At 47.3% G+C, this 144,179-nt stretch overlaps 2 protein-coding genes across 2 annotated transcripts in view; one reads left to right on the top strand and one right to left on the bottom strand.

The window, feature by feature from the left end:
- Positions 1-22,823: 22,823 nt before the first annotated feature.
- Positions 22,824-95,789, bottom strand: LOC143942909 (SLAM family member 9-like). Its single transcript, XM_077464328.1, has 6 exons — positions 95,567-95,789; positions 64,190-64,513; positions 47,577-47,861; positions 45,384-45,533; positions 27,925-27,980; positions 22,824-23,278 (listed from the first exon to the last, which is right to left on the bottom strand). The coding sequence occupies exons 1-6, from the start codon at positions 95,628-95,630 to the stop codon at positions 23,222-23,224; spliced, it is 936 nt and encodes a 311-aa protein (XP_077320454.1). The 5' UTR covers positions 95,631-95,789; the 3' UTR covers positions 22,824-23,221.
- Positions 95,790-144,148: 48,359 nt separating this feature from the next.
- LOC143942908 (SLAM family member 9-like) overlaps positions 144,149-144,179 on the top strand; it is a 16,249-nt gene continuing 16,218 nt past the window's right edge. Inside the window, exon 1 of the mRNA XM_077464327.1 lies at positions 144,149-144,179. This exon is cut by the window's right edge and continues 30 nt beyond it. Within this exon, the coding sequence (XP_077320453.1) occupies positions 144,161-144,179 (19 nt within the window). The 5' untranslated portion in view covers positions 144,149-144,160.

Raw genomic sequence — 144,179 nt, 5'->3', positions numbered from 1 at the left:
TATCCCGAAAAGGGTCCAAAATGCTACAAAATCGCACCCCTGGCCCTTTTACCCCAAAAATGGTCTAAAATGACACAAAATCGCACCCCTGGCCCTTTTATCCCAAAATGGGTCCAACATGACTAAAATTGCACCCCCGGCCCTTTTACCCCAAAAAGGGACCAAAATGACACAAAATCGCACCCCCGGCCCTTTTATCCCAAAAGGGGTCTAAAATGACCAAAATTGCACCCCCAGCCCTTTTATCCCAAAATGGGTCCAAAATGATACAAAATTGCACCCCCAGCCCTTTTACCCCGAAAAGGGTCTAAAATGACCAAAATTACACCCCGAAAAGGGTCTAAAATGACCAAAATTGCACCCCGGATCTTTTATCCCAAAATGGGTCCAAAAATAACCAAAATTGCACCCCCGCCCTTTTATCCCAAAATGGGTCCAAAATGACCAAAATCTCACCCCCGCCCTTTTATCCCAAAATGGGTCCAAAATGACCAAAATCGCACCCCCGGCCCTTTTATCCTAAAAAGGGTCCAAAATGCCACAAAATCACACCCCCGGCCCTTTTACCCCAAAAAGGGTCTAAATGACCAAAATTGCACCCCCGGCCCTTTTATCCCAAAATGGGTCCATTATTTTAAAAAGGGTCCAAAATGCCACAAAATCCTAAATGACCAGAATGGCACCCCGGTCCTTTTTATCCCGACATGGGTTAAAAATGACCAATTTCACCCCCGTCCCTTTTATCCTGAAATGGGTCCAAAATGACCAACATTGCACCCCCGACCCTTTTATCCCAAAAAGGGTCTAAAAAGTTCGGGTGCGAACCGAACCGGGGGGTGTTTGGCTCATCCCTATTCCTCACACTGACATCAATGATGAAGCACTAGTCCTCTCACTTACCTTAATGATGCAACACTACTCCTCCCACTGAAACCGATGATGGGCACAATTCCTGCTACTGACACCAACAATGGGCCACTGTTCCTCCCACTGACACATGATGCGGTACTATTCCTCCCCTAATACCAAAGATGGGGAACTCTTTACACCCACTGACACCGGAGTCATTTTCTACTTTCACTGCCCCCCCCCCCCCAAAATTGAAGGACAATAAACTGACCCTTTATTTAGAAAGTTTAGAGACCCCTGGTTTAAGACCTAGCTAGCAGTTGGCTTTCCAGTTCATCCCAAAGGGTTTTAGTTGGGTTTAAGTCAGGACACTTGTGTTCCTCCACACCATATCCATCAAATCGTTTTTTTATGATGTATAAAAAAATGTCATAGCCTCGCTTGAAAGTATAAAGGACTTTGAAAATCTTCCCGGCCTGCACTGTTTATTGCCATTGTGATTTTATATCTACAAATTTTTTCTTTACCAAAATTCTATAAATTTTTACTTTAACATTTCTTTTTCTTTTTCAGGTCTTACAGATCCACGTGACGAGACTTTAAAGTTGTGCACAGATGACAAAAACTGCTAGGGTCTTTACCATTACTGTTAAAGCTCCCTTCTGCTAGAGTACCACCCCTGGGGAGCGGGGCACTAGGCATTTGGGTGCAGATAAACTGCTGCCAGTTTTGGACGAACAAATGGAAGCCTGTACTGAGTAGCCAAAATAGGACTGAGAGGGGAGAGACAGTGTTAAAAACTCTTGGAAGAGCGAAAAAAAAAATGTAATTATTTGTTTTGGAAGAAAAAACAAAGCATCTCGGCTTAATAAAATATATATAGTTATACACTTTTATTTAACCACTTGCTTACTGGGCACTTAAACCCCCCTCAGTCCCAGACCAATTTTCAGCTTTCAGCGCTGATGCACTTTAAAATGACAATTGAATACAACACTGTACCCAAATTAAATTTTTATCATTTTTTTCCCACAAATAGAGCTTTCTTTTGGTGGTATTTAATTACAGCTCGGAGTTTTATTTTTTGCTAAACAAACAAAAAAAGATGCAAAAAAAAAATAAATAAATCATGTTTTAATAGTTTGTTCTAAAATTTTGCAAACGGGTCATTTTTCTCCTTCATTGAAGTGCTCTGATTAGGCTGCACTGATAGGCTGCATTGGTGGGCACTGATAGGCTGCATTGGTGGGCACTGATGGGCTGCATTGGTGGGCACTGATAGGCTGCATTGGTGGGCACTGATGGGCTGCATTGGTGGGCACTGATAGGCTGCATTGGTGGGCACTGATAGGCTGCACTGGTGGGCACTGATAGGCATAGTTAAGGCGGCACTAATAGGCACAGATAAGGCGGCACCAATGGACACAGATAAGGCGGCACTGATGGGCAAAGATGGGCACAGATAAGATGGCACGGATGGGTGGCACGGATGGGCACTGATAGGTACCACTGATAGATGGGACTGATGGGCACTGATAGGTGGCACTGATAGGTGGCTCTGATAGGTGGCACTGCTGGGCACTGATGGGCGGCACTGCTGGGCACTGATGGGCGGCACTGGGGTGCAGCACCTTTGAGGCAGATTGTGGGCACTGTGGGTGGCACTGCTGGGTGGCACTGCTGGGTGGCACTGTGGGCACTGCTGGGTGGCACTGTGGGCACTTATGGGTGGCACTGTGGGCACTGCTGGGTGGCACTGACGGGGGGCACTTACTTTTTATTAGGGTGGCACTGCAGGGGGCAGGTGGGCACTGGCAGGGGGCAGGTGGGCGCTTGTATTTCTGGCCGTGATCGGGATTGATGTCCCGATCACGGCCGCCGGTGATCGGCTTTTAGTCCCGGAAAAGTAGGTCCGCGCTAATGCCGTCATTTGGCAATAGCGCGGATCCCAAGTGGTTAAAGAAAACAAAAAACAAAAGACCCTATTTAAGTGGTGTTCTACCCCAAAAAAGAAAAAATCATGAATGTGCCTAAAAATATATATGTATATTTTTTACTCACCTCTAAATGGCTGTTTCTAGGGGGTCCTTCATAGTCGGCCTCCTTCAGTGCCTGGGCTCTTGACGTTACTTCCCCCTCGGCACAGGAAGGGCTCAGCTCCGCCCCCTCCCTCTTGTCAATCACATGGGACACGTGACAGGTCCCAGATGATTGCGTGGCCAATGCGGCGCCTTTCACACATGAGCAGTGGGTGCCCGGCTCTGAAGCCACAGCCAGGTGCCCACAGTTACAATGTCGCTGCCGCCGAACGGAGGGGGAGATGAGCGGGGCTTTGATTCCCCCCGCATCGCTGGGCCCTGGGACAGGTAAGTGTCCGATTATTAAAAGTCAGCAGCTGCAGTATTTGTAGCTGCTGACTTTTATTTTAAATTTTTTTTTTTAAATGGGAAACCCACTTTAACCGGTTCCCGACCAGCGCACGACGATGTACGTCGACAGAATGGCACAGGCAGGCATATTGGTGTAAATGTACGTCCAATCTTCAATGCCGCCCTGCCATCGGGAGCGCGCCGCCGGCGGTGCGCTCCCGCGCTGGTCGGGACCCCCGCGAGTCCGGTCGCGGGACCCGCGGACTCGATCGCCTTCGGGCATACCCGCGATCGTCTCACGGGACGGCTGAATGGAGGAAATGCCGTGTAAACAGCATTTCTCCATTCTGCCTAGCAACTAGTGACGCTGATCTCTGCTCCATGTGATTGGAGCAGAGATCAGTGTTCACTAAATGAAAGCCCAGCCCCCCCACAGTTAGTAACACACTCCTAGGAACACTTAACCCCTACACTGCCACCCACTGGTTAACCCCTTCACTGCCAGTGTCATTTACACAGGAATCACTGCATTTATATAGCGTATAGCGTATATAGTGTATAAATGACAATGGTCCCAAAAATGTGTCAAAAATGTCCGATGTGTCGATGTGTCCCCCACAATGTCGCAGTCGCAATAAAAATCGCTGATCGCCGCCATTACTAGTAAAAAAAAAAAAATAATAAAAAATTATTAATAAAAATGCTATAAAACTATCCCTATTTTGTAAATGCTATAACTTTTGCGCAAACCAATCAATAATCGCTTATTGCGATTTTTTTATACCAAAAATATGTAGAAGAATATGTATCGGCCTAAACTGAGGGAAAAAATGTTTTTTTTATATATTTTTGGGGGATATTTATTATAACAAAAAGTAAAAAAATTTCGTTTTTTTTCAAAATTGTCGCTCTATTTTTGTTTATAGCGCAAAAAATAAAACCGCAGGGGTGATCAAATACCACCAAAAGAAAGCTCTATTTGTGGGAAAAAAAGGATGTCAATTTTGTTTGGGAGCCACGTCGCACGACCGGGCAATTGTCAGTTAAAGCGACGCAGTGCCGAATCGCAAAAAGTGGTCTGGTCTTTGACCAGCAAAATGGTCCGGTCTGCAAGTGGTTAATGGATTGAGTTCTAACAACAAAAAGGGGTTTGTGGTACAACGGCCCTAAAACCACGCATGCTGTCGATATAGCTCTCCGGCTTAAAGGCCCTGGTGGAAGTGAGACCTCTAGTGGACAGTTTGTGAAGTGGGGAGAGATTCTGTGGCTTGTGAGATCCCTCTGCACGGTGAAGAGTCTGTTCTGTAGACAATGCACTATTTCCAATGACAAGAGAAGCCCCTTGCATCTGCACACCGGATCCCTCCTTTGTTTTTTCTGTATAAATAGGTATGTATATTTTATTTTGTATATAGTTTTTTTTTTCTGCCCTCTCTTCCGACTTGTAATAAAATAGGCTTTTTGCCACTGCTGTTTTCTATCAAGTCAAAATACATAAACAAAAATGATGTATTGTGTACAGTCTGAAATGTCAAACTACTATGTACTTCTCATATGTATGAGTTTTATATATATATATATATATATTATTTTTTTTTTTTTTGTCTTGGGCAAAGCAGGGAAACCTAAGACCCCCTGTAAGGTTTACATTACTGAAATGTAGTAAACAGTTGTGGGTCTCAACAATGGTGATAAAGTCCAGATTGATATAATGAATTATCAATGAAATAAAAGAACCAACGCGTTTCGAGGGTCAAGTGCATTGTGTTTTTTTCTATTATGTATTATTATATGAAATTACGACAATTCAGTCATGGTTATATACACTTCATTTATCATTTATTATCATTATCTTCACCGATATGCTTCAAGTCCCATGTCTTCTTCTATCGATATATCCAGGGATGGAGGCATGCCATTGTTAAATCTAAGGTTTTGACAGGTCCCGTTCACCTTTAGTTGTCATGAAATAAATGAACTAACGCCTTTCGAGCATAAAGCCCTAAAGTCAAGACATGATGCTGCACTACCCACAGATATTAGTTACATAGTTAGTCAGGTTGAAAAAAGACACAAGTCCATCTAGTTCAACCACAACATAGGAGATCTGTATACACTTCCAGATCTCATTGAGTCCAAGCTTTCCTGAAGGTATTAGTCAAGCCTTGATGAAGGGAGAGTGTGTGACCCCCAACATGTGTTTGCTCTTATCACCACACTGCTTTCTATCACTTTTCTTTGTTACCCCTACTGGCTTTCACATATCTGGATTCTTTTAGGACCCCATTTTATGAAGCCGGTGCTCTGGAGCGCCTCACCATGGTAATTTAGCTTGATGGATAGCAATGGACATTCATTCATAATTTCACATTTTGAGGTTTGTGGCTTCTAATCCATGTACCTCAGGTTTATATTGCTGTGTCTCCAATGGGGTGATTTACCCCTTTATTTGTCCAAGTGATCATTGTCACCAAGACAGAGTGTAAGGCGAGATCCAAAGAGGGGATTTCTCTCTCTTTGTACAGATCTTCTCATCTTCTTCTTATGTCTCTGGGATAGGAAGAGAAGGAAAATCTCCCTGACAAGACACAGCAAGCAATAAACTGACCAAGGTTTTATCCCTCCCTACTCTATCCAAAACTGAAAGGAGAGGATTTGGCTGTACAGTATACTGTATAATATTACTTTTGAAATTTTCACAGGCTTCACTGAAGGGCACTGATATGCAGCACTGAGGGGCCCCGATAGGCTACACTGATGGTCACTAATAGATGGCACTAATAGGCAGCACTGATTAGGGGGTACTGACAGGCATTACTGATGGGCTTCTGTGAAGGGCACTGACAGGCGTTACTGATGGGCACTGATTGGCATTGTGGTGGGCACCTCTGATGCTCTGCCACTGGTGCTTATTATCTGTGCATACCCCTCCCCCTGACAGGAGATCTGCCACTCGGCTCTCCCTCTCAGCACAAACCGAGGAAAGCTGATTACCGCCACTTTCTGGTTCACGCTGTGATTGGTCACAGCTGATCACGTGGTAAAGTTTACCTAGATCAGAGATGCAGTGTGTCAGGGTGACACACCACACCACTGATCGCCAGATTGCATGCCCCCACGGGCGCACACTGGCTTGTTATCCTGCTGGACGTCATATGACACCCAGTCAGGATAAATGAACCACTTCCCGGCCGCCATTTTGCTATAGGCTGGGCAGGAAGTGGTGAAAGGTTTTGCAAAGTCTCAAAAGTTTTCATCGTAATGAATTAAATGCTGCAGCTGCACCCCAGATCCCCCCCCCCCCCTTTCTTACCTAAACCCGTTTGTTCCAGCAAGAAGCACGAGCCCAGCGACTCCACCCGCTGTTTCTGTCCTGATTGGATAGATTGATAGTAGAAGGAGCCATTGACTCCCGCTGCTCTTAATACAATCTAGTGATACGGGGGCTGGAGCTGAGTCCTGCTGTCTTTGTCAATGGATGCCAGGAGTGCCGCCAGGGCACCCCAGAGAACCAGGTAAGTAGAACATAACATGTTTGTAAAGGTTTTTTGTTTTTTTAAATAACAATCACTTTAAGAGTAAACATATTGCATGAGAGCATTCAAAGCCAGGAGTCCTATATTGGTCCAAGAAGTGTCTTGTGTGCCCTCTAACCAATTACTGACTGCCCCATTACAGATTTACTGCTACAGGGTGACTCTCCTTTACAGAATCACGCATATAGCAGGCCGCCACCGCTGCTGTGATCATTCACAATGGAAGCCGATCTGCGGGCGCCGGGCACTTTGTGTTTGCCAGCACTCACCGATTGCCAGGTAGAGACATAGAACGGGGCTCTACCTATGTAAACAAGGCAGAGCAAGAAATAAAATCGATGTCTTCCCCTAGTAAAAACACTAAACACGGTACACAAAAACACAGGCTAGGCATGTAGTTAACCATTTGATCACACTAGATGTTTAACTCCTTCCCAGCCAGTGTCATTAGCACTGACCACTGTATTAGTGTCACTGGTTCCCACGAAGTGTCAGCTAGTGTCCGATTGTCCACCACAATATCGCAGTTACATTAAAAGTCGCTGATCACCACCATTACTGGTGTAAAATATAAAAATTCCAGTATACATATACCATAGGTTGTAGACACTATAACGTTTGCGCAAACCAATCAATATATACGCTTTTTTTTACCAAAAATGTGTAGCAAAATACATATTGGCCTAAATTTATGAAGAAATTTGAATTGTAATTCATTTTGAAAGGGCCTTCCTCCGCTCCAAGGAAGCCCATGTACCAAATTTTGGCACTGAGCCAGGCACATTTGATGCTGTGTTTGCCATGATTTTTGTGTTTTGTCACACTAATCGTGGCAAAATCGCACCACGTTTTGGGTGTCATTAAGAAATGGCACTGCAAAAATGACTTTCATTTTGCTGCGATTCTGAAATAGTAGGCAGGATCATGCAATGCCTGAGATTCCAGTACGCTCGGTGTGAACGGGGCCTTAGGACTACAGAGCACCTCCCTAGCTCCTCATCCCTGTAACATATGTAGGGGGTGTTCTGTAAGATAGGCTGGCCAATAACACTGCGCACTGCAGCGTGCAAAGGCCACAGGGCAACACTGGATTATTGGCAGGATCAACTGGTTATTTTTGCACTTATTGAACAGATTCAGCAGAATGCTTTAAATTATATGTTTATCAGAGCAAATAAAGGAAGTTCATTGTCTGAGGTAAATTGTACTGACCCGGTCCTGACCAGAGACTTTTGATGCTCAAATGAAGTTTAGCAGTATTGGTATAAAATGGTGAAAGGGATGAGACCCCAAAATGGAAGCAATGTGTGGTTAGCAGAGGCGCCCATTAAATAAAAAGGTATTAAAAAGAATAGAAGCTGATCATGGTTAGAACCCCTGTCAGTGTTGAATGGTTACTCCCATCCTTGTAAACTGATACGTCTGGAAGAGAGCTTGTTCTTTAGAAAAACAACAGACTTGTAAGCTGGATCACCAGATGAAATATGATGAAGAAAGAAAGCCTAAGAAAAAAAAAACGAATGCAGCCATCACATCTATGAATTGATAAGCTGCCATATAATAAATGTTTGCTTTTGTGTTTTAAAACTGCTTGCAGAACCTGATATATGTAAAATCGATCAGCTCCGTACTTTCAGATATTACCAGTCGGTATGAGAGCTCCGGCCTCTCCACATTATCGGCCCTCCTTCCGCTCTAATCTGGAAGGAAGAGACCCGGCTGGGGAACAGAGCAAGGCCCATGGGTTGTTTGGGTCTCGGACGTGTTTATATCCAACACTGAGAGGTACGGGGTGGGGGAGGGGAGATAAGGAGAAGGCAAATGTATGCGGTCCTCACCACAGAAAATAAGAATGACAATGAAAGAAAACAATGACTATGGAGGAGGATATGGCTGTATGTCACATGGATCTCCTTTTGTTTACTTCCTGGGGTCCTTCTTTGGGTGCCCACATCACTGCCTGTGTGGTGTCCACACCTCCTGTTGGCGGGACGTCACTTCCATTAGTCAGATCCTCTCTCCAGAGACAGGAGAACTCACGGGGGAGGTGAAGAGAGCGGTGCCCGAGAAGATAATGAGCGGGGACAAATGTCTGGGTCACAGGGGGGAAATGCGATTGGCTCATAGAGGAAGATGTGACTTTGATCCGTTACTCTGCAGGACGGCTTAGGAAGAGATGTTCAGAATCCAGGCTGAGGAGTAAGGCAACTGAGGCCCAATGCACTATTTACACTTCATTTCTGCCCCGAGTTGGGCTTTAGTTAAAAACTTCAATACCGGACACTTTTACCCCCTTCTTGCCCAGGCCAATTTTCAGATTTCAGTGTTATCACAATTTGAATGACAAGTCATGCAACATTGTACCCATATGACATTTTCATTATTTTTTTTTCACACCACTAGAGCTTTCTTTTGGTTGTATTTAATTGTATTTGTTGGTAAATAAACAAAAAACGACTGAAAATTTTGAGAAAAATTTTTTTTTCTTTGTTTCTGTTTATAAAATTTTGCAAATAAATAATCTTCATAAATTTATGTCAAAGTGTATTCTGCTGCATTTCTTTGGTGTAAATAACCCAAATCAGTGTATATTATTTAGTCTGTAGGAAGGTTATCGAGTCTACAAACTACGGTATATATATCAGAAAATTGATCAATCCTGATGTACTGACGGCCTTTCTCATTTCTTGAGGCCGGAAAATGATCCCTTTTTGGAAAGTAGACAGTCCAAGGTATTTAGTAAGAGCCGGTTCACACAGGGACAACCCGGGATCCGCCTTCAGGTCGCCCCAAGTCGCGCTATTAAGGAAATCAATGGTAGTGAATGGAGCCAACTTAATGTACACTACAGCAGTTGCTCCGACTTCAAAAAAGGTTCCTGTACGACTTCAAACCGACTTCTAGGTGACTTGTACCCAATGATTTCAATGAAAGTCACCTCCAAGTTGGCTCTCCATTTATATTGAAGTGACAATGTCGCCTCTCTAATATTAAAAACCAGCATGGGTTCCCCCTCCAAGGGCATACCAGGCCCTTAGGTCTGGTATGGATTTTAAGGGGAACTCCCTACACCGAAAAAACGGCATGGGGGTCCCCCCAAAATCCATACCAGACCCTTATCCGAGCACGCAGCCCGGCCAGTCAGGAAAGTGGGGTGGGGATGAGCGAGGGCCCCCCGAACCGTACCAGGCCACATAACCTCAACATGGGGGGTGGGTGCTTTGGGAAAGGGGGGTGCCTTGCGGCCCCCCCACCCCAAAGCACCTTGTCCCCATGTTGATGAGGACAAGGGCCTCTTCCCGACAACCTTGGCTGTTGGTTGTCAGGGTCTGTGGGTGGGGGGCTTATCGGGATCCGGGAGCCCCCTTTAATAAGGTGGCCCCCAGATCCCTGCCCCCCACCCTATGTGAATGAGTAAGGGGTACATCGTATACGCAGGGTATAAAATGCCGTCGCTGGATGTCAGCCTGCTGGATGTGCGATAATACTGTATGTAGCCTCTGCTGAGCCAATCCCGGCGAGCAATGTATTCTATTGAATACAGAGCCTGCTCGGATTGGAGTAACAACCTCTACCAATCAGAGCAGGCTACATACACTTCATGAGAGTCAGAGAGGCGCGGAGTGATGATGTTACAGCCTCTGCCAATCTGAGCAGGCTTTGTATTCATTAATAGAATACATCGCTCGCCGGGATTGGCTCAGTGGTGTATACTGTATGTAGCTGAAGCTACATCCAGTGTAACTGGATAGGACATAGTGGAAGTGGGCAACTATGCAGTAGGTGTCATGGAGAACAATGTTGATTAAGGAATTGACTAGCACAATGCCGGTAAGTCCCCTGACTGTAAATAAGAATCCGAGGGCTCATAGTATTTGGACCTCTCATTTAATAATTCCCTGTGCATTGTGGCCAGTCAACTAAAGACTAACGCCTGTTGGAATAGCAACTATTATTGTGGCGGATGTAAAGTATGCCCATGCGTCTACATTTAGGTCGGTGGTGAATATGTGGTAGAATCCATGTGTTTTTTTTTTTAAATGGTGTTGCCTTGGAAGGTGGGGTAGTCTTATACGGCGAGTATAGCCCAAAACCTATGTTTTCACTTGAAAAATAGGGGGTCGTCTTATACGCCCAGTCGCCTTATACGCCAGCAAATATGGCACACTCTATGGTCAAATGTTTGCGGACACTTGGCCACCACATCTTCGTAAGCATTTATATGGAGTTGGCCCTTTTTGTGGTTATAATTGCCTCAGCTCTTCTGGGAAGGCTTTCTTACAAGATTTTGGAGTATGTGTGTATGTGCGCATGCACAAGTACAAATTTTGTGCCCATTCAACCAAAGGAGCATTTGTAAGGTCAGGTACTGCTTTTGGATGAAAAGACCTGGCTCACAATCGACATTCCAATTGATCCCAAAGGTTTTCAATAGGGTTGAGTTTAGGGTTCTTTGCAGGCCACTTCCTCCACACCAAACTGGTCTATAAGGAACTTGCTTGATGCACCTGATTTCAGGAATTTGACCCTTTTATGCCAGTAGGAGCCAGCTCTTTAAATGGACTGTAACACCTAAGATGAGTAGATAGGGCTTCTGATCATGCAGCACTGTGATTGGTTGCACAATGCGGATGTCATCAGGAGCTGTTCTTATCAGCTCCTAATTGTCGGTAGTTGACTCTGAGTTGTCCATGACAGTTCTGGAGTTCCACTGGGGCGTGCCCCAGAACAAGAGAGCAACTCATATTCTACTACCTAGCCTTCCTCTGCATAAAAGTGTATTGCTGTTGTAAAGTGATTTTTAAAAAAAATATTTTGCGCACCTGTATTTTCCTAGGTGTCTCATATTTTTCAGTTTGCTTCATATCTAATATTGGCTCTTAAGCTGTCCATAAATTATGCAATTGTGTTTCCTTTAACCACAGGTTTAAGGGAAAGAAATCGCCAAATTCTCCAAGCAACACAGTGTTGATGGGGAAATCCTTCCCACTGCGTTATTGTATTTTAGCAGTGGGAAGGATTTCCCGGTTGTCAAAATACAATTAAAACAAAAACAGACAGGCTGGTTGTACTGAAGTTGATTGATAAAGCGACTGCATAGTTGCCAACTGTCCCGAATTTCCCGGGACATTCCAGGAATTAGAACATTTGTCCCGATTTCATTTTGTCCCGGAAAAATGTCCTGGGAAATTCGGTTTGTCCCGTTTTCCGCCGCCACCTGCCGCTAGAGGTCCACGGCCGGCGGAGACAGTGTCTCCGCCGGCCGCCATTTTAAAGAAGACCAGAAGCTGGTCTTCAATAGACCTCAGATGCTGCGGCGCCACCCACCCCCCGCTGCCAGTGTCTGCGAAGTGCAGTGTGGGCAGCGCCACAGTTCAAAGCCGTTCCGCGCGGCAACGACGGCTTGCCGCGTCTGGAGGACAGGAGATCTCGGGACCAGTCTGTTTACAGTATGTGGGGGCTAGTCTGTGTACAGGATGTGGGGCCAGACTGTGTACAGGATGTGGGGCCAGTCTGTGTACAGGATGTGGGGCCAGTCTGTGTACAGGATGTGGGGCCAGTCTGTGTACAGGATGTGGGGCCAGTCTGTGTACAGTAATGTGGGGCCAGTCTGTGTACAGTAATGTGGGGGCCAGTCTGTGTACAGTAATGTTGGGGCCAATTTGTGTACAGTAATGTGGGGGCCAGTCTGTGTACAGTAAAGTGGGGGCCAGTCTGTGTACAGTAAAGTGGGGGCCAGTCTGGAGATGTCAGGGCCAGTCTGTTTACAGTATGTGGGGCCAGTCTGTGTACAGGATGTGGGGCCAGTCTGTGTACAGTAATGTGGGGGCCAGTCTGTGTTCAGTATGTGGGGGCCAATCTGTGTACAGTAATGTGGGGGCCAGTCTGTGTACAGTAATGTTGGGGCCAATTTGTGTACAGTAATGTGGGGGCCAGTCTGTGTACAGTAAAGTGGGGGCCAGTCTGTGTACAGTATGTGGGGGCCAGTCTGGAGATGTCGGGGCCAGTCTGTGTACAGTATGTGGGGGCCAGTCTGTGTACAGTATGTGGGGGCCAGTCTGTGTACAGTATGTGGGGGCCAGTCTGGAGATGTCGGGCCAGTCTGTGTACAGGATGTGGGGGCCAGTCTGTGTACAGTAATGTGGGGGCCAGTCTGTGTACAGTAATGTGGGGGCCAGTCTGTGTACAGTATGTGGGGGCCAGTCTGTGTACAGTATGTGGGGGCCAGTCTGTTTACAGTAATGGGGGGGCCAGTCTGGAGATGTCGGGGCCAGTCTGTGTACAGTAATGTGGGGGGCAGTCTGTGTACAGTAATGTGGGGGCCAGTCTGCGTACAGTAATGTGGGGGCCAGTCTGTGTACAGTATGTAGGGGCCAGCCTGGAGATGTCGGGGCCAGTCTGTGTACAGGATGTGGGGGCCAGTCTGTGTACAATAATGTGGGAGCCAGTCTGTGTACAGTAATGTGGGGGCCAGTCTGGAGATGTCTGGGCCAGTCTGTGTACAGGATGTGGGGGCCAGTCTGTGTACAGTAATGTGGGGGCCAGTCTGTGTACAGTATGTGGGGGCCAGTCTGTGTACAGTAATGTGGGGGCCAGTCTGGAGATGTCGGGGCCAGTCTGTGTACAGGATGTGGGGGCCAGTCTGTGTACAGTAATGTGGGGGCCAGTCTGTGTACAGTATGTGGGGGCCAGTCTGGAGATGTCAGGGCCAGTCTGTGTACTGTATGTAGGGGCCAGTCTGGAGATGTCAGGGCCAGTCTGTGTACAGTATGTGGGGGCCAGTCTGGAGATGTCGGGGCCAGTCTGTGTACAGTGTGTGGGGGGCCAGTCTGTGTACAGTATGTGGGGGGCCAGTCTGTGTACAGTATGTGGGGGCCAGTCTGGAGATGTTGGGGCCAGTCTGTGTACAGTAATGTGGGGGCCAGTCTGTGTACAGTAATGTGGGGGCCAGTCTGGAGATGTCGAGGCCAGTCTGTGTACAGGATGTGGGGGCCAGTCTGTGTACAGTATGTAGGGGCCAGTCTGGAGATGTCAGGGCCAGTCTGTGTACAGTATGTAGGGGCCAGTCTGGAGATGTCGGGCCCAGTCTGTGTACAGGATATGGGGGCCAGTCGGTGTACAGTAATGTGGGGACCAGTCTGTGTACAGTATGTGGGGGCCAGTCTGGAGATGTCGGGGCCAGTCTGTGTACAGTATGTGGGGGCCAGTCTGGAGATGTCGGGGCCAGTCAGTGTACAGTATGTGGGGGCCAGTCTGTGTACAGTATGTGGGGGCCAGTCTGGAGATGTCGGGGCCAGTCTGTGTACAGGATGTGGGGGCCAGTCTGTGTACAGTATGTGGGGGCCAGTCTGTGTACAGTATGTGGGGGCCAGTCTGTGTACAGTATGTGGGGGCCAGTCTGTGTACAGTATGTGGGGGCCAGTCTGTGTACAGTATGTGGGGGCCAGTCTGGAGATGTCGGGCCAGTCTGTGTACAGGATGTGGGGGCCAGTCTGTGTACAGTAATGTGGGGGCCAGTCTGTGTACAGTATGTGGGGGCCAGTCTGTTTACAGTAATGGGGGGGCCAGTCTGGAGATGTCGGGGCCAGTCTGTGTACAGTAATGTGGGGGGCAGTCTGTGTACAGTAATGTGGGGGCCAGTCTGCGTACAGTAATGTGGGGGCCAGTCTGTGTACAGTATGTAGGGGCCAGTCTGGAGATGTCGGGGCCAGTCTGTGTACAGGATGTGGGGGCCAGTCTGTGTACAATAATGTGGGAGCCAGTCTGTGTACAGTAATGTGGGGGCCAGTCTGGAGATGTCTGGGCCAGTCTGTGTACAGGATGTGGGGGCCAGTCTGTGTACAGTAATGTGGGGGCCAGTCTGTGTACAGTATGTGGGGGCCAGTCTGTGTACAGTAATGTGGGGGCCAGTCTGGAGATGTCGGGGCCAGTCTGTGTACAGGATGTGGGGGCCAGTCTGTGTACAGTAATGTGGGGGCCAGTCTGTGTACAGTATGTGGGGGCCAGTCTGGAGATGTCAGGGCCAGTCTGTGTACTGTATGTAGGGGCCAGTCTGGAGATGTCAGGGCCAGTCTGTGTACAGTATGTGGGGGCCAGTCTGGAGATGTCGGGGCCAGTCTGTGTACAGTGTGTGGGGGGCCAGTCTGTGTACAGTATGTGGGGGGCCAGTCTGTGTACAGTATGTGGGGGCCAGTCTGGAGATGTTGGGGCCAGTCTGTGTACAGTAATGTGGGGGCCAGTCTGTGTACAGTAATGTGGGGGCCAGTCTGGAGATGTCGAGGCCAGTCTGTGTACAGGATGTGGGGGCCAGTCTGTGTACAGTATGTAGGGGCCAGTCTGGAGATGTCAGGGCCAGTCTGTGTACAGTATGTAGGGGCCAGTCTGGAGATGTCGGGCCCAGTCTGTGTACAGGATATGGGGACCAGTCTGTGTACAGTATGTGGGGGCCAGTCTGGAGATGTCGGGGCCAGTCAGTGTACAGTATGTGGGGGCCAGTCTGTGTACAGTATGTGGGGGCCAGTCTGGAGATGTGGGGGCCAGTCTGTGTACAGTATGTGGGGGCCAGTCTGTGTACAGTATGTGGTGGCCAGTCTGTGTACAGTATGTGGTGGCCAGTCTGGAGATGTCGGGGCCAGTCTGTGTACAGGATGTGGGGGCCAGTCTGTGTACAGGATGTGGGGGCCAGTCTGTGTACAGGATGTGGGGGCCAGTCTGGAGATGTGGGGGCCAGTCTGGAGATGTGGGGGCCAGTCTGTGTACAGTTTGTGGGGCCAGTCTGGAGATGTCAGGGCCAGTCTGTGTACAGGATGTGGGGGCCAGTCTGTGTACAGGATGTGGGGGCCAGTCTGTGTACAGGATGTGGGGGCCAGTCTGTGTACAGGATGTGGGGGCCAGTCTGGAGATGTGGGGGCCAGTCTGTGTACAGGATGTGGGGGCCAGTCTGGAGATGTCGAGGCCAGTCTGTGTACAGGATGTGGGGGCCAGTCTGTGTACAGGATGTGGGGGCCAGTCTGGAGATGTCGGGGCCAGTCTGTGTACAGTATGTAGGGGCCAGTCTGGAGATGTCGGGCCCAGTCTGTGTACAAGATATGGGGGCCAGTCGGTGTACAGTAATTGGGGGCCAGTCTGTGTACAGTATGTGGGGGCCAGTCTGGAGATGTCAGGGCCAGTCAGTGTACAGTATGTGGGGGCCAGTCTGTGCACAGTATGTGGGGGCCAGTCTGGAGACGTTGGGGCCAGTCTGTGTACAGGATGTGGGGGCCAGTCTGTGTACAGTATGTGGGGGCCAGTCTGTGTACAGTATGTGAGGGCCAGTCTGGAAATGTCGGGGCCAGTCTGTGTACAGGATGTGGGGGCCAGTCTGTGTACAGTATGTGGGGGCCAGTCTGTGTACAGTATGTGAGGGCCAGTCTGGAAATGTCGGGGCCAGTCTGTGTACAGGATGTGGGGGCCAGTCTGTGTACAGGATGTGGGGGCCAGTCTGGAGATGTCGGGGCCAGTCTGTGTACAGAATGTGGGGGCCAGTCTGTGTACAGGATGTAGGGGCCAGTCTGGAGATGTTGGGGCCAGTCTGTGTACAGGATGTGGGGGCCAGTCTGTGTACAGGATGTGGGGGCCAGTCTGTGTACAGGATGTGGGGGCCAGTCTGGAGATGTTGGGGCCAGGCTGTGTACAGGATGTGGGGGCCAGTCTGTGTACAGGATGTGGGGGCCAGTCTGGAGATGTCGGGGCCAGTCTGTGTACAGAATGTGGGGGCCAGTCTGTGTACAGGATGTGGGGGCCAGTCTGGAGATGTCGGATGGGCACCAGATGTAAGGAGGGGCTCCACTGATGGACACAGATGTGAGGAAGGTACCTCTGATGGGGCACCTGATGTAAGGACAGACTCCGCTTTGGACACCTGATGGAATCTGGAGGCAGGCAACGTGGCTAGTGACGCGCTCAGGGCTCCCACTGATTATGGTGAGTTGAATGATTTCATTTCATATTACAATGTAATAGTAGAAATAATGCGCTTCAATCATCCTGACACCATAACAGTCGTGGCGCCGGGATGATTGAAGTGCTAACACCAGGTATTTGGATTATCTTTATCTGCTGATTGTCAAACTCTGGAAAACACATATTGCTATTGTGATGTAGGATCGGGGGGCTGCTGTCCCTCCTTTCCCTCTCCCCCCCTCCTTTCCCTCTCCACCCCGCATTCATCTCAGACTCTAACCACACCCCTTTGAGCCACGCCCCATGTAAGCCACGCCCACTATTTAATGTAAACCACGCCCATATTTATGCCGCGGCGCACCACATTTTCACCTTTTTCTATGCCACACCTATAACCGCATGCCCCGCCCCCTAATTATAACACGAATCCGCATACTGCCCAAAAAGTGTCCCGAATTATTTTTTTTACAATGTTGGCAACTATGCGACTGCAGCACAATCAGCCTGCCCATAGATGAATCAAAATTCAGCCAGATCCAACTAATTACAATGAGAAAACCAGCAGAGTCAGAGTGGCGATCACCTTTCATATGACAATGCCAAGGTGTGACTGCGAAGGGTTTTAATGTTATTCAAGAAGACCTACTAAGAGCAATAGTGATGTGCAACGTTCAGTGACTCACAACAATCAGAAACAAACTCAAAGTCTTTATTTAAAAAAGTAGGTACATAAAATAATATATGTGCTTTGAAAATAGCAGTACCAATAATTTTATTAATATATACAGTATATCACATTAGAAAGGTATGTGCAATATCAATATTATTTATGTTTCAAGTCACTTGCCACCCTCTTAGCCCTTGTACACACGGTCGGAGATTCCGACGGAATGTGTCCTAACGGACCGTTTTGTCGGATATTCCGACTGTGTGTGGTCTGCATTGAACTGTTTCCGTCTGAAAATATCCGACGGACCAACTTTTCCAACTTGCCGGTAAAATTTTCCGACAAAATGCTCCGATCGGACATACTCTGATCATGTGTAGCCTACTCCGACGGAAAAAGTGCCACGCATGCTCAGATCAAATTCCTAGACCAAAGCTATTGGCTACTAGCCTGAACGTAGTCCTGTCTTAACTAAATAATGTCATCACGTTATATACAATCAGATTTTCCCACAACTTTGTCCGACCGTGTGTATGCAACAGTTTCGGGCAAAATCCGTCGGACAAAATCCAACAGATTTGGTTGTCAGAATGTCCGACCGTGTGTACAAGGGCTAATAGGTCTTGAGGATTCTATTAAGAGGTGAGATGCAGTATCTGTGTGTCTTTAACCAATTCGCGCCTGCGCTATAGCCAAAAGACGGCTACAGCGCGGATACTAACTAGTCCCTGGATGTCCTCCCTTTAACTTAGTTCTGTGCTGGCCATGTCTCTGAACACAGCCAGTCACAGATCGCTGTAAACGGCCAATCACACCGGCCATTTACAGCGCGATTATTGTGCCCAATGAGAGATGATCTCTCATCACCGGCTCTCCCTCCTCACACAGACAGCGTGTGAGGAGGAAGAGAAGAACCACTGCAGAAATGCAGCGGTTAATGTAAAAAAAAAAAAAAAAATAAAAAAAAAATGAAAAGTGCCCATCTGCCCCGACTGCCACCTGTCAGTGCCATCTGCCCCCACTGCCACCTCATCAGTGCCATCTGTCATCAGTGGCATCTGTCTTCAGTGCCACCTGTCCCCAGTGCCATCTGTCATCCACCACATGTGGTATCGTAATACTCAGGAGGAGTAGCAGAATTTATTTTTGGGCATTATTTGTGGTATACACATGCCACGTGAGAGAAATAACCTATTGCAATGACAATTTTGTGGAAAAAATTCAAATAAAATAAAAAATCTTCATTTTGCAAAGAATTGTGGGAAAAAATGACAACATCAAAAAGCTCACCATTCCTCTTACTAAATACCTTGGAATGTCTACTTTCAAAAAAGGGGTCATTATGTGTCTTGTTAAACTCTCTTCCACTAAAAAGTTTTATCCCTATAGTCTGTTTTGATCGACAAAGTGTAGTTTTACTTTAACAAGGTCAATGCCCTGTTTCCCCCAAAATAAGACCTAGCGTGATTTTCAGTGATGGCTGCAATATAAGCCCTACCCCCCAAATAAGCCCTAGTTAAAGCCCTTGTAGGTTTTATTTTCAGGGTAGGGCTTATTTTCAAGGAAACAGGGTAGGGCTTATTTGGGGGGTAGGGCTTATATTGCAGCAATCACCGATAATAACGCTAGGTCTTATTTTCGGGGGAAACAGGGTATCTCTAGGGCAAGAAGAGGGACAAATGAGGATGAAAGAAGGACTTTTTTTGAAATGTAGTTATTGATTGAGCTGCTTATGATGCAAGAATAATACTGTTTGCTTTTTTATTTGTGGGGGAGCTGGGAAAATTAGCCTTCGCTTTGCCAATACTGTCTTCCAAAATTTTTATTTTTTTATCTAAAAGACAAAAAGACATAATTAAATGAACAAAAAATCTAACCAATAATCCTTTTAAAACAAAATTGTTTTTAAAATACTTTTTTTAGGGAAAGCCCTTGTCAAAAATGAATAGAATTGCCTCCATAAATTGTCAGGTATTTTAGTGACAATCATCACCAGGACAACTAGAGAAGGTAAGTCTCCACAGTGCACAGACAAAGGGTTTAACCTTTCAACATCCTATCTGGAACTAAAAAAAAAAAAATGCAAAAGTATTCCTATTAAAGTGGTTGTAAACCCTTACAACCAACTTTGATCTACAGGTAAGCCTAGATTAAGGCTCACCTGTAGGTCCAAGAAATATCTCCTAAACCTACACCGTTTAGGAGATATTTGCCGAAAGACAGGCACCGCTGTTTACACACACTGAGCACACCGCGGTCAACGGCGATATGCTGCGAGTGGCGGCTCCCGTGCGCATGCTCGGGAGTGACGTCATCGCGGATTCGCCGAATGACAGCGGCGGAGAAGCGAGACCCACCGAGAAGATGGACGCTCCAGACTACAGGGGACAGCGGTGACAACGTTGGCTCCTGTGTCAGGTAAGTGACATAATGGACTACTATGCGATGCACAGTAGTCCATTATGCTTTATCTTTGCAGGGAGACAAAGAGGAAGTAAACTCATCAGGGTTTACTTCCTCTTTAATACACATATAAAAGTATTATTTTAAATGAGCTGCAAAAAAATGCAGTTTTTACAGTGTTTCTACAATATTGTAGAAAAAATATAAAGTAATAAAATATAAATACAAAGCAAAGAGAAACTCTTCAGTCTTAACTCCACTAACAGCGGAATGCAAATGAAAACCACATTCAATAGTGCTTGTGACAAATACTCAGTGAGACAATCATTTCATATATACCCGTAATTATCAGTGTATAGATCATTTTAAGAGGGAAGTTTCAGGAAAAAAAAAAATGTAAATAAACAACTTTGAAGCAAATTAAGGATCAGTGCCCATCAATGTCCATCTGCAGCCTGATTAATGCCCATCTGCAGACTGATCAAAGTCCTCAATGCAGACTGATCAATGTCCACCTGCAGCCCATCAATACATCAATGCAGCCTGATTAATGCCATTTTTGTTAGCCTAATTTGCAGCCTCACATCTCTTATCAAAGCAGCCTGAACATCAGGAAATCACCGAGCCGTCATCTCCTCTCCACTCGGCTCTCACATCACACACTGTCAAGAAAGATGTCCGGGTAATCCGGCGGTATGTGGGAGACCTGTCCGCAGAACCCTTTTCCAAAAAGCCAAGTGGCACACGCGGGTGCGCGATAGCGCGAACGGACGCACGCGGGTGCGCGATAGCACGAACGAGCATACGCGGGTGCGCAATAGTGTGAACATGCGGGTGCACACGAACGCACATGGGTGACTGTTCTTGGCGCCCAGAGGTCTATTTAAGGGAATCTGTCACTGTGGCTTCTTGCTATCCAGTCTACAGCGTTTCCTGTGACCTTGCTACTTGTTATTCAGTTGACCTAATTCCTGTATACCCGGCCTGTTCCTGACGACGTCTGTTTGCTGCCTGCCTCCGACCCCAGCCTGTCCGACTACTCTTCTGCCTCTTCCTTGGTTTGAGCGCTGCCCGCCTGTTACCGCCCCGGCCTGTACCTCGACTACCCTTCTGTTTCCGTTTGGTACCTGCTCTGCCCGCTAGTGTTCATCCGGCCTGTCTGACTCCACCTGTGTTCCTGCCTGTCCTCAGAGCACCTTCCTGCAGCCTGCCAATCCAGCCCTCCTGCTGTACTACAGTACACCTCCTTGCTGTCAAGCTCAAGCACCTCCGTATCACCGCTGTTCCAGTGTTCCTGCCAGGTTCCTCTGCACCTCATCACAGCCTGTAGATCCTGTGCCCCTGCTGCACTACAGAACATCTCCTTGCTACCGGTTGCCCCGGTTGTGCTGCAGAACTCCTCCCAGTTGTCTGCGGTGTTCCAGTCTAGTTCCAGCTTGCTGTTCCTGCCTGCCTTTCTTCAGCTACTCCAGAGGTCCGGACTAGCCCCACACATGTCATCTATCAGGCACTTGTGACCCTCTGAACTCTTAAGTCCCTGTCTCCACTACCAGGGGTTCTCGAGCCAGAGGCTTACGAGAGGCCGCTCCCTGCATTCTGGGCTCCAACACCAGGTGACACACACACAGTCCCACCTCCACCATCTGCATTAGACCAGCTCCTGTGATAGACAGAACACTGGTCCAATGACGGTGGCGGAGGCGGGACTGTGTGTGTGTGTGTGACGTGAGAGCCGAGTGGAGAGGAGATGGCGGCTCAGTAAATTTCGGCGGTGCTCTTCCCCCTCCGAGGTACACTATCGGTGTTTAACACGCTCCCCTGATTTGCGCCCTATTTTCAGGGGGAAAAATTGCGTGCTATATACCAACAAATACTGCATATATATATATATATATATATATATATATATATATATATATATATATATATACAGTGGTGTGAAAAAGTGTTTGCCCTGTGGTTCGCTGGATTCCCAAAGCTTTGGAAATGGCTTTATAACCCTTTCCAGACTGATAGATCTCAATTACTTTCTTTCTCAATTGTTCCTGAATTTCTTTGGGTCTCGGCATGATGTGTAGCTTTTAAGGATCTTCTGGTGGACCTTACTGTGTCAAGCAGCTCCTATTTAAGTGATGCCTTGATTGTGAACAGGTGTGGCAATAATCAGGCCTGGGTGTGGCTAGAGAAATTGAACTCAGGTGTGGACAACCACAGTTAGTGCTCATGCACACGGACGTTTTAAAAAACTGTCTGCAAAGCTAGCTCCGATGCCTGGAAAAATCGTCGTTAAAAACTTGATTTTTACCACGTTTTGCATTGGCGTTTTTGCGCGTTTTTTAGCGTTAGCGTTAAGTAGCGTTTTTTAAGAAACACATCTCTTGGCTATAGCACTCAGAAAACGAAGAAAATATTCGCGATTCGCGTTTTTACAGCTCTAGCTCCACGCCACGGAACGCACTGGTCCTGGGTTTTTTTTACAGCTTAAAAACGCCTATGCCATTTGCAGCTCAAAAACGCCTAGGTGGGCATGAAGCCATAGACTAACATGGACAGCCGTTTTTAAGCTGCAAAAAAAGCTCAAAAAAGCGGCTGTAAAAACGTCCGTGTGCATGAGGCCTTATAGTATGTTTTAACAAGGGGGGCAATCACTTTTTCACACAGGGCCATGATGGTTTGGATTTTTTTTCACCTTTAATAATAAACACCTTCATTTACAAATTGCATTTTGTGTTTACTTGTGTTGTCCTTGACTATTGTTTAAATTGGTTTGATGTTCTGAAACACTTAAGTGTGACAAACATGCAAAGAAACAGGAAATGAGGAAGGGGGCAAACACTTTTTCACACCACTGTATATATATATATATATATATATATATATATATATATATATATAATTTATATACACACACACACACACACACACACACACACACAAGCAAAATGACCGTAATTACAGAATCCAGCACTAATAGAGTGTTCCAGTCAAAATTGAATATGTTGTTGCAGGCTTGGCCTGTGAGCGAACCCTGGAATAATAAAGCTATGTGAAAACTGATGTCTTTGGAGTGTGGCCAACTTGTTTATTTGTTCCATGTGGTGAGCATTGATGACCTCCACTGGCAGGCATCTGAAACCACAGAGATGGGTGGATTGAGGGATTTGAGTGCAGGTCCCTTTGGTACTATGTCCAGTTTTGGTTTGAGGATTTAGGGCCTTGAGTGCCAGTTCTCTTGGTACTATGTCCAGTTTTGGTTTGAGGATTGAGGGCCATGAGTGCCAGTTCTCTTGGTACTATGTCCAGTTCCCATTTGACAAGTTCATCAGGAGTCAGGCCACTTGGACATCATCTTGAACCTAGTTTTTAAGAAGGCAATTTAAACTTGGCTGTTCCACCTTCATAATCCGTCCAGGACCTCCAGTCATAGTTTTGAAAATTACCATTCCTATATTATATCAGAAAAGAGGGAACGTGGAAGGAAGTTCACCATCATCAGATGCCATCTTCTCATCCTGCATTGCACAGAGAAAAATAATAATAATTCTAAGTCACGTTTAAGTCTAATAATAAAAAAGCAAAATTCTTAGTGAAATGCCTAAATTGTGAACTGTAGTTAATTTTATATAATGGCCCATATCATTAATAATAAATTCACTGTGAAGCTTAAAAAACAAAGCATTCTTTAAGTCCAAAATAATCTGCATGTCTAACTTCTATATCAATCAAAAAGAAAAAAAAAAGAAAAAAAAAGGTTATTCTTCATTTAACCACTTGACCACTGGGCACTTAAACCCCCTTCTTAACCAGGCCAATTTTCAGCTTTTGGTGCTCTAACACTTTGCATGACAATTACTCAGTCATGCAACACAGTACTCAAATGAAATTTTTGTTCTTTTTTTCACACAAATAGAGCTTTCTTTTGGTGGTATTTAATCACTGCTGTTTTTTTTTTGTTTTGTTTTTTGCGCTATTAATCAAAAAAGACTGAAAATTCAGTAAAAAAAAAAAGAAAAATCTTTGTTTCTTTTAAAATGTATTGGCAGAGTATTGTCGAGTATTGGCAGAGTATTGGCAGAGTACTGCACAGTGTTGCAGAGTATTGGCAGAGTACTGCACAGTGTTGCAGAGTATTGGCAGAGTGTTGCAGAGTATGGGCAGAGGATTGTCACTGAGCAGCGCTGTGGGCACTTCACATCCAGCCCACAGCGCTGCTGCCATCTACCACCGATGGGTGCCATGTACCACCGATTGGTACAGTGAGGGGAGGGAGGAACCGGCGTCATGATGTGACACCGGTTTGTTTATAAGTGATTGCTCTGCCATTTGACGGAGTGATCACGTGGTAAACGGCCATGATCATCGCCCATTTACCATTATCCGTGATGCACCGGGTCCTCTCGACCCAGCAGTCACGGATGTTCTGCGGGAGCAAGATTCTGTGAGGACGTCCATGGACGCCCTCCCAGAATAAGCCGACCGCACTGTAGCAGACTTTCGGCTATGGCCTGGTTCGGCATGTGGTTAAAGTGTTACTAAACCCAGTAATATGAAAATAGTTCACCCCCGCAGTGCTTCCTTTTACATTAAGATACTGCCACTATACACCTTTTTGGCTGATCTGTATACCACGGCCATGTGATAAACTGCAGGGTCCGCCAGAGTGCTGAATGTTCAGGTAGGGGGAGATTTCCACTACAGCATGCTGTTATGAATGAATTCATTCATGAATCAAGATGTGACATCCCACCCACTTTGTTCTTTTTTAGTTACTGGGCATGTAAGAGGAGGGAGGGACTGGGCTGTCATTTAGGATCTATATCCACGCCAAATGTGTGATATCAATATCATGTGACCTGATATTGCTGGTGTTCTGTAATACAGGCATCTGCAGGAATTAAAGTGGGTGTTGTGTGCCTCCTGCACAGTATACACCTGAAGATACCCCTTATTGCTGGTGTTGTTCTGTTGCATATCTTGCATATTAGCCTTTAAAATTAGCACTTTTGATTTCGAACATTCGAGTCCCATAGACTTTAATGGGGTTTCAAAGTTCGTATGAATATTACCAAAAGCACATAACCTAACATTATGTATTAATGAAAAAAGAGGAAGGATAAATGGGAATTGTAAGGTGCCAAATTAGAACAAAATTATTTTATAAAAGTAGAAATGTATTCAAAAGGTAAAAACAAGACATACAGGAAGTATATGTTGGTAACACAGTACTAATACAAGTGCTAACTGATTTCATCTCTACGTGTTTCACCTTGATATTGGCTTCTTCAGAAGATATAATTGACATCAGGTACAATATCAAGGCAAAACATGTAGAGATTAACCACTTCAGCTCCGGACCAATAAACACCTTAAGGACCAGAGGTCTTTTTGCAATTTCGCACTGCGCTGCTTTAACTGGTAATTGCGCGGTCATGCAATATTGCACCCAAACGAAATTTGCGTCCTTTTCTTCCCACAAATAGAGCTTTCTTTTGATGGTATTTGATTGCCTCTGCGATTTTTTTTTTTTGCGATATAAATGGAAAAAGAGCGAAAATTTTGAAAAAAAAAGATATTTTCTTCTTTTTGTTATAAGAAAAATCGAATAAACTAAATTTTAGTCATACATTGAGGGCAAAATTTATTCAGCCACATGTCTTTAGTAAAAAAAATGTCAATAAGCGTATATTTTTTGGTTTGCGCAAAAGTTATAGCGTCTACAAACTAGAGTACATTTTCTGGAATTTACACAGCTTTTAATTTATGACTGCCGATCTCATTTCTTGAGGTGCTAAAATGGCAGGGCAGTACAAATCCCCCCCAAATGACCCCATTTTGGAAAGTAGACACCCCAAGGAAATTGCTGATGGGTATGTTGAGCCCATTGAATATTTATTTTTTTTGTCCTAAGGGATTGAATAATGACAAAAAAAAAAAAAAAAAATTTTTTTTACAAAAAGTTGTCACTAAATGATATATTGCTCACACATGCCATGGTTATATGTGAAATGACACCCCAAAATGCATTCTGCTGCTTCTCCCGAGTACGGGGATACCACATGTGTGGGACTTTTTGGGAGTCTAGTCGCGCACGGCACCCCGAAAACCAATCACCACCTTCAGGATTTCTAAGGGTGCAAATTTTTGATTTAACTCCTCACTACCTATCACAGTTTCGAAGGCCATAAAATGCCAAAATAGCACAAAACCCCCCCAAATGACCCCATTTTGGAAAGTAGACACCCCAAGCTATTTACTGAGAGGCATGTTGAGTCCATGGAATATTTTATATTTTGCCAAAAGTTGCGGGAATATTACAAACTTTTTTTTTTTTGCACAAAGTTGTCACTAAATGATATATTGCTCACACATGCTATGGGCAGAAGTCAAATTACACCCCAAAATAAATTCTGCTGCTTCTCCCGAGTACGGGGATACCACATGTGGGGGACTTTTTGGGAGCCTAGTTAACTAGCTACCTAGCGACACTAGCGACACTGATGCAGCGTTCAGAAAAATTATCGCTTAGTGACACTGGCAAAAGGGGGTGAAAGGGTTAACTAGCGGAAATCAGGGGGTTAAAACCATTATTGGGTAGTATATCGGGGTACCTAGCGCTATAAAAACCTGGCGGTGAACCTAAAAAAATAACTAGCTACCTAGCGACTGTAGCGACACTAATGCAGCGATCAGAAAAACGATCGCTTAGTGACACTGGCAAAAGGGGGTGAAAGGGTTAACTAGCGGCAATCAGGGGGTTAAAAACATTATTGGGTAGTATATCGGGGTACCTAGCGATATAAAAACCTGGCGGTGAACCTAAAAAAATAACTAGCTACCTAGCGACACATGCAGCGATCAGAAAAATGATCGCTTAGTGACACTGGCAAAAGGGGGTGAAAGGGTTAACTAGCGGCAATCAGGGGGTTAAAAACATTATTGGGTAGTATATCGGGGTACCTAGCGCTATAAAAACCTGGCGGTGAACCTAAAAAAATAACTAGCTACCTAGCGACTGTAGCGACACTAATGCAGCGATCAGAAAAACGATCGCTTAGTGACACTGGCAAAAGGGGGTGAAAGGGTTAACTAGCGGCAATCAGGGGGTTAAAAACATTATTGGGTAGTATATCGGGGTACCTAGCGATATAAAAACCTGGCGGTGAACCTAAAAAAATAACTAGCTACCTAGCGACACTAGCGACACATGCAGCGATCAGAAAAATGATCGCTTAGTGACACTGGCAAAAGGGGGTGAAAGGGTTAACTCTAGGGGCAATCAGGGGGTTAAATCTTTATTGGGGGGTGATAGGGGGCTACCCTGGACCTAACACTAACTGTCCTGACAGTTTTTACTGTCACAACTGACACTGAATGCATTGATCAGTAAAGAAATGATCAATGCAATCAGTGACACTGTGACTGGGGGGGGAGGGGGGGCGGGGGGGGATCGGGGGGCGATCGGGGGGGGGATCGGGGGGGGTTTGTGTGCCTGTGTGTACCTACATGTCAGTGTAGTGTTCGTGCAGACTTACTTTTACTCTTCTCCTCGTAGTCCGGTCAAAAAGACCGCCCCGAGGAGAATGACATCACTTCCTCCTTCCTGTGTAAACAATACACAGGGGAGGAAGCTTCTCATTGGCCAGGAGCGATCCAGAGGGGGTGGCCGAAAACGAACGGCCATCCCCTCATCACGGAGCGCTCCTGGACCGAATCGGACCGCCGTAACCAGCGGGAGGGGGTCCGATGGGACCCCCCACCCGCTGGAAGGCAATCACGTAGATGTACGTGATTATGCCTGCCTGTGCCATTGTGCTGACGTACAATGGCAATACGGCGGTCCTCAAGTGGTTAAATAAGTTAGCACCTGTATTAGTACTGTATTATCAACATTTACTTCCTGTATGTCTTGTGTTTAGCTTTTGAATACATTTCTACTTTTTTATAAAATAATTTTGTTCTAATTTGGCACCCTAAAAATCCCATTTATCCTTCCTCTTTTTTCAATAATTCTTACTAGGGATGTGGTGTTGTTTATACTAGATGATAGGCAAAATATTTTCTCTTCTAACATTATGTATGTTACTGCTAATCCTACCATGGCTGCACTTTCTCTTTACCATATGACAATTTTACAAAAATTTGAAGTATACCAGCTTACCTCTTTTTCTTTATGGACCGAGGAAAACTCTTGATACTCTTCTGAAGGGTCTATATCTATGTAAGTAAGGAAGAAAACGTTATCACATTCTCGTGACACTATAGTACTAATAGAAGAAAGCTTAAATTTTATATAACAATAGCAGAAGTATTGGTACACATGCAGTCACTGTAGTCAGAAAAGAAGGTGAAGAGAGGAGGCACAAAGGGAAGCTGAAGATGTGCCCTTCATCATCAAAGAGCAGGTTTCTCTAAAGCCCAACTCTGGTAAAAGTATTTTACTTACTTGAGCCTCCTCTACCCTGGTAGACAGGACTCCTCAATGTCCTGTCGGTGGACTGACCTTCAGCATCACCACTTCCAATACAGGGCTGCATTGGAAGTGATGCCATCAGCACCTAAGACCACTACAGCATGGGGAAGAAGAAGACATTGTGAGGACCGGCCTAGCAGCATGGAGGAGCAGAGCATTGGGTAAGTCAAATTTATTTTCCATGCCCTCGGACTTTAACAAGCAGCCCATCTGCAAGGAGCAGTTTTTATGTTTCCTAGAGCTTGGCTTTGAAAAAAGATGTCATACTACAACTGTTGGAAGTCCGGTACAAATGTGATTCAAATTTAAGTTACTTTGTTAAAATTTTTGGACAAATGTTTAATGCAGATGGTTAGTCCATGTCCGTGCCGCTTATGCAGAGCAGACACAGCCCAGTCTATTCTATAGGCGGTTGGATTTAACCACTTCAGCCCAGGGAAGAATTTACCCCCTTCCTGACCAGAGCACTTTTTGCGATTCGCCACTGCATCGCTTTAACTGACAATTGCGCGGTCGTGCGACGTGGCTCCCAAACAAAATTGACGTCCTTTTTTTTCCACAATTAGAGCTTTCTTTTGGTGGTATTTGGTCCCCCCCCCCCCTGCGGTTTTTATTTTTTGCGCTATAAACAAACAAAGAGCAACAATTTTAAATAAATATCCCCCAAAATTATCTAAAAAAAAAAACATTTTTTTCCTCAGTTTAGGCCGATACATATTCTTCTACATATTTTTGGTAAAAAAAAAAAAATGATAAGCTTTTATTGATTGGTTTGAACAAAAGTTATAGCGTTTACAAAATAGGGGATAGTTTTATGGCATTTTTATTCATTTTTTTTTATTTTATTTTTTTTTACTAGTAATGGCCGCGATCAGTGATTTTTATCGTGAATGCGACATGGCGGACACATTTTTGGGACCCTGTTGCTATATAGTCCCCTTAATCTGCGGAGCTCCTCGTCACTTCCTCCCTTGCCTGTGCTCCTGAGAAATTATAATTTCCCAGGAGTCTGTGGGCAGTACTGTGATCAAAAATCGTGTTATTTCCTGACAGGGATTTAAGGCGGATCTATGTTGCCATAACAACAGAGCGGGACCTTCCTTCTTCACAGCCCGTTGTTATGGCAACTTTAGAAAGAACCGGCGCTACGGCCACCGGTGAATCGCACATGCACGAGAAATTGAGCTCCAAAGCTAATACAGGAAGAGATATCGACTGGGCTTCAGATGCCCACAATCATGATGGCAACAGCCACACCAGGAGGAAGAAAATATTGAGTAAGAAATTAAAATTTTTGCTAAATCCATAATGAACATTGTATACTAATTTTTGTATTTAATTAGTAATAATGCTAGGATCAATACATTTTTTTTAAAAAAACTGGAACTCTTTAAACATCCGATTACACCCAGCTGCCATCCGATCAGCCAGACAAATTGAGAACGGATCCCCATCCGTCTGTTTTTAGTGGATAAGATCGGATCGGATGTCAGTGGGTGTCGCCGGACACATGTCTGTTGACATCATCCGCTCTATAGAGGGCAATGGATGGTCGGGCTGGGTCTGCCTGAAAAAACGACAGACGGGTCAGATCGTTCTGCCCATGTGAAAGAGGCCTTAAATCAGAGCCTATGCATTAAAAAAAAAAAAAAGTTTTTTTATGTATACATTATTTTTAAATTGTATCTACATATCAGTTGCATATACAGTATATGTTGTATTTTATAGCTCTGATGAAGTGGGTTCTATAGAATCCCTTAGAAATGCATCAATTGGATTATAGATCCTTTGTCAAATTAACATATAAGGACTTTATGTTCTGCTGCATGTTCTGGTATGCTCTTTCTTCTAGATCTTATTCAGTTTGTTCTCTAAATGCTGAAACAGGGATGTGCAACGCCTGATTTTAGTAGTATAATCAGAGCTTTTTTTTGCAGGAACTCCACCTTTCGAGTCACCCCTCGTGTCCGCCCCCTACCCACCTCTGAGCACTGGTCTTTGGTTTCACCCCTTACCCACCTCCCATTACCAACACTTTTAGAGAATACAGAATCATTTTGTGATGCTAAGCCCACGTTTACATAGGGCCAATTTGGTATACCATTTGACATGTAAAATCGCATGCCAAATCGGCGGGTATTGCCGGCAATGGCACCGCGTTGCCACTGCCGGCGATTGCCAATGGCAATCAGTGTGATGTGATGACTTTGTGGCACTGCACTGATTCCCAAAAGTAGTTCCTGTACTACTTTTGGCGATTCGGGGGCAATTTGAATAGACATCTGTGCAGGAACCCACACAGATGTCTGTCAAATTGCCCCCCGAAGTTGGATCTGCATTGCCGGTTTGAAATTGTGCGAGTTCCACATCAGCGTGAACATGGACTAAGTGATTTGTATGCAATTTGTTAATGATAAAAAGAGGAGAAGGGAAACGGGTTCCCTGCAGCCAGCAACAATAGACTTCCCCCAACAACAATAGACTCCCCCCAACAACAATGGACTCCCCCCAACAACAATGGACTCCCCCCAACAACAATGGACTTCCCCCAACAACAATGGACTTCCCCCAACAACAATGGACTCCCCCAACAACAACAATGGACTCCCCCAACAACAACAATGGACTCCCCCAACAACAATAGACTTCGCCCAACAACAATAGACTTCGCCCAACAACAATGGACTTCCCCCAACAACAATGGACTTCCCCCCCAACAACAATGGACTTCCCCCCCAACAACAATGGACTTCCCCCCCAACAACAATGGACTCGCCCCAACAATGGACTCGCCCCAACAACAATAGATTTCCCCTAACAACAATGGACTTCCCTAACAATGGACTCGCCCCAACAACAATAGACTTCCCCCAACAACAATAGATTTCCCCAACAACAATAAACCCCCTTCCCCCAGACAACAACAGACCCCCCTGCAGCATAAGAACCCCAGAGCAACACTAGATCTCTAACCAGCCAAAATCAACAGACATTTCAGCAACCAGTAATAATAGACCCCTCCCTCAATAGAAGATCCCTCTTAGCCACGCTCAATAGATCCCTCACCACATGCCAGCAGCACCCCTTGCCATTACATGCTGGAGGTGTCGGAAATGAGTTCCTCCCTGTGTTCCCGCTGAAAAAAAAGCCCTGAATACAAACATAAAAATTTCATGTGTAACTTTGGCTGACTAACATCCGACTAGTGACAGCAGATCAGTGAAAGAAGTCTTTTGATATTGAGGGCACCAAAAGCATGTACAATGGGGGTGCTGCACCATGCATATCCCTGGCAGAATGGGAGGAAAGCCTTAACAAGCCCTCCATGCTGGCCATGTCCCACTGATAGGACATTCTACTAGACATGTGCTGTTTGTGTCGTTCTGAATTTAAATTCAGATGTATCTGAATTTCCGAATTACAATAGTAACAAATGTAAGATAACGAAACAACATTTCAAAATACAATTTAAATGGTTTTCTAAATTAATTTGAATAGTTTTGAATCGAATTTGAATTTCCCGTAGAGAATAAAAAATAGAATAAAAAAAAATAAAGGAACAGAATAGGAAAGGATATAATAAATTTAAAAGAATAGAATAGAAAAAAAAATAGAATAGAAAAGGAATATAATAGAAAATAAAAATAAAATAGAATAGAGTAAAACAGAACACAATATAATAGAAAATAAAACAACAGAATAAAATAGAATATAAAATAAAGGAAATTAATAGAATAGATTAAAAAAATAGAAGAGAAAAAAATAGACAGAATATAACCATCTTCTGAAATTTCAAATAGAATAGAATAGCATAGAAAAAATAGAAAGAACATAACCTTCTTCCAAAATTCCAATAAAAGCAATTCAAATGTGAATAGAATAAAAAAGAATAGAATAGAATAAAAAAATTGAATTAAAAAGAGAATAAAACAGAATATATGCATTTCCTAAATTTTTTATTTGAATAGACTAGAAAAGGATTAGGATAGAAAATAAAATAATAGAATAGACTAGAATAGAAAGAAAAACAATAGCACCTACCCATGCTCACGAGTGCTGGGGGGGCGGAGCATCATGAGGTAGGCGCGTGCTGAGGGCGGCTTCCTGACATCCCTGCCTCCAGGAATCCCCGTGAGACAGCAGGTCTCAAGATGATCAGCGGGAAGCGCGGTGAGCGTGTCCGACGCTTGCGCTGAGGCACCCCCCGGAAGGACCCATTTGCAGAGCACCCAGGGGAGGAAAGCTGGATACTCTTCCGAGCGGGCGCCACACCATGGATGGGAGCCGGTGAGGGTGTACTTGTTCCCACTGCTTGGTGAGCGCAACCATAGGAGACTGGAGAGGCTGGAGCGGTTCGGCGGTCGGCGGCAGGGAGCAGGAGCGGTGGATGGGGAGAAGGACTTCCTAACCGGGCTCCCTCTGGAGATAGCATGAACCACTCGCCAGGAGTGCAGTCCGCTCCTCTAAGGACCGGAGCGCTGGAAGGACCTCCGCTGAGGTGACTTATGAGCGGTGCAGTGGATCGAAGAACCAGCTGAGCCAGGCTTCAACGGGGAGACAGAAGATTGAAGGTACCCGAGGGTGGAGTGGTGAGTGGACTGGGTAACACTGTCATAGTGAATGAGTGAACAGGACTGAGACTATGTTTTGTGAGTCCTGGTCCATTATGGTTCACCAGTAAGCAAGTAAAAGGACACTGGATTGGTGAAGGGAAAGTATATTCGGCTTCTCTCCATCCTCACAGGGTACTAGAAGGACATTATTGTTTTTTTGACTTTAATCTCCAGTCTTTACGGTTTGTGTACACCTTATAGAAAGCAGAGTGCAGCTGTGCAATGTGGTTGATCTCTCCAACCCTGCCCTGAGCTGGTCTCTACCCCCGAAAATTATATCCATAAGGTCTTATCACGCTATCCTGGTCTTTTCGCTTGCTTTCTACATTACCTATAAATAAGGTTATAGACTAAAAATGCCATAGTTGCAGCATATTATATAGAGAATAGAAGCTGTGTTTTAAGGATCACTAAAGGATATTAATCTTCAGTCCCTTCCTCTTTCTGGATCACCCGTATGCAGGAGCTGCCCTCCCGCATATCCTCTATAAGAGCAGCTACTCCATTGTAATAGAAAAGTGGAGACAAAGTGGTGACTTCTCATAAGAGACTCTCTCACAGTGTAGAAAGACTCTATATATTTTATTCAGCCTGTTGAAGTGGCGGAAATCGTAGGGACAATTCAAGTCCCCAACCTGAGGAGGAGGAGAAGGAGAAGGGCCCAGGAGGTTACAGGGCTGAATAGAGAAGAGCATTTGAAGAACTCGTCGCACCTACACAACTAGAACTAACTTTTTTTTTTTTTTTTTAAACACCATTTGCCAGTAGAGGTGGTGGCAGTTGACTGTGGTTGTGTCTTTTTCTTTTTTTTTCTTATCTTTCATTTTATTCCCTTTGTACTGCCTGCTTGTCTAGGGAAGGGGGGGATAGACCAGAAAATTTTCGGGTACAGTAGGGAGAGAGAATGAGGGGGAAGGCAAAATCAGGTAGAAATGCTCCACCAGTATCAAGCCCAGGAGGGATTCAGAGGTACATGGCAAGTAGCACCAGTAACACCAGCACTATAGAGGAGGGGCAAGATAGTCCTAGACAAGGAGCAGGGCGAAGGTCAGGCTTGAGTAGACAGAAGATAGCAGAGGAGGGTAAAGGTGGGAAAGCAAATGGGTTAAAAACGGGTGGGATTAAAGAGGTAAGCGATACACCACAAAGCACTGCTAAAGTTCAACAGGAAAGGGAGGAGAGGAGGGCAACAGAAGAAGCAGTGAGTGAGGAATGGACATTGCGATTGGTTCCCCAAGAAGAATCCCTTTTTATAAAGGAGATGTTAGGGGAAATGTTCGCAAAAATGGAGACGGCATTAAAGATGGAAATAGCAGGAGTACGGGCAGATATAGGCCGGGTGTTGGAGAGGGTGGAGGAGATAGAGGAAAGAATGGATAGCAAGGAGCAAAGGATGGATGAGATAACAGAACAAGTCCAGAGTCTCCAGAGAGCGAATAGGACCCTCCTTTATAAATTAGAAGATCAGGAGAATAGGAGTATGAGGAAGAACGTTCGCATTAAAGGCCTCCCGGAAAAGTATGGTAGCGCGGAACTGGGTAAAATAGTGCAGCAGGTCTTCAATCCGATATTACAAAGGGAGCCCACTGAAACCCTAAAGTTAGACAGAGCCCATAGGATTGCAACTCAGGGGGTAGCAAGGGAAGACGCCCCATGTGATGTGATAGTAAGGTTTCACCACGCAGAAGAGAAAGGGCAAATAATGGAGAAATTAAGGGCACTGACGGAGATCCCCTTCGAGGGCGCAGAGCTGCGGGTGTTTTCAGACCTAGCTCCTGAAACACTGAGGAGAAGGAGACTACTAAAACCCTTAACGGAATGTATGATCGCTTCGGGAGTCTCCTATCAGTGGGGTTTTCCAGCGTGTTTGAGGGGGAGAAAGGATGGACGATCTACGGTTCTGCGTTTTCCCGAAGAATTGAGAGGGTTCTGTGAGTGCCTGGAGATATTTAAACCCATCACTTTGTCCGACCATGCTCCTATAAAAATTCAATTAGAAATACAGGGACATATGGGGACAGGAAGAGCCTGGAAACTGAATGATTCACTCATTCAAGAACAGGACGTGAGCACAAAAATTTTACAGGAACTGAGGGATTTTTACGAGCTCAATGACACAGGGGATTTCTCAAAGTCTACTATCTGGGAGACACATAAGGTTGTCATTAGAGGGATTCTGATTGGGATCGGAGCAGGGAAAAAGAAAGAAAGGGAGAAAGAGAAGGTTCAATTATATACCAAGATCGAGGAATTAGAGCAAAAGACCAGACCCAGGGGGCTCCAGGAGACCCAGGAATTACAAAAAAAAAAAAAAGGGAGTTGGAAGAGTTCCTAGAGCAAGAGAGGAGAACAGCTTTTTATAAAATAAATAAGGAGAGACATCAGTGGGGTAATAAGTCAAGTAAGTGGTTGGCAAGAAGAGTAAAGGAACAGAAAAATAGGACCTACATACCGAAGATTAGAGATAAAAGGGGGGAGATGAAGTTTGCTACCCCGGACATCGCAGATAACTTTCACGTGTATTATAGCGCCTTGTATAACATAGGAGCAAGAGGGGGTGACGGGGGGAAAAGGAAAAGAGCCATTCGGGAATATCTTAAGAAGCTTGACTTCCCAAAAGGTATGTGTGAGGAGATGAAGGAATTGGAGATTCCTATTTCAGTTAGGGAGGTAGAGAGAGTAATTAAAGATATAGCCCTAAAAACAAAAAAATAAGCAGAAAAAAAAAAAAAAAAAAAAAAAAGACGAGGAGAGAGGGATAGAAGGGGGTAAGAAGTTTTCCTCCTTCCCCTCTAACCTATCACCTCCTCATCAACCGATCCCCCTTCTCCTCTACCCAAGCTGACACGCCAGCTGGAGAATCAAAAAATAAAGTCTCTCCCAATGCTGCAACTCGTAACCGAGCTGGATACAGCAGAGCATAAGTGACATCTAGTTTCTGAAGTCTACGCTTGGTTTCAGCAAACTCTGCTCTGCGCTTCTGCAAATCCGGGGAAAAATCAGAATAAAACGAAACCTTGGCCCCTTTGTAAGTAATACTTCCCATTTCTCTGGCCTTTCGAAGCACGGCCGCTTTATCTTTGTAATTCAAGAATTTCAGTAAAATAGATCTAGGCTGGCCCCCACGATTCGGGATTCTCGTCGGGACTCTGTGCGCCCTTTCTATTGTGAACTGTTGGGAAAAAGTCTCTCTTCCAAAAGTTTCCACAAGCCATTTTTCCAAAAATATAATTGGATCAGAGCCTTCACATTTTTCCGGGAGCCCTACCAGCCTCACATTGTCCCTCCGGAGCCTGTTCTCCATTTCATCCAATTTCCCTGCAAATTTCCCCATCTGTATTTTTAGGTCTTTGACCTCTTGATTTAATGGGTATACCTCATCTTCCATCTGAGATATTCTCCCCTCCGCTGCTGTTATTCTATCTGCCGTGTTTTGGAGTTCTTGCCGCATCAAGGCTAACTCCTCCTTAATGCCTCTTGTTTGATCACATAGCTCTACCAGAGATTGTTTACACACGTTGACCGCTCCCAACACCTCCTTTAATGTGGGTTCTCCTTCTCCATCGGTCAAAGGAACCTGCATAAGTACTGTATCGGATCTCCCTGAAACACCTGCCATTTGTTTACCTACGTTCTTTCCTCCTGCCAGCACTGATTGCCCTTGGCTCTTTCTGTCTGTTAAAGTTTTTACTTGTGCTCCCTTATTTGGGGTATGATCTGGGGTATGCGCATATTTTTCTAGTTTTGCTGCTGCTAACGTCCCTGTTGCCATAACCTGGGAGCCCTTTTCCTTGTCTTTATCCTTAGCTGACCTTAAGGATTGTACTCCAACATTCTCTTGAGCTGCGGGCTCCTCTCCTCTCCTCCTTGCTGCCATGATTTAATTCAATTTAACCCAAGGGGGTACCTCTCTTCTCCTCCAAGAGAGGGGGGGCGGGAGGTAGTTCCCGGGACGTATTTTCCTGTACAATGGGGGTTGGCTACAGGTTATGACCTCCAAAGACTCCAGCAGTTTCCACTATCCAGCTAAGTTCCACCTCTCTTAACAATAAGACAGCAGCGGCAGATATGTCAGATTTCCAACACTTAATCAAGTATTGCCCATTTGTTAGCTGGTTAATACAGTTCACACAGTACAAGTTTCGCTCCTCCACACCTTCTGTTTTCCCTTTAGAGCTTAGAGCTCTGTAAGCAGTCATATACCACTGAATGAGGCAAAGCGTCTCTCAAATACTTTCCACATTATTAAATGTATAGGATTAAATACATACTTTAAATACCAAACGGTATTACAGGTGTCCTCCAGGGGTCTCCCTTCACTGCTATTTCACTGTTGGCCCAGAGTATTCGTTGCCAGGTCTGGCGTTCTAGGTCTAGCTTCACTGTGTTTGTCAGGCTCTCTCCTCTCTTCCTGGTCTCTTGCCTGCGTCCCGGACCGAGCTCTCGCGAGACCACGGCGCCAGCTCCACACGGACCCACAGGCAATCCTCCCACCTGTACCGCCACAGCCTCCGAACCGACCGAGCACCTTCCCCGCACCAAGACAACGGGGAGCCTCCACGGACCAAGCGCACCAGGTACTTTAGGGGATGTAATACTTCCTATAGCAGCAATTTGGCTGGGGAAGCGTAGGCTTACATACGTCCTTCTCACTCCTCCTTTCCCGAGGGCACCGCAACACAAGGTGCTGCCATCTGATCTTAAGCTTTAATCGTCGGTGCAGCGGTGAGAGCACACACCTCTCTCACTCCTCACATGCCGTCGCCGCATGTGCTTTCTTTTTATTTTTTTTTTATTTTTTTGGTTGTTTTCCTTCTCTCTCTGCTCTCCATGCTCCCTCCCTCTCTCTCTCTCTTTTCCCCCCTGACCTCCTTATTGGAGGGGGGGGGAGAGGGGGAGAGGGGGCGAGTTTGGACGGGGAGACATAATGGGTACAATGCACTCGAATTAAGGGCACAATGTATATACTCATGTAACGGTGGGCGGTGGGACATACACAGTATAATGGAATATGTGAATGAGATTGAGAAGGGTAAAAAATGAGACACAGGTCGGGCTTAAGGGGAGGGTGGTTAGGGAGGAGGGGAGGGAGGTTGGGGAGAAGGTATGTGAGAGGGAAGAAAGGAGGGGGGAGTATGAGGGTGTGGGTGGGGATGTTTTGGTCACAGAAAAAGCCCCTAGGGGTAACCTAGAAGGGTATAGGGGGGGGTGGGGGGCAGGAATAAGGAATAAAAGGGGAAACAATGCACAGGAAAAGGATGAAACTCGCACAGTAATAGAGAAGAAATTGAAAATAATGTTTGGAATACATGAAAAGTTTATTTTTTTTTCACAGATGGGAAGCTTAGGATGGAATGGTATTATAATATGTAATTGGACACATAAAGATGATAGGTATTTTATCTTGAGTAAGCTCCTCTCTCTCCTTCTGTTCCCTCATATGTCTCAGTTTTCTAGATGGGATGCAGGGAATGTCCCTATGAGATTAACTATAACACTGAGACATTTCCTCCTTCCAGTTTTTATTATTTTTCTTCTGGAAAGGTATGCAGGCTAGAGTTATAAATATTGGCTCCTGGAATGTACGAGGGCTCGGTACACCAGTTAAAAAAGCAGCGGTGTTTGAGGCCCTAGAAAAATGTGATATCGGGCTGATCTGCCTACAGGAGACGCACTTAACTGAGGACTCCAAGTTGGAGAACTACAGTAGGAAATTTCAGGCTCAGTTTCACTCAGTTCACACCTCTTATTCAAGAGGTGTGACTGTGTTGGTAAGAAAAGAAGTAGCGTTTAACTGTCGGCAGGTCAGCATCGATAAAGAAGGGAGGTATGTGTTTTTGCATTGTGTAATTGAAAATCGGGAGTATGCCCTTGCAAATATCTACATTCCACCCCCGTTTAAATTGGACGTTTTATATAATCTAATGGAATTTATAGTAGATAAACCTGGGATTCCAGTGGTAGTAGTGGGAGACTTTAACAAGGTCATTAATAAAAACCAGGATAGATTCCCACCAGGGACATATCTGCAGAGGGAGGGTGAGAGTCGGCTATCCAGGTTTATGCAAGAAGGGGGACTGTCTGATTTGTGGAGAGTCCGGAACCCGGAAATGCTACAATACTCGTGCTTCTCAAGCTCCTACTCCTCACTCTCAAGAATAGATCTAGTATTGGGGAATGAAGAAGCCAACCAAGTGGTAAGAGATATAGCATACCAACCTAGAGGGGTGTCAGATCACTCATTGGTGACGGTATCGTTGAACCTAGGGGGGATAAGACCTTTGAAAGTATGGAAGCTTAATCCAGTATGGCTTGAGATAATCGGTGATCCAAATAAGGTACTATCCCAGCTAGAAGAGTTTATAGAGCTTAATAAGGATACCGCTGCGAGGGGAGTGATATGGGATGCACTAAAGGCCTACCTCAGGGGTATCCTTATTCAACAGGTAGCGAAAATTAAGAAATCATCTAGAGAATGGGAAAACACAGTTAAAAGGGAGTTAGCAGGGGCAGAAAGAGAATATATAGCAAATCCCACCCCAGAGAAACAAAAGATATGGCTAGACACACAGCAAAAATATAAAGCAGTGATCATCAGGAAAGTCGAGAATAAAAGATTGTTCCAGAAACAAGTGGCGTTTGGGGAAGGGGAAAGAGTCGGGAAGATGCTGGCACATTTAGTAAAGACCAATTCCTCGCCATCCACCGTCACCGCGATCAGGACAGAGAAGGGAGAAATCTCAACTCAGAGCTTAGTGATTCTAGATACTTTTAGATCATACTATGTAAAACTGTACAGATCACAGGGGACGGTGGGAGACGAGGAAATGGATATGTTCTTTGGAAACATTAGAGTTCCTTCCCTTACTGAGGAGGAGAGAGAGATAATGGAAGCACCATTAACATTAGAAGAAATCCAAGCTGCAGTGACAGCAATGGCTAATCAGAAGTCCCCAGGTCCAGATGGTCTTCCATTGGAAACCTATAAATATTATGGAAAAGTATTGCTTCCGGAACTTCTCGGTGTATTAAATAGGGCAAAGGAGGAAGGGAGATTGCCCACCTCGATGACGGAAACAACGATAATCGTTCTGCACAAGGAGGGAAAAGATCCAATGGAAACTAAATCCTATCGACCTATCTCACTTTTGTGCACGGACGCAAAAATACTAGCCAAGGTACTGGCGGCCAGACTGAATAAAATTATCTCTAGATTGATACACCCTGACCAAACAGGATTTATTCCCGGTAGATCAATTAGCATGAATATTAGAAGACTGTATCTTAACCTACAGATACCAACGGAAAACGTAGGTAAAAGAGCAATTATGGCTTTGGATGTAGTCAAAGCCTTTGACAATCTGGAATGGAGATACATCTGGCGGGTTCTGAAAGAATTTGGCTTTGGCTCTTCATTTATTGAATGGATAAAAACTCTGTATAATGGCCCTAGTGCTAGAATTAGGGTTAACAATGAGTATTCAGATAAGATATTATTAGAAAGAGGGACAAGACAGGGGTGCCCTTTGTCACCCCTGATCTTTGCCCTCGCTATGGAACCATTAGCCATTGCAATAAGATCTAATGTCGATATGGAAGGCTTCCAAAGAAGGTCGAGGGAAGAAAAGATTGCGCTATATGCCGATGATGTTCTCCTCTATCTGGGGGACTCAGAGAAGTCCACCAGGCAGGGGATGAAAATCCTTGGGGAGTTTAGCAGTTTCTCGGGATTAACAATAAACTGGGAAAAATCAGCTCTGATGCCGGTAGATACATTGGAGAGTCAAAATATATTGGCAATCCCACAGTTAGAAGTGGTGGAGAAAATAAAATATTTAGGGATATACATACAAAGAGATGCAAAAAAGTATATAAGTGATAATGTTGCCCCTTTATTAGTTAAATTTAAAAATAAAATAGAAATCTGGAAGAAACTCCCACTATCAGTTGCAGGGAGATGCAATCTTATCAAAATGCTATGGATGCCACAGTTACTGTATCTGTTGCATAACTCGCCGATATGGATAGATATAAAGTGGTTTAAAAAAATGGAAACACTATTTCGAGCACTCATATGGAGAGGAGGCACTTCAAGAATAGGCCTACAAATTCTGCAATTACCGTCATGGAAAGGAGGAATGGCAGTACCCCACCCAAGAAGTTATTTCTTAGCTGCACAACTGCAACATTTGGGGATGAGCAATGAGAGTAGTGGAAGTACAAACAGGGAGCTAATGATTACTGGGACACCCCATAAAACTATAGTAGAGGCTCTGGAGGCGAACTCATTTCCCCATAGAACGCCTACAATAAAACTTGCTCTAAAAGTATGGAAGGCAGTAAAAGCGATAAAGGGTCTGGAAGGACTGACTAAAGAAACCCCATTATGGAATAACCTGAATTTACAGGAAATGGGAATGATAGGAAGGTACAAAGATTGGGAAAACAGGGGGATTGACAGGCTGGCTCAGTTGTATGAAGGAAATACGATAAAAACATTTAATACATTAAAAACGGAATTTGATCTACCAAAACAGTCGTTTTATAAATATTTACAAATTAGACACGCATTATCGAAACAATTTGATACAGCCGGGCCAGTGTGGAGTAAATCCCCCATTTATAATAGATTAAACTCTGAAGATAGAGCGAGAGGTTTTATAGCAGACATCTATCCACATATATGCGAAGGGAGTATAGAACACCCAGAGAAACTTAAAAGTAGAAGAAAATGGGAGGAGGAAGTAGGAACATTCTCAGATGAGCAGTGGATGAGGATTCTTGAGGGGGGACATTGGATATCTGTCTCACCAGCCCAGAGGGTGTCACATCTGATGCTGCTACACAGAGCCTATTACACACCGAAGAGGCTATATAGATTTGGGCGAAGGGAGGATGATGGATGCCCGAGATGCCAGGCGACGGGGGATATGACACACATGTTCTGGAGGTGCCCTAAACTGTTTCGCTATTGGTCAGAAGTTATTGCCGATCTGAATGAAACATTCAGAGTGTCGATTCAAGGGAACCCCAGAATGTGTGTGCTGGGCCTGAACGAGGGAATAAGAGGACCAGCTTGTATAAATAAAGCTGTAATGAGATGTATGTTCCAGGCAAGGAAACTGATAGCGCAGAGGTGGCAGGCAGAAAATCCCCCGTCGGTGGCAGATTGGAGGCAACTAATTACTGAGACGGTATGGAAGGAAAAGGTAGTATACGTAAGAAGAGGGAATCTCAGGGAATTTAAAAGAATGTGGAAACCATGGCTAGATAGGCTGGGATACCTAGTATAGGGACTTGGAGCGAATGAGGACGGGAGAGAGGAAGGAGAGAGAGAGCTTTTGGTATAGGTGTTAAGTAGATAGAGGTAACGGGAGTATCACTTTCACAGTATGTGCATGAGGGACCCCTTGTCTTTTCCTGGTATGTATTTGCAGGGGGGGGTGGAGGGGGGAGGGGAAGGGAATTTGTTAATTTGGGAAAAAATTGAGTACTTAATTGTATTAAATGTTAATGGAAGAAGAAAACTTTTTTATGAAAATAAATAAAGATTATGTAAATTAAAAAAAAAAAAAAAAAGATATAGCCCTGGGTGGAAGTCCCAGACCAGATGGATATTCCATCTTATATTATAAAAAATTTGGGAGTTTTTTGGCACCAAAGCTCTGTGAATACTTCAATAAGGTGGGAGAGGGTGGAGTCTTTCGAGAAGAGGCCCTCCTCGCCCACATTGCATTGATCTTGAAGGAGGGCAAGGACCCGGCAGCCCTGGAGAGTTATAGGCCGATATCATTATTGAATACAGACGTGAAGATCTACGCGAAAATACTGGCCGAGCGTTTGAAAACACTCCTCCCCGACTGGGTCCATACCAATCAGGTGGGATTCCTTCAGGGACGGGAGGGGAGGGATAATTCTTTGAAGTCAATCATTTTGATTCCAGAAGCAATTAGAAGGAAGACTCCCACACTGCTCTTATCTGTAGACACCAAGAAGGCTTTTGATAGAGTAGATTGGGAGTTTATAAATGAGACCTTAAAATATATGGGACTGGGTGAGAGAATGATGAGATGGGTAAAAGCGTTGTATACCCGGCCGACAGCCAGGATTAGAGTGAACGGATCCCTGTCCCATCCCCTTGAATTGTTCAACGGGACGAGACAGGGATGCCCTCTATCACCGATTCTCTTTGTGATTATCTTGGAGCCGCTGTTAGCAGCGATCCGAGGGAATCAGGACCTTCGGGGAATCGGGGTGGGAGGTAGAGAATATAAGGTATCTGCATTTGCCGATGACTTATTGCTATATATTACAAACCCCAGAACATCGATCCCATCGGGACTTAAAGAACTGGAACAATATGGATGACTCTCAAATTTTAAAATCAACCTGTCCAAGACAGAAATCTTAAACTTGAACTTGCCCGAGACAGAGCAGAGAGATCTCTCCGCAAGTCTGCCTTTTAAGTGGTGTAGTGGAGAATTGAGCTACCTGGGGATAAATTTAACGGCACAAAGGTCCAACTTATACGAAGCTAACTATATGCCCCTCCTAAATAAAATGAAAGCGCAAATGAAAAGTATGAAGTACAAAGCATTATCTTGGATGGGTAGAATAAGCGTAATAAAAATGTTTATATTACCTATTGTAATCTACACATTCCAAATGATTCCCATTTCGCTCCAGGGGAGCTTTTTCAGAAAATTAAAATCTCTGGTCCTGTCATTCATATGGTCCCCAAAAAAAAACTTGAATTGCGTATAAGGTCCTAGTAAAGGAAAAGGAAAGAGGAGGAGTAGCACTCCCAGACTTTAAAAAATACTATGAAGCAATAGTAATATCTAGGGTAGCGGACTGGCTGCATAATCAGAAGGAGAAGAGTTGGGTGGAGTTGGAAACTAGATTAAGTGGGACGGAATTGGCAAAAATGATTTGGATACCATCTCATTCGTGGAACCTAGGAGTAAGCACTAGTACAATAACAAGACACACACTTAAAACATGGGATAAAATAAACAAGACACATTAATTGGACATATAACTTTCCATTAATGTCACTGTTGGACACAAAATATTTTTTGCCAGGGAAGGAGGAGCGGTTGTATTTTAGCAGATGGGCAAAGAGAGAGGAAATAACATTAGGGGAGGTGATTAAAGGGAACAGGATATTCACGTATAGGGAAATCACTCAAGAGTGGGGGCACAAACCATTAGATAGATGGAGACACAACCAACTGTCACACTTCACACAGGGGCTTCCACAGCCCTTACGAGGAATGACTTTGCTAAGACCATTAGAGAAATTACTTAAGGATGCACATTGTTTAGTGAAAAGGGTATCAAAAATGTATAAAATATTAAGATGTGAGGGAGATTCGGGGTTATCAGCATGCTTATGGAAATGGGAAGGGGAATTGGGGTCACTTAGAAATGATGAGCACAGGATGAAAATCCTTAAAATGACACATTCACTCCCAAGAGATTCCCGTACGATCGAAATGGCATATAAACTAATAGCGAGGTGGTACATGACGCCCCAAAGAATGCAGAGGCTCAGAGGGGAAGAGCAATCAACCTGTTGGAGGGAATGTAAGGAACAAGGCTCCCTTAAACATATATGGTGGGATTGCCTGAAAATAACCCCTTTTTGGGACAAAATAATTGAAATCATATTCTTGGTGACATGCAGGAGGATCAGTAAATGCCCATGGGCTTATCTGTTCCATGATACAGACATAGGAGTAAGGCAATATAAAGGCACGCTAGTCCCTCATCTGTTGAATGCAGCCAAAGCCTTGATCCCATACCATTGGAGAGCTACACAGGTGCCGACAATTCCTGAATGGGTGAGGAGGGTGGAGCAGACTAGGCTAATGGAAGAGTCGATCCACAAAGTTCAGGATACAGAAGGGGAATGTCAAGGGAAATGGCAAAAATGGCTGGCATTCTTGGAGAGGGGGGACTGTCGTGTTATGTTGGTATGAGAAGGGGACAGAGAGGACGGCGATAGAGACGGGGGAGATAGGGGGGCACATCTCCCCCCTCCTTTTTTTTTTCTTTGCCCCGGGGGGGGGGGGGGAAGAAGGTACTAAAGGGTTATTTTGTATTTTGTAAGAAGCGGGATGCGAGAAGACCTCTTAATAAATTGTATTGATGTTTCCCTTTTATAAATGGATATGTACAAATTGAGAAAAAAGAAAAATAAAGAATATATAAAAAAAAGAAAGAAAAACAATAGAATACAAGGAATATAACAATCTTCCAAAATTCTAATTTTATATATAATAAATTTTAATTGTAATAGATTAGAACATAAAATAATATAATAGAAAAGAATAGAATAGTACAAGCAATACAAAAAGAATAGAGTAGAAAGACTAACAATGAATAGTTCAGACGGTGAACAGATCAGACGGTGAACAGATCAGACGGTGAACAGAACAGACAGTGAACAGATCAGACGGAACTAATAGAGCAATTTTAATCAGGCTGAACCTCCTGTAACATTTCAAGTACATTCCTGAGTGTACTTACAGTTCTTTCCCAGTGATATGACTCCATCTGTTTCCTCGATACTTTTTTTAAGTTGTTTTGTTTTACAAAGTATTATATATGCAACACCAACGAAAAACAACATCGCACCGACTACAAACCAGTGGTGCCGAATATGATGACTTTCTGTAACTAAACAAATAGAGAAAATATAAATCATATATATCTCAACTTCCTCCCAAGGTGCCGTTGAGGAGGGTAGGTTGAGCATTAGGCTCTGTCAGTTGCATTAAGTGTGGCCGGTCTGGCCAGTCACCGGACAATTTATGGGGGTGCCAGTCCCTGCCCCCGGCCAAGTCCGCCCCTTTACACCGGCACTACAGAAAAAATGTCGTGCAAGCCGCCAGCCTCTGGGGACTGTTTTCGTGCGGGTGTCGGGATTCGGGAGGAGGAGATTACTTTTTATGCAGGGGGTGGCTTTTTTGCTGCCCCCCCCTGAAAAGTGCCATCCTAGGGCTGGGCCTTGTTGGCCTAGGCCAAGATACAGCTCTGTACGCACTAACACTGTATGTTTTTTCTCATTCAACCCGGTTGGAGCAGCTGTACTATGATTCGACGTTAGTCCAGTGATCTCCCACTCTGAGCTGGTGGCAGAGAGTGCTAATCGGGAGCCGGACGGCTGCAGGTTCTCCAGTATGCTCGTCCGACAGAAGCTGTTGGACTGCCTGCCATACACATAGGCAGAATGTCGGCCTGTTTTTATTGAACCGGATGATGTCGCCCGGCATTCGACCCATATGTACGGGGCTTTACTCTGTACACCTTTGGTGGCCCTCATGGGTGTATACAATAACAGGTTTGTGATGTAACGGACTCATGCCCCTCCTACTTACAACCTTGTCTCCTACCCGTGACGCTTATTGGCGGAGAGTTGGCTCCTCTCCCATAGGCTCCAAGGGCAGAAGAACAAGTGGGGAGGTTGTGCCCAAGAAGATGACAAGTGGAAACATATTCCTGGTCTACAGGGCAAGAAATTAGCTTGGCCCATAAAGGAAATTGTGACTTTGATCAATTTCTTAGGAAGAGGTATGTGGAAATAAGTTTAAGGAGAATGGTAATTGATGCATAATTTGATGCACTATTTACGTTTCATTTTCGCCTGAAGTTGGGCTTTAAAGTGGTTCAAAGGTTAAAGGTTTTTTTTTTATCTTAATGCATTAACTGTATTAACCACTTACCCACTGGGCACTTACCGTAAACCCCCTTCCTAACCAGACCAATTTTCAGCTTTCAGTGCTCTCACATTTTGAATGACAATTACTCAGTCATGCAAAACTGTACCAATAAGAATTGTTTATTTATTTTTTTCCCACACAAATACAGCTTTTGGTAGTATTTAATCACCTGTTTTTTTTATTTTTTCCCCTAAATAACCCCTTTTTGGAAAGTAGACATTTCAACGTATTTAGTCAGAGGCATGGTGAGTTTTTTGAAGTTGTAATTTTTTCCCACAATTCTTTGAAAAATTAAGATTTTTTTTTTCCCCCACAAAATTGTCATATTAACAGGTTATTTCTCACACACAGCATATGCATACTTGCAACTACACCCCAAAACACATTCTACTACTCCTCCCAAGTGGCAATGGCAATGCCACATGTGTGAGACTTTTACACAGCTTGGCCACATACAGAGGCCCAACATGCAAGGAGCACCATCAGGTGTTCTAGATACATAAATTAGACATTTCATTTCTTGACTACTTCTTACACTTTTGAAGGCCTTGGAGCACCAGGATAATGGAGACGCCCAAAAAATAACCCCATTTTAGAAAGTAAACGCCCCAATGTATATTCTATGAGGCATAATGAGTCTTTTGAACATGTCATTTTTTTTCCACAAGTTTTTGGAAAACGTAGAAAGAAAATGAAAACACAAGTTCAAGACACCAAGCAACCAGTCGTTAAGCATGGTATCTGGCAAGGTGACAGATCCTCCAGTAGCTTGGGGGTCATTGTCTGTCTCCCTCCCTAGCGGTGTTGGTGTTCAGTAGCAACTGGATCCAAACCCATGCTATGGAGATCTATGACCTGGTCACGAGGTATGGGAAGGAAGGAGTTAATGAGCATGCATGAGGTCTGCGCTGGGTGCCCGGGCGGGATTCTGTTACTGGGAGTGAGGTAACAGGTACACTGGACAGGTGGAGTGGGCGCAGGCACAGTAATCAAATCTCACCTTTGCGTTGACATGATTTTAATGTACGAGAAACATTCTTCTGGTTAGCAGGGTTCCGTACAGTACACAGGACCTCTATGTCTGAAGATCCTGGCTGCAGAGATATCTGGATTGTGGCACTAGTGCTATTATACAGCTTAAAATTGTCTGAGCTGTTGTGTCTATATTCCCATGTATATGACAGGGATGTTGTGTTTTCTTGGACACCGCAATGAAGAGTAAAATTACATTTGTCACTGGTATAGTTTTTATCGTCAATCCTTATAGATGGAGCAGGAACCGGTTCTGCACAATGAAAGAATATGCGTTAAACAGCAATATTAGGAAACAAAGTGAAAATATTCAATAGGCTCTCAAATGTATTGCCATATCCTGCTTTTTAGACATACTTAAAAAATATCAACTTAAAGCATATAAATATTGATGATTGAACATTTCCAGATCAGACACAGTCTCAAATCCCTGGAAATGCTAAAAGAGAGGGGGAAGAAAAGAGACAAGTCTCTTTAAAGATATCTCTTAAAGCATATCTGAGGCCGCGTACACACGGGCGGATTGTCCGCCCAACTAAGTCCGTCAGACAATCCGACAGACAGTCCGTTCAACTTTTGAATGAACGGACTTGACCACACACGATGAACAGACAGTCCGCTGAAAACGTGCGCGATGACGTGTACAGCACGTACGACGGGACTAGAAAAACGACGTCCAATACACTGCAATGCAACCTTCGGCCGTGTAAACCCTTTCTGAGCATGCGCCATACTTAGTCCGTCCAACTTGCCTACACACGAGCGGACTGTCCGCTGAAACCAAGTTTGGACGGACAAAACCAAGTTTCAGCGGACAAAATTACGGAAATTCCGAAAGACAAAGTCCGTCGGACTGTCCGCTGAAAAAGTCCGCTGAAGCCCACACACGAGCGGATTGTCCGCTGAAACACGGTTCAGCGGACTAAGTTGGACAGACAATCCGCCCGTGTGTACGCGGCCTAAGTCTCCCGCCCAAAAAAAAATAAAAAATAATATTTCAGATTTCCAGTCCTTAGATTTGTTGGCTGCATTGTTTTTTTTTCTTTTTCTTTTTACCTGGAGATCTAACCTGTAACACACATCCTGTCTAATGCCGTGTACAAACGACCGGACTTTTCGACGGACTAGGTCCGACGGAATGAATCAGTTGGGTATTACAATCGTGTATGGGCTCCAGCAGACTTTTTTTCCCAAAAATTCAGACGGACCTAGAAATAAAACATGTTTCAAATCTTTCCGACGGACTCGAGTCTGGTCGAAAAATCCGTTCGTCTGTATGCTAGTCCGACGTACGAAAACTGACGCTAGGGCAACTATTGGCTACTGGCTATGAACTTCCTTATTCTAGTCTAGTCATACGTCATCACGTTCGAATCCGTCGGACTTTCGTGTGCTTGTGTGTGGCCAAGCCGTTCGTTCGAAAAGTCAGTTGGAACTCCGCCAAAAGTCAGTCGGGAAGATCGTCTGACCTAGTCCGTCAAAGTCCGGTCATGTGTACGCTGCATTAGGGTTGACATACTCACTCCTCCACTGTACAGTGGTGTGAAAAAGTGTTTGCCCCCTTCCTCATTTCCTGTTCCTTTGCATGTTTGTCACACTTAAGTGTTTCGGAACATCCAACCAATTTAAACAATAGTCAAGGACAACACAAGTAAACACAAAATGCAATTTGTAAATGAAGGTGTTTATTATTAAAGGTGAAAAAAATCCAAACCATCATGGCCCTGTGTGAAAAAGTGATTGCCCCCCTTGTTAAAACATACTATAACTGTGGTTGTCCACACCTGAGTTCAATTTCTCTAGCCACACCCAGGCCTGATTATTGCCACACCTGTTCACAATCAAGGCATCACTTAAATAGGAGCTGCTTGACACATTAAGGTCCACCAGAAGATCCTTAAAAGCTACACATCATGCCGAGACCCAAAGAAATTCAGGAACAATTGAGAAAGAAAGTAATTGAGATCTATCAGTCTGGAAAGGGTTATAAAGCCATTTCCAAAGCTTTGGGATTCCAGCGAACCACAGTGAGAGCCATTATCCACAAATGGCGAAGACATGGAACAGTGGTGAACCTTCCCAGGAGTGGCCGGCCGCCCAAAATTACCCCAAGAGCGCAGCGACGACTCATCCAAGAGGTCACAAAAGACCCCACAACAACGTCCAAGTAACTGCAGGCCTCACTTGCCTCAGTTAAGGTCAGCGTTCATGCCTCCACCATCAGGAAAAGACTGGGCAAAAATGGCCTGCATGGCAGAGTTCCAAGGAGAAAACCACTGCTGAGCAAAAAGAACATCAAAGCTCGTCTCAATTTCTCCACAACACATCTTGATGATCCCCAAGACTTTTGGGACAACATTCTGTGGACCGATGAGACAAAAGTGGAACTCTTTGGAAGGTGTGTGTCCAAGTATATCTGGCGTAGAAAGAACACTGCATTTCATAAAAAGAACATTATACCAACAGTAAAATATGGTGGTGGTAGTGTGATGGTCTGGGGCTGTTTTGCTGCTTCAGGACCTGGAAGACTTGCCGTGATAAAAGGAACTATGAATTCTGTTGTCTACCAAGAGATCCTGAAGGAGAATGTCCGACCATCTGTTCGTGTACTGAAGCTGAAACGAACTTGGGTTCTGCAGCAGGACAATGATCCTAAACACACCAGTAAGTCCACCACCGAATGGCTGAAGAAAAACAAAATGAAGACTTTGGAGTGGCCTAGCCAAAGTCCTGACCTGAATCCTATTGAGATGTTGTGGTATGACCTTAAAAAGGCCGTTCATGCTCGAAAACCCTCTAATGTAACTGAATTAGGACAATTCTGCAAAGATGAGTGGGCCAAAATTCCTCCAGGACGCTGTAAAAGCCTCATTGCACGTTATCGCAAACGCTTGGTTGCAGTTGTTGCTGCTAAGGGTGGCCCAACCAGTTATTAGGTTTAGGGGGCAATCACTTTTTCACACAGGGCCATGATGGTTTGGATTTTTTTTCACCTTTAATAATAAACACCTTCATTTACAAATTGCATTTTGTGTTTACTTGTGTTGTCCTTGACTATTGTTTAAATTGGTTTGATGTTCCGAAACACTTAAGTGTGACAAACATGCAAAGGAACAGGAAATGAGGAAGGGGGCAAACACTTTTTCACACCACTGTAGATTTAAAAGAAAATGTAAAAAATGGCATGGGATCCCCCTAGTCCATACCAGGCCCTTCGTCACGTGGCGTCAGAAGTGGGTGGGGTCACTGGGTGATGTAATCGGATGGCCCTGCCCTTGCCTATCTAAGAGCTGTCAACGTGAAAACATCGCATATGACGGGCGGCCTCTTATAGAGGTGGAGCGTTTTTCACATTTTTGCTATTTTTGGGGGTTTGTTGGGCAGCGTGATTGGTGGATGTACATCGCGGGACACTTTTTTTTTTATAAAGGATTTGTCAAAAACTGTCTTATGGTTTTTACTTGTTGACACTTTTTTGGTGAATGGATACCCATTCACATGGAGGGGCAGGAGGGGGGGTTGGGGCACTTATTTGTCCCCCCCCATCCTGACCTCCAGGCTGCATGCTTGAATAAGGGTCCAGTATAGGTTTTGGGGGGGGGCACATGCCAATTTTTTTTAAACTTTGATGTGGGTTTCCCCTTGAAATCCTCACTGGACCTGAAGGGCCTGGTATGCACTGGAGGGGGGGGGGGGGCCTGGGGATCCCACGCTGTTCGGCCCATCCCTACTCTCTACTTTGCAGGGAGAAAAAAAAATGCACATCATTGATGTATGTAGAGAGCCCTGTGTTGTTTACCAACACAGGGCACTTTTCTGTGTTTCGCTCAGTCCATCAGCGGGTTCTAGCCATAAATCATTAGCCAGGAGCCACTGATCAGCATGTGCTGTAGAAATTACCAGCAGAGCCAGGTGGCGGGCGGACGCATGTGCGCCCCCTTCCCAGAAGAGATGGACCACATACATGTATGTGATCTGGCACAGGAGGACTGCTCTGCTGCAATATATCTGTGGTAGGCGGTTGGCAAATGGTTTAGGAGTAAGACCCCTTTCACACTGAAGGCGCTTTTCAGGCGCTTTAGCTCTAAAAATAGCATCTGTAAAGCACCTAAAAAGCGCCTCTCAGGCCTCCCTAGTGTGAAAGTCTGGAGTGCTTTCACACTGGAGCGGTGCACTTGCAGGACCGTAAGCAACGTCTTTGGGGCGGTGAGGGAGAGATGTATACACTGCTCCTTCACCACCCCTGTCCATTGAAATCAATGGGAAGTGCTGCCGAAGCAACGCTTTGCGGGCACTTTAAACCCGTTCCTCGGCTGCTAGAGAGGCTAAAAGCGCCCTGCTAGTGGCCAAAAAGTGCAGCCAAAACTACGGTAAAGCTGATACGACCCACGCTATAATGTGAAAGGGTTCTAATTCCCAATTATACAATATACTGTATGTGCACAGGATAATCATATTTGTTTTTTGCATACATGGGTTCTGCCAATACCAGGATGGGTCATCCAGTGCTCAGGGCAAGGATCCAGAATTGCACACCTCTGCCTCACTCTTAATAGATACCATAGAAAGGGTGTACCACCCTGTGTCTATTCTTTGCTCTTCTGAATAGGGTGCCAGGCTCCTTCCAATAGATATCGCCATTCTTCCAGGGCTAATTTTATAGCAATGAGTTCCCGTCCCCTACATCATAGTTCTTTTCGGTTGATGACAACTTCCTGGAAAAGAAGGCAACAGGATGCAACATGGCTGTTGTTTTGTGGCGCTGAGAAAGGACTGCCCCAACTGTAACCTCTGACCTCCAAGACGTAAGGCAGGGCTGGGTCGTGATGATGAAGGACCGGGGCAGAGGTGAATTGCTTTTTCGAATTTGTCGAAAGCCGTTTGTGCTGAGGGGAACCATAGAAAATGGCTGTTTTGCTTGGTGAGTTGTGTGATAGGTGAAATTATTGACGAGAAGCCTTTTCTATAAAAATTGGTGAATCCCACGAACCTCTGGACTCTCTTACGGTCCGAGGGTACTGGCCATTCAAGAAATGCAGTTACCTTCTGGGGGTCCATGGATATGCCAGAAGTCGAAATAACGAGGCCAAGGAATTGTATGGTATCTTTCTAGAACTCACATTTTTCAAGCTTGGCGTAGAGTTTATGGGCTCAGAGGCGAAAAAGGACTTTTCGCATGTGGGTGCGATGTGTTTCAAGGGAAGGTGACAAAAACAAGGATGTCATTCTCAACAAGGCATTTCCCCTGTTGTAGTGAGGTCAACACTGTTTTAGCCGTGGTGGTTCATTGTGTGTCATCATAGAGTATTGCCATGGCATCGAAGAAAGAAGACAGTGAGTGGAGTATAGGACTCTCCCTTTCCAATAGCTGATGAGTCCATGCCTGAGATTCTTCTGTAAGTAAGGCTTCTACAAACCTGACCTTTGTATCCTCTGAAGAGAAGGTCCTAGGCTGTAAGGCAGGGGTCTCAAACTGGTGGCCCTCCAGGTGTTGCAAAACTACAAGTCCCATCATGCCTCTGCCTGTGGGAGTCATGTTTTTAACTGTCAGCCTTGCAATGCCTCATGGGACTTGTCGTTTTGCAACAGCTGGAGGGCTGCCAGTTTGAGACCCCTGCTGTAAGGTAAAGTATAGCCGACAGGCATTCCTGAAAGCCTGGACAGCATTTTGGCATAGAAATTCATGGTTCAGGAGCTGGAGTAGAGATGAGCTGCTGCATAGCCATAACAGATGCATCCGCAGGGCTTTGAACTGATGTATTGGCTGTTGCAGTCAGCCGACCTTCCAGTTGAAAGTACCCCCCTTGTATGGAGGTCAGGGCCTGAGACACAGAGGCCATTTGTTGGCACAGGGCCTGGAAGGTGGAAGCAGCCCCCTCAGTCTCAGACATGGCTGGATTATTCTGTCACGAGACCCACATACCTGATGTGAGACTGAAGTAGAGGGAAGGCCTCCCTTGCACCTTGGGTCCTTGAAGCCTCTGAAGATTGAGAGGCTTGGTGGACACTGAGTGGCACGGGTTCCAGGGGTGCAGAGCACTGTGCAAGCCTTAGTCCAAGATCCGAGCCGAGTTCAAGTCCAGTTTGGCAATGAAGGATAAGGGTTAATCAGGAGAATTATGGTTGAGATCCAAGCTGGGGTCGGTTCCAATCTGGCAGCTCAGTACAAAAGGGACAAAGAAGTAGAATGGTCAAAGTACAAATCCGAGGTCAAATGGCAAGCAGCAAACAAGAGTAGTCAAATAGGTTTCCAGGTCACAACAAGTCCAGACTCAGGTCACTTCCTGTGCGCCTCCTGGGTATTTTCCCGCCTTTTTCCATCAGGTTGAGGTCACTTCCTGTGCGCCTCCTGGGCATTTTCCCGCCTTTTTCCATCAAGTCTTCTGCGCAGGTGCGGGTTGGCGAACTGAGGTGTCTTTGGCACGTGCTCAGTTGGCAAGGATTTCTTCTTGCGGTAACGCGCCATTGGTGCATGCGTAGTAAGCCCTGGACTCTTACAACCTGACTCTGCTCCTGTAACACACCTGCTCTGGACTTGTGTACCTGTGCTTCCAGCCTGCCTGCCTGCACCTACCTGAGCTCCAGTCTCTAGCTTGACAGCTGTTCCAGGGTCTATTCCAGCTCCACCATCAGTTCTGGGCCAGCTCTTCTGCTAGAAACTCTGCCAGGCACATGTGCGAATCTGCACTCCCATGCCTCCTCTTTTCTCTATCAGAGGTGTAAAAGAGGCCTCCCTCTGCATATCAGACTCCATCACCAGGTACGTGACATAGGCCTAGCTGAGACCTCTGTGTTTTCAGGCTGGCTTTTTCCCCTGTCTTCTGCTCAGGTGGGCAAGGCCCCTTAACAGGGGTCTCCTGCAGCAGGCTGGACTTTGGAACACTGCCCTAGACCCACATAATGCAAGCTTACCCTGCTGATCAGGCCTCAGAATATTTATGGGTACTTCCACACCTTCTGGGCACACCTCCCCAGGGATTGGCTGAAGTTCCATAAATATTTAGGCTGTAGCCTCTGCCCTCCCTCCCACTATACTCTAGAAATCTCTAGAAGACAAGGAGAAGTATCAGAGCAGCAGTCTGTGAAACCCTGAGCAGCCATAAATGATAAACCCCTGCTCCTCTGATTGCAGGGGAGCTAAACTGAATTTACCTAGCAACTGCTGAAACCTAGGAGGGTGCTACATATAGACAACCAGAGATGCCCCGATTGGGGATAGGGAGAGCACTCTCAGCCCCGTGTAAGCTCAATGTTTGTGCTGTTCTTTGGTTTTACAGTAAAGTGAAGCTTTGCTTCGTCCCTTCATAGCCAAAGCACACATTCACTTGGTCACAAAAGCTAAAATAAAACATAACACCTTTGTTCCAGATGCAATAGATGGTTACATCACAAGGTGGCTAGGAATTAGCTTGCATTGCCTCAGCTGAAGGATAGTATCAGAACCCAAGGGACGCCGCTGATAGGCTGATTCTTCCCTTCAGTAAATATCACGCAAATAGCCATTAATGCTGTGTACACACGACCGGACTTTCCGGTAGACTAGGTCTGACGGTCTTCCTGATGGACTTTCGGCGGAGTTCCGACAGACTTTCCGACCAAACGGACTTTGCCACACACAATCACACCAAAGTCCGATGGATTTGACCGTGATGACGTACGCCGGACTATAATAAGGAAGTTCATAGTCAGTAGCCAATAGCTGCCCTAACGTTGGTTTTCATCCGTTGGACTAGCATACAGACAAGCGGATTTTTCAACCGGACTCGAGTCCATCTGAAAGATTTTAAACATGTTCTAAATCTAAAGTCCGTCTGATTTTTCTACAGCAAAGGTCCGATGAAGCCCACACAAGGTCGAATTGTCAGACGGATTTGTTCTGTCGGACCTTTGCTGTCAAAGTCCAGCCGTGTCTACACGGCATTAGGAATTTTGCTGTATGTTCAGCAACGGGTTTCCGGAGCACTGCTTTCTACCATATGGCCAACAAGCAAATAAAAGTTTTAACAAATTCAGTATAACAAAATATTTTACCAACTAGGTTGCATAACAACAAGGTACTGATTTAAAACTTTGCAGTCAGTGTTATCCCCCATATTCATGGTGTTGGCACACATACAAATACATGAGGCTTTGGATTAGCATGTCTGAATTGGTTTGGTCTGTGAACATTTTAGAAGTTTGCTAATTTTGCGGTGGACCCCATTGAAGTTTATGGGTGGTGAATCGTGTTAATCAGTACTGGCCATTTGTAGGGCTGATAAGTAAGCTATTGCTAAAAGGCATGGAAAGCTGGGCACTACCATGGTGGATATGTATTGTCCTGGAAATTTTGGCCGTACGCAGACCACACAGCCAAATCTCCTGTTTCCCTTATTAATAACATCTCCGTCTTAATGATATAATACTTTAGCTTACCTTCCAACCCACTCATCCAAGTATTCAGACATCACCCGCATTCCTACATCCTCAACTCAGCCTGGCTGCTCCTCCACTAGGCCCCTCTAGTTCCCCATTAAAGAGACATCGCAAGCATTCTTACATTCTCCAATCGGTCAGCATCTGTCCTTGGGGCTCAGACCCTTGGGCTTTTAATTCATTGGACACAAAAGAATGACAAACAGGAAGTGATTGCCCACAACAGGCAAGCACTTCCACAGTATAAAAAATGACATCACAGGAAATGACATACATTAAAGGGGAGGGCACTCACAAGAGGAAGTGCACACACCCCCTTTTAGTCAGCATGCAGCCCAGCCAATACTGTTTCAAAGTAAACAGTATCTAGTAAGCTCATTCTACTGGTTCTTACAGGCTTGAGACAATCTCTGGGGACATTGCTACTGGTGTTGTCAATATACGGTACAAGTATATTAACGAAGCAGATACCAATGTCCTCTTATTAAAGCAGATATGTATCCAAAAGGGATAACGTAGCCACACAGAGATAAAATAATGGGATTTTTATATACAGCTTACCTGTAAAATCCTTTTCTTGAGAGTACATCACGGGACACAGGAGCTTTATTACAAAGTGGGTTATATAGGCACCCCTGGTGATTGGACACTGGTTGACCCCAATTAAGGAGAATTCCTCCCCTATATAACATCTCCCATATGGGAGGCACCTCAGTTTTGTAGCAAAGCAATAAGAAACCACGTAAAAACCCAAGAGGGGCGGGAGCCCTGTGTCCCGTGATGTACTCTCAAGAAAAGGATTTTACAGGTAAGCTGTATATAAAAATCCCATTTTCTTGATCATACATCACGGGACACAGGAGCTTCATTACATAGTGGGATGTCCCATAACAATGCTCAGATTGAGGGGAGGGAGACACAGATCATAATTATAGACCGTCATGGATCGGAGGACCTAAACTGCAGCCTGCAGTACACTGCGCCCAAAGGCGATATCCTCTTGCCCTCTGACATCCACCTGATAGAATCTGGTGAATGTGTGGACTGATGACCAAGTTGCAGCCTTACAGATCTGAGCCAGGGAGGCCTGGTGATGCACTGCCCAAGAAGCACTTACAGCCCTAGTAGAGTGCGCTTTCACTTGAAAAGGAGGAATCTTCCCCTTTACACTATAGGCCTGAGAAATAACCTGTCTAATCCACCTTGAGAGAGTGGAATTTGACGCCGCCTGGCCCTTCCTAGGGCCTACTAGCAAAATAAATAAGCAATCAGTTTTTCTTATCTGAGCAGTTGCTTGAAGATAAATACTGATTGCTCTAACCATATCCAAAGTGTGCAAAGATTCTTCTTCTGTGGACTGTGGGTCCGGAAAAAAGGATGGTAGGATTACGTCTTGATTCAAATGGAATACCGAAACCACCTTAGGTAGAAAGGACCTGTTGGGACGCATGACCACCCGGTCCTTATGAATAATTAGATACGGCTCCTTGCTGGAAAGAGCTGCTAGCTCTGATACTCTTCTAGCCGTGCATATGGCTACCAAGAAGACCAATTTTTTAGTCAGGAGAACTAATGAAGCCAGATGCAAAGGTTCAAATGGTTGCTCCTGCAAAGCCGAGAGAACCAAATTCAGATCCCAAGGGCATACCGGAGGTTTGACTGGCGGTCTTATCCGCATGGCCCCCTGGATAAAAGCCCGCACCAGGGAATGCGATACAAGTGGCTTTTGAAAAAACACTGACAGGGCCGAAATCTGCACCTTGATAGTGCTTATGGCTAAATTCATTTCTAGGCCCGACTGGAGAAAGGCCAAGATTCTGCTAATGACATACTTTCTAGGATGCCATTTCCTGAGTTCACACCAGGAAACATATGCCCTCCAGATTTTGTAATAAATAAGCCTGGGGGCGACTTTCTGGCATTGACCAGAGTAGAAAGGACTGGCCCCCGAAAGCCCACGGTCTCTCAGAATGTGGGTCTCAGCAGCCAAACCATCAAATTCACACTGCGTAAAGCAGGATGGTAGATTGGACCCTGTGAGAGCAGATCTCGCCGGAGAGGGAGGATCCATGGCCTGCCTACTGCCAACTTCATTATCTCCGCGTACCATGGTTGCCTGGGCCAAGCCGGGGCCACCAAAAGGACCAACTTTGTCTCCCTCTTGACTCTTCCAAGGAACCGCGACAGAAGCGGGCTCAGGGGGAAGGCATAGATCAGATTGTACTGATCCCAGGGAACTGTCAGAGCATCTGACCCCTGAGCAAGTGTATCTCTTGTCATTGACACAAAATTGTCCAGTTTCCTGTTGAACCTGGATGCAAACAGATCTACGTCAGGAGTACCCTACCTGTGACATATGTTCCGAAACACGTCGGGGTGCAGAGCCAATTCTCCTGGACACAACTGCTGGCGGCTCAGAAAATCCGCCTGCCAATTTTCCACTCCTGGAATGAAGACTGCAGAAAGACACGGAACATGCTTTTCTGCCCAGACAAGTATGTGATTGACCTATTTTTGGGCCACCAGACTCCTGGTACTGCCCTGGTGATTGATATAAGCCACTGCTGTGGCATTGTCGGACTGAACCCGAACCGGGAGACCTTGTAGTCTGTAAGACCACTTTATGATAGCCATATAAACTGCCTGGATTTCCAAGATATTTATGGGCAATAGCTTCTCGATCGCAGACCATTTCCCCTGCGAGCACGTCTCCCCCAATACTGCTCCCCAGCCTGTCAGGCTGGCATCTGTTGTGATAATCTTCCATGGAAGAGGAAGAAAAGTTTTGCCCTTCAGCAAATTCTTGGTTTGTAACCACCAGACGAGACTCTTGCGTGTCCCTGGGGATAGACGCATAGGAAGATCCAAGGCTTGGGGCTTCCTGTTCCAAGCCGCAAGGATGCATCTTTGCAGAGGCCTTGAGTGGAACTGGGCGAATGGGACGGCCTCGAAGGAGGCGACCATTTTCCCTAACAGTCTCATGCACAACCGAATGGGGGAAGATCTCCTGCCCAGAATTAGGCGCACCAGATCCCCAATGGCCAAGGCCTTTGGCCTTGGAAGAAACACCTTGCCCTGAGCGGTGTCGATAATCATGCCCAGGTATTCCAACCTGGTGGCAGGCTGTAGGGACGACTTTTCTAGGTTTATGATCCAACCTAGGCGTTCCAGGTGTTCTAGCGTTCTGGTGACGCTGTGGTTCAGGAACGCTGCTGTTTTCTCCATGAGAAGCAAATTGTCTAGATAAGCCATGACGGCTATACCCTGAGCTCTTAGGTTTGCTAAGAGAGGGTCCAGAATCTTTGTGAAAACTCGAGGGGCCGTAGCAAGCCCGAACGGCAAGGCCACAAATTGAAAACACATGGAGATACGCATCTTTGATATCTATTGATGCCATTAATTCTCCCCCTTGCAGGGAGGAGACCACAGTGCAGATTGACTGCATTCGGAAGGACCGGATGCGTAAAAACCGGTTCAGATCCTTCAGATCTAGGATAGGTCTGACACTTCCATTTGGCTTTGGAACGGTGAAGAGATTTGAGTAAAACCCTGAACCCGGTTCTTTTGGGTCCACTTCTACTATCACCCCCTGGGATAGTAAGTGATCTAAGGCCAGAAGTAGCGTTTTTTTGCTTTACTGGATCCCTGGGGATCCTTGACCTTAGAAAACGAGAAGGTGGAATCTCCTGAAACCCTAGCCTGTAGCCCAGAGATACCGAAGAGATCACCCACTTGTCCCGGATCTCTTCCCGCCAGGCTCCTGCAAATCGCAGGAGCCTTCCCCCCACTCGGCCGAGCGGGGGCACCCCTTCACAGGGAAGCTTTTGGGCTCTGCTTGGCAGGCTTTCGCCCCCAAGTCTTTTTCTGTCCCTGGGTTCGGCCTTGAGCCTTTCCTGTAGAGGAGGGTTGAGAAGGCCATCGCCACTGCTTAGAGCTTGATGCTCCGGGAGAGAGAGCACGCCTGAATGAAGGACGCTTGCTCCTTCTGACTGGAAGGAGAGTAGATTTACCCCCTGAAATTTTTTGGACGAATTTGTCTAATTCTTCTCCAAACAAACGTTCCCCTTTAAACGGGAACCCAATCAAATGCTTCTTGCATGACAGCTCAGCTGCCCAATTCTTTAGCCATAGGGCCCTTCGCATGTGTACCAACATGAGGGACAATCGTGATACTTGTTGGACAGAATCCAAAATCGCATCAATCATGAAACACAGAATATGAGGCAGTTCTGCATAATTTTCTACTTCCTCACTTGGAAGGAGCCCAAGCATCTGCTTAACCTGTTCCTTGAGGAACTGACACAACCCCACGGCTGCGACTGTAGGTTGCACCACAGCGCCAGTCATGGAAAAGGAGGCTTTTAAAGTGGTGTTGCCACCAAAAAATTAAAAGCTGCTTAAAATTCGTAAAAAAAAAAAAAAAAAAAAAAAATTGGCAAAAAAAAAATTTTTTACTCACCTCTAAATACCGGTTGCTAGAGGGTCCCTCGTAATCTGCCTTCTTCATTGCCCGGGCTGGTGACATCACTTCCCCTCGCGCCGCACATTCACCTGGGACCTGTCATGTGTCCCAGGTGACTGTACGGCGTATCACGGCGCCCTGCGCCGCTCGCGCATGCGCAGTGGGTGCCCAGCTGTGAAGCCACAGCCGGGTGCCCACAGTATGCATGACGGTGCCGCGAGCGGAGCGGGGAGCGAGGGGGGGCTTCGTTCCCCGCATCGCTGTACCCTGGGGCAGGTAAGTGTCCGATTATTAAAAGCCAGCAGCTGCAGTATTTGTAGCTGCTGACTTTTAATTTTTTTTTTTTTTTAGGGGGTACCCCACTTTAATAAGGTTTCCAGCTTCTTATCAGTTGGATCCTTAAATACCTGCGCATTATCCAAGGGACAAGTCAGGTTTTTATTCACGCAAGAAACAGCCGCATCAACAGATGGGACCCCCCACTTCTTGGTGAAACTTTCCTCCAGAGGATAATGCATAGAAAACCTTTTAGGAGGAGAAAACAGTTTATCGGGATGTCCCCAATCCTCATACAACAATTCATCCATTAAGGGATGGATTGGAAAGGAATAGGCAGTCTGTGGGGCTTTCCTGACTCCCAGGGAAGAAACAGAGGACATAGCGACTTCAGCAGCAGGCATTCTAAATGTGGTACGCATCAATTCAGTATAATACTGCACCTGTTTTCTGAGCGCCTGGGAGGAGGGGACTCTCTCCTCTTCCTCTGATTCTTCCGACTGCTCAAGATCCCTTTCCCAAGATAGGGATCTCTCCTTATTGTCAGAAGAATCATCTGAGAGAGGAATTTCAGCAGAGGGATGGGATCTACCCCTTTTCCTGCTATCTTTCAGGGAAGCAGAAATAAAATTCATTATTCTCCCTTCAAAACTCTCCAAAGTAGCCCTAAGGGAGTCCTCAGTGACGTATACCGGGGCTGACACATTAGGAGAGGCTGCAAAACCTGACAGGGGCACTGACTCGTCTTGAGAGGCTGGCTCCAGCCTTGCAGGGGGGGATGGTAACTTACAGGCACTTTTAGAATCCCTGGACCTAGGCGGTGATTTACCAGTGCCTTTGCTACCTCCCCCTGAGACCCTCTTACGAGGAGACATAGTCCTAAGCTACAAAGCAGAGGTACTAGTACAAGTGCAATCACTGTTGTGCTTAAAGTCTCACAATATATATATATGCTTAAACTGCACAACCTGATGCTGAGTAGGTGTCTAAGGTTTGCCTGGATCCAATCCCCAAGGATGCTTACTGCCCACAGCTCCTGTGTCTCCACTTACAGCCCCCTGACGCTCTGGGCTTTTTAAAACTGCCGCCTGGCGCCTGCGCAGTACAGCGCCGTGCACACCAAAGTGCACGGCTCACAACCACACTCCCCCCTCCTCCATTAGGCCGGGAACGCGCCCACGCACGAGGACCGTGGGATCCAGGGGGGGGGGAGGAGAACTCCACCGGAGCTGCGTGGGACCCCCAGACTACGTGGGACCCCTGTGTTACCTTGTTGTGGCAGGGATTGCAGTGGAGACGTGAGACAGCTGGAGAACCAGGCTTCACTGAGCGTGTGTACTGAAAGGCATGTAAGTATGCATCAGGCTGCTCTTACTCCCTCTAGTGGTGGAAACCAGGTAAGACATACAACTACTCACAATGAAGAAATCCATCATATAATAATATATAGGATTAACTTCCCTTACCTGTCCCCGCCGCAGAAATTGCTGAACCAGACAAATTACAGCCTTCACCCATCACGGTGGGTAGTGTTAGCCAACCTTCAGGTTTATCTGGGGCTCTTTCTCGGAAGAGCCTCCTATCTGGACCATGTAAAAGACTCTGCCAGAAACTTTTGTGCGCTCTGTGTAAACAGTACACCAAGTCTGGTTTTCCCAGAGCCCAGTCTTCCAATGGAGAGGACTTACAGGCCAAACCTCGCTTCTTCGGCTGATGAGGCCCGGGTACCATACCATCTTGGGAGTCAAATATCGGCCCGAGGTATGGATTCGGTTTGTTGTAGCCCTTAGGCCTCTGCAGGGACCTGCACAGAGCTAAAGTTTTACGTGACCAACCACCATAGACACTGGGGAAAAAACTGAGGTGCCTCCCATATGGGAGGGGTTATATAGGGGAGGAATTCTCCTTAATTGGGGTCAACCAGTGTCCAATCACCAGAGGTGCCTATATAACCCACTATGTAATGAAGCTCCTGTGTCCCGTGATGTATGATCAGGAAAATATGTTTATCTCGTTATGTGGACTTTGCTTCTCTAATGCGCATAGTCATTTGAAGGCAAGAAGCCCAGTACATTGCGCTTGGTACCTACAAACCAACAAATAGCCACAGACACAGAGAACACATCTCAAATCCCGTGAGAAGGTTTTCATACTGACCGTTTTTACCACTGGTCTCAATTTAACCCAAGTGCGCTCTGCTAGAGTGCTCCTCGATTAAACCAGACACAGGGAGACAGATGGCAATCTATAAAACACACATCCTAGAATAAAATGTTCACATAAATGTTATACAATCAAATTTCCACAACAGTATCCCTTCACAGTTCTCCCTAACAGATCCAACACACACTGACAAAAGGGGCTGTTTTGAGTCCACTTTATAGAAAGGGGGTGCACCATTTCTTCCTTCAAATTATTACTTTTTGTGGAATAGCTCAATAAGGCAAACATATATGTATTGCATTATAGATTGTTCCTTATTCCTGATGGGAACCTGCAAAGTTTTCAGCCAACAGTTCACAATTTTAAATCACAAATCCTACAAACCCAAACGTTAAATGATACAATTGAGCATACATGATGTCATTACACATTTCACATTTACCAGATGAAGAGAGTTTTGTAAGCAGTGGGAGAAATTAATCCATATTGGTGGGCACAATGGCTGCATTTGATGGGCACAAGTGACTGTATTTGATGGGCAAAAGTGGCTGCATATGATGGGCACAAGTGGCTGCATTTGATGGGCACAAGTGGCTGCATTTGATGGGCACAAGTGGCTGCATTTGATGGGCACAATGGCTGCATTTGATGGGCACAAGTGGCTGTGTTTGATGGAAACAGGTGGCTGTGTTTGATGGAAAGAGGTGGCTGCTTTGATGGGCACATGTGGCTGCATATGACGGGCACAAGTGGCTGCATATGATGGGCACAAGTGGCTGCGTTTGATGGGCACAAGTGGCTGTGTTTGATGGGCACAGTGGCTGCATTTGATGGGCACATCGGCTGCGTTTGATGGGCAAGTGGCTGCATATGCTGGGCACAGATGGCTGCATATGATGGGCACAGGTGGCTGCATTTTATGAGCACTAGTGGCTGCATTTTATGGGCACAAGTGGCTGCATTTGATGGACACAGCGGCTGCAATATGATGGGCACAAGTGGCTGCATTTGATGGGCACAGTGGCTGCATATGATGGGCACAGTGGCTGCAGCATATGATGCGCACAAGTGGCTGCAGATGATGGGCACACATGGCTGCATTTGATGGGCACAGTGAGGCTGCAATTGATGGGAAGGGTTTCAGTATTTTTCAGTTTTCTTGCGTCCCCCCCCCAAAAAAAATTTTTTGAGCACCAGCTGCCACTGTTTACAGATAACCTTCTCCATACCACCATGAAACATAATTTTAAAAGTTGAATGCTTACCGTAGAGACTGAGGTTGAATGACACTGTATGTTCTGCATTGTTTTCAAGCGTAATCTTGGCAATGTACATCCCACTGTCGTTAAATGACACATTTTTAATACGTAATCTCATTCTATCTCTCAATATTTCCAGGCGGTTTTGAAATTGGAGAAGCACAGTCTCTAACTTTTTGTCTTTAAACTCTGCTATTTTGAAAGTCTCAGATCCCCTATTAAATTTAAAGACTATCTCCTTAGCACGATGTGTAAAATTCTGCAGGAATACCAGATCACTACTCTCACCAATAACGCCAATCACTCGCTGAGGATAATCTCCACCTCCACCTATAGGAATACAGAGGAAATTGAATTCAGTCAATCACACTGGGGTTAATAAGACTTTTTAGCATTTTTCAATGTTATTTTTAGATAAACAGTTAACCTGCTCATTGACACAGACAGATGGGGATGTGCGCGCATCTAACAAGCACACTGTCAGGTTGAAGTGTTCCGGCAGCTGTATAGCCAACTGATCACTTCCACGCACCCCTGTTAGATATGTTTCCAGGCTCTCTTGTCCCATCTGGGACCAGTATGGAGGATGCCAGTACAGAAGAAGGAGGCAAGTGGTGGAAATATAAGGAGATGAGGATAACCAGCAAACATCTGTTCTCTGGTCTAATATTACCTTATGTCTCATTAAAGGGTATTATCTGTGACACCAAAATACAATCACATAGGGGATTTTTGGTTCTCTATGTTACATATTTACATAGTAGGTGAGGTTGAAAAAAGACACAAGTCCATCAAGTCCAACCTATGTATGTGATTATATGTCAGTATTGCCTTGTATGTTTTTTTAAACTATTGATGCTCCCCGCTGAGACCACCGCTTGCGGAAGGGAATTCCACATCCTTGCCACTCTTGCAGTATAGAACCCTCTTCGTAGTTTAAGGTTAAAGTGGTTGTAAACTCTCCCCCACAACTTTGTCCCATTTAGATCAGCATAAAAAACCCTAATGAACACTGCCTGTAGATATCTCCTTACTTGTTTAGTATTGTTGTAATCCTTTTTGTTCTTTAGAATGACGTCACTGAGCATGCCCAGATCTCCCCTGATTTACGGCACACTCTCTTTGTGCTTGTTTATCTGTTAACAGGACTTCCTACGGCACACCGCTGATAAACCAGGAGGCTGCAGAAATATTCAGAGCTTCCTCCTACACATCATGTGACCATGTGACATCACATATAAACCTGGCCATTACTGCAGGCTTAGCAGCTGAAGCTGATAAGACTGACAAAGGCAAACATTAGACAATCGGCACAAGTAAAAACTATGAAATAAAAGTCAGCTATGAACAGGGAAGCAGGGTTGCCATAGAAACGTTGGATTGAGAAGGAGGCTTGGTTAACAGTACAGGAAGTGCTCAATGTAAGGGCAGAAATACACTCCACTGTGGACTCAGAAAACAATACTTAAGATGGCGCTGCCTGGGAGGTGTGGCTAGCCAGAGATGAAGATGGATGCTTAGCTCCACAGCATGTCAGCTGGGAGACAGCATCCAGCGACACTGGCCGCAACTGACGATTCATCCACGGCCATCCCTGTTCGGGACACACCGGAGCTAATCCAGGAAGAGATCCACTGAACGTAAGCCTCAGACACTCACTGAGTTTGCGTACAAGACAGCGGAGCGGGCCGTGACATTCCAAGATGGCGCTGGCCAAGCCGCGCCACGAACGGCATATACGGATCTTCCAGATGCATCCCCAGAGGATCGCACGGACACAGGTACCCCCACCACACCACCCAAATCTCAGGAGGCTGATCCACTATGAGATTAGATACACTGCCGCAGTGGGCGCACACCCCGCAACTCGAGGCCCAGGTTCCAACTCTCTTCTTCTCTAACCAGGCCCTGCAATCCTCCATGGCCGCCTTCCCCACAGCAGGTCAACCAATATTGGACATGACACTGAAAGAAATGCTCCTTTCCCTCCAATCCTCCCTCCTGAAGGATCTCTCCTCTTTATTCTCAAGAATTACCTCTGATTTACACACAATAGCTGACAGAGTGACCAACACGGAACAGGGCCTAGCTGACTGCATCACTACGGTGAATGACATAATTGACACCTGTGAGGACCTTAAGGAGGAACACACATGGATACAAGCCAAGCTGGCCGATTTAGAAGACAGGTCCCGCAGGAACAATGTCAAACTGAGGGGGGTCCCCGAAAACATACCCCCTGCAGACCTACCGCGATACGCTAAAGGCTTGATCCACATCATCATCCCTGACATGTCCCCATGCAATGTGATCATCGATTGCATCCACAGAATCGCCAAACCATCTCATTTAGCAGCCTTTGTTCCTAGGGATGTCTTTTATCATATAAAAGAAAGACTACTGATGGGAATGAAAGACAAATCACCCCTACCAGCCCTGTACACAGGGATCCAACTATTTCCTGATCTTTCCAAGTACACCCTACAAATGAGACGCCTGCTAAACCCAATAACCAAATTGCTACAGAATCATAAAATTCAATGTATATGGAGATATCCAGCCACAATCCTCATTACCAAAAATGGCCAATCCCATATCGTTGGTGAGCTTGATAAAGGCCTGAAACTCCTCCATACCTGGGGTATCCTGATAGAACCCCCCAAATCCGCATTGCATCAAGGGGGACCACCTGTGCCCAACAGAACCCTGGACTTCACTAACACCTAAATTATGCTGCCACATATGTTACAATTGGCCAACTAACGTACCTTAGGCTCCCATGAGCTCTGACTTCCTGACGTTCCAGTCTTCATTCCCCAGGAATACAAACTTTCTTACCCCCCCCCCCCCCCGGAGGCTTTTGTGCTACTTAGCACCCCTCTAAATACTTTTGGATTTCCCCAAGAACATCTACATCTCCTAATGTTGCATACACACGATCAAACTATCCGGCGGACTTAGTCCAGCGGACAACCCGCCGGACTTTGCAGCAGAGGTCCGCCGGACTTTCCGAATGAGTGGACCTGCCCATACACGACCGGACTTTTCCGGTGGACTAGGTCCAACGGAAAATCCGCCGGACTATGGCGGGAGTCCGCCAGACTTTTGAAATGAACAGACTTGCCCACACACGGAGTAAAGTCCGTTCATTTTGAACGTGGCTCCAGGTAGACGAGACTAGCGAAGGAAGTGAATGTTGCCAACTCCACCGGCAAGATTGACACCTCACTTGCCCCGTCACCTGGTATGGATTTAAAGGGGAAGCCCTACCCCGAAAAAATGGTGTGGGGTCCCCCCAAAGTCCATAGCAGACCCTTATCCGAGCATGCAGCCCGGCCGGTCAGGAAAGGGTGTGGGGACGAGCGAGCACCCCCCCTCCTGAGCCGTACCAGGTCGTGTGCCCTCAATATGGGGGGGGGTGCTTTGGGGAAGGGGGAGGGCTGCGGTACCCCCACCCCAAAGCACCTTGTCCCCATGTTGATGAGGACAAGGGCCTCTTCCTGACATCCCTGGCCGTTGGTTGTCAGGTTCTGCAGATGGAGGGCTTATCGGAATCCGGGAGCCTTCTTTAATAAGGGGTCCCCAGATACCAGCCCCCCACCCTATGTGAATGAGTATGGGGTACAGTGTACACCTACCCATTCACCTGGTAAAAAAAAGTGTAAATAAAAAAACACAAGTTTTTAAAAGAATTTATTAGACAGCTCCGTTGGTCTTCTCTTCTTCCGTCTTGGGGGGTCTCCTCACCGGGCTCCTCTGCTATCTTCTGCTAGCTCTTTTACTAGTGGAGAAGCCTGGCTTTCTTCTTCGTTGCCGCCGCTGCCGTCCGAGGGTCTTCTTCCGACTTCGGAGTCTTGTCCCGCTCTTCGGGTGTCTTTTCCCGCTCTTCGGTTCTTCTTGCTGGGCCTCCGCTATCTTCTTATAGCTCTTTTACTAGGGTTGGCCCGGTCTTCTGTGTTTGCCGCCTTCTTCGCTTCTTCTTCTTCCTTGCGATGTTAACACAACGCTCTCTCTGGCCGCAATGGCAGGGACACAAGGAACATCTCAAGGAAGAAGAAGAGAAGAAGGCGGCGGCAACAGAAGACCAGGTCAACGCTAGTAAAAGAGCTATAAGAAGATAGCGGAGGCCTGGCAAGAAGAACCGAAGAGCGGGACAAGACCCCCAAAGAGTGGGACAAGACCCCAAAGTCGGAAGAAGGCCCCCTGGACGTTGGCGTCGACGACGAAGAAGAAAGCCGGGCTCCTCTGCTAGTAAAAGAGCTAGCAAAAGAGCAGAAGATATCGGAGGAGTCCGGCGAGAAGACCCCCCAAGACAGAAGAAGAGAAGACCACTGGAGCTGTGTTGTGTTGTGTTTTTTTATTTACACTTTTTTCACCAGGTGAATGGGTAGGGGTACATCGTTCACATAGGGTGGGGGGTGGTATCTGGGGGCCCCCTTATTAAGGAGGCTCCCAGATTCCGATAAGCCCCCCCACCCACAGACCCTGACAACCAACGGCCAGGGTTGTCGGGAAGAGGCCCTTGTCCTCATCAACATGAGGACAAGGTGCTTTGGGGTGGGGGGCCGCAGGGCCCCTTTTTCCCAAAGCACCCCCCCATGTTGAGGGCACGCGGCCTGGTACGGCTCAGGATGGGGGGTGCTCGCTCATCCCCATCCCCTTTCCTGACCGGCCAGGCTGCATGCTTGGATAAGGGTCTTCTATGGACTTTGGGGGGACCCCCACGCCGTTTTTTGGCATGGGGGTTCCCCTTTAAATCCATACCAGATGACGGGGCCAGCGAGATGTCAATCTCGCCGATGGAGGCGGCGACATTGACTTCCTTCACTAGTCCCGTCTACCTGGAGCCACGTTCAAAATGAATGGACTTTTCTCTGTGTGGGCAAGTCTGTTCATTTCAAAAGTCCGGCAGATTCGCACACAGATGGGCGGAATTATCCGCTGGACTGCCGAGTCCGGCGGACAATTTTGAGTCAAAACTTCTTTCTAAGTCCGCCGGACTTTTGGAAAGAAAAAGTCAGCCAGAGCCCACATGCGGGCGGATTGACCAAGTCCGCCGGATAGTCCGATCGTGTGTACGCGGCATAAGACTGTACAATTTAGTGGGACATCCTACAACTCCTACTACCAAAGAGTTTGTTAATCTTAACATAGACACTTTCTATTTTGTGTAAACTACTACTCGTAACGTATTGCTCTTTCCGCAGCTCAGTGTCCATTCGCACAACCTGATCCTTGGACTGCCGCATAGCCTTGTCTGGTTCTCAACCGACCACGAGCTCTGAAACTACCGCCTAACCGTGAGTGCTAACATAGTCTCTACTTAACACCCCTCCACCACCATGACTATTACCATTATCTCACTGAATGCCAATGGGCTGAACCATCCGGCTAAACACCACTCACTGTGGAGAACTGCCACAGTCCTCAACAGTGACATCCTCTGTGTACAGGAAACTCACTTGTTGCCACTAAACAACCCCCTCTGCAACAACCGTCAATACCCACACACCTTTCATGCATCCCACACCACCAAATCTAGAGGTGTCATGATCGCAGTCAAGCACATGATTGACTTTCATCTCCTGAAGGCCATCTCGGATCCAGAAGGCCGGTTTATAATCCTCACCTGCACTATCAACCGAGTACCTTACACGCTCATCAATATTTACGCTCCAAACTCCCACCAGATGAAATTTCTTCATAAGGTACTTCGTACCACCAAGACTATCCAGAAAGGTAACCTAATACTGTGTGGGGACTTCAACCTGACTCCAGATTCAATCTTGGACTCCAAATCAGCTGCGAAAAGATATAAGTCACCTCTACAGCGTTTTATCTCCTCCCAAGAACTCTATAACATCTGGCGATGCCACCACGGATCCGAACGTAACTTCACTTTCTTCTCTGCCAGATATCGCTCATACTCGAGAATAGACTTGTCCTTGACTGATAAATGGACCTTACAGAAAATTTCTAGGTCGATGATTCACACCACCACATGGTCAGACCCCAATTTCTATATCAATAGAAGAATCCCGCTCCAAGAGGACGCAGCACATTGATGAGTTAATAGCCCAAATTGCAGCACTGGAACTGGACCATAAATCCAACCCAGTAGCTCACTGACCAACCAATTTTCTTGATCATACTTCACGGGACACAGGAGCTTCATTACATAGTGGGTTATATAGGCACCTCTGGTGATTGGACACTGGTTGACCCCAATTAAGGAGAATTCCTCCCCTATATAACCCCTCCCATCTGGGAGGCACCTCAGTTTTTTCGCCAGTGTCTATGGTGATAGTCACGTAAAACTTTAGCTCTATGCAGGTCCCTGCGAGGGCCTAAGGGCTACAACAAACCGGATCCATACCTCGGGCCGATATTTGACTCCCAAGATGGTATGGTACCCGGGCCTCGTCAACCGAAGAAGCGAGGTTTTGCCTGTAAGTCCTCTCCATTGGAAGACTGGGCTCTGGGAAAACCAGACTTGGTGTACTGTTTATACAGAGCGCACGAAAGTTTCTGGCAGAGCTTTCTACATGGCCCAGGTAGGTGGTTCTTCCGAGAAAGAGCCCCAGATAAACCTGAAGGTTGGCTAACAATACCCGCCGTGATGGGTGAAGGCTGGAATTTGTCTGGTTCAGCAATTCCTGCGGCGAGGACAGGTAAGGGAAGTTAATCCTGTATATATAAATATATGAATGGATTTCTTCATTTTGAGTAGTTGTATGTCTTACCTGGTTTCCACCACTAGAGGGAGTAAGAGCAGCCTGATGCATACTTACATGCCTTTTAATACACACGCTCAGTGAAGCCTGGTTCTCCAGCTGACTCATGTCTCCATTACAGTCCCTGCCACATCAAGGTAAACAGAGGTCCCACGTAGTTTGGGGGTCCCACGCAGCCCCGTTTGGGGTTCTCCTTCCCCCCATGGATCCCGCAGTCCTCGTGCACGCGCGCGTTCCCGGCCTATTGGAGGAGGGGGGAGTGTGGTTGTGAGCCGTGCACGTTGGTGTGCACAGCGCTGTAATACACAGGCGCCAGGCGGCAGTTTGTAAAAAGTCTAGAGCGTCAGGGGGCTGTAAGTGGAGACACAGGAGCTGTGGGCAGTAAGCATCCGTGGAATTGAATCCAGGCAAACCTAGACACCTACTCAGCATCAGGTTGTGCAGTTTAAGCATATATATTTATTGTGAGACTTTAAGCACAACAGTGATTGCACTTGTACTAGTACCTCTGCTTTATAGCTTAGGACTATGTCTCCTCGTATGAGGGTTTCAGGGGGCGGTAGCAAAGGCACTGGTAAATCACTGCCTAGGTCCAGGGGTTCTAAAAAAGTGCCTGTAAGTTACCATCCCCCCCTGCAAGACTGGAGCCAGCCTCTCAAGACGAGTCAGTGCACCTGTCAGGTTTGCAGCCTCTCCTAATGTGTCAGCCCCGGTTTATGTCACTGAGATACTCCCTTAGGGCTACATTGGAGGGTTTTTAAGAGAAAATAATGAATTTTATTTCTGCTTCTCTGAAATATAGCAAGAAAAGGGGTAGATCCCCTCCCTCTGCTGAGATTCCTCTCTCAGATGATTTTTCTGAAAAAGAGGAGAGATCCCTATCTTAGGATGGGGATCATGAGCAGTCGGATGAATCAGAGGAAGAGGAGATAGTCCCCTCCTCCCAGGCACTCAGAAAACAGGTGCAGTATTATACTGAATTGGTGCGTACCACATTCAGAATGCCTGCTGCTGAAGTCGCTACATCCTCTGTTTCTTCCCTGGGAGTCAGGAAAGCCCCACAGACTGCCTATTCCTTTCCAATCCATCCCTTAATGGATGAATTGTTGTATAGGGATTGGGGACATCCCAATAAACTGTTTGCTCCTCCTAAAAAGGTTTTCTTTGCATTATCCTCTGGAGGAAAGTTTCACCAAGAAGTGGGGGGTCCCATCTGTTGATGCGGCTGTTTCTTGCGTGAATGAAACCTGACTTGTCCTTTGGATATTGCGCAGGTATTTAAAGGATCCAACTGATAAAAAGCTGGAAACCTTATTAAAAAGCCTTCTTTTCCATGACTAGCGCTGGGGTACAACCTACAGTCGCAGCCGTGGGGTTGTGTCAGTTCCTCAAGGAACAGGTTAAGCAGATGCTTGGGATCCTTCCCAGTGAGGAAGTAGAAAATTATGCAGAACTGCCTTATATTCTGTGCTTTATGATTGATGCGATTTTGGATTCTGTCCAACAAGCATCACGTTTGTCCTTCATGTTGGTTCACATGCGAAGGGCCCTATGGCTAAAGAATTGGGCAGCTGAGCTGTCATGCAAGAAGCATTGGATTGGGTTCCAGTTTAAAGGGGAACGTTTGTTTGGAGAAGAATTGGATAAATCTACTCTCCTTCCAATCAAAAAGAGCCAACGTCCGTCATTCAGGCGTGCTCTCTCTCCCGAAGCATCAAGCTCTAAGCAGTGGCGACGGCCTTCTCAGCCCTCCTCTACTAGAAAGGCTCAAGGCAGGTGCGCATGCGCGAGGCTTCCAAGATGGCCGCGATCATCTAAAGCTCCGCTGCCTCGCGGAACGACGGAACCCCTACCGCACGACACGGCTACCCTTCCGCTCCCCGAGCTATAGGGGCGGACTCCCGAAGTGTTGGGGCACATTTCTGAATGACCGGTGGACTGGCTAAACGCAATCTGGGCCCGCTGTTCGCTTCATTGGACGTGAGGGAGAAATCCAAGATGGCCACCGCAGCACAGCTCCTGTCTCAGGATCACAGATCCGCAGGCACAGTGGATTTCAGGTCAGATACAGACTTTCCTCCTCTCCACGCCACCCCAGGCAATCCCAGGGGTCTCCCCAAGGAAGCCACACCGTCCCCGGCCTCCACGGTCTCTCTGCTGGAACGCACCATCCAGGAGTTCTCCCCCTCCCCAGCGGGGACCTACAGGGTTACCCAGGCCGCCATGGCCCCCCACGAGGCTGCTCATGCAGACCCAGTCTCCCACATGGATGCCCTATTTGGCAAATTCTCTGAACTATTAGAGAGGGGCCTCTCCCAAACTGCCTTGCAAATCACGGGGGAATTGAAAGCTGATTTTATTAACCTAGGCTCCCGGATCGAAACGATCGAACACAAAATGGAGGATACCATAGCCAGATCCATCCAAAACTCCAGGCACATTTACTCAGTACAGGAGCAATTGGACTTAGCCATGGCCCGTATAGATGACCTCGAAAATAGGTCCCGCAGATATAACGTCAGAATTCGCGGGCTTCCAGAATCAATAACTGATGTGTCCAGGGCGGTGCAAGACCTCATTCAACAGCTAATCCCTGATATCCCAGCTACTAAGCTTGAACTTGACCGGGTCCATAGAACCCTCGGCCCCCCTAGGAAGGATGGCACCCCGCGAGATGTTCTGGCCAAGCCACATCACTTCTCGGTGAAAGAAGAAGTTATGAAGAGAGCCAGATCCCTGCAACACGTCAATTACCAGGGCCACCAGGTTCAGATCTTTGCGGACCTCTCCCCCTCCACTATACAGAGACGGAGAGCTCTAAAACCCCTCTTGCTTGCAATGTCACAAAAAGACATAAAATACAAATGGGCTTTCCCATTTGCGGTCAGGTTCACGGACAAAGGGAAGTCTTTTGCCTTCTCCACTTTCCCCGAGGGGGAAAAGCTCCTCACCAGGCTGAAAATCATTTCTCAAGAAGCTGACATGGACACTTCTAACCCTAGCCAAGGATCCAACAAACGACCCACTCCTAACAGCCCACAATCCCCGTTGTGGACCTCCGGAAGAGCCAAGAAGGTCAAGGATAATGCACCCACCTGAGCAACTTCCAGTCCCATTTTCAGACTCTCCATTCTGTAACTGACCGTCCGAGGACCTGGAGAGGGCCGGAGGACTGCTCCCCAAACACTGAAAGTTTGGCCCTCCAACCCTTTTTGCCCTCCCCTTGCCTAGGACTTGTGCTACCCTTGTGCTACCCTTCTCCCCATTGCCTCCAATATTCCGGGACGCTATGCAGTACTTCGTCCATCTACTGGACTGCCCGTAACCCCTCATATTTTTTTACATCCCCTCGAAATGGGCCCTAAGGTTGCTTTGAGGATTTCCCAGGGGGCTGCATTCCATAGCACCCCCCCTGGATACACCATCCTACCTTCTGCCTAAAGAACAGCATTCATTGTTTAGTCCCAGTGTCTTCTAGACATTATGTTTAGCCGTGCCTCAAGAAAAATTCCTTTTTTTGTATATTGCTGCTTATATGTTATTGCTATTTAAAGTTGATTTCACAGTTCGGGTAGTTACCCGACTAGGGGTCCCCAGTTCCGCGAGGGACCACATGTGTAACTCTCCCTCCCTCGGCCTATCCCAGGCGTCTGAGGGTCGGGACTTCTGACCTTATGGGTCGGTTGTCTTCATTGTTTGTTCTTGGGATTTCGGGGGGTGTCTCCTGCCCTGATCTCCTCTTTCTCTTCTCAGGAACCCTTTCTTTCCTTGCCCTTTCTCCCCCTCTCTCCCCCCTTGATGGTAAGCTACCCCCGTTGAATGTTTACATGACACTATTTTTTTTCTCCTCAGGTTGGGCTGAGCCAACCCAGTCGACATGGTATCCTGGGAGACAGCCTCGGGCCACCGATCCCAATGCCCTGACCAAGAACCCCGCTATGGATTGGGTAAGTGAGGTCGCTTTCAGATGCTGGGCTCCCCCTCTGCTCCATGGCTGATCCACAGGCTGCTAGGCTTAAGATAGCCTCCCATAACATTCAGGGTCTTAATTCCCCCATCAAACGGAGAAAAGCCCTTGATTACTACAAATCCCTGAAACTAGATATAATTCTACTTCAGGAAACCCACCTTCCTATCCGGTATAGTCCCAAGTTCCTACATGCCCACTTCCCTCAGTTCTTCTTAGCCAACGCGGAATCCAAGACCAGGGGGGTAGCCATTTTGATTGCCAAAACATGCAAATTCAATAAAAGTTTTGAAAAAGCGGATCCGGAGGGCAGGTATTTACTTGTAAAGGGCACTGTGGGGGACCAACTTTACTCCTTGGTCTCCTACTACGCCCCGAACACGGGTCAGGCCAAATTCTTCGAATCCCTGCTGCGCACCTTAGCACCTCTTTTAGAGGGAACGGTTATTGTCGGAGGGGACTCTAACGTCGCCTTTGATCAAGGACTTGATAAATCCTCCCCCTCACGTTCCCGCTTAACCAGGCCCACGAAGGCAAGCTTACGGATCGCCAAATTGCTGCACGCTCATGGGTTATCCGATGTCTGGCGGGAATTAAACCCCACAAAGAGAGACTACACTCACTTCTCAGCGCCTCACCAATCATATGCACGCATAGACCACATACTTGTCCCCTCCTCGCTCCTTCCCAGGATGCTCAAAGCCTCCATCACTGACACAGTGATCTCGGATCACTCACTGGTAATTGTGACGGCCCTGGGGGGTTCGAGTGGGAGACACCCTAGGCATTGGAGGTTAAATGAATCCCTCCTTTCGGAGCCAGCACGAGTTATGGATCTCGACAAAGCATTGCAGGAATATTTCTCTATTAATGCGACTCCTGATGTCTCCCCCGAAACCCTGTGGGCGGCGCACAAAGCATATATTAGGGGAAAATTCATGCAATTAGGTTCTCAAATAAAACGGGAAAGACAATCAACCATCCTGAAGCTAGAAGAGGAATACTCTAAACTCAGAGCTCTTCACAAAAAGGACCCCCTCCGCACCCCCACCTCCATACTAGACAAGACTCGCTTAGAACTCAATCTCGCCCTCACCACGAAAGCTGAAAAATCGGTTAGGTGGTCTGGCCACAAATTTTACTCACAGGCGGACAAAATAGGCACACTCCTGGCTAATAGACTCTCCCCTAGAACCAAGCTGAGCACCCTCCCTCGGATCAGAAGCGCAGGACTCCCGCCCACGTCTAATCCGGTCACAGTTCTGAATGCCTTTCAGAACTTTTACACCTCTCTCTACAGTAGCTCCCCACCTCCCAAAGATAACCTCCTTCCAAAGTTTTTGGAGGGACTTCCCATCCCGGCCTTATCGGACGTTCACAAACAAGTTATGGAAGCCCCCTTCCAGGCAGAGGAGATTCTGGAAGTCATAAAGGCTCTTAAAAAAAGCTCCGCCCCTGGACCCGACGGTCTTTCGATCCCTTACTATAAAGCCTTTGCCAACACGCTAGCCCCTCACCTGGCCAATCTCGGTAATCATAAAGCTAATGGAGACCCCCTGGATCCCCACCTTAACACGGCGTATATCACGGTCATCCCCAAACCTGGCAAGAACTTGGAAGATGTCAGCAACTACAGACCGATTTCCCTTATTAATAATGATCTCAAAATTCTCACGAAAGTTATGGCCAATAGGTTAGCCTCCTTTATCGGACGCTACGTCCACAAGGACCAAGTTGGTTTTATCCCCGGCAGACAGGGACCTGATCAAATTCGGAGGGCGATTGATATTATCTCCATCTTGCAGTCTAATTGGGAAGGGGGACCCGGACAATCTGGCTTCCTCCTTTCCTTAGATATTCAGAAGGCTTTCGACTCGGTCTCATGGCAGTACATCTTCCAGCTCTTTGACAGGTGGGGATTTGGGGCTCGCTTCCTGGGCTTATTACGGGCCTTATACTCCCAGCCGAGGGCCCAAATTCGAATGCAGGGATACCTCTCTGAGCCAATACCCATCACCAGGGGGACCAGACAGGGGTGCCCCCTGTCCCCCCTCATATTTGCAATAGCCATTGAATCACTGGCGATCGCAGTCCGACACAATATAGACATTGGAGGTGTCCAATGCGGTAGTCAAACGCACAAATGTGGACTCTTCGCGGACGACATACTGTTGTTCCTCACTTCCCCCCTCACAACCCTGCCCAACTTATCCCGGGTATTGGACGACTTTGCCAAGGTCTCAGGCTTGAGGGTTAATTACTCCAAGTCTGTGGCGTTGAATATCTCTCTCCCCACCCACCAAGTCCTCTCACTCAAACAATCCTTTCCGTTCCAATGGAGTGACACTGCCATCCAATACTTGGGTATCTCCCTTACACCTAAAATAGAGATGTTGTATGCCCACAATTACCCCAAATTATACAGACAGCTGGAAACTGATCTCTCCTCATGGTCTAAACACGAACTATCCTGGCTTGGCCGGATTAACTCCATAAAAATGACCCTTCTCCCCAAAATCCTCTACTATTTTCGAGCCCTGCCAATACCAGTTCGGAAGGACCACCTCTGCTCTCTGCAAAGCAAAATACTGAAATATATCTGGGGTAATAAGGGTTACCGTCTACCGCAAAACACGCTCTTCCTGCACAGACGCAGGGGGGGGTTGGGTCTGCCTAACCTCCACAAATACTACCTTGCAGCTCGCCTAGCCCAACTCTCCTCGATCTACTCCAAATATGAGAAACCGGATTGGCAGTCCATAGAACGCTGTTCGGTACCCTCCTTTACACTAGATTTTCTTTTATGGTGCCCGCCCAAAGCCAGGCCGCCCATCATGTCCCCATCCCTATCTCACTCCTGCGCCCTATGGGACGGTCTTCGCAAAGAGCCTTCCCTAGTCTCCACTTTAAGACCCCTTGCTCACATGTTCCGTAATCATGACTTCCCCCCTGGTCTGAACATTGAGGCCTTCAGATGGTGGTTGGACAAGGGACTATACCGGATAGGTCACTTTTTCAATTCCAGGGGTCCGATTTCCCTAGCTTATTGTATCGAACACTTAGAGCTACCAGATACAGAGAGGTTCCGCTTCCAACAAATATCTCACTTCTTGAACTCACTTTGGAAAAACAAACCCCTTCCTCCTTCCTTTACTGAATATGAAGCCTGGTGTGGTAGGATCGGGGAGCAGAGGGGTGGTATTTCAGTGATCTACGCGGCTCTCACTTCCCCAACGGGCAAATCCCCCTATATGACGGCTTGGGAATCTGATCTCCAGACCTCTGGCAGTCTCGAAACCTGGCAGCTGGCCCTAGCCAGATCCTTTCGTGGGATCCAGAACACCTCACTAATGGAGGCTAGCATCAAATTGATAACCAGGTGGTACCTCACTCCAGTAAGGCTAGCCAAAATATATCCCACGGCTAACCCCTTATGTTTCAGGGGGTGCCAACTTCGTGGCTCCATGATCCACATCTGGTGGGAATGCCCTAGACTTCGTTCGTTCTGGACTAAAATCTTCAACTTGATTTACTTAGTCACAGGCTGCCGGGTTCCGAGAACCCCAGAGGTTGCGTTACTCAATACCCCGGTTCCTTTGATGTCTGGTAACATTCAGAAACTAACTTATTTTATCCTATTAGGAGCCAAAATTGCGATTGCCTCCGCATGGAAGCAACCCAAGCCCTCCTTCCTCGCAGTTAAGAGGAAGATATCGTGGATAATGTCCCAAGAAAAACTGTCAGGTATTCTGTCAGACACCACACCTAAATTCCGAAAGGTGTGGGACCCTTGGGCCCGTTACATGGGAATCTCTCTGCTGCCTGGGGTACCCCCAGGCTCTCCCCTAGTGACCAGACCTCACTCCTAAAGCGCCCTCTCTTACATTGCATGCGAAACATTCCCCCGCTATAACCTTCCACCCTTTCAGGACATAGCTTACCTCCCCTTACCCCTCTGCTCTCCTCTTCTCCTCCTCTTTTCTTTTCTCTGTCCTTCTAGTCGTTCTATGTTTTTGGTTTGCTCAACAGAGCTGTAATTGACAGGTTCACCATACAGTCCAATTTAATGTTGCGGTACCCACTGCAGACGGTCCTCCAACTGTTTTATCCCTCTGAGAGGGAGGGGCCTGGGAGGATACTCCCCCATCCTGGCACAGCAAGTACCCTATTAGGGGTGTCGGGATGGGGGCTCCTGGGAGCTACCCCTAATAGTTCTACTTGGTGGGCTCTCCCGGGGGGGTCACCCTCCGTTTACCTATTTTTCATGTAGCCCCTCGATGAGGAAGGGCATGCCGACTGTACCCTTTGGATATTGTCTGTCTTTCACTAATGTCTCCGGTTTTCATTACTTACATTGTGACAGCAGGCCCTCCCTGCTGCAGTTAGTTTATGTACTGTTATACGTATGTAAGTGCCTTTAATATAAAATAAAATATTTTGAAAGTAGAAAGGCTCAAGGCAGAGCCCAGGGGCAGGAAAAGACTTGGGGGCGAAAGCCTGCCAAGCAAAGCCCAAGAACTTCCTTGTGAAGGGGCGCCCCCCGCTCGGCAGAGTGGGGGGAAGGCTCCTGCAGTTTGCAAGAGCCTGGCGGAAAGAGATCCAGGACAAGTGGGTAACTAAGGTCTAGGATCCCCAGGGGTCCAGTAAATCAAAAACGCTATTTCTGGCCTTAGATCAGTTACTATCCCAGGGGGTGATAGTAGAAGTGAACCCAAAGAACAGGGTTCAGGGTTTTACTCAAATCTCTTCACCATTCCAAAGCAAATGGAAGTGTCAGACCTATCCTGGATCTGAGGGATCTGAACTGGTTTTTACGCATCCGGTCCTTCCGAATGCAGTCAATCCGCACTGTGGTCTCCTCCCTGCAAAGGGGAGAATTCATGGCATCAATAGATATCAAAGATGCATATCTCCATGTGCCAAATTTTTTCCGCACACCAAAAAATTCTAAGGTTCGCGGTAGAGCAGCGCCATTTTCAATTTGTTGCCTTGCCATTCGGGCTTGCTACGGCCCCTCGAGTCTTTACAAAGATTCTGGACCCTCTCTTAGCAGACCTAAGAGCTCAGGGCATAGCCGCCATGGCTTATCTAGACGACTTGCTTCTCATGGAGAAAACAGCAGCGTTCCTGAATCACAGCGTCACCAAAACGCTAGAACACCTAGGTTGGATCATAAACCTAAAAAGTCGTCCCTACAGCCTGCCACCAGGTTGGAATACCTGGGCAGGATCATTGACACCGCTCAGGGCAAGGTGTTTCTTCCAAGGCTAAAGGCCTTGACCATTGGGGATCTGGTGCGCCTAATTCTGGGCAGAAGATCTTCCCCCATTCGGTTGTGCATGAGACTGTTAGGGAAAATGGTCGCCTCCTTCGAGGCCGTCCCATTCGCCCAGTTCCACTCAAGGCCTCTGCAAAGATGCATGCTTGCGGCTTGGAACAGGAAGCCCCAATCCTTGGATCTTCCTATGCGTCTATCCCCAGGGACACGCAAGAGTCTCGTCTGGTGGTTGCAAACCAAGAATTTGCTGAAAGGCAAAACTTTTCTTCCTCTTCATGGAAGATTATCACAACAGATGCCAGCCTGACAGGCTGGGGAGCTGTATTGGAGGAAACATGCTCGCAGGGGAAATGGTCTGCGACCGAGAAACTACTGCCCATAAATATCTTGGAGATCCGGGCAGTTTACATGGCTCTCATAAAGTGGTCTTACAGACTGCGAGGTTTCCCGGTTCGGGTTCAGTCCGACAATGCCACAGCAGTGGCTTATATCAATCACCAGGGCGGTACCAGAAGTCTGGTGGCCCAAAAAGAGGTGAATCGCATACTTGTCTGGGCAGAGAAGCATGTTCCGTGTCTTTCTGCAGTCTTCATCCCAGGAGTGGAAAATTGGCAGGCGGATTTTCTCAGCCACCAGCAGTTGTGCCCAGGAGAATGGGCTCTGCACCCTGATGTGTTTCAGAATATATGTCACAAGTCCAGACGTAGACCTGTTTGCATCCAGGTTCAACAGGAAGCTGGACAAATTTGTATCAAGGACAAGAGATGCACTTGCTCAGGGGTCAGATGCTCTGACAGTTCCCTGGGATCAGTACAATCTGATCTATGCCTTCCCTCCGAGCCCGCTTCTGTCGCGGTTCCTGGGAAGAGTCAAGAGGGAGACAAAGTCGGTCCTTTTGGTGGCCTCGGCTTGGCCCAGGCGACCATGGTATGCGGAAATCATGAAATTGGCAGTAGGCAGGCCATGGACCCTCCCTCTCCGGCCAGATCTGCTCTCACAGGGTCCAATCTACCATCCTGCTTTACACAGTCTGAATTTGACGGTTTGACTGCTGAGACCCACATTCTGAGAGACCGTGGCCTTTCGGGGCCAGTCCTTTCTACTCTGGTCAATGCCAGAAAGCCGGCCTCCAGGCGTATTTTTTACAAGATCTGGAGGACATATGTTTCCTGGTGTGAACTCAGGAAATGGCATCCTAGAAAGTATGTCATTAACAGAATCTTGGCCTTTCTCCAGTCAGGCCTAGAAATGAATTTGGCCATAAGCACTATCAAGGTGCAGATTTCGGCCCTGTCAGTATTTTTTCAAAAGCCGCTTGCATCACATTCCCTAGTACGGGCTTTTATCCAGGGGGCCATGCGGACAAAACCGCCAGTTAAACCTCCGGTATGCCCATGGGATCTGAATTTGGTTCTCTCGGCCTTACAGGGGCAACCATTTGAACCTTTGCATCTGGCTTCTTTAGTTCTCCTGACTAAAAAGCTGGTCTTCTTAGTAGCCATATCTACGGCTAGAAGAGTATCAGATTTGGCAGCTCTTTCCAGTAAGGAGCCGTATTTAATTATCCATAAGGACCGGGTGGTCATGCGTCCCAACAGGTCCTTTCTACCTAAGGTGGTTTCGGGTTTCCATTTGAATCAGGATGTAATCCTACCATCCTTTTTTCCGGACCCTCAGTCCACAGAGGAACAATCTTTACACACTTTGGATGTGGTTAGAGCAATCAGTATTTATCTTCAGGCAACTACTCAGATAAGGAAAACTGATTGCTTATTTATTCTGCCGGAAGGCCCTAGAAAGGGCCAGGCAGCGTCAAAATCCACTCTCTCAAGGTGGATCAGACAAGTTATTTCTCAGGCCTATGGTTTAAAGGGGAAGATTCCTCCTTTTCGGGTGAATACGCACTCTACTAGGGCTGTTAGTGCTTCTTGGGCAGTGCATCACCAGGCCTCCCTGGCTCAGATCTGTAAGGCTGCGACTTGGTCATCAGTCCACACATTCACCAGATTCTATGAGGTGGATGTCAGAGGGCAAGAGGATATCGCCTTCGGGCGCAGTGTACTGCAGGCTGCAGTTTAGGTCCTCCGGTCCCTGGCGGTCTATATTTATGATCTGTGTCTCCCTCCCCTCAATCTGAGCATTGCTATGGGACATCCCACTATGTAATGAAGCTCCTGTGTTCCGTGATGTATGATCAAGAAAATGGGATTTTTATATACAGCTTACCTGTAAAATCCTTTTCTTGAGAGTACATCACGGGACACAGGGCTCCCGCCCCGTTTGGGTTTTACGTGGTTTCTTATTGCTTTGCTACAAAACTGAGGTGCCTCCCAGATGGGAGGGGTTATATAGGGGAGGAATTCTCCTTAATTGGGGTCAACCAGTGTCCAATCACCAGAGGTGCCTATATAACCCACTATGTAATGAAGCTCCTGTGTCCCGTGATGCACTCTCAAGAAAAGGATTTTACAGGTAAGCTGTATATAAAAATCCCATTATTAACCTTACAACAAGAACTTAAAACCTTACTACTCCCCTCCTACGAGTTTCTCCAGAGAAAATTGAAAACTACTACATACTCCACCTCCAATAAAGCGGGAAAGAAACTAGCACAACGCATCAAAGGTAGAGGTATCAAGACTAAGATCACCCGACTGCTTCACCCCCACAATAAACGTAACCTCAGTGATCCACAAGACATAGCTGATGTCTTTAGCACCTACTACGGTGATCTCTACAACCTAAAACAAGTCCCCCACACCCCACAGCCTTCACAGGAGGACATTGACAAATTCCTTCAAAACCTGAACCTAACCACTCTGACCGAAATTACAACTAGACGCCCTTAATGCCCCCTTCACTGAATCAGAGATTATGACGACTATTAGATCACTCCCAAGTGGCAAAACACCAGGCCCAGACAGATTAACCGGAGAATATTATAAACAGTACGCCTCGCACCTAACTCCTCACCTAACTATACTCTTTAACCACGCTGCCTCCTCTTCTGCCTTTACCAAAGAATACTTAAAAGCACTTGTGATAACAATACCAAAGCCAGGAAAGGAGTCGAACGTTCCCCAAAACTTCCGCCAGGAAAGGAGTCGAACGTTCCCCAAAACTTCCGCCCAATATCATTACTTAATCATGATATCAAAATTTATGCCAAAACTATAGCGAACAGACTACTCGGAATTATGCCCGCTCTCATCCACCATGATCAGAGGGGCTTCACAAAAGGCAGACAAGCCTCCGATGCAACCAGAAGGATGCTCAATCTCATCCATCACGCAGAGTCCACCAGAACGCCTTCTCTGCTTCTCTCCTTAGATGCAGAGAAGCCATTTGACAAGGTTCATTGGTCCTACCTCAAAACAGTCCTACAAAAATTTGTATTCCAGGGGCACATACTGAATGCCATCATGGCATTATATTCCAACCTGGAAGCCCAAGTCTGTACTGAAGGTATGCTCTCCTGCCCATTCCCCATTACTAATGGCACACGCCAAGGCTGCCCCCTATGCCCACTAATAGTTAACTTAATCATGGAACCCCTAGCAGAACATATGCGCTCCCACCCTACTATCTCAGGTCTTCAAATTGGCCCAACATCCCATAAAATTTGTTTATTTGCGGATGACGTCATCCTGATTCTTACTAACCCGACTTCTTCCCTGGCTGAAGTACAACATTTATTAACATGGTTTAGCTCAGTGTCATACTACAAAGTGAACACGACCAAATCACTCATACTAGATATCAACATTGGCACAACCACGAAAAACCTCCTACAATTACAATACCCTTTTGCATGGGCAAATACAGATATCCCCTACCTAGGCATCCATTTACCAAGATCACTCAAAAACCTTTTACACATCTAACTTTCTCCCATTACTACGTAATATTCAAACGACTTCACAAGATTTAGTGAAACACAAACCCTCCTGGTCAGGTAAACTCGCTGCCTTTAAACTGATATGTCTTCCTCAAATACTCTACCACTTCCGAACGCTCCCTATCCCTCTCCCTGCTTTATTCTTCTGATCCCTCCAAACAATCTATAATCAATACCTCTGGAATGGTAAAAAGCCCCGATGTGCCCACCTAAGCCTAATTAAACACAAACTAGCGGAAGGCACGGGATCCATAGACTTAAGAGACTACTATTTAGCAGCCATCCTAGCTCAACTTCCCCATTGGTTCCATCCCCACTTGAAAGCATCATGGGCTCAGATAGAACAGTACGCACTCACCAGACCTGACCTAAAAAGCTGGCTACTCAGCACACCTTTAGGCACTTCAACCCCGGCCTATATATCCCTGACAATGAAAGCTTCAGCTCACACCTGTATTAAAATGACTACCCTCTCACCTGGAGTTCCAGCCTCTACTCAATTTAGTGTCCATCTAGAGGCTCTCACTCTCTTAACCCAGACCTTTCAATTTCAATTTCACTTTGGACCCTCAAAGGGATTCAAACTCTCCAACACCTAATTCATGACAATTGCCTCAAACCCTTCTCCCAACTACAATCCGAACATGGTCTCCCCAACTCGGAGTACTTCACTTACTTACATATCTGCCACTGTATGTCAAATAAGCTTCTTTCCCTGTACACTGTTCACCCCAAAACTTGGGAACTCCTTACCAGCCCAACTTCAAAAATCAAAGGCATATCCCATTTCTACCACCTGTTACACCAAAAAGACACCTTCATTAAACTGCATTCCCATCGTAAATGGGAAACAGATCTCGCACAAACATACACTGATGCCCAATGGCAATCGGCATTCAGAACCATCTACAAATCCACGAAATGCACAGCCCTCTGGGAACTCGCTCAGAAAATCTCACTACGCTACTACCTCACTCCATCTAGATTAGCCTCCTTTGGTCTCCAAACCAAAAATGTTTGCTGGAGATGTAAATCAGAAGTTGGAGACCCACTCCACATCTTCTGGATGTGCCCCAATCTACAAAAATATTGGACCGATGTCTTCAACCTCATCTCCTTAATCACCAACCGTAAAACTCCACTGACTCCTGCATTGGCAGTACTCAACCTATCCATCGAACACTTTCTACAGGAAATGAGATACACAACTACCCACATACTGCTGGCAGCCAGACTCAACATTACTAGACACTGAAAGTCTGACACCCCTCTTAATGTATCCCAAGTCACTGATATAGTAGCCCTACACTATAGCTACGAAATCATAATGGCGGTGTCCAGACTTCCAAAACCCGCTCACAATGGCACCCATGGATCACATGGGCCCCTGCTGCGACTAGTACTCAACAAAGTTAACTGCTTCCCTTACTTCCTCACTGAGCAATACTTTGTTCTCTGTGAATCTTTGCTAACAGTTATACATTCTTTCCATTAGTGAATGCTAATAGAAAATGTTTGTTTGTTAGTTTTGTAGACAAAGCCCTTCCACTTGTGTGGCATTAAAGATACCATGTGGGGTGCCGCACTGGAGGAGAGGCCGTCTATGCACTCATGTTCACACTGACATCGTTGCACGACGTACAATGTTTTCTGTTATAAAACTCAATAATTGAAAAGAAGATGGTGTTGCCTAACACCTGGAAACAAGTTTTTTAAAGTTTCTTTAAACAGTAATATGCGATTTGGGTTGGATTACAGTGGCTATAGTTTGATAATTACTTATTATAATGGACTAAATGAAAAGAAGCATCGGGGGGGGGGGGGGGGGGGGGGTTTACTTCCTCTTTAAACCTATTTTCTTCTCATTTTAATGAGTGGCCATGTGTCTTATTAAACTCCCTTACGTGAAAAAGTTTTATCCTTTTTGTGAGGTCACCAGTACGATATTTGTAAATTGAAATCATATCCCCTCTCAAGCGTCTCTTCTCCAGAGAGAATAAGTTCAGTGCTCGCAACCTTTCCTCATAACTAATATCCTCCAGACCCTTTATTAGCTTGTTGTCCTTCTTTGTACTCGCTCCTTTTCCAGTACATCCTTCCTGAGGACTGGTGCCCAGAACTGGACAGTATACTCCAGGTGCGGCCGGACCAGAGTCTTGTAGAGCGGGAGAATTATCACTTTATCTCTGGAGTTGATCCCCTTTTTTAATGCATGCCAATATTCTGTTTGCTTTGTTAGCAGAAGCTTGGCAGTGCATGCCATGGCTGAGCCCATCATCTACTAGGACCCCCAGGTCCTTTTCCATCCTAGATTGCCCCCATTGTATAGATTGCATTCATATTTTTGACACCCAAATGCATTATTTAAAATTTTTCTACATTAAACCTCATTTGTCATGTAGTTGCCCACCCCCAAAAAAAACGTCAGTAAAAAAAAAAAATGAATTGTAAAAATATAAAGTTACACCCAAGCACTTAAAACCCCTCAAAAAAAGTTGAGTCCTCACACTCTCCCCTACACACATGCAAATGTGAACCCTCACTTCAGAGGTGCCTATATACAGTGCCTTGTGAAAGTATTCGGCCCCCTTGAACTTTTCAACCTTTTGCCACATTTCAGGCTTAAAACATAAAGATATAAAATTTTTATTTTTTTGTGAAGAATCACCAACAAGTGGGACACAATTGTGAAGTGGAACGAAATCTATTGGATATTTTAAACTTTTTTAGCAAATAAAAAACTGTAAAGTGGTGCGTGCAAAATTATTCGGCCCCTTTACTTTCAGTGCAGCAAACTCACTCCAGAAGTTCAGCGAGGATCTCTGAATGATCCAATGTTGTCCTAAATGACTGATGGTGATAAATAGAATCCACCTGTGTGTAATCAAGTCTCTGTATCAATGCACCTGCACTGTGATAGTCTCAGGGTTCTGTTGAAAGCGCAGAGAGCATCATGAAGACCAAGGAACACACCAGGCAGGTCCGTAATACTGTTGTGGAGAAGTTTAAAGCCGGATTTGGATACAAAAAGATTTCCCAAGCTTTAAACATCCAAAAGGAGCACTGTGCAAGCGATCATTTTGAAATGGAAGGAGTATCAGACCACTGCAAATCTTCCAAGACCTGGCCGTCCCTCTAAACTTTCAGCTCAGACAAGGAGAAGACTGATCAGAGATGCAGCCAAGAGGCCCATGATCACTCTGGATGAACTGCAGAGAACTACAGCTGAGGTGGGAGAGTCTGTCCATAGGACAACAATCAGTCGTACACTGCACAAATCTGGCCTTTATGGAAGAGTGGCAAGAAGAAAGCCATTTCTCAAAGATATCCATAAAAAGTCTCGTCTAAAGTTTGCCACAAGCCACCTGGGAGACACACCAAACATGTGGAAGAAGGTGCTCTGGTCAGATGAAACCAAAATCAAACTTTTTGCCCACAATGCAAAACGATATGTTTGGCGTAAAAGCAACACAGCTCATCACCCTCAACACACCATCCCCACTGTCAAACATGGTGGTGGCAGCATCATGGTTTGGGCCTGCTTTTCTTCAGCAGGGACAGGGAAGATGGTTAAAATTGAGGGGAAGATGGATGCAGCCAAATACAGGACCATTCTGGATGAAAACCTGTTGGAGTCTGCAAAAGACCTGAAACTGGGACGGAGATTTATCTTCCAACAAGACAATGATCCCAAACATACAGCAAAATCTACAAAGGAATGGTTCACAAATAAACGTATCCAGGTGTTAGAATGGCCAAGTCAAAAGTCCAGACCTGAATCCAATCGAGAATCTGTGGAAAGAGCTGAAAACTGCTGTTCACAACACTCTCCATCCAACCTCACTGAGCTCGAGCTGTTTTGCAAGGAAGAATGGGCAAGAATTTCAGTCTCTCGATGTACAAAACTGATAGAGACATACCCCAAGCGACTTGCAGCTGTAATCGCAGCAAAAGGTGGCTCTACAAAGTATTAACGCAAGGGGGCCGAATAATTTTGCACGCCCCACTTTTCATTTTTTTATTAGTTAAAAAAGTTTCAAAAATCCAATAGATTTCGTTCCACTTCACAATTGTGTCCCACTTGTTGGTGATTCTTCACAAAAAATAAAAATTTTATATCTTTATGTTTGAAGCCTGAAATGTGGCAAAAGGTTGAAAAGTTCAAGGGGGCCGAATACTTTCGTAAGGCACTGCACATCTATATACAAAAACATTGATTGCACTATGCATTTTAGATGTTGCCATGTGTGACATAGACACTTGCCACTACCCCTATTTTGGAGGCATTAAAGCTTAGGAAAACCTATAAATTATTCCTCGCAGTGGGGCTGTACATGCACTGCAAGAGTTAATTGCTTGTTTTGTTTAGGGAAGAGGACAAACACTTTTAGGCCTCATTCACACTGATGTTTCGTTTAGGCCCGCCTGTCAGTTTTTCAGGCGGACCTGAACGGGTGCTCCATAGAGCTCTATGGAGCGTCGGATGTCAGCGGTGACATGTCCGCTGACATCCGACCCGCTCCGATCCGAAAAAGTGTAACGGAGGAAAAAGCTATTTTTCCATCCGTCTGCGGATCAGATCGGGTGACGACGGCACTGCGGTCCGTCGTCATCCGATCTCCCATAGGAGAGAGCGGCACTGTGACAGGTCTGTCCCTGTGCAGTGTGCAGAGACAGACCTGTCATTTCCCTGCTCAGCGGGGATCGACGGAGTGATCCCCGCTGAGCAAACGGATATCCACCTCGTCGGCATCGTCAACACATCCAGTTCAGAGCTATGTACTCTACTTTTGTCTTGATGACATCACAAACCCAGACTGGTGGAACGTGGAGGAGAAGACACTGCAGGCATATGGCAGCAGTAAGATGCTGAAAATACGTAAGTAAATCGTCTTTTATTGTACCCCTAGACCTAAACAAGGGATTACTCTTGTGGTGCAGGCACAGCCCTTCTGCAAGGTATAACTCTTTAGTTGCCTGGAGTTTGGCTTTAACTATTTAAAGAGGAGGTCCGCCCACCCCTTTAAAAACACACATACTGTAGCTGCTGACTTTTAACATTAGGACACTTACCTGTCCTGGAGTCCAGCGATGTGGGCACCTCAGGCAATTTCGGATTGGCTGGTTGGGTGCTGCCACGGCCATTGCTGCTAAGGGAACCCGGTAGTGTAGCCTTTTGGGCTTCACGGCCGGGCCTGTACTGCACATGAGCCAAGCACTCTTTCACCGACGGCAGAAGAGGAGGGAGGGAGAAAGGGCACTTTTTTGGGGAAAAAATACTTTTTTGAATTAAAAAAACTAGAAAACTGTAAAGTTAGCCCAATTTTTTTTATTATGACAGATGATGTTACGCCGAGTAAATTGATACTCAACATGTCACACTTCAAAATTGCGCCTGCTCATGGAATGGCGACAAACTTTTATCCTTAAAAATCTCCATATGCCATGTTTAAAACATTCTACAGGCTGCATGTTTTAAGTTACAGAGGAGGTCTAGGGCTAGAATTATTACTCTCACTCTAACGATCGCAGTGATGCCACACGTGTGGTTTAAACACCGTTTTCATATGCAGGCGCTACTCACGTATGCGTTCGCTTCTGCGTGTGGGTTTGTCGGGACGGGGACTGTTAAAAAATATACAGTGTATATATATATAAATATATATATAAAAATTTCTTGTTCATTTTACTTTTTGTTTTTTATTTTTACACTGTTCTTTTAAAAAAAAAGGAAGCGGCAAACTCCTGCCACTGAAAAAAGTGATCTTGTGGCGAATCTGCTGCAGATTTTTGTGACCACACGCTGAAGAAGTGAATACTGGGGTTATGGCAGCTCCATGTACAGTAATGATCCCCCTTCCTTCCTTTCATGTACAGTATTGATCCCGCCTTCCTTCCATGTACAGTAATGATCCCACATTCCTTCCATGTACAGTAATGATCCTGCCTTCCTTCCATGTACAGTATTGATCCCGCCTTCCTTCCATGTACAGTAATGATCCTGCCTTCCTTCCTTGTACAGTAATGATCCCTCCTTCCATGTACAGTAATGATCCCTCCTTCCTTCCATGTACAGTAATGATCCTGCCTTCCTTCCATGTACAGTATTGATCCCGCCTTCCTTCCATGTACAGTAATGATCCTGCCTTCCTTCCTTCCATGTACAGTAATGATCCCACCTTCCTTCCTTCCATGTACAGTAATGATCCCTCCTTCCTTCCATGTACAGTAATGATCCTGCCTTCCTTTCATGTACAGTATTGATCCCACCTTCCTTCCATGTACAGTAATGATCCTGCCTTCCTTCCATGTACAGTAATGATCCCACCTTCCTTCCTTCCATGTACAGTAATGATCCCGTATTCCTTCCATGTACAGCAATGATCCTGCCTTCCTTCCTTTCATGTACAGTATTGATCTCGCCTTCCTTCCATGTACATTAATGATCCTGCCTTCCTTCCTTCCATGCACGGTAATGACCCTCCTTCCTTCCATGTACAGTAATGATCCCTCCTGTCTTAGGATCCACCCCCACAGCTGCTGTGATAACATCATGTACTTTATATAATCCACTCTGCGTTAATGAGATGTCCCCCTGTGTGTGTGTTGTATAAAAACCAAAAAGCTGTATATACCTTATTTGTGAGCACTGATCAGCGGTCACGTGACGCGCCAACTCTCTCCGGCTCCTCCTCACCTTCTCCCCATCTCTTCCCCTCCAGACTGACATCAGCGGGGGAATCTTGGCCCCTCCTGCTGTATCGATCAGATGGGCAGAGGAGAGATGTGACGCGTCACGTGACCGCTAATCACTGCTCACAGATAAGGTATATACTTTTTTTGTTTTTCGTCAAAAGGATTTATTGGTCACAGACAGTGATACGGCAACAGTGTTACAACAGAGATAACCATCACACTTACATACAAGTATTAACATACAAACAAAATGTTGTCAATTCTTGAAACATTGAACATCTGCGTTAAAACAGAAAGGCGACGGCCGGGGTTATTTTTCAGCTCTAGAAATCGAATATCATCAAAAAAACATTTTGCCTATGCTGACATACTCACTAACAATATACATGCAAAAGAATCCGATTCCAGTTGGAGAGGAGACTGTACACTTTGTTGGGCTATTTTTTTATACAACACACACACACAGGGGGACATATCATTATAAGGCAGAAATGATTATATAAAGTACATGAAGTGGGTTAACAACCCCTTACACCACATGCTTACTGGGCACTTAAACCCCCCTCCTGCCCAGACCACTTTTCAGCGCTGACGCACTTTGAATGACAATTGCGCGGTCATACAACACAGTACTCAAATTAAATTGTTATAATTTTTTTCACACAAATAGAGCTTTCTTTTGGTGGTATTTAATCACAGCTGGAGTTTTTTGCTACGCAAACAAAAAAAAAGATAGAAAATTTTGATAAAAAAAAAAAAATCATGTTTCATAATTTGTTAAAAAATTTTGCAAACATAATTTTTCTCCTTCATTGATATGTGCTGATGAGGCGGCACTGGTGGGCACTGATAGACACAGTTAAGGTGGCACTGAGACACAAATACGGCGGTACTGATGGGCACAGATAAGGCGGTACTGATGGCCACTGATAAGATGGCACTGATGGCCACTGATGGGTGGCACTGATGGGTGGCAATGATACCCTGTTTCCACGAAAATAAGACCTAGCGTGATTGTCGGTGATGGCTGCAATATAAGCCCTACCCTCCAAATAAGCCCTAGTTAAAGTCCTTGTAGGTCTTATTTTCAGGGTAGGGCTTATTTGCAGGGAAACAGGGTAGGGCTTATATTGCAGCCATCACCGACAATCATACTATGTCTTATTTTCATGGAAACAGGGTAGATGGCACTGATGGGCACTGGTAGATGACACTGATGGGCACTGATAGGTGGCACTGATGTGTAGCACTGTTAATGAGGTATTGACTGTGGGCACTGATAGGTGCACTGTGGGCACTGATGGGTGGCGCAGGTGGGCACTGGTAGGCGGGACTGTTGTGTACTGTTGGTGGCACTGGCAGGTGGCACAGGTGGGCACTGAGGAGCTGGCAGCAGCTCTCCGTGATTGGGACTGATGTCCCTCTCACAGCCGCCAGTGATCAGCTTTTTTTTTCTGCTCACGCTGTCAGAGCGAGGAGAAAAAATAGCCGATTACTGGCTCTGTTTACATCATTGGCATCATTGGCTGGCACCTGATATTGTGGTAAGGGGTCGGGATCAGGAATCTCATAGACTCGCTGATCGTAGAGCGTGCCAGCTGCTCACAGGCTGATCACAAGCTGATCACAGGCTGGTCACAGGCTGCTCAGGCACGGGAGGACGTTAAAAGACGTACTCCTGGCAAAGCAGCCCGTGCTGTAGCCGTCATTTGGCTATAGCGCAGATCTGAACAGGTTAAAGGGGTTGTTTGGGTTTTTTTTTTTTAAATAACAAACATGTTATACTTACCTCCACTGTGCAGTTCGTTTTGCACAGAGTGGCCCCGATCCTCCTGTTCTGGGGTCCCATGGCGGCTGTCTCGGCTCCTCCCTGCTAAAACGAACCCCCTCTGGGAAGCTCTTTCCCGAGGGGGTTAGCTTGTGGGCGCATTCCCGTGTCATAGGATGCATTAAAGTGGTTGTACACCCTTACAAGACACTTTGACCTACAGATAAGCCTAGATTAAGGCTTACCTGTAGGTCCAAGAAATATCTCCTAAACCTATACGGTTTAGGAGATATTTACCGAAAGACAGGCACTGAGCGCGGCATCGTCAATGGCGAATATGGCACACGTGGCGGCTCCCGTGCGCATGCGCGGGAGTGACGTCATCGCGGCTTCGCCGAATGACAGCGGCGAAGCGGCGAGGCCCACCGAGAAGATGGATGCGCCGGACTACAGGGGGCAGCAGTGACATCACTGGCTCCTGTGTCAGGTAAGTGACACATAATGGACTACTATGCGATGTATAGTAGTCCATTATGCTTTGCCTTTGCAGGGAATGAAAGAGGAAGTAAACCCATCAGGGTTTACTTCCTCTTTAAGGTGAAAAAACACAAACCTTTACAACCCCTTTAACTACTTCCCACTCGGCCAATGTACATATACGGCCGGGTGGGAGCTCTCTACTTCTGAGTGGACGTTCCTGAACGTCCATCAGAAGTAGGGGGATCGCACGCAATCCCAATGCGCCCGTTTCACCCGGACACAGCGCATCTCGGATCGCCAGGAGGGCTCTGTGATTGGCCCTCCTGATCACATGACGGCCGTGTCCAATCACGGCCGTCATGTAATGTAAACAAACAGCCGGTTGCTAGGCAATCGGCTCCTCCTTTCCTCACACGGAAGTCATCGCTGAGGAGAGGAGAGCAGATCTCTGCAGCCGGCTGGTGATCAGTGAGTATGAGCTGTTTTTACAGCTTTTTACTCACTGATCACCAGTCTAGTGAAACCACACAGTATAAACACAATGTCCCCACATATGTCCCCAAAACACACATGTCCCCAAAATACACATGTCCCTAATAATAAAAACACATGTCCCCCTAAAATCACATGTCCCAATGATTATCTGCACACATCTGTACATGATCATTTGCGTAAATATGTCTGTGATCACACAAACCAATTATTATACACTTAACCAATTTTTTTTTACCAAAGACATGTAGCAGAATAAATTTTGGCTTACATTTATGACAAAATTCGATTTTATTGGATTTCTTTTAAAATAGAAAGAAGAAAATATTGTTTTTTTTCCAAATTTCCGCTCTTTTTTTTGCTTATATCGCAAAGAATAAGAAGCGGAGTCGTTAATAAATAACACCAAAATAAAGCTCTATTTGTTCAAACAAAATGATAATTTAATTTGGGTACAGTAGCATGACCGCACAATTGTCATTGAAATTGCGAGAACGCTGAAATCTGAAAATTGGGCTGGGAAGGAAGGGGGCGAAAGTGCCCTGTATTGTAGTGGTTAAAGAATATGTAAACCCAGCATTTCATAGTCCTGGTATGTGACTGCTGTACCATGTACTTGTATGAAAAAGTATCCTGTTCTCTTTGCATTGCTTCCTTGGTGTGAATTCCTGCCCGCCCTTCTGCTATTATATTAAAAACTGACCACGCTAGGTATGAGAGCACAGCGTCGTGATGTATTAGTACACATTGCCATGGTAAAAATGATACAACCTGTTGCATTTGGAGGGTGTACCCATACCTCCAAACATTTTGAGATGGGAATGAGGAACACCTACTATCAAACGTATGTAGGCACACCCCCTGCCACACCCCCTTAAAGGAGAATTAACTCAAAAAAAGTTAAATAAATCCACAATTCCGTTATACTTTTTCTTAAAATTTACAAATGCAGCAATTTAGAATTTTGATGAAAGGTTTAGCACTGGGGAAACACTTTTTGAAAGATAAAAAGTGCATTTTATATACAACTATAGAGATCAGACCAAAATGAGGGATAAATGAGGAGGAATGCGGGACAGAGTGACAAGGGACATTGCTCCAAATCAGGGACAGATGGGAGCTATGTGTACCTGGGACCATATAGCAACAGCGTGCAATGCATGTAGTCACAGTGTGGTGCTGCAGGCTTTCACTACTTAAAGCGGTTCTGCACCTAAAAAAAAAATATTAAAAGCCAGCAGCTACTAATATTGCAGCTGCTGACTTTTAATCGGGAAGTGAAGCATGGCGGCTTCACTGCCCGGTTCCCTACTGCGCATGCGCGAGTCGCGCTGTGCGTCTCTTCAGATCCCCCGCTGTGTCCTGGGAACTGTGTGTTTCCCAGAACACAACGGGGGGGGGGGGGGGCGTCTGCGGCGGTCTGCCCGGAAGTGGGTGCAGATACCTGGATTATGCAGGTAACTGCACCCCCCTCCCCCCTGAAAGGTGCCAATTGTGGCACCGGAGGGGGGGGGGGATCAGATTAGCGGAACTTCCCCTTTAGGGTGAAGAACCGCTTTAAATCAAGAATTCGGAAGGGGACATATCGATCTGTGCCACCAGTCAAATGCCTCTGAAAAAGTGATCCACAGCAGATTGCTTTTCAAAGAGGCAGTAAACACCGCTGCACATGAAAAAAAAAGGCCTTAATCAGTATTAGCCCACTATGTCATTGTGATATTTGGGCTGTGTGCTGGTCTCTTACAGCAGAAGTGCTGAGAATGCACAAATAAAGGAAGCCAAACAGGAAAATCTTCTGTTTTACCCTCTGAGCGACCTGGATTGTTTACGCTGCTCTGTATTGCACACCCGGAAAGAATGAAAACTTCTGTCGTGCTGTCGAGTTAAGTCAGCAAGCAGAAGAACATATTTACATTCTGAAAATTGTAAACCGACCCCCGTCATGGGCTACAGTGCCTAATGCTATACAGGTGCAGCAGCAGGTGAGCACACTTCCCTGTTGCAATGTTTACACCAGCCTACACAACACACGAGACAAACCCCAAGTAATGTTGCAAAAAACATACTCACCCTCTATAATATAGTGAAACAGCAGTATAAATGCCACAAAAAGTGGTCGGAGAATTCCACCCATACTGCCCGTCTGGATGGCATGAGAGCCGGGATAATAAATCAAATTCCTATTTTTCTGCACTTCCTGATTTCGTCATCGGAAGCCGGGCCTTCAGCGTACACACTTCCTACTCGCTGTCAGGGAGAAACTTACATTGCTTAACTCTTTTCGCTGTCAGAGCTGTATCTCATTACAAGGACATCTGAAAATGGGTGGGATATATTAGCAAGTGAACACGTTATCCCTAAGTCAGAAGTAGGCAACCTCGGCCCTCCAGCTGTTTTGAAACTACAAGTCCCATAAGACATTTCAAGACCCTAACAATCACAGACATGACTCCTAGAGGCAGGGGCATGATGGGATTTGTAGTTTCACCACAGCTGGAGGGCCAAGGTTGCCTACCCCTGCCTTAACGTGGTGTGCCCATTTAAAAAAAAAAATTTTTTTAAAAGTCAGCAGCTACAAATACTGAAGCTTGCTGACTTTTAATAATCGCACACTTACCTGTCCCAGGGTACAGCGATGCGGGGGATCGAAAGCCCCGCTTATCCCCTCCCTCCGTTTGGCGGCGCTGGCATTGGAACTGTGGGCGTCCAGCTGTGGATTCACAGTCGGCACCCACTGTGCATGCGCGAGCAACACCACGCGCCGTGAGTGGCCATGCAAACATCTGGAACCTGTCACATGTCCCAGATGATTGACAAGAGGGAGGGGGCAGAGCTGTGCAGAGGGGAAGTGATGTCACCAGCCCAGGCACTGAAGGAGTTGGACAACGAGGTGACCCCCTAGCAACAGCCATTTAGAGGTAAAAAATAAATAAAAATTTCCAAATGTTTTTTTTTTTTTTTTTTAGGAATATTAATGATTTTATTAAATTTTTTTGTGTGCAACCCCACTTTAACCACTTCCCGCCCAAGGTACGTCCAGGGACGTCCTTGACTTTCCGGGGGTATATCTGAATGATGCCTGAGACATCATTCAGATTTCGGCGTTTTCAGACGGCAATTCCCTGCACCATAAGAACGATCATAGCGGCTGTTCCGCCGCTTGATTATTCTTACGGGACATCCCCCCCTCCCGCCACCCTCCAGTGCTTCTACCGACTCACTGCTTCCATCGGTGAGTCGGTCACAGGATCCGCCGGCCCCCGGATAATACCATAGAGATTTCCGGCGGACCAGATCATCCCCGGAGTCTCTATGATCGCTTGAAGGCCGGGCGCGATGTTATGACGGCCTCTGCATTCAAAATAATGGCGCTGATTTGGCTAGGAAGCCAGGATCGTTTTTTTATTTTTATTTTAGGCTTTCCAGCCTAGAGGTGAGATGTGGGGTCTTATTGACCCCCATATCTCACTGTAAATAGGTCTGATCGTGCCATATTTCTATTACAAGGGATGTTTACATTCCTTGTAATAGGAATAAAAGTAATCAATTTTTTTTTTTTTTTTTAAGTGTCAAACTAAAAAAATAAAATTAAAATTAACAATAAAAAAAAAAATTAAAAATGAAAGAGCCCCTGTCCCCGTGAGCTCGTACGCAGAAGCGAACGCATACGCAAGTCCCGCCCACATATGAAAACGGTGTGCAAACCACACATGTGAGGTATCGCCGCGAACGTTAGAGCGAGAGCAATAATTCTAGCACTCTGTAGCGCAAAACATGTAACCAGTAAAAAAATTTAAAGCGTCGCCTATGGGGATTTTTAAATACCAAAGTTTGGCGCCATTCCACGAGCGCGTGCAATTTTGAAGCGTGACATGTTGGGTATCTATTTACTCGGCGTATCTTCCTCTTTGACATTATGCAAAAAAATTGGGCTAACATTATTGTTTTTTTTTTTAAGCATGAAACAGTTTTTTTTCTGAAAAAAATGCGTTTGAAAAATTGCTGCGCAAATACCGTGCAAGATAAAAAGTTGCAACAACCGCCATTGTATTCTCTAGGGTCTTTGCTAAAAAACACCATATATAATGTTTGGGGGTTCTATGTAATTTTCTAGCAAAAAAATTATGAATTTTACATGTAGGAGATGGAATTTGTAATGAGTAACATATTCATATTAACTTACCTGCTGTAGAACTTCTTGGTAATTAAGAAAAAAAAAAAAAAGGTTTGCCTGTGTAGCCATAGTGTTAGCACTGCTGGCAAACAATCTGCCAAATCACCCCACTGCCAGACTTCATGCATCCTTTCCAGAGGCAATGAACAGTCATTTGCAAGCTTTGTTTTTGTTGTTTTATTGGGGGGTACAACTTTGATAGGGATTGGGATATGGGATGCCCATAGAATCAATCATTGCCATCATATTTACAGATTTCAGTATACTTTGATCATAGCTAGAGCCTGAAGATTGAATGTGCACACTTTAACTAGAAATCTTCTACTGTAGTCTCCATGCAGACTATTTCTCCCTGCATCTCCATGCAGACTGCTTGTTCCTAAGGCCCCTTTCACACTGGGGCGGTGCGGGCGTTGGTGGTAAAGCACCGCTATTTTTAGCGGCCCTTTTTTCTGTCGTTTTAGCGGCAGTTTGCAGCCGCTAGCGGGGTGGTTTTAACCCCTGCTATCGGCTGAAAAAGGGTTAAAACCACCCGCAAAGCGCCGCTGCAGCCGGCAGTATAGCCATGCTGCCCTATTGATTTCAATGGGTAGGAGCGGATTAGGAGCGATGAATACACCGCTCCTTTCACTGCTCCAAAGATGTGGCTAGCAGGACTTTTTTCACCGTCCTGCTAGCGCACCGCTCCAGTGTGAAAGCCCTCCTCAGGCGCTACACAGGAGCTATTTTTAGCGCTGTAGCGCCTGAAAACCGTCCCAGTGTGAAAGGGGCCTAAGAGTTTTCCACCTGTCACTGTGTGACAGAAACATCACTTTTGACCATGTAAAAGTAATGGTCTTAGTTCTCTTCACCACCTGCTCAAAACTGGTTTCCTCCTGCACAACTTGTAATGGCATTTAAGGTATAACACATCCTCTTCTGATGGGTATGAAGAACTCTCTCTGAATAAGCCCCTCTACTGGCTCTGGTGACTCGCTCCTACTAGGCCTGAGGCCTGCAGAACCTCTCCCCGGAGACCTAGTAGGTTAAAGTCTATCTTCTAGGAAATGGACTACTACTCCCAGCCAGTCCAACATGAAAACCATGTGCCAGCCAGCCACACTGATTTGACACCCCCCCCCCCCCCTACAGTCTCTTCTCTGATCCAGGACTCTTCATCATCCACCGTGTGCATGATAAAGATTCTGCTAGTGACTGTGTAAAAACAGAGTTCCCTTACAGAATCCCTGGCATCTCCAGCCATCCACAGTGGTAACACTCACCAACCTTCCAACCTTCCAGCCCTGAGTAGGGTTGCCACCTGTCCGGGATTGACCCGGACAGTCCGGGTTTTGAGTCATGTGTCCGGGTTTCAGACCACCTGAAACCCGGACACATTATTCAGCATGGACTGCAGTTTCCCAAAATAACTGAGTACTACAACCGCCAAGTACATAGATGTGCACACAGGCCCCACCCCCATACACAGACAGGAAAGAAGAGGGGGCTCAATCTACTTCTCCTCCTCCCACCCTTATCCCTCTGTCTGCCCACCCACACTCCAATCCCCAGTGTTCTGTGCCTCAGGAAAGGGATGGATGAGCTAGAAATGTGAGTCTCAGTAGCCGGTAGATACATCGTGGATTAAAGGTGTCGGTGCCTGAGCCTCCATCCTCGGGTGTGTGAGCTCACCCTCTATTGTCTGTGACTGAATTCTCCCCCATTCCTCCCTTCTCTCTCCTGCTTCTGAGTGAGATAGTACACTAAGGTAAGGGAGACTCATATGTAAGGGGTGCCCTGGGCACTCTGATGTAAGGGGGATTTGGGAACCCTGAGTTAAGGGGGAATCCTGGGAACTCTAAAGTACGTGGGAGATTTGGTGAGCAGAAACCCCCTTTCATCAGAGTTCCCCTTTACACCAGAGCCTGCAGCGTTTCACCAATGCCCGTTCGTCGCTAAAGTGTTCAGGTAGGGCTTGAAAAAAAGGTGGCAACTCTAGCCCTGAGTTCTTGATGAGGAACCTGCAGGGACCAGCTTCTCCTGCCCCTCTGCACCAGGAGTTCCCTGCCACTGACCGTGTGGGGGTGTGCTCTTGCGGCTGTCTAGCACTCCATTCCTCACGTCACCCAGTCGACTACTCCTCCCCAGCAGCATGCGACCCCAGCATATATAGGAGGCCCGTCCCCTGCCAATGCCAGTTAGGGATTGGTCAGAGCACATGTGCTGCCTGCCACTCCAGTCCTAGGCCCAGCCTCTTCTTCCAGAACATTCTCCCTGGAAGCAGGGGAGGCGCCTCAGAACTGGAGCTCGGGTGGACACACCCACTGCTACTCTAACTACTCCCAGCCCCCAGATCAAAACAGACAGGCCTGACTAAATTTGCCTGTGCTGAACAAACCTAGTAAAAAAAAAACCTTACTAGCACCTACCTTCTGGTAGAAGAGGGTGCTACATTTGAATTGATTTTTCTTAGTTAAGGGCCCTGGTTACTGGTCGTTAGGTTTAGATTTTCCTTTTTGAAATAGAAATGTGTCTTAGTTCACAAAGCTTTAAAGGATATGTTTACTTTTCATAACATGCTACATGTTATGAATGCACCGGCTGTGAGCGCGGTGGTAGTTCATGGAGCCTTCGTGTCAGAAAGTATCCGCTTGCTCGTACAAAGTACAAGTAAACTGACACACTGACAGATCTGCAGGAGACCCGCATGGCATCAGCGATCTGCTGATAGCTGGTGCAATGCTTTACAGGCTCCCAAAACAAAAAATAATACCTGCTAAAAAAAATTGCCTTTATTATTTTTTTTTCAAAAAGGTGAACTTATCCTTTAACCACTTGCTTACTGGACACTTAAACCCCCCTCCTGTCCAGACCAATTGTAAGCTTTCAGCGCTGATGCACTTTGAATGACAATTGCGTGGCCGTACAACACTGTACCCAAATGAAATTTTTATCATTTTTTTCCCACAAATAGAGCTTTCTTTTGGTGGTATTTAATTACAGCTGGGAGTTTTATTTTTTGCTAAACAAACAAAAAAAAATGCAAAATAAAAAAAATAAAAAATCATGTTTAATAGTTTGTTATAAAATTTTGCAAACAGGTAATTTTTCTCCTTCATTGAAATGAGTTGATGAGGCGGCACTGGTGGGCACTGATAGGCGGCACTGGTGGGCACTGATAGGCGGCACTGGTGGGCACTGATAGCTACAGTTAAGGCGACACTAAAAGGCACAGATAAGGTGGCACCGATAGGCACAGATAAGACAGTACTGATGGGCACAGATAAGGCGGCACTGATGGGCAAAGATGGGCACTGATGGGTGGCACGAATGGGTGGCACGGATAGGTGGCACGGATGGGTGGCACTGATGGGTACCACTTAAAATTTTGCAAACAGGTCATTTTTCTCCTTCATTGAAATGCGCTGATGAGGCGGCACTGGTGGGCACTGATAGGCTGCACTGGTGGGCACTAATAGGCACAGATAAGGTGGCACCGATAGGCACAGATAAGGCAGTACTGATTGGCACAGATAAGGTGGCACTGATGGGCAAAGATGGGCACAAATAAGATGGCACGGATGGGTGGCACTAAGGGGCACTGATAGGTACCACTGATAGATGGGGCTGATGGGCACTGATAGGTGGCACTGATAGGTGGCTCTGATAGGTGGCACTGATGGGCACTGGTAGATGACACTGATGGGCACTGGTAGATGACACTGATGGGCACGGATATGTGGCACTGGGGTGCAGCACTGTTGTTGAGGCAGATTGTGGGCACTGATGGGTGGCACTGTGGGTACTGATGGGTGGCACTGTGGGTACTGATGGGTGGCACTTTTTTATTATTTGGGTGGCACTGGCAGGGGGCAGTTGGGCACTGATAAGCTGGCCGTGATCGGGACTGATGTCCCGATCACGGCCGCCGGTGATCGGCTTTTTTTTTTTCTCCTCGCGCTGTCAGCACGAGGAGGAAAAATAGCCGATTACCGGCTCTGTTGTGTCACATGATCAGCTGTCATTGGCTGACAGCTGATCACGTGGTAAGGGGTTGGGATCGACCCCTTGCTTAGATCCGTGATCAGGCGAGTCTCATAGACTCGCTGATCACAGAGCGCACCGCGCGTGCCCCCTCAGGGGGCGCGCAGGCTGCTCATGCACGGGACGACGTCAATAGAAGTAGTCCCGGCAAAGCAGGTCCGCGCTGTAGCTATCATTCGGCTATAGTGCGGATCTCTAGAGGTTAAAGTTTGTCAATGCAAAAAAAAAAAACATACAATACATACACCTGCAATACATGTATATTTCCCATTTTTTATTCATTTATTTTAATCTCCTACAAGTACAGAAAAATTTCAAGATACAAAACATATCTCCTGCGTGTGAAGGTGGGCCCAACAGTGGTATTTGTCTAGGCCAGGGATGCCCAACCTTTCGAAGAGTGAGGGCCACTTAAGTGACTTGGTAACCAGTCGCGGGCCACAATTAGTGGAGCGCAGGGGAGGGCTGGCAGCCTTAGGCCTGGGGGGCAAGTCCAGTCAAGAGGCCCATTGAACCACCGAATCAGCTCACCATCCATGCCCACCTGGTTTTAAACTACGGCTCTCCAGCTGTTGCAGAACTACGCACCCATGAGGCATTGTAAAACTCTGACATTCAAAGACTTGACTAGGCATGATGGGAATTGTAGTTCCTGAACTGTATGGCCAAAGTTTGGAGACCCCTGAAACCACAAAATTCCCACAAACACTTAACAATAAAGCTGTACAGTACGGGCTGGTTCAAACTGCTGTGATGTCAGACATCGCATGTGATTCACATCGCACTGCTGTGCAGATCACATGCGATGTCTGTGTGATGTGAATTCAGCCATACAGATTGTATGGCTGAATTTGCATCGCAATGAGACCAAACACGTAGAGAACCTTTTTTGGGCCGCACCAGAATTGGATTGCATGGGTGAATTGACAGTTTGCACTGCGATACGCAAACGGATTTAGGCGTGTCATTAACTTTATATTGACACTACCAGCAGTTCACATAGGGCAGTATGAACTATCTGCGAGTCAGGTGCGATGCGGGAAGCCACAGTAGATTTGCAGGGTTCCCACATCGCACCAATGAGCACCGCGCCTATAGGTGGAAATTATTCTGCAACAACATGCCTACTTCCCAGATACATCACTGGTATACAAGTCTAGCTTCAAAACATACAACAGCATGCACAGCTCTCAAAACACACAGATCAGTGCCCATCAATGCAGCTTCACGGTCACCAATATAGACAGTGCCCATGAATGCAGCTTCACGGTCACCAATATAGACAGTGCCCATCGATGCAGCTTCACGGTCACCAATATAGACAGTGCCCATCAGTGCAGACAGTACCACCCATGAGTGCAGCTTGATCAATGGTCATCAATGCAGCCTAATCAGTGCCAATCAGTGCAGACTCACCAGTGCAGCCTGTTTAGTGCCCATAAACACAGCCTCACCAGTGCAAAAAGTACCCATTAGTGCAGCCTGATCAGTGCCCATGGGATGTGGGGGTCAGCTGGGGCCCAGGGTGTCAAGGCCTGGGTCTGTCTCACAGCCCTCTATACAGTACTGGGAGCTCAAAATCTCTCCAGGCAATTGCAGGAATATATTCTTGTGGGATAGCGAACTCACAGGTCTATGTAGCATAGCAAATCTCTGCATGCCTGTCCTAGCCCTCAGTGCCCACTGCCCAGAGTTTGAATTTCCAAATACACTTCAATGTGTGACTGGGTTAAATTCACAGAAAGCACGGAGGGCTCCGTTCAAAACAGGAGAACCAAAATGCAGTTGTGCCCCTTCTCTCCTCTCCACTCCCTATATGCATCTCGCTGCAATTCACCCGCTGCCTGACCCACCACTAAGATGGGGTAAGTGGCAGGCATGCAGCAGGCGGGTGTCCTCCTGAATCAGTCCGCTCCACTGACTGGGGGGGTCTAGGGGGTGGCTGTGTGCGTCTGTGCTTCCTGCCGTGTGTGCGGGAGGAGGGGGATTGCTTGGACTAGTCCACTGGTGGGGGGGTGTTAGATAAGTCTGCTGGTGGGGAGGAGGGCGTTATCTAAGTCCGCTGGTGGGGGGGAGGGTGTTAAGTCTGCTGGTGGGGGGGAGGGGGAGGGTGTTAAGTCCGCTGGTGGGGGGGAGGGTGTTAAGTCCGCTGGTGGGGGGGAGGGTGTTAAGTCCGCTGGTGGGGGGGGAGGGTGTTAAGTCCGCTGGTGGGGGGGAGGGTGTTAAGTCCGCTGGTGGGGGGGAGGGGGAGGGTGTTAAGTCCTCTGCTGGGGGGAGGGGGAGGGTGTTAAGTCCGCTGGTGGGAGGGTGTTAATTCCGCTGGTGGGGGGGGAGGGGGAGGATGTTAAGTCCGCTGGTGGGGGGTGTTAAGTCCGCTGGTGGGGGGGAGGGGGAGGATGTTAAGTCCGCTGGTGGGGGGGGAGGGTGTTAAGTCCGCTGTTGGGGGGGAGAGGGAGGGTGTTAAGTCCGCTGCTGGGGGGGAGGGTGTTAAGTCCGCTGCTGGGGGGGAGGGTGTTAAGTCCGCTGCTGGGGGGGAGGGTGTTAAGTCCGCTGCTGGGGGGAGGGGGAGGGTGTTAAGTCCGCTGGTGGGGGGAGGGGGAGGGTGTTAAGTCCGCTGGTGGGGGGGAGGGGGAGGGTGTTAAGTCTGCTGGTGGGGGGGAGGGGGAGGATGTTAAGTCCGCTGGTGGGGGGGAGGGTGTTAAGTCCGCTGGTGGGGGGGGAGGGTGTTAAGTCCGCTGGTAGGGGGGAGGGTGTTAAGTCCCCTGCTGGAGGGGAGGGTGTTAAGTCCGCTGGTAGGGGGGAGGGTGTTAAGTCCCCTGCTGGGGGGGAGGGTGTTAAGTCCCCTGCTGGGGGGGAGGGTGTTAAGTCCCCTGCTGGGGGGGAGGGTGTTAAGTCCGCTGCTGGGGGGAGGGTGTTAAGTCCGCTGCTGGGAGGAGGGTGTTAAGTCCGCTGCTGGGAGGAGGGGGAGGGTGTTAAGTCCGCTGGTGGGGGGGAGGGTGTTAAGTCCGCTGGTGGGGGGGAGGGTGTTAAGTCCGCTGGTGGGGGGGAGGGGGAGGGTGTTAAGTCCGCTGCTGGGGGGGAGGGTGTTAAGTCCGCTGCTGGGGGGGAGGGGGAGGGTGTTAAGTCCGCTGGTGGGGGGAGGGGGAGGGTGTTAAGTCCGCTGGTGGGGGGGAGGGGGAGGGTGTTAAGTCTGCTGGTGGGGGGGAGGGGGAGGATGTTAAGTCCGCTGGTGGGGGGGAGGGTGTTAAGTCCCCTGCTGGGGGGGAGGGTGTTAAGTCCCCTGCTGGGGGGGAGGGTGTTAAGTCCCCTGCTGGGGGGGAGGGTGTTAAGTCCCCTGCTGGGGGGGAGGGTGTTAAGTCCGCTGCTGGGGGGGAGGGTGTTAAGTCCCCTGCTGGGGGGGAGGGTGTTAAGTCCCCTGCTGGGGGGAGGGTGTTAAGTCCGCTGGTGGGGGGAGGGTGTTAAGTCCGCTGGTGGGGGGGAGAGGGAGGGTGTTAAGTCCGCTGCTGCGGGGGAGGGTGTTAAGTCCGCTGCTGGGGGGGAGGGTGTTAAGTCCGCTGCTGGGGGGGAGGGTGTTAAGTCCGCTGCTGGGGGGAGGGTGTTAAGTCCGCTGCTGGGGGGAGGGTGTTAAGTCCGCTGCTGGGGGGAGGGGGAGGGTGTTAAGTCCGCTGGTGGGGGGGAGGGTGTTAAGTCCGCTGGTGGGGGGGAGGGTGTTAAGTCCGCTGGTGGGGGGGAGGGGGAGGGTGTTAAGTCCGCTGCTGGGGGGGAGGGTGTTAAGTCCGCTGCTGGGGGGGTGGGTGATAAGTCCCCTGCTGGGGGGGGAGGGTGATAAGTCCGCTGCTGGGTGGGGAGGGTGATAAGTCCGCTGCTGGGTGGGGAGGGTGTTAAGTCCGCTGCTGGGTGGGGAGGGTGTTAAGTCCGCTGCTGGGGGGAGGGGGGGGGTGTTAAGTCCGCTGGTTGTTAAGTCCGCTGGTGGGGGGAGAGGGGGTGTTAAGTCCGCTGGTGGGGGGAGAAGGGGTGTTAAGTCCGCTGCTGGGGGGGAGGGTGTTAAGTCCGCTGCTGGGGGGGAGGGTGTTAAGTCCGCTGCTGGGGGGAGGGGGAGGGTGTTAAGTCTGCTGGTGGGGGGGAGGGGGAGGGTGTTAAGTCCGCTGGTGGGGGGGAGGGGGGAGGGTGTTAAGTCTGCTGGTGGGGGGGAGGGGGAGGGTGTTAAGTCCGCTGGTGGGAGGGTGTTAATTCCGCTGGTGGGGGGAGGATGTTAAGTCCGCTGGTGGGGGGGAGGGGGAGGATGTTAAGTCCGCTGGTGGGGGGGTGTTAAGTCCGCTGGTTGTTAAGTCCGCTGGTGGGGGGAGAGGGGGTGTTAAGTCCGCTGGTGGGGGGGAGGGGGGGTGTTAAGTCCGCTGGTGGGGGGGAGAGGGGGTGTTAAGTCCGCTGGTGGGGGGGAGGGGGGGTGTTAAGTCCGCTGGTGGAGGGGAGGGGGGGGTGTTAAGTCCGCTGGTGGAGGGGAGGGGGGGGGTGTTAAGTCCGCTGGTGGAGGGGAGGGGGGGGTGTTAAGTCCGCTGGTGGAGGGGAGGGGGGGTGTTAAATCTGCTGGTGGAGGGGAGGGGGGTGTTAAGTCCGCTGGTGGGGGGGAGGGGGGGTGTTAAGTCCGCTGGTGGGGGGGAGGGGGGTGTTAAGTCCGCTGGTGGGGGGGAGGGGGGGTATTTAGTCCGCTGGTGGGGGGGAGGGGGGTGTTAAGTCCGCTGTTGGGGGGGAGGGGGGGTTTTAAGTCCGCTGGTGGGGGGTGTTAGAAAAAAAAACACACTGTCAAAATGTTTAATTGTAATGATGCCTAACTTCTCCCCTTAGAAATACCTTACTTCAGGCTGGGGAGCGTTGATGGGGAGCACTGCGCCAGGCCCAGGTCCTTGCCAAGTTGCCACTCTTCGGGGGTGGGGGTGATGAAGCAGGTCTTGTTCCTAAGCCGACTGCAGCTAGCCACGCCTCCCAGCAGGTCACGTGCGACGTGACGTTCTTGACGCCGGGCGTCCCCTCCCCGACGTGCCACACACACCTAGCCTGCCTCTGGGTCTCCTGGGAGGTGGGAGTTGTAGTCCTGCTGCGCTCACACCTCCAGGAGCTTTAGCGCAGCTGGACTACAACTCCCACAATGCAGCGCAGGCTGGGCAGCAGCTTCGAGCCAGCCAATCGGCGGCGGCTGCGGGGAGGCTATTTAAAGGAAGCTGTGACCCGGGCGGCCGCTCCAGTCACAGCAAGAAAAAAAAAAGAAAAGAAAAAAAAAAAAAAAAAGAACAGCCAGCAGCCGTTAAACATAATTTAGACGCCGGCCTGGGGGGAAATTTCCACCCTGCCCCCCGGCCCAGCCCGCCCCTGGTGGAGCGGGCGGATGACAGGTCTGTGTCCACTCTGCATATAGAGAGCAGACATGGATACAATCCACTCTACTCTATGGGCCCTCCGAGGTAGGTGGTGCACCTGCGGATCAGTTTGAAAGCAGCCCAGTACCCACTGCAGAACAGATATGGCCTTATTTGGTATCACTCCGCCTGTGACAGGAGTCAGGACTATACAGGAAGCATCACTTTATGCGGCTCTGCACCACAGCTGCTTGCTTTCTCCACCGCTGGATTAATTCACAACACTGAGGCTCTAGGAAGACGTATTGGTGATCCAAGCTTACCAACCAGCCATCCCAGCACAGGAGGTCGCGGGCCACATCAGAGGGCTCCGCGGGCCACGTGTGGCCCCTGGGCCACTGGTTGGGCACCCCTGGTCTAGGCTCTTGTCCTGGCAAGTCTGGATATATGCTGCCTTGCTGCCCTCAAAAGACTGGGGATATCTAAATGCTCTAAAATCAAAAAAAATGAAGTAGAGGTCGCACAGGCCTAGTGCATTATCCTAAATAAAAATCTTTAATAGATAAAAACGAAGAGATACACTGCTTGTATTACAGAATTACAAACAAGCAGCAGCTTTCCATCCACGGTATAGTATAACAGATGGAATGTCCCGCAGCAAAACTGGCTTTCGAGGTTTCACCTCTTCCTCAGAGCCAACAGAACTGCGTCTCAAACTCATGCTTAAATAGCCAAATGTGACATAGCATAGGCGTGGTCAGAGTGTCCCTCCCACGCCCAGTGGGCGTGGGCTCCAGGTCCACCAATACAAGTAACCTTTAGGTACAACCTAAATCTATTTATCTATCAATCTCATTGATAAAGCCCATATGCAAAACAAAATTGGCAGTGATGTTGGAAGGCAAATACAAGTTGCATTCTTACCCTCAAATAAGGATGCGCTCAGGTGTGTTCGCAAGTCCACGTGCCCGCCACAAAGCTGACACGCCGCTTTGCTAATCACAAGTAGTGAGACATTTCCCGATCTGTGCAGCCACGGACTGGGAAATGTCTCACTGCCTGTGATTAGTGCTGAGGAGTTTCAGTTTCCTGGTGGGTGCAGGTACATGGACTTGCGAACACGCCTGAGCTCATCCTTACCCCAAAATGATAACCGAGAGGAGGGGATAACACATAGGAGGGAGCAGGATGAATTTGTATAGGGTTGATATAGAAGGATGAATCCTAATAGCATAGAAAACTATCAAAGGCTTAGGCACTGACCAGTAAAAGAAGCCTTCCCAGTGGTGCCGCCACCCACTCTTTAAGTTGATCCAAGTGAACTGTGAATGCTCTCCATTTTCTGCTCATGCAATAGGGATAAGAGCTGTAATGCGGCTGGAAAGCATACCACAGCCGTGACCAAGAAGTGACGTCACTACCACCTGAGCAGCTTCTGGAAGTCCGGTGATGCCATTTCAGCCCTCCCTGTTGCCGGAAACTACAGTGACAAGACCCGCTCCACACTGGGGTACATAATGCAAGAAGGGCCCAAAAGTACTCCACTTAAATCCCCCCACTACATCCTGCTTTATCAAAGCTGTATGCACGTGAACTGTGACAATGCCTGTGTTAAAACGCACCTCCACATGGCTCTCCAAGCTAGAAAGTAGACAGCCACCAGGGGGTCAATGTCAAACTGCAGGGAATCACCTGCCCTAGATCCTTCTAGCATATAGGCTTGGTCAACATAAACAAGGATGTACAGCCCTGTTTATAACACCAGAGTGAAAACATTTAATTAAAAACTTGTATATAGAAAATCTTATTGTATAGCTGGACTTTTTTGTATATATAAAAACATGCTTATATATAAATACGTGGATACAAATGTATGTGAGAGTATAAATCAACAAAGGACAGAATTCAAATCCTGAAATCGTAATGCATGTTTCCTCAATCTCCCATAAGGGTAATAAAAGGATGATGGAGAGTAGATACATGTAATGCGGATTATATGCAATCAAGACTTCACTGTTTCAGGTTCCGCTTGAAAATAAACATAAAAATAGAATCAACATTTTATATAAAAAATTGTAGCACCCTCTACTTAGGGAGTGTGCTAGAGTTGAGATTTTTGTCAGTGCAGGTAAATTTAAGCAGGCCTAGCTGAAATGTACCCCATGGTTAGTGGGTCCTACGCTATCCATAGACTGGGAGATCCTGCTTCTCTGCACCATGGGAGCCATACACTCCTCTATATGGAAGAACTAAAGGTCTCCACCTATGACACAGGTGGACACTAATGAGAGGCACTGATGAGGGAGTGGGGTGCTCCTGCCCAAAAGGATTTGGTCATAATCCATACAATAGACAAACAAGATATTTTGGGGACACACCCTAAAGGATGCATTAAAGATGATGAAGCCATAAGATCATACAACAGAACAAAATATAGCGCACACATGCAAAAAGACTTTTACCTCCTGCAAGGCTATTTAAAACACCTAGACATTTTCAAAAAACATTATCAAAAAATATGGGGATTTAGTCACACCATATTGCTATATGGTGCTTAAGCCCACTTACTGCGACAAAGTACATCGGAGCTGAGCAGGAACCCCACACAAGCCAAGGGGTGTCCTGAGCAGGAACCCCACACAAGCCAAGAGGTGTCCTGAGCAGGAACCCCACACAAGCCAAGGGGTGTCCTGAGCAGGAACCCCACACAAGCCAAGGGGTGTCCTGAGCAGGAACCCCACACAAGCCAAGAGGTGTCCTGAGCAGGAACCCCACACAAGCCAAGGGGTGTCCTGAGCAGGAACCCCACACAAGCCAAGGGGTGTCCTGAGCAGGAACCCCACACAAGCCAAGGGGTGTCCTGAGCAGGAACCCCACACAAGCCAAGAGGTGTCCTGAGCAGGAATCCCACACAAGCCAAGGGGTGTCCTGAGCAGGAACCCCACACAAGCCAAGGGGTGTCCTGAGCAGGAACCCCACACAAGCCAAGGGGTGTCCTGAGCAGGCACAGGAGAGGATAGCAGGGAATACTACAGGGGTACCACTAAATAATTAAGAAGAGGGATTTTCAACCTCCATGTAAGCACAGTATGTGATCTGTTTTCGGCTATGCATACCGTTCTGCATGCCCTTAATTGCTATCTTACTCACTATTCATCTCATCTTGTTATATAAAGGGGATAGAATTGGCACCATTATTGCTCAATTGAAACAACACAGGCACAAGCCTGCTAGAAAAAAGGAGTTATGCATATAGGAAAAATGTAAGGAATATATGTGCACCCAATGTGTAAACCCCACAAAAAAATGCAAACAATGCAACAATACCAGAAACACACACTCGTACATATACATGTCTATGCATATGCGCACGTAACCAACCCAACATGTGGGTGTACAGTATTGCATGCATGGGTTGGATAAACAGTATCAGTTTGCCATGGCATTACAAACGCTCCTGAGTCGCTTTGGCTCACCTAGAATCTCCCACTGTGGCTTCTCTGGTACAACCTGTGTTGCAGGCCATCCCTGCTGCTGCCCCAGTCTCTGTGCAGGCACCCGCCTCAAGTATTACCTCTATAAGAGGTATGTCTGCTTGTGCTCAGCTTCCTCAGCGATTTGGGGGTGATCCAGTCCAATGCAGAGGGTTTCTCAACCAGGTTGAGATATACTTTGAGATGCTGCCCCAGGCGTTTCCCATGGACAGAAGCAAAGTAGGTTTTGTGATATCTTTGCTTTCTGAGAGAGCCTTGGCCTGGGCTAACCCTCTATGGAGGATGCAAAAACCTGTTGTCTTGAGTTACCCTGAGTTTGTGGCCTCCTTTAAAAGGGTATTTGACATTCCTGCATGCTCCGCTTCTGCTGCCAAGTGCCTCATGTCCATCAAACAGAGTACGAGAACTGTTGCCGATTATGCCATTGAATTCTGTACTCTGGCAGCAGAGGTTGCTTGGAACAATGAGGCCCTCGAGGCTCCTTTTTCGCATGATCTCTCAGATACCATCAAGGATGAGATGACAGCCTGAGATATACCCATTGAGATGTGACTCATGAGACAGTTCCGTTGTCCATTGTTCTGTTGCAGTAGGAAAGGAAGCCACTGAAGTTATCTGCTGTCTCAATCCAAACTATTATAATATTGTCTGGCATACAGGGCCAAATTTGCCCCATATGGGTTATTAGCCCAAATGTATTGATCTTCCTAGTAACCCATGAGTAGGTTCGCAAAGCTGGGGACAAATCTGGCCCCCATGGCGGTCCCTCTGACCTGTCTATAATATTCTCCCAAGTAGGAGAAATAGTTGTGTTAGAGTAAACCCTATAGAATCTACTAGAAAGGTTGCTTGCGAGGGATGTAGATTGCTGTTTCTCAGATAAAACTCAACTGCTTTTAGGCCATACTGGTGCTTAAATGATGTGTATAAAGATGCCATGTCCAGAGAGAGCCACTTGTATTGTGGGAACCAGGTAAAAGAGGGACAAGATGTCCAATATGTGGTCAGAGTCCCTGACATAAGAGGGCAACTGTGTGACCAGATCTTGTAAAAAGTAATCTATGTAACAGGTTACTAGTGATGCTATTTATACCGGCCTGGCCTACCTGGGGGATAAACCAAATGCCTATGGGTTTTGGGTATGTGGTAAAAATGTGGGGTTAATGGGTGCTGTCTAAACAAAAACTAGTATTCATTTTTGGTTTTCATTCACATTTTGATTTGATTTCCTATGATTTAAGTACAGAACAATACCTGTTGATTTACCAGAAATGCACTCAGCTCTTAAAGTTACTGTAAAGCTTTTTTTTTTTTAAATTAAAATAACAAACATGTTATACTTACCTGGACTGTGTGTAATGGTTTGCACAGAGCAGCCCCAATCCTCCATCACTTGAGAAAGGAGCGTGCATGCTCCATACTAGCCACATGCTCTGAAACACGTTGTGGTTTCTCCGCTCACCCCAGTGACGCCACACGCCTACGGGCGCTGCGCTTCAAGGTGGTTCATCCCAGCCAACCCGGAACAAAACACAGCACTTGCCGGCGTCTTCCTGCTTCACCATGATTGTTGCGGCATTTGTACATCCCCGGCTCAGAGGCGTTGTGGACTGATCCTATGGGGGTTTCCTTCCCCTAGATGAGCCTATCATCCTTTACCTGATGTGAGTGTTCATATAATACTTGCCATTGTACAATAAATATTTCACTTAGAGGCACTTTTCTATTTTTCCTTTGATCCTCCTCTTCTGGGGTACCCTGCCAGAGCTCCTGGCTCCACTCCCCCACTGAGTCACTTGTGCATGCTTTCTCCCAACCCCCACTTTATGTGTCCATAAGACACACAAAGTGGGGCTCGGCCCTGACCCCCTCTCCCTCATCCCTGGCACTGATTGACAGCAGCAGGAGCCACTGAGAAGTGAGAGAGCCTTCATTCTCATGCATTTCGCTGGATAGAAATCAGACTCAGGTATGTATTTTGGGGGGTGGGGAGCTGCAGGGATAGCTACATGCAGAAGGTTTTTTTTCACCTTACTAAGGTAAAAAAACCTTCCTTTACAACTACTAGAAAAGGGCCGAACACTCCAAGAACCGCAAACTCCATTGAAGTCTATGGGAGCCAAACATGAGAAATCAAAAGTCCCCACTTTGAAGTCTTAGGCCGCGTACACATGGGCGGACTGTTCGCCCAACTTTGTCCGCTGAACAGTGTTTGGGCGGACAGTCCGCTCGTGTGTGGGCTTTCAGCGGACAGTTTCAGCGGACAGTTTGACGAACAAGGTTTTTCGGAATTTCCGAAAAACTGTCCGCTGAAACCTTGTTTCAGCGAACAGTCCGCTCGTGTGTAGGCTTGTTCGTCAAACAAAGTTGCGCGCATGCTCAGAAAGGATTTTCACGCCGAAAGTTATAATGCAGTGTATAGGACGTCGTATTTTTCGTCCCGTCGTACGTGCCGTTCACGTCATCGCGCACGGTTTCAGCAAACTGTTCGTCCGTCGTGTGTGGCCATGTCCGTCCATGCTAATTTTGAGCGGACTGTTTGCCAAAACTGTTTGACGGACAAAGTTGGGCGAACAGTCCCCGCGTGTGTACGCGGCCTAATATGCAAGAAATTGGCCATAAAAAAGAGTATGGGGGTCCAGGTACTGCCCTGGGGAAATGTATCAATGCAATTTTTTTTAAACTATCATTTTTAAAGGACCAATGATTTTAATGATGTTTAAAGGGAAACAATAAAAATGAAAAATTCCTTTAAATATAGTGCCTGGGGGTCCCCTTAGTCTGCCTCTAAAGTGGTGCATCTACAGCATGTATAGAAAATGTTGCAGCAAAAATGTAATGTCTAAAGAAAAAAAAAAACGTGTGAAATCACATTTAAATACTCCAGCCTTGGGAGGTTTTACCCCCTTCCTGACCAAGAAATTTTTTTGCAATACGGCACTGCGTTACTTTAACTGACCATTGCACGGTCGTGCGACACTGTACCCAAATAAATGTCCTTTTTTTCTCACAAATAGAGCTTTCTTTTGGGGGTATTTGATCACCTCTGCAGTTTTTAACAAACAAAAAACCACGACAATTTTGAAAACATTTTTTTTTAACTTTCTGCTGTGAAACATACCCAATAAAAAAAGTAAAATAAATACATTTCTTCATCAATCTAGGCCAATTCATAAGCGTATATTAATTGGTTTGTGCAAAAGTTGTAGTGTCTACAAACTATGGGATATTTTTATGACATTTTTATTTATTTATTTATTTATTTTACTCGAATTGGCGCCAATCAGGGATTTTTGGCGGGACTTCAACATTGTGGAGGACACCTAACTGACACTTTTAACACTTTTTTGGGAACCAGTGACATTATTACAGTAAAAATATGAACTGATACTGTACTAATGACACTGGCAGGGACGGGGTTAACACCAGGGGCAATCAAAGGGTTAAGTGTGTCCCTAGGGGATGCTTTCTTACTGTGTGGGGGGTGGACTCACTGTATGAACAGAGAGATCCATGTTCCTGCTTAGCAGGAACACAAGATCTCTCTGTTTATACCTGACAGGACAACGATCTGCCTTGTTTACGTGAGCAGACCGCCATCCTGTCTCTCTGGGGTCAAACTTTTGCTCGATGTGAACTGTTCACCCGAAACACTAATAGCTACTTGAAACATACCTTGCTGCTGCCAGCTTGGTGCTGAAACGTACATTCCTGTACTCAGCTTCTGCTCCTTTCCTGATTTGTTAGGTGAAATGATCTCCTGATTTACATAAGCCATATCGTTTTAGCAGAGGGAGGCAGTGATACATCAATGACCCCCGCTGATGCCCATGCCCCCACCCTAATCTCACAAAGTACCAGTTGGCCTCTTTTTTTCCTTCCACCACATCAACACTGGGAAGTTTTTCCCACCACTGAAGGCAGCATTTTTTCTGCCCTTGACCATCAACGCTGGGCATTTCTTTCTCCTGTTGACCAGAGACACTGGCCATATTTCCTCCTGTTGACCAGCAATATAAAGGTTACTACAACATATACTGCTGACTTTTGAACTCTATACATTGCACTGTATATAAAAAAAGTGCTTAGCACTGTACATTACATACGATTAAGCCATACCCACTTTTTACCCCAGCATGCTCTGTGTCACATATTTTCTCCTTTCCAGGTTTACTCTCATTTCAACTTCTAATGTTATGCCGCATACACGCGATCTGAATTTTGGTCGGAAAAAGCTCTGATGGTTTTCCCGACGGAATTTCGACGGGATTTCGCTCAAGCTGTCTTGCATACACATGGCCACACCAAATTCCGACCGTCAAGAATGCGGTGCCGTAAAACATGTATGACTGGCCTAGAAAAAGGAAGTTCCCAGTAGCTAATTGCTTCCATGTCGCAGTTGAATCTGAGCATGCGCAAGTTTTTGCTCATCGGAATTGCATACACACGATCAGAATTTCTGATTGAAACTTTTTCCGTTGGAAAAATTGAGAACCTGCTTTCAATCTTTTGCTGGTGGAAATTCGGCCAGCAAAATTTCGATGGAGCGTACACATGGTCGCATTTTCCGACGAAAAGCTCCTCATCTGTCTTTTGCTGGCCGAAATTCCAACCGTGTGTACGTGGCATTAGAAGGTATGTACACTGACAATATGGCTGCACACAGGGGCAAAGGCTGAGCAGTGCATTATGGGTTGGGGCCAATAGTTCTGATTTTCCAGGGATCCGTCTTGAACCAAATACAAACCACATTTGTAATACACTTTGTAAGGCTCAAGGACCAACAGTTTAAAAAGTACTGAAGCCACTGGACCATCTTACAGCCATTTAAGTAGTGTTTTTATAAATTAGAGTTCAGCAATTTGTTGCCATTTATGGGACCAATAAAATTCCAAACCTGATCCTATGATGCTCCTTGTTTCACACATCAGTGAGATTTTCCTTTACTAACAATCAAAATTTGCTGCTTTCAGGCTGATTCCGGAACTGGAAAGTTGTCACCAGAGAGAGCAAGGCACAGCTTGCGCCCCCCCCCCCACCATTTGTCTCTGTCTTTAGGGAGGGCATCCTATCTGATTTAGGGTGAACTGTGCTGACTTTCAGGTTCCAGACACAATGACTGCAACTAGCCAGAAGTGTCCTAATGCCCCGTACACACGAGCGGACTTTTCGACATCCAAACTCCGACGGACTGAGTCCGTCAGACTATCCGATCGTGTGTGGGCTGCAACGGACTTTAGCTTCGCAAAAGTCTGACGGACTTTAGAAATGAAGCATGCTTCAAATTTTCCCGACGGAACTCCGCCGGACCCGGTCCCCTTCGAAAAATTCGCTCGTGTGTGTGCTACTCCGACGGACTAAAACCGACGCTAGGGCAGCTATTGGCTACTGTCTATGAACTTCCTACGTCGAATCCAGTCGTACGTCATCACGTTCGACTCCGTCGGAGTTTGGTGTGATGGTGTGTGGTCAAGTCCGTTCGGTCGAAAAAGTCCGCCAGAACTCCGTCGAAACTCCGGCGGAACTCCTTTGGAGGTCTGTCAGACTTAATCCCTCTCGTGTGTACGGGGCATAAGACTTCCTGAAGCAGCGCTGATATAGGTGATGCAGAATGTACATACAGCTGGGGCAGCATGATCTGACTCAGATTCAGACACTGAAATAATCTTGTGGTCACACCAGAAACCCTTCTTGTATGTAAGGGATCAGGACGCTTCACCCATAGACCATATGTAGCACCTTCTAGTTAGTGAGTGCTAGAAGTGAGGATTTTTGACAGGGTAGGAACATATGGCCAGGTCTAGCTGGTGGTTAGACTTGTTTGTTTTCATTCTGGGCTGGGAGTGGCTCAGGGAGAGTTGGGTGACTGAGAGGTGGCATCACCATCACCTCCCCATTCTTTCTCGAAGGTCTTGGAAGGAAAGTAGGGGAGGAGAGGTTGGAGCTGCCTGAAGAATTTGGGGAGCCTTGACCAATCCCCACCTTGGATTGGCAAGGGGCAGGCCTCCTTAAATACCTGTGGTCAGCCCAGCTGGGGAGGAGTTGTTGGGTGGCAGAGCTGAAGTGAGAGGGTGTAGAGGCTGTCTGGCCCACGGGGAGCTCCCCAGTCTGGGGGGGGGACTCTGGGCTGGGGCTCAGGTGCATCCAGGAGGAGTGAAAAGATCCCAGAGGCACATGAGAGAGCAGGAGCAGAGGAGAGCAGGAGAGAACACACTAAGATCTCCAGGAGGACTACTGGTTGCAGCCAGGAGGGCTGGTGAGTGAGCACAGTTAGGAGGACTGGGGAGGCATGCCTGAAATAACTAGAAGACTGCAGTTTTAGAGATGGGTGCAGATCCAGTGGAGAGAAGACTGTGAGAAAGGGCAGTGGAGAGGGGTATTTGTAGCCAGGATGGCTGGCAGGGCCTTAAAAGAGCTATCTGGGAGTGGTAGCTGAGCAGAGGACAGCTAGCACCTGAACTATTCTACACCACAGGGGCCTATGGTCCCTGCCCACAAAAGGCCGTTCAGTGAGGTCTGGCTGCAACAAGTGAAGTGCTGGAGGGGGAACAGTGAGCAGCAAGCAAAGTTCTGGAGTGAAGATTGAGGTGTATGTACAGGGAGTGTACATAGTAGTCCCAATTGATGGATCTACAATTCACAAGTGATTTGTTTTGCAATCCAAAATTAATTGATCTACAGTTCACAATTTATTGTTCCGAATTCCATAATTGATTGATCTACAATTCATAATTGTTTGTTCTGAAATCCTGGGCATCCCATAATTTCCTAATACCCATTCAAGTTTAATCCCCTCAGTAAAACAAAACAAGCTATGGACTGATCTGTGTTACTGAGTGACTGTTATGCCGCGTACACATGTAGCCGTCTATCCGACGGACTTAGTCTGGCGGACTTCCCGCCAGACTGTCCGTCGGACTTTCCGAACGGGCTACTTGCCCACACACGGCACTTTTTCCGCAGACTAATACGGCGACTAAGTCCGCCGTACTATCCGCCCTACTTTTGAAATGAACGGACTCGCCAACGCACGCGGAGGAAAGTCCGCTCATTTCGAGCGCGTCTCCAGGTAGTTGGGGCCCGCAAAGAAGACGTCGCTGGCCCTGCCGCCTGGTATGGACTTAAAGGGGAACCCCAATGCCGAAAAAAATCGGCGTGGGGGTCCCTCAAGGTCCACATCAGACCCTTGTCCGAGCACGCTACCCGGCCGGCCAGGAAAGGGGGGGATGAGCGAGCGCCCCCCCCCCCCCTCCTGAGCCGTACCAGGCCGTGTGCCCTCAACATGGGGGGTGCCTTGGGAAAGGGGGGGCCGCGCGCCCCCCCAAAGCACCTTGTCCCCATGTTGATGAGGACAAGGGCCTCTTCCCGACAACCCTGACCGTTGGTTGTCGGGGTCTGCGGGCGAGGGGCTTATTGGAATCCGGGAGCCCCTTTAATAAGGGGGCCCCCGGATACCAGCCCCCCACCCTATGTGAGTGAGTATGGGGTACAATGTACCCCTACCCATTCACCTGTAAAATAAAGTACAAAAAAAACACAACACACAAGATAAAATAGTTTATTGCACAGCTCCGGGGGTCTTCCGTCTTTGGGGGTCTTCTAGCCGGACTCCTCCGCTATCTTCTTGTAGCTCTTTTACTAGCGGAGGAGCCCGGCTTTCTTCCTCGCCGCCCTTCTTCCGACTTCGGGGGTCTTGTCCCCCTCTGCGCCTTCTTCTAGCTCTTTTACAGGCGGGGGCCCGGTCTTCTGTCGCCGCTGCCGCTGTCGCCGCCGCCGCCGCCACCTTCTGTTCTCTTCTTCTTCTTCAGGTGTTGCCTTGCCGAGTCCTCCGCTCACAATGACGGGGACCGGGCACGCGGCGACTTATATAGGGACATCCCGGATGATGTCCCTGCCCATTATGGTGTCACAGTCCCAGAGGATGCTGGGACTGTGACATCATAATAGGCGGGGACATCATCCGGCGATGTCCCTATATAATTCGCCGCGTGCCCGGTCCCCGTCATTGTGAGTGGAGGACTCGGCGAGGCAACATCTGAAGAAGAAGAAGAAGATGAGAACAGAAGAACAGAAGGCGGTGGCTGCGACAGCGGCGACAGAAGACCGGGCCACCGCCTGTAAAAGAGCTAGAAGAAGGTGCGGTGGCCCGGCAGAAGAACCAAAGAGGGGGACAGGACCCCCGAAGTCGGAAGAAGGGCGGCGGCGAGGAAGAAAGACAGGCTCCTCCGCTAGTAAAAGAGCTACAAGAAGATAGCGGAGGAGTCCGGCGAGAAGACCCCCGAAGACGGAAGACCCCCGGAGCTGTGCAATAAACTATTTTATCTTGTGTGTTGTGTTTTTTTTTGTACTTTATTTTACAGGTGAATGGGTAGGGGTACATTGTACCCCATACTCATTCACATAGGGTGGGGGGCCGGTATCCGGGGGCCCCCTTATTAAAGGGGGCTCCCGGATTCCGATAAGCCCCTCGCCCGCAGACCCCGACAACCAACGGCCAGGGTTGTTGGGAAGAGGCCCTTGTCCTCATCAACATGGGGAAAGGTGCCTTGGGGTGGGGGGGGCCACGCGGCCCCCCTTTCCCAAGGCACCCCCCATGTTGAGGGCACGCGGCCTGGTACGGCTCAGGAGGGGGGGGCGCTCGCTCATCCCCCCCTTTCCTGACCGGCCGGGTAGCGTGCTCGGCAAGGGTCTGAGGTGGACCTGGGGGGACCCCCACGCCAATTTTTTTCGGCGTTGGGGTTCCCCTTTAAGTCCATACCAGGCGGCGGGGCCAGCGACGTCTCCTTCGAGGGCCCCGCCTACCTGTAGACCCGCTCGAAATGAGCGGACTTTTCTCCGGGCGGGAAAAGTCCACTCATTTCAAAAGTACGGCGGACTGGCACACACACGGCCGAATCGTCCGCCGAAATGTGAGTCCGGCAGGAAGATTGGAGTGCAAAACTACTTTCTAAGTCCGCCGTACTTTCGGGTCAAAAAAGTATGCCGGAGGCTACACACGGGGGGATTGTCGAGCTGGCTTCAGTTTGCCGGACTTTTCCACCCGCTTCTTTGATCGTGTGTACACAGCATTAGATGGACTTCGGGCTGGGCAGGGTGACGGGCGAACCACAACTTTCAGCAACCTTCAAGGAGCCATAGCTACCCATATATGGAAAACACAAGGCTTGCAGGCCGAATCCAGCCAGGCAAGCCATGTCATGCGGCCCTCACAGTTTTTCAGCCAGCTCCTTCTCTTAACCTCTGCTTCCCATTCCTGCTGTCACTGTAAACACAGAAGCATACAGCTCATGCCTGAACTTTGCACTCTGTATACAGTGCACTCCTGAACTCCGCACTCTGTATACAGCTCACACCTGTCCCCCTCTTCGGTTCTTCTGCCGGGACACCGCGCCTTCTTCTAGCTCTTTTACAGGCGGTGGCCCGGTCTTCTGTCGCCGCTGCCGCTGTCACCGCCGCCGCATTCTGTTCTCTTCTTCTTCTTCTTCTTCTTCAGATGTTGCCTCGCAGAGTCCTCCGCTCACAATGACAGGGACCGGGCACGCGGCGACTTATATAGGGACATCCTGAATGATGTCCCCGCCCATTATGGTGTCACAGTCCCAGAGGATGCTGGGACTGTGATATCATAATAGGCGGGGACATCATCCGGCGATGTCCCTATATAAGTCGCCGCGTGCCCGGTCCCCGTCATTGTGAGTGGAGGACTCGGCGAGGCAACATCTGAAGAAGAAGACGAGAACAGAAGAACAGAAGGCAGTGGCGGCGACAGCGGCGACAGAAGACCGGGCCACCGCCTGTAAAAGAGCTAGAAGAAGGCACGGTGGCCCGGCAGAAGAACCGAAGAGGGGGACAAGACCCTCGAAGTCGGAAGAAGGGCGGCGGCGAGGAAGAAAGCCGGGCTCCTCCGCTAGTAAAAGAGCTACAAGAAGATAGCGGAGGAGTCCAACGAGAAGACCCCCGAAGACGGAAGACCCCCGGAGCTGTGCAATAAACTATTTTATCTTGTGTGTTGTGTTTTTTTTGTACTTTATTTTACAGGTGAATGGGTAGGGGTACATTGTACCCCACACTCATTCACATAGGGTGGGGGGCCGGTATCCGGGGGCCCCCTTATTAAAGGGGGCACCCGGATTCTGATAAGCCCCTCGCCCGCAGACCCCGACAACCAACGGTCAGGGTTGTTGGGAAGAGGCCCTTGTCCTCATCAACATGGGGAAAGGTGGTTTGGGGTGGGGGGGCCACGCGGCCCCCCTTTCCCAAGGCACCCCCCATGTTGAGGGCACGCGGCCTGGTACGGCTCAGGAGGGGGGGCGCTCGCTCATCCCCCCCTTTCCTGGCCGGCCGGGTAGTGTGCTCGGACAAGGGTCTGATGTGGACCTGGGGGGACCCCATGCCAATTTTTTTCGGCGTTGAGGTTCCCCTTTAAGTCCATACCAGGCGGCGGGGCCAGCAACGTCTCCCTCGCAGGCCCTGCCTACCTGTAGACCCGCTCGAAATGAGCAGACTTTTCTCCGGGCGGGAAAAGTCCGCTCATTTCAAAAGTACGGCGGACTGGCACACACACAGCCGGATTGTCTGCCGAAATGCGAGTCCGGCGGGAAGATTGGAGTGCAAAACTACTTTCTAAGTCCGCTGTACTTTTGGGTCAAAAAAGTATGCCGGAGGCTACACACGGGGATTGTCCGGCGGGCTTCAGTTTGCCGGACTTTTCCACCCGCTTGTTTGATCGTGTGTACGCGGCATTAGATGGACTTCGGGCTGGGCAGGGTGACGGGCGAACCACAACTTTCAGCAACCTTCAAGGAGCCATGGCTACCCATATATGGAAAACAAGACTTGCAGGCCGAATCCAGCCAGGCAAGCCATGTCATGCGGTCCTCACAGTTTTTCAGCCAGCTCCTTCTCTTAACCTCTGCTTCCCATTCCTGCTGTCATTGTAAACACAGAAGCATACAGCTCATGCCTGAACTTTGCACTCTGTATACAGTGCACTCCTGAACTCCGCACTCTGTATACAGCTCACACCTGAACTCCGCACTCTGTATACACTGCACTCCTGAACTCTGCACTCTGTATACAGTGCACTCCTGAACTCTGCACTCTGTATACAGTGCACTCCTAAACTCCGCACTCTGTATACAGTGCACTCCTGAACTCCGCACTCTGTATACAGCTTACACCTGAACTCCGCACTCTGTATACACTGCACTCCTGAACTCTGCACTCTGCACTCTGTATACAGCTCACGCCTGAACTTCGCACTCTCTATACAGTGCACTCCTGAACTCCACACTCTGTATACAGTGCACTCCTGAACTCCGCACTCTGTATACAGTGCACTCCTGAACTCTTCACTCTATATGTAGCACACCTCTGAACACTGCATTCTGTTTAGTGATGGGCGAACAGTTCGCCCGGCGGTCGTTTCGCTGCGAATTTCGGCTGTTCGCGGTCTGCCCGTTCGGCGGACTATTGGCGCGGTTCGCCCGGCGGACTTCCGCGTTTACTGTGTAAAAGAACTTTGACCTATGATGACACATCCATCATGGGGTACAGGACAGCCAATTGAGACATTACAGGACATGGATACTTGGACATTCCCCCTAACTTATAAATACACCCGATCCGGCGGCCATTTTACATTCTTTCTTCTGTCACTATAGGGAGAGGTTGCTGTGTGGAGCAGGGAGAGATTACAGTGACCCAATTCGCTAGCTATTTGGTACACAAAAGTTATTTTCAGGAATGGTATAGGTGTTAGGTGTAGTTCAGTATAGGCAGTGCTGTGCTAGTGATTGTTGCAGCAGCCTGAGTGTCTTTTGTCAGTTTAGAGAAAGGGACAGGACGGTGTGTGCTGCAGGGACAGCCAGTTTAGTCATTAGCTGTTACTATCAGGTCCACAAAAGTGCTATTTCAATTATTGTTCCAGTAGCCTCTGTTTTGTCAGTTTATATAGGGACAGGCAGGAAGCAGTGTGTGAGGCAGTGAGGGTCAGTTTAATCAGTAGCTGTTACTATTAGTTCCACAAAGGTTCTTTTCAGGACTGGTATCAGTGGTATGGTAATAGGCTTGTACACGTATAATATTCTTTCTTCCAAATATAGAAAGAATATTATACTTGACTGCTGCCCTTCTGCTGCAGTCTGCTAATCATTCACAACCCACTTGTTCCACAAAGCTCCTTATAAGGACTGGTAACTTGGTCTGTCTAGGGTGCTACAGTACATAGGGTTAAGTGAGGTACAGTCTGCCATTCTATAAGGACTGGTATCGGTCCACAATACATAGGGTTGAGGTGCACTACTGCTGACCGCTGCCCTATACTGCAGCAGTCCTTCATCGGTATAGGGACTGACGTACAGTCTGCTAATCACTCACACACAACCTACTTGGTCCACAAAAGTCCTTATAAGGACTGGTAAGGTATAGGGTACTACAGTACATGGGGTTGAGTGAGGTACAGTCTGCCATTCTATAAGGACTGGTATCGGTCCACAATACATAGGGTTGAGGTGCACTACTGCTGACCACTGCCCTATACTGCAGCAGTCCTTCATCGGTATAGGGACTGACGTACAGTCTGCTAATCACTCACACACAACCTACTTGGTCCACAAAGGTCCTTATAAGGACTGGTAAGGTATAGGGTACTACAGTACATAGGGTTAAGTGAGGTACAGTCTGCCATTCTATAAGGACTGGTATCGGTCCACAATACATAGGGTTGAGGTGCACTACTGCTGACCGCTGCCCTATACTGCAGCAGTCCTTCATCGGTATAGCGACTGATGTACAGTCTGCTAATCACTCACACACAACCTACTTGGTCCACAAAGGTCCTTATAAGGACTGGTAAGGTATAGGGTACTACAGTACATAGGGTTGAGTGAGGTACAGTCTGCCATTCTATAAGGACTGGTATCGGTCCACAATACATAGGGTTGAGGTGCACTACTGCTGACCGCTGCCCTATACTGCAGCAGTCCTTCATCGGTATAGGGACTGACGTACAGTCTGCTAATCACTCACACACAACCTACTTGGTCCACAAAGGTCCTTATAAGGACTGGTAAGGTATAGGGTACTACAGTACATAGGGTTGAGTGAGGTACAGTCTGCCATTCTATAAGGACTGGTATCGGTCCACAATACATAGGGTTGAGGTGCACTACTGCTGACCGCTGCCCTATACTGCAGCAGTCCTTCATCGGTATAGGGACTGAGAGTTTTGTCACAGGGTCATTTAAAAAATGACAGGCAGAGGAAGAGGCAGGCCCTTCCGCAGGGGTGGTAGGGGTAGGGCAGGAGCAACAGGCTTGAGCCAAAGTGGGAAGTTGCAGAAGGTGCGTTCAATTACTTTAAAGGACGCACCAGACCTGGTTGAGTGGCTCATTCAGCCTTGCTCTTCTGCACCCTCCTCATCCTCTCGATCTGCACCCTCTTCTTCACTCTCTGCTATGTGCACCCCCAAAGACACTACCACCAACAAGAACACCACCACCACCACCACATACCTTCCGCTTGAGTCACAGGAATTATTTTTTGATCCATATCAAGACATTTCTGATGCGCAGCCACTCTTGGTATTGGATCAGGAAGAGGAGACAGCAACAACCGCTACTCAGCAGTCTGACGACAGTACCCAGATCAGCCCAAGGAGGAGGTTGGCCCCCGGTGTTGCTGCCTACTCCGAGATCTCTACTTATAGCAGTGGGGAAGGTGACGTAGATGATGACGTGTCTAGTGATGTCACGTGGGTGCCCACAAGAGAGGAAGAGGAGGGGAGTTCAGAGGGAGATATGGACCAGCAGATAGGGAGGAGAAGCAGGAATAACTTACATTGCACAGGAGGGACAAAGCAGACTGCAAATGTATCAGGAGCGAGTCATCGACCATGTACGGTCACATCTGGCGCTCCCAGGACACCGGCACATGGCTCCGCAGTGTGGACTTTTTTTAACGTGTCCGCTGCTTACAATAGCGTTGTCATCTGCAATCTTTTCAGTCAACGCATTAGTCGCGGTAAGCCCAACACTCACCTAGGGACGACCGCCTTAAGAAGGCACATGAGCAGCCATCACCGAGCCGAGTGGGAGCAACGGAACACACAAAGCCACACTCCAGGCTCTCACCGTCCAGCCTCGTCTTCTATTTCTCCTTCTCCTCTCTCCTCACAAATGTCCTCCACTCCACCTTCCATCATGCCAAGCTCACGTTTTTCTGCAAAAAGGCAGGCTTCCGTGGGCCTAATGTTCGAGCGTAAAAAAATGATGATGCTGGATAACCCTCTTGCCCAACGGTTGACGGCTGGCTTGTCAGAACTCATAGCCCGCCAACTACTGCCATATAAACTGGTGGACTCGGAGGCCTTTCGTAAATTTGTGGCCATTGGAACACCACAATAGAAGGTCCCAGGAAGGAAGTATTTCTCAGAGAAGGGCATCCCAGAGCTATATGGCCATGTTCAGCGGCAAGTGAATGTATCTCTGGCACACAGTGTCGGTGCCAAGATACATCTGACCACAGACACGTGGTCTAGCAAACACGGGCAGGGAAGGTATATCACTTTTACTGCCCACTGGGTGAACCTTCTGATGGCCGTCAAGCATGTAACCCGTGGCACCCGTGTAGATTTGGTTTTACCACCACGGATTGCATGCAGGGCTGACTCTTCTTCTCCTCCCCCTCCTACTCCATCCTCCTCCCTCTCCTCCTCAGCTGACTCCTCCTTTTCCGCTGCTAGCGTCTCTTCCGCTGCGCCGCCCAAGCTCCCCAGAACCTATTCCACATGCCAGGTGAGACGTTGCCATGCCGTGCTGCGTCTGTTGTGCTTGGAAGCCAAGAGCCACACTGGCCCGGCACTCCTTTCAGCTTTGCGTTCACAGGCAGATCAGTGGCTAACCCCGCTCAATTTGACAGTTGGTAAAGTGGTGTGTGACAACGGTGCCAATCTGCTTAGTGCATTGAAACAGGGCAAAATCACGCACGTGCCATGCATGGCACACGTCTTAAACTTGGTCGTGCAGCGATTCCTTGTCAAATACCCTGGGGTCCAGGACATCTTGCGGCAGGCAAGGAAAATCTCGGCCCATTTCAGAAGATCTTACACGGCCATGGCTCGCCTTGCTGACATTCAGCGGCGACACAATCTGCCGGTCAGACGTCTTATTTGCGATTGCCCGTCGCGATGGAACTCAACCTTCTATATGCTTGATAAGCTGCTCCAGCAGAAACGTGCAGTTAACGTCTACCTGTATGAACTCTGTGGCAGAACCGGTTCTGGGGAGCTGGGTTTTTTTTCACCGCGCCAGTGGCTGCTCATGCGCGACGCATGCAGACTTCTGCGCCCATTTGAGGAGATCACCAAACTGGTCAGTCGCAGCCATGGCGCCATCAGTGACATGGTACCTTATGCCTTCTTTATGGAGCGTGCATTGCGTAGTGTCATTGATCAAGCTGTGGAGGAGCAGGAGCGGGAAGATGAGGAAGTCGCAATGCTGGATGAATTCCCAGGGGGGGCTACTCTATCTGAGACAAGTCAACAACAGGAGTCTGAAGAGGAGTCAGAGGAGGATGGTTCCGGGGTGGATGAGGAGGAGCAAGAAGAGCATGCTTTAAACCTTTCTGGGATCCCTGTTGTGCATGGATGGGGAGAGGAGAATGAAGAGGACGACATTATCCTGGATGATGAGCAGGAGCCAGGCCACCACACCGCTTCCACTTTAGTGCAAATGGGGGCCTTCGTGCGCCAGTGTTTTAATAGGGACCCCCGTATAAAAAGCATAAGGGTTAAGGACCAGTACTGGGTGGTAACGTACTTAGACACCCGGTACAAACACAAAATGGCGGAAATGTTACCGCCGTCACAGAGGGCAGGCAGAATGGAGCACTTCCAGGCCTTGCTTCGAGAAATGCTGCATTCTACCTTTGCGTGCGCTGGCAGAGGAGCAATTCCCACTCCCAGAGAAGTAGTTGCGGGTACCAATCCAACAGCGCCTGCAAGAAGAGGCCGGTTTGAAGATGTGTTGGTGACTTCGGATATGAGGTCATTCTTTCAGCCGACCCATCGACAGGTGTCATCCGGATCCAGCATCAGGGAACGCCTAGACCGTCAGGTTCCGACTACATAGGGTTAACGGCCGATGTGGACGCTCTGAGGAGTGATGAACCCCTGGACAACTGGGTGGGCAGGCTTGACCTCTGGCCAGAGCTTGCCCAATTTTCAATCGAACTGTTGGCTTGCCCCTCATCCGGTGTCCTGTCCGAAAGGACGTTCAGCGCAGCAGGGGGGATCATGACCGATAAGCGTACTTGCCTAGCTCACGACAGTGTGAACTACCTCACATTTCTAAAAATGAATGAGGCATGGATCTCGGAGGAATTCAACACATGTGACCAGTAGACCATGTATATGTCTATAAACAATTTTTTTAAACGAGCACAAAGACCTTCTTTCTTTATTTGGCTCACTTCCTTGTCCAAAAAAAGCACACCGTACTATATGCCCGTACCCTCCTCTTTAAAGAGGTTGAGCGGTGTCATATTTCTACTGGGGCTGCTTAATATGAGGGGCTCCCACCATCCCTGTGCTGTGCTGACTTCCTCTTGGGGCTGCTTATTATGAGGGGCTCCCACCATCCCTGTGCTGTGCTGACTTCCTCCTGGGGCTGTACCTCTGCTGTGCATATTTTGAGGTGCTCCCACCATCCCTGTGCTATGCTCATTATGAGGGGCTCCCACCATCCCTGTGCTGTGCTGACTTCCTCCTGGGGCTGCTTATTATGAGGGGCTCCCACCATCCCTGTGCTATGCTGACATCCTCCTGGGGCTGCTCATTATGAGGTACTCCCACCATCCCTGTGCTATGCTCATTATTAGGGGCTCCCACCATCCCTGTGCTATGCTGACTTCCTCCTGGGGCTGCTTACGGTGCAGGTGTCAGTGCTGTATATCACGCTGCTGATGTCAGTGCTCTCTATCACGGTGCTGCTGTCAGTGCTGTATATCACGGTGCTGGTGTTAGTGCTTTATGTCACGCTGCTGATGTCAGTGCTCTCTATCACGGTGCTGTTGTCAGATGACTCTATCACGGTGCAGGTGTCATTGCTGTATGTCACACTGCTGATGTCAGTGCTCTCTGTCACAGTGCTGCTGTCAGTGCTGTATATCACGGTGCTGGTGTGAATGCTTTATGTCACGCTGCTGATGTCAGTGCTCTCTATCACGGTGCTGTTGTCAGATGACTCTATCACGGTGCAGGTGTCATTGCTGTATGTCACGCTGCTGATGTCAGTGCTCTCTATCACGGTGCTGCTGTCAGATGACTCTATCACGGTGCAGGTGTCATTGCTGTATGTCGCGCTGCTGGTGATCATCTCCTGCACCCTCTTCTTTGCCTACCCTGACCTTCCCTCTCCTCCATTGCCTTCATGCACTCCACAGTCCTGAATTGTCACAACAATTTCCCATATAAAAAAGAATGCTTGTAGTTGTCGATCCCAGATTTACCTCATACATGTGTTATGTCATTGGCCATGTGGTGGGACTATGTTTGCACAGCTATTAATTATTTTGTGGCTGAAAATTTGACCTGTAGGTTTGCGAAGTTCGCCTCCCATTGAAGTCAATGGGGCCCGCCACGAAAGTTCCGGTTCGCGAACTATCGGCCGCGTTCGCGGTCCACATTCGCGAAACGTCCCGTCGGAAGTTCGTCCATCACTACTGGTTAGTATCAGAGCCAGATACACACGGGTTACTTATGCCACGATCGTTAGAGCGAGAGCAATAATTCTAGCACTAGACCTCCTCTGTAAGGCCGCGTACACACGGGCGGATTGTCTGTCCAACTTAGTCCGCTGAACCGTGTTTCAGCGGACAATCCGCTCGTGTGTGGGCTTCAGCGGACTTTTTCAGCGGACAATCTGATGAACAAAGTCTTACGGAATTTCCGTAAGACAGTCCGTTCAAACTTGGTTTTGTCCGTCCAAACTTGGTTTCAGCGCACAGTCCGCTCGTGTGTAGGCAAGTTGGACGGACTAAGTATGGTGCATGCTCAGAAAGGATTTACACGGCCGAAGGTTGCATTGCAGTGTATAGGACGTCGTTTTTCTAGTCCCGTCGTACGTGCTGTACACGTCATCACGCACGCTTTCAGCGGACTGTCTGCTCACCGTGTGTGGTCAAGTCCGTTCATGCTAATTTTGATCGGACTGTCTGTCGGATTGTCTGCCGAACTTAGTTGGGCAGACAATCCGCCCGTGTGTACGCGGCCTAACTCTAAACATGTAACCTGTAAGAAAATTGAAAGCATCGCTTAGCACACAACAAAAAATCATGCTAACTTTAGTGTTTTTTTTTTTTTTATGAATGAAACAGTTTGTTTCCAAAAAAAAGTTTGAAAAATTGCTGCGCAAATATTTTGGTCTTTGCAAAGACCACCATTTTATTCCATAGGGTGTCTGCTAAAACAATATATAATGCTTGAGGGTTCTGAGTAATTTTATAGCATAAGAAAAAATGATGACTTTTACATGTAGGAGAGAAGTCTCAGAATGGGCCCGGGTGGCAAGAGGTTAATTATCCTAAGTAATATACAAATAATTATTATAAGCTCTGTGAGTTCATCCTCTCAGTCTGCTGCAGAGTGTTCCAGCTTGTATTTATACTGGCCGCTCTGTATGTAGCTTCTGACAGGCTGCGCAAGGAGCCCTGTATCTCCGGAGCCATAGATGATAGCGGCCCAGTGCTGGAGTGGGTCTTTAGCTACTTACCCCCTAAATGTGGGGTCTCTATGACTCCTGATCGCTGAGCTACAATCCTCGAAGTCGATCCTTTTTTGGGCAAATGGGCCTATCTTGAGAAAGGGGCTGCAGCTCCAAAAGCCCTTATGTTAATCCGGCCCTGATTGCAGCACATCCACCCCACTGACTGCTCTGCACACTGCGCTCTATACACTCTCAGCGCCCCCATTACATGGCACAGTAAACAGTTCCTTTGGCTTTCTGCAACTTTCAGAACAGTTCAGCTCTTCCTCCAGATAACCCCGAGCTCCCTGGAACGTCTCTTTCACCCCCAGTCACATTGCACGGGTCACAGCGTGACAGGTTGGAAGCAGAGCCTTTGGGTGAGTGGTCGGTGTCCAGCTACACAATACTATTACATACTGATATCAGCGCTGTGCAGGGCGGTCAGTGTGTCTGCTCTCTTTATGTTTCTTCTGCTGGTAACCACCCTGAAAAACTCTCCCTTCCACCAGCAGTCAGCAGCTGCAGGAAAAAAATACAGCTCAGTTCTAGTAAATGCTGCTCCCCCTGAACAGAGGTCTGTATACCCGCTGTGCTCATTATGAGGGTTTCCCACCATCCCTTTGCTGAGTTCCCGTGTCTGTACTCCCGCTGTGCCCATTATGAGGGGTTCCCACCATCCCTGTGCTGAGTTCCCATGTCCATACACCTTCTGTGCCCATTATGAGGGGTTCCCACCATCCCTGTGCTGATTTCCTGGATCTGTACCCCCGCTGTGCCCATTATGAGGGGTTCCCACCATCCATATACTGAGTTCCCATGTCCATACACCTGCTGTGCCCATTATAAGGGGTTCCCACCATCCCTTTGCTGAGTTCCTATGTCCATACACCTGCTGTGCCCATTATAAGGGGTTCCCACTGATAGGTTGCCCTGATGAGGGTGGCACTCCATACAGATGGCACTCAGTACCCATGGGCACTGATAGGTGCTTTGATTATCTATGTACATATCCCATGTACAGGGCCGGCGCTACCTACAGACAAGGTAAGCGCCGGACTAGAGCACTCTTCAGTCAGGGGCGCCTTACCGATGCCCCCCAACACCTCCAGGCTCAGCGACTGACTCCACCCCCCCAAATGGTAGCAATCTATAAAAAGGTGGGGTATGCAAGGGCAGGGCAAAGGGGGTGGACCCAAAGGGGGTGGCAAAATGAGGTTTCGCCTAGGGTGTCAAAAATCCTTGCACCAGCTTTGCATACATCGGAAGGTGTGAAGCGGTTTGGCTATGTGTTTCGAGGCAGTGATTCCTCTTTCTCAAGCCTGCCTATCTGAATATTAATAAATGGATCTCACATGCAGCACTGAAGCGCTCTTTAGTGTTTCTTTGCATTGCTGGAGAAATTCCTTCTATCTGCTGAGGAGCTGCACTAAAGCCTAGTCCACGCCAGTCGTTTTTTTTTCATTCAACCCAGCAAGGCTGAACGAAAAAAAAACTGACAGCTCAGAAGGAGATGCTGTATTAACAATTCAATATTAGTACAGAATCTCCCCTGCTGCTGTGTTCAGGGGGAGCCCCCCCCCCCTGCCAGAACACTTCGGTCAGCACTATAAACCATTGGCTGAGAGCACTGATTGGGAGCCAATCGCCATTCGCCAGACCTTTTTCAGTCTTGCCCCTTCGACAGAATGGCCGGCTTCTGTCGGACCGACTCCAGTGTGTACTAGGCTTAAGTCTTATTTAATCCAAATGAGCCTACCTGTTATAAAGCCTATGTGGTCATTATGAACTTTCCAACTTTCCCTTCCACAGGCGGTGGTCTCAGCAGGGGGTATCAATAGTTTCAAAAAACGATTAGCTAAGCACCTGAATGACCACAACATACAGGGATATGCAATATAATACTGACATATAATCACACACATAGGTTGGACTTGATGAACCTCGCCTACTATGTAACTGTGTAACTTGGACTTCACCACTCTGAAGTTTACTGGCTTGTTTGCACTGTAATCTATTTGGTTTATTGTTCTAAATTAGACCAATTGTAAAAAATATCTGAACTTTTTCAATTGGAGGAGTGGAGTTCCTTTCTTGTATTAAAGCGGGAGTCCACCGGGACTCCGCGTTTTTTTTTTTTTAAAAGCCAGCAGCTACAAATACTGCAGCTGCTGACTTTTAAATAGTGACACTTACCTGTCCAGCGCGCCCGCGATGTCGGCACCCGAAGCCGATCGCTCGCTCGGCTGCCGGGTCCCGCCGCCATCTTGGGTATGGGAATCAGGAAATGGAGCCTTTCGGCTTCATTTCCCGGTTCCCTACTGCGCATGCGCGAGCCGCGCGGCGCAATCCGGACGGTCCCCGCTGCCTCTGGGAGCTGTGTGTTTCCCAGCAGGCAGCGGGGCACTTGCTGAAGGGGGCGGGCGCTTGCGGAACGGGGGCGTAACCTACGCCCGTTCCGCAGAGAGCTAGCCCGGAAGTGGGTGCAGTTACCTGGATTATCCAGGTAACTGCACCCCCCTCCCCCCTGAAAGGTGCCGATTGTGGCGCCGGAGGGGGGGGGGATTCCGATGAGCGGAGGTCCATTTTAGGGTGGACCTCCGCTTTAATAATGTTGCCACTGTACAAATCATTAGTAAGACCTCACCTGGAATACGCAGTTCAGTTTTGGCCACTAGTTCTAAAAAAAAGATATCGGGGAACTGGAGAAAGTGCAGAGAAGGGCAACCAAACTGATAAGAGGCATGGAGGAGCTCAGCTATGAGGAAAGATTAGAGGAACTGAATTTATTCACTCTTGAGAAGAGGAGATTAACGGGAGATATGATCAACATGTACAAAATTATAAGATGTCCATATAGTGAACTTGGTGTTGAGTTATTCACTTTAAGGTCATCACAGAGGACCAGGGAGGGGGCACTCTTTAGGTTTGGAGGAAAAGAGATTTCATCTCCAAATATGGAAAGGTTTCTTCACAGTAAGAGCTATGAAAATGAGGAATAGACTCCCTTCAGAGGTGGTTCTGGCCTGCTCACTAGATTGCTTTAAAAAAGGCCTGGATTCTTTGCTAGGTGTACACACATAGTTGCCAACTGTCCCGAAATTCCCGGGACATTCCCGGGATTAGGACATTTGTCCCGAATTAATTTTGTCCTGGAAAATGTCCCGGGGAAATTCGGTTTGTCCCGGGAAATTGAATTTCCCGTTTTTTTGCCGCCGGCTGCTAGAGGTCGGCAGCCGGAGGAGACAATGTCTCTGCCGGCCGCCATTTTTAAGAAGACCAGAAGTTGGTCTACAGCTGTGGCGCCGCCCACCCCCGCTACCAGTGTGTGTGTGTGTGTGTGTGTGTGTGTGTGTGTGTGTCAGTGTAAAGTGCAGTGGGTGGCGCCACAGTTAAACGTCTCCGGGCAGCAACGGCGGCCATTTTGTCACTGTGGATGTCGGGGAAGGGGCCAGTGGGATGTCGGGGGCCAGTCATGGTATGTGGATGTCGGGGGCCAGTCTGTGAATGTGGGGCCAGTGGGATGTCGGGGGCCAGTCTGTGGATGTCGGGGGCCAGTCTGTGGATGTCGGGGGCCAGTCTGTGGATGTCAGGGGCCAGTCTGTGGATGTGGGGGCCAGTCTGTGGATGTGGGGGCTAGTCTGTGGATGTCGGGGGCCAGTCTGTGGATGTGGGGGCTAGTCTGTGGATGTCGGGGCCAGTGGTATGTCGGGGGCCAGTCTGTGGATGTGGGGGGCCAGTGGTATGTCGGGGGCCAGTCTGGGGATGTGGGGGTCCAGTGGTATGTCGGGGGCCAGTCTGTGGATGTGGGGGGTCAGTGGTATGTTGGGGGCCAGTCTGTGGATGTGGGGGGCCATTGGTATGTCGGGGGCCAGTCTGTGGATGTGGGGGGCCAGTCTGTGGATGTGGGGGGCCGGTCTGTGGATGTTGGGGGCCAGTGGTATGTTGAGGGCCAGTGGTATGTGGGGGGCCAGTCTGGAGATGTGGGGGCCGGTCTGTGGAGTATGTGGGGGCAGGTCTGTGGAGTATGTGGGGACAGGTCTGTGCAGGATGTGGAGAGGCCGGTCTGTGGATGTCAGAGGGGCTCCAGATGTAAGGAGGGGCTCCGCTGAAGGACACAGATGTGAGGAAGGTACCTCTGATGGGGCACCTGATGTAAGGACAGACTCTGCTTGGGACACCCGATGGCATTTGGTGGCAGGCAACGTGGCTAGTGACGCGCTCAGGGCTCCCACTGATTCTGCATTATGGTGAGTTGAATGATTTCATTTCATATTACAATGTAATAATAGAAATAATGCGCTTCAATCATCCTGACACCATAACAGTCATGGCGCCGGGATGATTGAAGCGCCAACACCAGGTATTTGGAGTATCTTTATCTGCTGATTGTCAAACTCTGGAAAACACATATTGCTATTGTGGTGTAGGATCGGGGGGCTGCTGTCCCTCCTTTCCCTCTCCCCCCCCTCCTTTCCCTCTCCATCCCGCATTCATCTCAGACTCTAACCACACCCCTTTGAGCCACGCCCCATGTAAGCCACGCCCACTATTTTGTGTAAACCATGCCCATATTACCGATTCCTATGCCACACCTATAAACGCATGCCCCGTCCCCTAATTATACCATGACTCCATGGCAACTATGTACACAATATAACTGGGTACTAACATTTATAGATAAAGTTGATCCAGAGAAAATCGGATTGCCTTTCGTAGGATCAGGAAATAATTTTTTCCCCTGCTGTAGCATATTGGATCATGCTTTGCTGGGGTTTTTCGCCTTCCTCTGGATCAACTGCAGGTATTGGATTGTGTATATTTGATTGTATGATTTTATTTTATTTTTTTGTTGGTTGAACTAGATGGACTTGATCAAATCAAATGATGACTCAGCATTTGTGTGCGGTAGTGTTGTGCCACATCTTGTATAAACAGCAAATCGGGGAGAACAACCCCCTATTTTTAGGACTTTTACGGTGCATACACAATTTCAAGTTTTAACCCCTTCCCGCCGAGCGTACGCAGATCTGTGTACTCGGCTTCCGGGGGATACAGTTTTTTCCAGCGGGCGATTGGCTATCCAGCCATAACAACCGAATCGGCTAAAAGCCGCTCGGCTGTTTGCCGGAGGGGATGTCCCCCACTCCCGCCACCTCCCGCCGCTGGTACCGGTGCTCCCGATCGATCTGGAGCACCAATTCAAGATCCGATGCCTCCGGCTGCTGGGGAGAACTGGAACGCAGCCGTAATCGGCTTCGTTCCAGTATCCTAATAGTAAACACGAAAGCGACGTCATGACGTCACTTCCCATTTACTCGGCTGCCAATGGCGCCGGTTTAAAAAAATATACAGTATTCAGAATCGCCGTTTTCGGCGATCTGAATACATTGAAGTGTAAAGGAGGGATGGGGGGTCTTTTAGACCCCCCATCCCTCCATAAAGAGTACCTGTCACCACCTATTACTGTCACAAGAGATGTTTACATTCCTTGTGACAGCAATAAAAGTGATCATTTTTTTTTTATTTTCTAAAACAATTTATTCATTTTAAAATAAATAAAAAAAAAAAAAAATTTTTAAAGCGCCCGCCGTCCCTGCGAGCTCGCGAAGCAAAGAAAACGCATACGGAAGTCGCGCCCGCATATGTAAACGGTGTTCAAATCACACATGTGAGGTATCGCCGCAATCGTCAGAGCGAGAGCAATAATTCTAGCACTAGACCTCCTCTGTAACGCTAACCTGGTAACCGCAATTTTTTTTTAAAGCCTCGCCTATTGAGATTTTTAGGTACCGTACTTTGTCGTCAATCCACGAGTGCGTGCAATTATAAAGTATGACATGTTTGGTATTTATTTACTCGGTGTAACCTTATCTTTCACATTATGCAAAAAAATTGGGCTAATTTTACTGTTTTTTTTTTTTTTTAATTCATGAAATTGTCCCTTTTCCCAAAAAATTGCGTTTAAAACACCGCTGCGCAAATACCGTGTGACATAAAATATTGCAGCAATCGCCGTTTTATTCTCTAGAGTCTCTTATATATAACGTTTGTAGGTTCCAAGTAATTTTCTAGCAAAAAATATGGATTTTAACTTGTAAACACCAAATGCCAAAAATAGGCTTAGTCATGAAAGGGTTAAAATATAACAACATTTATTACACACAAAATATAAATGTATGTTGAACATGTATAATAATCAAAGCACAATTAAAAATAAATGCAAATGATATCTGTAATAGTAATGACAATCATAGATAGGTCACCCATATGACAAGAAGTAGGCCACGATGCTCAAATACCCTATGCGTTTCGGAGCAATCTTGGTCTCCTTCATCAGGGGTGTATAGAGAACAAAGGGAACATTGTCTGGAGGGCATAAATAACACCGCTGTTGCACTGGAACTCCCAGCAGGATATTTGCTTGTGTTTTGTTTTATTTAATTACCTTCATTACATGCATCTGTCTCTGTCATTTTCCATGTAAATAATCTGAAACAGTATTTTCATGTATCCTGGTCTTCCCCTATAGTTGTTTCTATTCTATTAACATTTTGTTATTTATGCCCTCCACCAGTCAATGTGCCCTCTGTGCTCTATACACCCCTGATGAAGGAGACCAAGATTGCTCCGAAACGCATAGGATCGTTGAGCATCGTGGCCTACTTCTTGTCATATGGGTGACCTTCTATCTATGATTGTCACTATTACGGATATCATTTGCATGTATTTTTAATTGTGCTTTGATTATTATACATGTTGTCTTGTTGTGTTCAACATACATTTATATTTTGTGTGTAATAAATTTAGTTATATTTTAAAACTTGAAATTGTGTACGTGCCGTAAAAGTCCTAAAAATAGAGGGTTGTTCTCCCTGATTAACTAGATGGACTTGTGTCTTTTTTCAACCTGACTATGTAATTATGTAACTATGGAGGCTGAAAATGTTTAACCACTAGAGATCCGCGCTATAGCAGAATAACGGCTACAGCGCGAACCTGCTTTGCTGGGACTACGTCTATTGACGTCGTCCCGTGCACGAGCGGCCTGCGCGCCTGAAGGGGCGCGCGCGGCACGCTCCGTGATTGGCGAGTCTATGAGACTCGTCTGATCACGGATCCGAGCAAGGGGTCGATCCCGACCCCTTACCACGTGATCAGCTGTCAGCCAATGACAGCTGATCATGTGACAAAACAGAGCCGGTAATCTGCTATTTTTCCTCCTCGTGCTAACAGCGTGAGGAGAGAAAAAAAAAGCCGATCACCGGCGGCCGTGATCGGGACATTAGTCCCGATCACGGCCAACTTATCAGTGCCCACCTGCCCCCTGCCAGTTATTAATAAAAGTGCCACCCAGCAGTGCCACCCATCAGTGCCCACAGTGCCATACATCAGTGCCCACAGTGCCACCTATCAGTGCCCACAGTGTCACCTATCAGTGCCCACAACCTACCTCAACAACAGTGCTGCACCTCAGTGCCACATATCCGTGCCCATCAGTGTCATCTACCAGTGCCCATCAGTGCCCATCAGTGCCGCCCATCAGTGCCCAGCAGTGCCACCTATGAGAGCCACCTATCAGTGCCACCTATCAGTACCCATCAGTCCCATCTATCAGTGGTACCTATCAGTGCCACCCATCCGTGCCACCCATCTGTGCCACCCATCCGTGTCATCTTATCTGTGCCCATCTTTGCCCATCAGTGCTGCCTTATCTGTGCCCATCAGTACTGCCTTATCTGTGCCTATCGGTGCCACCTTATCTGTGCCTATTAGTGTTGCCTTAACTGTGCCTATCAGTGCCCACCAGTGCCGCCTATCAGTGCCCACCAGAGCCACCTATCAGTGCCCACCAGTGCCCCCTCATCAGCACATTTCAATGACGGAGAAAAATTACCTGTTTGCAAAATTTTATAACAAACTATTAAACATGATTTTTTATTTTTTTTTATTTTGCATCTTTTTTTGTTTGTTTAGCAAAAAATAAAATGCCCATCTGTAATTAAATACCACCAAAAGAAAGCTCTATTTGTGGGAAAAAAATTATAAAAATGTCATTTGGGTACGGTGTTGTATGCCCGCGCAATTGTCATTCAAAGTGCATCAGCGCTGAAAGCTGAAAATTGGTCTGGGCAGGAGGGGGGTTTAAGTGCCCGGTAAGCAAGTGGTTAAGTAGCCTTAGCTCAGAGGCTGAAGAATAATAATGTTAATGTAAACCTGGACGTTTTTCATGCTCTTGATAACTAGATCACACTGGTCTAGCCAGCCTACAAAGTCCAAGAGACTCACCGCCCACATCTGGTATTTTGACCAAATATGTGTCATGACAAGAAAGAGACAGGAAGCTTCATGCTGGTAACACTTATCACTCACGTCCTGCACTTGTATGCCTTTCTTTGTAATTAGTTCATTGTTTTACAGCACCCACACCACTACAAATATAAATTGTATGATTTTCTACTTAAAGTCTAAAGCCTAAAGCCTGGTACAAACCACTATTTTTTTTCAGCTCAGATCCAAGCCACTGCACTAACAATCCAATGTTAGTACAGTATTCTCCCCCTATTGCAATAGTGTTTGGACAGGGGGGTGGCCTCCCTGCAAGAACACTCTGGTCAGCGCTCTCAGACATTGGCTAAGAGCGCTGATAGGGAGCCAGACAGCTGCTGGTTTTCCAGCATGTTCGTTCGACAGAAGCTGTCATACACACGGGCCGAATGCCAGACAGTTTTTATTTAGCCAGCCGTCGTCGGCCGACATTTTGCCTGTGTCTACTAGCCCTAAGTTTATTCAAACTAAGCTCTTAGTACATTTTAGTATCATCGGAGACTCATAATAATCTAATGAATAAGTTTCTCTGTTGGTGATGCTTTTAGTAGCCTCTTCAGTGGCCTTTGTCTTCCTGAATTATTATCAGTCTGGTTAGGCCAGAACACTTTATCAGTGAGATTTAGAATTCGGGACAGGAAGTGATAGGACATCTCCCGAATTGAGAAACATACAATAGCACATTTTAGTAGAGTGGGGAAGGGTTAGAACTTCTGATCAAGATTTTTTATTGTGGCTCATGCCTTCCTGGCCTAAACACGCATGCCCCCATGCCCCCCATTTCTTGTATATGTGTCAAAGACCAAGGGACCGAAGGGAAATCTTCCCAATTTGTCACAGAGAGAAATGTTAATTGTCCATCCCTCTATCCAAAAAAAAATCATGCTAATAATTTCATATTTTTAGAATTAAAATTTTAAATATAAGTTTATTTAGAAAAAAAACCTACTTAAATGTTTCTAAAGTTAACACCATTACTATTTAAAGGTTAATTGGGGCAATCAATCACTGGGTTCATTTAAAAAAAAAGGGGGGGGGGGTGCTCATGAGCAGCGCACGAAGATGGCCACGAGGTAATCCCGCCCCTCTGCTATGGACCACATTGGCCGATATAATGCTGCCAGGAGAGCTTTTCATCCCGGCTTCTGTGGGCAGAGCATCTCCCACACCCCCCAGGGATTGGATGGGGCACAGAATGGACATGGCTCGGAGATCCACTGCAAAGCACGCCGCCCACATGAAATTCATGGCCTTCACGCCAGACTCCCCGCTGAAGACACTGGTCTCTGACAGATCCCGAGAGTCTGCGTGGGGCCCAGCTGCCATATCCAACACCAACGTTGAGAGATGCAGACCTGCTGGCTCATTTTGAAACTATGCTCCAGGGCGAGTTATCTGCTGCCACCTCAAAGTTGGCTACACACCTCACAAAAGTGATCCGGGAGCTGGGCAACCGCACAAATGCCGTAGAGGACAAAATGGATGCTGCTGTGACTGTGATAGACCACCATTAACAGGATTTGCAGGACCTCCGTAAGGAACTGGATGCAGCCCTTTTAAAATTGGAGGATTATGAAAATAGGTCCCGCCGGGGAGAATCTCTGCTTACGGGGCCTCCCGGAAATCATTATTGATCTGACCTCCACTGCCACCACTTCCAGGAAAGGAACTGGTCCCTGCCATCCCCATAGGGCGCATGGATTGAGATTGTATCCACAGAGCTTTGATCCAGGAAACCAGGTTCTCACAATCCTCATCTCCCAGGTATCTGTCCTCCCATGTTTTACATGGCCTCCGCCTCAGGCCGCGTACACACGCGGGGACTGTTCGCTCAACTTTGTCCGTCAAACAGTTTCAGCGGACAGTCCGCTCAAAATTAGCATGGACGGACTTGCCCACACACGACGAACGAACAGTCCGCTGAAACCGTGCGCGATGACGTGAACGGCACGTACGACGGGACTAGAAAACGACGTCCTATACACTGCAATGCAACCTTCGGCGTGTAAATTCTTTCTGAGCATGCGCGAGACTTAGTTTGACGAACAAGCCTACACACGGGCGGACTGTCCGCTCAAACCAAGTTTCAGCGGACAGTTTTTTGGAATTTCCGAAAAACTTTGTTCGTCAGACTGTCCGCTGAAACTGTCCGCTGAAAGCCCACACACGAGCGGACTGTCCGCTGAAACACTGTTCAGCGGACAAAGTTGAGCGAACAGTCCCCGCGTGTGTACGCGGCCTTAGAGAAACATAGAGGGGGTGCTGATAGCATTCCGGCATAATCTCCCATTCAACTACAGAGATAGCGGACCCCGCGGGTAAAATTGCGCTTGCAGGGCACCCTGCCTGATCAAGAGGTTACTTTGGTGGGCTACTATGCCCATAACAAATTTCAGCAGAGATTTTTCTCACACTTGCTCCAAGTGGTTACCAGGCACCAGAAGGGCCTGCTTATTCTGATGGGCGAGACTCAAACTCTGTCATCTTCAATTCTACTCTGGACAGGCGTAGCTCCAAAAAAGTTCTTTCATCCCAAGATGCCTCTCAAGAACTAGCACTGTGTACTCTCTTTCAGTCACATGGCCTGGTGGAAGTGTGGCGCAAGCGATATCCTTTTTCTCGGGAATTCACCTTCTTCTCTAATCCCCATCAGAGTTTAAGCAGAATAGACCATGTGTTTCTGCCACTTTGCTCTCTGCCGTTGGTGAACAAGATTATTATTTCCACCTCTCTGTGGGCTGACCACGATCATTTGGTTTCTCCCTCACTGGATTGACCCATCCAGCCTATCCTTGGCAGATTAATGAGTCCCTTAACTGCTCAGGATACATGTGTTCAGGTGCAAACACACATTCAAACTTATTTTACTGAAAATGTAGGCTTAGTTGAATCTCCTGTCTCCTTGTGGGAAGCCCACAAAGCTACAGTAAGGGGGCATTTGATTCAGATTTGATGCAGATGCAACCCGGAAAGCACACCCGAAGGTGCTCTCCTCTGGCCTGGCTGAAAAGGCTTTGCTCTGGACCAAATATAAATTTTATAGTAGTGCAAACAAACCTGGTGCTATGTTGGCCAGGAAACTTAATTCAGTGCCTCGCTCATGTAAGCCGGTTCGGCTACAGGTAAGGGAAACTGAATTAACCTCAGACCCTTCTAAGATAGTCTCTAGTTTTGCCTCCTCTTTGTCATCCCTATACAGCAGAGCCACATCTTTTGAACTGGGCAAGGCTGAGAGCTTTTTCCAAACACTAAGTGTCCCTTGCTCAAGGCCCAAGACACCCTGAACGCACCTATTTCTGAGCCGGGGGTCATCCAAGCTATCAAATCTCTTAAGCCATCCAAAGCCCCAGATCCGGATGGCGTCACCGGACTGTATTACAACACATTTGCAAATTCACTCATGCCTTACCTCTTATTTCAGTTCCTGGTGTGCTGGTGCAAGGCCCTCACCAGACTCACTTAGGGTCCACATTTCTATGATTTCCAAGTCAACTGAGGAGGCCACTGACCCACAATCTTTTTGTCCTATTTCTCTGGTGAATGTGAACCTGAAGGTTTTGGGGAAAATGTTAAGCACACGGGTCAATAAATACCTTGAGATCCTCACAGGGACCAGGTGGGCTTTGTGCCCAGTCCTCAGGCAGGAGACAACGTCAGCAAAATAATCCACCTTATCCATATCCTCTGTCAGCATAAAATCCTAGGTTTTTTTGCTCTCCTTGGATATTTAAAAATCATTCAATTTGCTTTCTTGGGATTACCTCCAATATGTTCTGACTCGGTGAGGATTTGGGACACACTTCTTATCATGGTTCCAAGCTCTATATATATCGCCATTAACGTCTGTAAAATATGCAGGCCTTTTCTCTGACTAATTTTCTTATATTTCAGGGTACTCAGCAGGGCTGCCCCCTGTCCCCAGCACTTTTTATCTTGGCGCTGGAGCCATTTGCAGCAGTGATTAGGGCCAACGTTGACATTTCAGGAGTGCCTTATGCTGGAACCCAGTATAACGCCAATGTCTTTGCAGATGATGCGCTTCTGCTTCTGTCAAACCCACTCATCTCCCTTCCCAACCTGCAACTTGTATTAGACTGATTTTCAGCCATCTCCGGCCTTCAGATTAACCCCTCCAAAGCCACAGGGCTAAACGTCAAACTCCCTGCTGATGAATATTTAGGCATCAAGCTTGTTCTCTGCCAACTACTATCCCGTGTTGCGTGCCTTGACCTCCCTCATGCATGCGTGGCAATTTCCCACCCTTTCATGGATAGGAAGGATCTCTGCAGTGAAAATGAAACGTTCCTACCCAAAGTTCTCGCTGGCTCTGCCAGTTAGAGTACCCTCTTTCTTTCTTCGACTTTTACAAAATTGGATTCTCCAATTTATCTGGGTGCAGAAAGGTCCTAGAGTCCCTAGATCTACTCTTTATACCCATAGGCTACAAGGAGGCTTGGGGGTCCCCAATGTCTCTAAGTACTCTACAGTGGCACAGATTTCCCCGTTGACTATGCACCACGAGACTACGGATGTTCCTGTTTGGGTGTTACTTGAATTGCCCAACTGCAACTCGTCCTCACTCCATGCTCTGCTCTGGCTCCCTCACAAATTGTGCCCCTTCTCCCTCCCTGAGCCCCGTGCTGTTGCATGGCCTGCAGATTTTGGACTCAGGTCGCTATTCTGGTAATTTGATGTCCTCCTTTTTACCACTACTTCCTATCAGTCACAATCCTCTTTTCCCTCCAGGTCTTGAGGAGCCTCAGGCATTCTCTTGGTAGCTCTCTCACAACTACACATGGGTTCAAAACTTTCTATCCTTCTGCTCCTTTCTATCCTGGGAGACCGTCCAAGAAATACATTTTGCACTGGCCAGAGAACATTATCGCTTCTTTCAATTGAAACATTGGATACTGCCCTGCACCGCAGTCCACTTATCCATTTTAAAATACTTTTTTTGAACATATATGTCAGCATGCCCCTAGGTCCATGGCCTCATTTTGGCTATCTATGCATCTTTGAATGTATGTTCAACATCAGCACCCCTCTCCTATATGGCCCAATGGGAAAGGGACCTCCAGTTCCCCATGACCTAGAAGACTGGAGTAAGGCATGGAAAATGGTGACCAAATGCTCATTTAATACAAACACCTTAGAAGCAGCATATAAGGTCCTATTCCGATAGTACTGTATCCCGGACTGCATAGCCCGTGCTTTCCCTGGGAGTACTGATAGGTGTTTCTGCAACTGTGGACAGTGGGGGATGTCATACATACCTGTTGGTCCTGCCCAAGATTGGTGTGGTTCTGATCTAGGGTATTTGGCTTACTTCAGACCTTTTTTCATCTAACAGTCCATAGGGATGCTAAGTTAGCCATATTATATTGTCCAATACATGGTTTATACGCTCCACAGCAGAAGCTGGCCACATATCTCTTTATAGTGGCTAAACAGACTATAGCTCATGTCTGGAAGACTCAACGTGTAACTTTCCAGGAGTGAGGACACGTATGACCTCTATTTTGCTTCAGGAATGAATGTCCAGTATTGTGAATGACTCACACGCCAAATTTCTCAAAATTTGGGAACCATGAATCTTTTATGAGTTCCCCTCACTCCAAGCGTCCTGTTTGAGCCTTGTATGATTCCTACCTGTGGGCTCCCGAGTCAGAGTTCAGCCCCCCCCCACCTCTTCGCCTTTTTGCTTTCTTTCTAGTTTCTCACTATCCTGATTCATGTCTTGGCCTCATATGGAGGGGAGGTTGCAGAAGAGTGACGATTTTGGGGACATGGCATTTTGTGCAGTAATCATTTTTTGATACCATCTCCTATTTTGACTATGTTCTAATATAATTGTGAACAATATTGCTCATTGGTAATGTTTACCCATTTTCTAGAACAGATCAATAAGCTTGGTTTAAGAATCTCTTGTTTATTCTAAAAATTCAATAAACATATTGAAACAGAAAAAAAATAAACTTTTCTAGATCTATTCTAAATCTATGGTCATGTAATTCATCAGGTCTCCTTCTATCTTCTTCCTTCCAAAAAGAGGGTTGTCCTTTGGGTGTCCATAACACGTTCTGAATTTTCTTGGGACCTCTTATTGGCTGTCCATTGATGGGGTCCCCTGAAAACTGCAGTTACTGATGACATCAGAAAGAGACAGGTCTCTTGTGCTGCTGGATCAATCAGTCATGACTCTTGGAAGTGGTGCCAACAAGGGACACTGATGGAAATCTTAGACAAGCAAAAAAAAGGCTTCACAAAGTATTTTTCCTTAAATAACAGTCGGGTGGGTTAGTAGCAGTTTACAGGGAAGGAATATGCTTTTTGCTTTGCCTAAGAATGTTCTTTAAAATACATACAGCAACTGGTTTCATTTTAAAACAGCATGTACCTTGTTGTGAATTGAAACCAGATTCAAAAATATTCCATGCTTCTCATATATAAGTATATTAGGCCACATGACCAACCTGTGGTTTTGCTGTGTACTTCTACCTAAGCGTAGAGGGGAAATAACATTACACAGAAAACTGAGAAGTAAGATTAAGATGAATATGCTTTCCTTTG

Source organism: Lithobates pipiens, unplaced genomic scaffold (assembly GCF_037356315.1).
Source record: "Lithobates pipiens isolate NorthernLeopardFrog02 unplaced genomic scaffold, aLitPip1_a1.2 Scaffold_30, whole genome shotgun sequence".
NCBI classification, from domain to species: domain Eukaryota; kingdom Metazoa; phylum Chordata; class Amphibia; order Anura; family Ranidae; genus Lithobates; species Lithobates pipiens.
This window is presented reverse-complemented; position numbering and strand designations above follow the sequence as displayed.

Bases quoted from the DNA above. Each gene is read 5' to 3' on its own strand.
- LOC143942909 (XM_077464328.1), bottom strand. From the start codon at position 95,630: ATGGGTGGAATTCTCCGACCACTTTTTGTGGCATTTATACTGCTGTTT. The intron at 64,514-95,566 runs GTGAGTATGTTT...GTATTCCTATAG, and splicing joins GTTTCACTATATTATAGAGG to GTGGAGGTGGAGATTATCCT. The intron at 27,981-45,383 runs GTAAGTACACTC...TTACTTACATAG, and splicing joins CATATCACTGGGAAAGAACT to ATATAGACCCTTCAGAAGAG.